The 104687-nt window shown below is 44.1% G+C and overlaps 1 protein-coding gene and 1 non-coding gene across 2 annotated transcripts; both read right to left on the reverse strand.

Annotated features, from left to right (window-relative positions):
• Positions 1-248: 248 nt before the first annotated feature.
• Positions 249-85334, reverse strand: IPO7 (importin 7). The gene is made up of 25 exons (XM_053287231.1): positions 85045-85334; positions 68386-68467; positions 67680-67833; positions 66912-67070; positions 64275-64431; positions 62865-62954; positions 61861-61955; positions 61678-61762; positions 60746-60880; positions 60246-60345; positions 58973-59049; positions 55490-55606; positions 53972-54061; positions 48596-48761; positions 46573-46733; positions 45182-45310; positions 23294-23360; positions 23071-23196; positions 22055-22152; positions 8656-8751; positions 7717-7937; positions 7261-7466; positions 6417-6623; positions 4566-4682; positions 249-2047 (listed from the first exon to the last, which is right to left on the reverse strand). The coding sequence occupies exons 1-25, from the start codon at positions 85126-85128 to the stop codon at positions 1950-1952; spliced, it is 3117 nt and encodes a 1038-aa protein (XP_053143206.1). The 5' UTR covers positions 85129-85334; the 3' UTR covers positions 249-1949.
• LOC128341366 (small nucleolar RNA SNORA23) lies at positions 48855-49035 on the reverse strand. Its single transcript, XR_008314375.1, has one exon. It is a non-coding gene; the product is annotated as a small nucleolar RNA SNORA23 (small nucleolar RNA).
• Positions 85335-104687: the final 19353 nt, after the last annotated feature.

The following is a 104687-nucleotide window of genomic DNA, read 5'->3' on the forward strand; positions in this document are numbered from 1 at the left end:
CAAGGGTTGAATGGAAGAGATGGTGGATGGAAGATTCCTTTCACATCTGGGATTTTCTATAAATGTCTGCCTCTAATCAAATACACATTTGAGTGAAGACTTGTGTTTGGAATGAAAGCAGGAGCGAAAAGTTAACACCCATAGTTTAGCCTGAGACAAATCGAGAGGTAGGTATTCTGTTAGGGAACCTTTACATTACAAGCACCCCTCACAATTCACTAAATACAAACACACAGGCATCACACAAATTGATTTTCTGAAGACTGCATTTTTGAATATCATAATATATATGTTCATTTCAGTTTCATTTTTTACAGATATAAATTCAGTTTATTTTTCAACCTGCCTTTTAAAGTTTTGGAGGTTTACATTTAAATTAAGGTAGCTTTTTCAGTATCAGTTGTAACAGATGACATTGAATATAAAAACAGCCAGGAGAAATAAACATTTTACTTAAAAGGATTTGACACCAGTGATCTCAAGGCAAGATCAAGAAATTCAGCATTTCAGATTTTATTTGCGTATTTATTTTGTAAATGGGATAATAAGCCAGACCCAGTCACATCACTTTGATGTTGGCTTCGTTGTGAGTTGTTTTAATAGTGGTCCCAGCAGGGAGGAGGTTGTTGCCTTTCTAGTTAAAATACTAGCTACTATACCACCTGGAGGCAAGGGTATGAAAGGAAAACACTGTGGCTTAAAGAAAGAGAGAGAGGGGGGCGGGGGGGGAGTAACCCTTAACTGTCCTATCTAGATGAGGCAAATTAAAGAGTGTGTACTACTTCTGGTAGCTATAAAGTGGTGGACAGGGTGGGAGGGGAGGAAAGGTCAGAGATGTTAAAGCCTCTACCCAGGTACCGGAAAAAGTAACAGGATGAGAATCATATTCCCCAATATGGAAATAAACTTCAATCAGATCCAACCCAAGTTAGCCAAATTAAGTTCTCTTTTTTAATAAATTGCATATGTAGATGTTTCACTACCACACTTCAAAATACACTCCTGTAAGAACAGAACTTCCATGTCTGATTTCACATGCTGCTGAGAATGTGAACACCCATCCCAGCACTTAACATGAAGGTTCCTGTATCCAAATTTCCACTTGTACATTGACAGCTTAAAGAAAAAACAAAGAACACAGAGGGTGTTGCCTTTTTTTCTTTTTAGCAGCAATGAAATATCACTAACCCCTTTTTACATAACCAAATTCAAGTCACAACCAGTGGTGACTGCACCACAAAGTCACCAGGTACAAAACTGCTAGTTTGTTTTAAATTAATAACTTGAAATTTCCCCCAGAACATCCCTTTTTTATAAACAAACATTTTGCTATTTTTGTACATAGGCTAGCAGGCTTGTTTCAATATGAAAGTGCTAAATCATTTACAGATTTATCAATTATGTAGTGCTACAATAAGTGTCTGATATTCTACATATGAACAATCTTGATAAATGGAAATGATGAAGTGTTAAGTAAGGCTATCCAATTACCTTTATGTACATTAAAAGAATAGATACCCAGCAGGGAAAAAGGGAAAGGAAGAAAATGGGGGAAATACTCATAGTCCCACAGGTGTAAAAATTAAATTGGCCTTCTAGCTTGTGTACTGTAAATGAGACCTTTTCAACAGTCCTGTAGCCAATGCCTTTTTTCCTTCTTCATAGAAAGGAAGCTGCCTTCTTGACATTCCCTCTTGATTTCTGATTTCCACAACATGTCATTTGAAGCTCAACTGTCAAGTTCTTCCTATCTTCATAAAACCTTCTTTCCAGTATTAGGTTGCATGATCAAGTCCCACTTCCTGGGTTGGTTTTTCTTTTTTAAATGTTCATTCTACCAATTCATTTAGAGTGAGCTGTAGATAACATGAACCAGTTCTGGAACCACTATTGGGAGGAACACAAGCTCTTCACTACAATCACACAGTAGGAGAAAAAGTAGTGATAATTCAATTCATTCCTGGGGCTGGACCACCAAAATTGAATGAACTTGGCACAACTGGAGCATTGAATTTGTATCCACCATGCTTTTCAATCATTTTGGATTCTGAAAGGGACAAAAGGGTCAAATTATCTGATCATCATAAGCCATATATCAGAGAGGTATCAAGTTCTTGTTAACTCATACTAAAAAGAAGCCTTAAAAAATTCTGTATGCTTTAACAAACCTCAAGAAAAAAAACCTGACCTCATTCCTTTTAAATTTGAACTTTATTTCAAGTACAATAAAAGAGTATAAGATATAACATTTCTATGGGGAAGACAAAATCAGCTTTATATCTTACGCAGGGACTCACCTCTACCAGAATCAAGGGAGAGGTACCACCCCCACCTTAAAAACCAAAACACCTGCTGCTGACTAGGACAGAGAACCCTAACAGAAAACAGCACTAGGAAGAGGATGACATGTCTTTCCTACAGAATTTGCTCAGCAGCACTTATGTTTTGCTCAATGTCACATGCACACATTTAGATGGGGGAGCAAAATTATGTATGTGGCCAGGGTAGACTTCACAGTTCATCTAGGAAAATTAGCATCCAAGCTTAATTGCATCCAGGATTACCTGGCATCAGATCCAGAATCTGCACCAGCAATTGCTGCTTGGAGAAGTTACAAGATCTCTCACCATGCATCAGAACACCATTTTTATGCATGCAGTCACCATTACCAGCCCCCAGCAGCAGGAATCTAGACTTTCAGATCACTACAAATATGCATAAATGCTTATTTTGCTTTTTTCCAAAAGCAAGACCACTTCTGTGTTGCTCCCTGACTTTCTGAGGAAAGCATTCCTCAGATGTCCCTCTCCTCAAAGTAAATTGGGAATGCAATAAAGAGGATTAATACAATTATATTAGTCTTCTCCGTCACAATCAAAGATACGTTATATAAAAAATAATGAAAGCTTGCTGGTTGCTTAATTCAGATCTTCATCCTGAGGTAAGCCACATTGTACCAACAAATCCTGGTCTAGCATTTCCTTGAAAAGCTGCAAGGGAGGAGATCCTCACCACCTTCCCAAGAAACATGTTTCATTGCTCACAGGATCACAAAATTCCATCAGGTTTTACAAACTGCTCCTTAGATACAAGAGTCCTTGTAAACAGAGTTGTATCTTAAGGACTCTTTCCTCTGGAGCAAAGAAACCTTAAGATATAACACCAAATTAACTAACTATAAAACTGCTTTTTTAAAAGCTAAAATTAACTTAATGCCAACGTAGTTATGTTCATTCCCCTTGTCAATACTAGTGATGTCTGTACAATTCTCCAAGTTTGGCCTCTGAAAATAATTTTGGGAACTTGGACATGCTCACTTCTAAGGCAGAAATGAGCCTGGTTCTCAAAGTTGCTTTCAATTTGGAGATAGCAATAGCACTTACATTTATATACCGCTCTATAGCCGGAGCTCTCTAAGCGGTTTACAATGATTTTAGCATATTGCCCCCAACATTCTGGGTACTCATTTTACCGACCTCGGAAGGATGGAAGGCTGAGTCAACCTTGAGCCCCTGGTCAGGATCGAACTTGTAACCTTCTGGTTACAGGGCGGCAGTTTTACCACTGCGCCACCAGGGGCACCAGATGTTTGGTGGCATCATATCCCGCCACCCTGCCATTTTTCCATCATTCAACAATTCTTTCTCCCTTATCCTTGATATCCTGAGACAAGAAAATAAAAGGGGGTGGGGAACGGCATCCCTTCCCTGTTTCTGTAGTGTTAAAAGATGCAAGATCTAACCTGAAAACTTCCTGCTGTGAACAGCAGGGAAATAACCTGATTAGCAAGCCAGAGGTTGCCGGTTCAAATCTCTGCTGGTATGTTTCCAGAATTTGGAAACACCTATATTGGGCAGCAGCGATATAGGAAGATGCTGAAAGGCATCATCTCATACTACACACGAGATAGCAATGGTAAACCCCTCCTGTATTCTATCAAAGACAACCAGAGGGCTCTGTGGTCACCAGGAGTCGACACCGACTCGACGGCACATTTTACTTTTAGTGGTAGCTAATGGGACTGGTAGTTTTTCTGTAGGCTCCTGCAATGCAACAGAAATTTAGGAGCCTTGCGGGGGGAGGAACTACCAGTCCCATTAGCTACCGCTCTTTCCTTATTATTCCCAGAAGGAAGTTACCATAATTTCAATTTAGATCTCGCCACATCTTTTAAATCTTGCTTGTCCTGAGGGGAATAAGCAAGGATAGGGGGCTGGTGGAGACAGTGTGTTGGTGGGGGGAGGGAGGCAAGAAGAATAGTTTTCTGAGCTTCAAAATTGCTCAAGCACTACTGGATTTTCCTCTGCATTTGGGGGAGGGAGGGGTGGTGGTAGAGAAATCAGATTGCTTCCAAGCAATTCTAACTAGAGACTGCTTTCCCATCACCAGTTGACACCTTTTCTTTTATAGAATGCTCCCATGCTCTAGCCAGACCCGATTCTGCTTGGTTTCAAAGATCAGACAAAATGGGCACTTTCAGGGTGGTGTGGTTATAGTCCTCTTTGAAAAATAAATGGTTTGCACAGCCAACACTTAACAGTAACTGTTGACATAAAAACACATACCATGAGCTGCTCTCCGCTGATCTGCTAGAGTTGCTATGTCCTGTAACTGTTTCCGTTGTTCTTCATTAAGACCTCGTGTCAAAGCTTGATACCACACAGGGTTACGACTCTGAATTGCTACAGAACAGACAGATATGCAGGTACTTAAAATATGCAGACAGATTAAGGATAGTCACAGTTCACTACCACAGATTTGGACTACACCACCACCACCACTTCTGCTGCATCAGGTCAAAGCTATGCAGAATTTCCATATCTTGCAGAACAGCTTCCTAGGAATTTTTCTGGTTTTGAGATTTCATAGCTGGACATGGATGCATTTTCCCACGTTAAACAATATGGAAATAGGGGGAAAGAGACCATGGTTGCTGAAGGTTAGGGAGAGGCAGTTATGCAAGGACAGTGAGATAAGGATTTCTTTCTTTTGCATTGCTCCCTACTTCATTCCTATCCCAGCTTTTAGCCTTCTTTACTTGCTTCTCTAGAGCTTAAACATCTCTCTCTATGCCTATTAGTGATTTACTCCTTTCCTAAACACGTCAAATTCTGTAAGAAGGAAAATATTTAAATCAGAATTATGCAGCAAACTGTATTTATTTATTTATTTACATTTATATCCCGCTCTTTGTCCAACGAGCCCAGAGCGGTGTACCACATACTTAAGTTTCTCTTTCACAACAACCCTGTGAAGTAGGTTAGGCTGAGATATGTATGTACATGTGCATCTCATATTCTTTAAACAAAGGATTAGCACAAGACTGGAATTTTATGCAACATTATATAACTGACACTTGTTATTAGATTTGCCAACAGGAGATACTAAAACAGCCATGAAGATTGGCAAAGCAACTCCTCAGAAAGCCTTCTACTCAACATGGCTGATGAACCAACATCATCTTCACTATCCAGTGTCAACAGCTATCAACCTAGTAACATAACTTTAAAAAATCAAAATATAACTTCAAAAAGACCCTTAACACACACCTCTTTTTCTCAGGCTTTTGATTCATTTTAACTGATTTTATATCAGTTGTTTTAATCATTTTATCCTGGTTTTATATTGTATTTTAACTTATGTGCACCGCCTAGTGATGCACATGTAGGTAGGATGGATGGATATACAACATTACTCAAGTGATTCTCCCTCTCCCATCCATTGAATAATGCGTACTGTACATTTGTCAGGGAATTCAATCTAATTAATATTCAGTGATGTAGTAGCAACAGGACCACAGGTAGGTCAACACTATACCAACTTGGCTGAAATAATTTCAAGTCTTCCTACACTTTCATTTTATACTTCCAATAATCCAAAACACACACAAAAGTTTGTTTTCTCCAAGACAGTTGGACACAGTTATTTATCTCATCTTCAAGAGAAGTATCCTTGTTTCTTCTCCCACAAAAGCTACATGGTTTTTCTGTAATGGCCCCTTACATTCACACTAACACAATCATGTCAGACAGTGTAAGTGGAGTTTGCCAATATAAGAGTGGGCATGGTTATCCCAGCTGAGGTAATCCGGGCGACTTTTGGCTGCAAACACTTTCCACATATGGCACCAATTTGACAATGAAAAGTAGGATTTCCATTCAAAACTGGTTAAGCTCCAACTTCTGGTGAAACTGCCCACTTCTAATACCACCTATATTGGCGGAAGTGTTACAGAGCACCTCAGTTGCCGTTTTTAATCACTCCCCTCTCCCTGAATTTCCAAGAGCCCTACTGCAACCCCCCATTTTCTACTAGCAGAAGCCCGTAAGTTCCTCAATGTGAGATCTATTCTTTGAATTATTTTTCAACACGCACACATATTTGTTGTGCAATATGTAGTTTATAGTTGCACTTACTCTGAAAAATTGCTTTAAATATCTGGTATTCATCCACAGGGTTATCTTCATCATCAATAACTGTTGAATATCCCTCCAGAGCAGTCTCTTCGGCATCATCTTCCTCCCAGTCCTCATCATCTCCATCTTCTCCAGCCTGCTTTGCCAAAATTTCCAAATATTCTTGTCCATCTTCATCAATATCATCTTCATCACTACCAAGTTCCTCTGTAAGGAAATGTGGTATCAGCAATAGTGACTCAAGGACAGCAAGAGTAGTATCCTTTTCTCCATTTCTCTTTGTAAAATACCATAACATTTCCCTGCTTATTCTAGTGCTGTGCTCTAGTGTTCAATGTGACAAAACACCAGGCACTAAGCACAAGTTTAGTCAATTTGCAACCCTTATGTAAATACTGCAGCCTGTAAATGAGAAATGAAAAGCCCACATTGAGACATAAAAGCAAAAAAGAGAAGAAATTGACTAATACAAGTGCTTGGTTTTATCTCCAAAACGCAAACAGAAAGGAACAAAATGATAAAGGCAAAAAACTAGGTTGCTTGTCTCACAAAAAAACAAGAACATGAAAGTGGAGGAAAGACAAACTTAGTAAGAAATATTGATATAACCAAGGAAACAAAATGCTAGACACAAATAAAAGGAGGGAACAAGTGCTGAGATACAAAAGCATACATTTACATTGTATTTAGCAGAACACACATTTACTGAAAGAGAAACATGATTCTGCTTTTTGAATTAGAAAACGAGATAAGCAAGCAGAGGAAAGTCAAGAACTAGAAGTTCACTGCAAGAGTATTAGCAGTACATGAGAGATGTTGGACTGCTGTCATACAGATCAGTTACCTGCTTCATCATCATCTTCTGCCTCATCATCATCCTCACTATCATTTTCATGCTCAGCATGGCAAGCATATGCTCTTTTCAAGCCATTAAATAAAAGAATGAATGCTGGCAAGATCTGGCTCGAAACCTGATTTAAAACTTGTGGTATTTGTTCCAGATCAATAAGGGCACACAAGCCCAGCACACACATTTTTCTGTCATGAAGCCTGAAATACAAAAAGTGTCATATTACGTTATTTCCAACTTCAGGGGTAATATCAATTACCACAGACACATCAGTTTAGAGGAGTGCAAGGGAAAGAAGGCCTATGCACACATCAGAGCTTCTCTTCCCTTTCCCCAAACAGATAGAGAAGCTATATTGAAAACGACACCCCCCATTGCATACACACAATTTGTTTTCTGCCTGACAGAACTCATTGGATCAGTGCCATGGTCTCCAAGAGCCAATCTTACCCCAAGAAACAGTCTACATCATTAAGCCACTGAGTAATGAAGTGGCTTGTAACAGGTTCCACATTATCGGGAAAGCGAAGATTTTCCAAAGTATTCAAAAGTAGATGAGGGTTGTAATACAGAGCAGCTATGGCAACCTGGAGGCACATTGTTCGCAGTTCACTCGTTTTAACTTCTCTGGTCAGTCGCTCTAAAGCAGCTTCCACAAATAAGGGTATACACTAAAGAGAAGGAGGGGGACATATCTGTTAAAGTTTCAATAAAGTACAAGGATGCTAATATTTAACACATTTATATTAACATTCAGGATTAACACTTGATATTTAGCATCAGCATCTCGCAACCTAGACATCAGATGCCCATCTGTAAAGTTCCGCAACATAAACAAGAGACAAGGAAGTAGCAGCTCCTCCCACCCATTCACTTGACAGTTCTACCATCCCATCACCTTTCCTTACTTCATGAGGCAAGCAGAAACCCAAGTAATTCTGAGACTTGTAAATGATCTGCAGCACACTTGCAAGAATGCTATACAACTGAGTACACAGTATGTACAATTCCTAAATATGGATTTACAGTTCCCTTTTAAAAACACATCTCTCTTTTACTTCTAATATATGAATCTCTCAGCTAGTTTGTTTGTTTGTTTGTTTTACTTTTGATGCTTTGTTTCCCCTAATTAGAAGCATCTAACAGAGGCAGGGGAATGCTAGCTCTGATGCATGTAGAAAATCCAAGTTTCTTTTTCCAAATAAGCAGGGAAGAAAGATAGTTAAAACAACAACAAAAAACACTCCACTATAAGAGTATCACTGTCTTGGTGGGACACACCTTAAATTGCTTTTTGATTACACACAAGAGAGGGCAGGTGACTGTCCTGCTCTATTTCCAGGTTGCATTGTTTACAGAGCTTTCATAAAATAGCTAACTTCTACTTACCTGATCAATGCCACGATCTTTACACTGTAGAATGATAACTTCCAACAGCTTTGCTGCATGACATTCTGCATCTTCTCCTGCTACACCAGTAAGAACCTAAGAATCATCATATTCCCTGTTAACTTCTGTATTGCACACTTAGTAGTATCTACTCTCAAAAAAGCATTTCCCAACAAAGTCATCTTGTGACAATCCAGCTGCTGCAGAAACCTGGTGCATTATGGCACATTGTTCTTTGTGGCCCTCTGTGTAGGCACATCTTTGGGATCTGCCCCTGAACAGAGCCTCATTCAAAGCTTTCTATAACTTGCTACAAACATTCCCTCTTCCTATTTTTACCACATTTCTCTCCCCTTGTGCCCTTCTTTCCTGTCACAATCCCTTCCAGATGTAGCCATGGCTTCTTCTTTCCCAACTTTCTACAGACTTCTGGGAGTAAGCTCTCTACTACTGACCATCACAAGCACTGCCTGGTGTATCTTGGTGAAAAATGCAAGGTAGAATCCTATGTGAATTGCCAGCACAACAAAATCAAACAGGCTCCAATCTACATTGGAGATGTGCAAACCGGCTCAAAATCAAGTAGGTTTGTATTCAAACTGATCCCAAGGATTCTACCTCGAACTACCAGTAGGTCCGGTTGAAGGCATAACCAAACTGATCGGGTCAGTTCAGAGCCTGACTGGCAAAAGGAGAATCTGGCAAGGATCCTCCTGTACTGTTAAAGGGGTAGCAGGAGCAGGTGGCTTCTATAAGTAAAATAAAGTACTCACAAGTAAAGTGAAGTATGTGGCGGGTGCCTTGGGGGAGGGGGGGTGGCAGGTGCCTTGGGGGAGGGGGGGTGGCGGCTGCTACCCCTTGTCCAGGGCTGTCTCGGGCCCAGTTCAGGCCTTCTTCAGCCTCAGGCCTTTGTGCATGTGTGGAGGCCATTTCTTTGACCTCCTTGCATATGCACAGGCAATTTGTGTGACCCAGGTCAAAGAAATGGCCTCCACGCATATGCAAAGGCCCAAACCAGGCCAAAGGTGGCCCAACCAGCCCTAGACACTTGGGGGAAGGACGGCAGGGGGAGGCCAGCAGGGGGGGCAGAGGAGCCCGCACCACTGCAGCCCTCGCCAGCACCAGCACATACTCCGCTTTATTTGTGAGTACTTTATTTTACTCTTATAGAAGCCCTCTACTCCCACTGCCCCTTCACCAGTAAAGGGGAATTCTCACCAGATTCCCCTTTGCCAGTAGAGCTCCAAACTGGTTCAAATTCATACCAAACTGGGGACTAGTCCAAGGTGGAGAGAGAGAGAGTGTGCATGAATGAACCAAACCAGTCCAGCCCGGTTTGAATTTGAACCAAGAAAACCAGTTTTGTGCGCAACCCTATTCTACGTTGTGGGAAAAGGTGCTCCAGGTCTCAGAATTCTTGACCCAGAATACAAGCATGTGCTCCAAACCTATTCATTTGGTTTTGGCTGCACCTGCTGTATTTTGTGCCTTTGGGTTCAGGCATAGCTAATGGCTGGGAGCTTCCCAGGCCTTTTATCTTCAGACCAATTTAGGCCATTCAGGTATTTCCCCATGACAGCCAAAATAGACTTGGGTCACTTTGCCATCCTTCCTCCCCCTTTGTTGCCCTAGTTTGATGACAATTGTCCAATCCCCTCTCCAGCTCCTAAGAAATCAATTAAGTAACTCAAGAATATGAACACTCATATCCTTGATGAACTGAAGAATCAACATGAAGTTTTGCCCAATCCCACATCCACTACGGGATAGCATCCATCTTTATTTTATTTTTTATTTTATTTATCATAAACACATCACAGCGGGTAATAGATGGTTCCAAGTTCTGATTCAAGGGAGGAGGGGCACATACTAGCCCTCTCACAACCCTGAACAACTCCGCCGGACGTGAACTTGCAGATGCAATATGGGCAGAAAAGAATCGCTTCTTTGCCGCATGTATCGCCTGAGCATAGGTCTTCAAATGAGCTCTATGTTGCAATCTGTCAGATTCAAGCCGAGTTTTTCTCCACCTGCGCTCCAGTCGTCTACCTTGCTGCTTCAGTCCCCGTAGTTCTTCTGTATACCAAGGGGCCAGTTTTGAAGCGGGTCAGAGAGGACGCTTAGGAGCGATCATGTCTACTGCCCCGGTGCACCTCTTCTGCAACCAACCACTTTATAACTGGCTCTATTTTCTCAGCCTTTGAAGCCTCCGCCTTCTGAGAATATTTAACATTCACCCCAACTAATCTTTTAGCTGCCTGGACTCTCCAGAAATTCAGTACATTGCTTCAAATTCAGAAGATGTCCACCTACAGACCTCTCACCTGGACTGCTCAGAACATCCTGACCACAGGGATCAGTTCAACCCAATTTAACTTCCAAGACAGAACTAGGAAATGGACACTTTCTTGGTCTGTTTCCAATCCTTACAATGTAGGCATGGCTTGCTTTTAAGACAGTGGAGACAATCCTCTCCAGCCTTCTAGGACTTTCATCATGACCCATATTGGGCTGCCCATACCATCCAGTCAAGATGTATTCTACACTGCCTGAGCATAGTCCCATAATTATAGCTGCTCCCTTATCATGAGATCACCATGCTCAGAAGTCTGAGTCTTTTACTCAAACCCAACTTTGCCCCTGCTCCGTGACCCAGATTTACCAAGGGAACCATTCTGCACACAAGTGGGAACTATCTGTGTCTATGTTATTGTTGTAAGCCGCCCGGAGCAGTATCGCACTGGAGGGGCGAGGTATAAATATTTTAAATTAAAAAAACAAATATCTTGGTGTTTTCTGGAATCTGATTGGGAAAAGAGCATTTCTCACTCACCGTGAAGGCTGCTTCTTGCTGCTGGTGTTGAGGAAATCTCATGTGGGTTATCCTCCCCAGCATTCTCCAGAGGACAAGACATGTTTAAATTAGCCAGAGCCTTTAAGAGGCCTGGGAGAATAGCCCCTCCCAGTTTAGTTAGTTAAGCCAGCTACTAGAAAGGAACAATCCATAAGGGACAACGAGTACTGAAAAACACAGGTTAACAAAGTAGACCAGTAGCCACAGATGCCCTGGGTGGGTAGAGATGTCCCCAACAGCAAGAAGCAGCCTTCACGGTAAGTGACCAATGCTCCTTTCTCAGCTGCTGGGTGAGGACATCTCACGTGGGACATGCCACAGCCAACTAGACTGGGGGGGAGGGGAGCAACTCCAGCTACTGAGAAGGAAGGACATGTTGAAGCACATGCCTGCAAAGGCAGCCTGAGATGAGTGCATTTAGGTCTAGCTTATAATGTCTTGTAAACGTGGATGGAGATAACAACGTTGCTGCTCTGCAGATGTCTTCTAGTGGAGCATTAGTGGAGAAAGCTGCCGAGGTGGCTGCTGAGTGGGTGGAATGAGCAATAAGCTTCCATGGAGTAGGAAGGTGGTGGACTTCATATATGCCAAGGAAATACAGGCTTTGATCCACGTGGACAAGGTAGATGTCAAAACTTGTCCCATCGAGGATGGCAGGAAGGACACAAACGCTTCCATGGAACGGAATGAATAGGTTAGAGACAAGTAAGCCTTTAGACAACGACGGACATTGAGCTTGTGCCAGTCTTTTTCTCTCCAATGAGAGGGGATAGGACAAAACGAGAGTAGAACAAGGTTCTGAGATCTGTGGAACACTGAAGCTACTTTTGGTAGAACCAAGGGGTCCGGGTTCAAAGTAACTGAATCAGAGGAAAAAATGCAGAACCTGGGATTGGTAGATAGGGACTTTAGTTTGGAAACTCGCCTGGCTGATGTAATATCTATCAGGAAGGCTAGCTTTATAGACAGAATGTGAAGGGATATCAAACACAGTGGTTCAAATGGAGGCACATGTAGTACCCGGAGGACCTTGTGGAGGTCCCAAGAAGGGAACTTGTGAACTACCGGCAGGGATGACAAGGTGGCCCCTCTTAAGAAGCGTTTCAGGTGAGGGTGTGAGGTCAGGCCTTTCCCTTTGAAAGGTGAGAGAAGTGATCCCAAGGCCACTGCATGCCATTTGATGGTGTTGGCTCATAGTCCTTTGTCTAGGCCATCCTGAAGGAAACAGTAATAGTTCTGGAATTACAGTGAGGGAAATAAGTATTTGATCCCCTGCTGATTTTGTCCGTTTGCCCTCTGACACAGAAATGACCAGGCTATAATTGGAATGGTAGGTTTATTGTAGCTGTGAGAGACAGAATAGCAACAAACAAACCCTCAAAAGCCCAGTGCCCAAAAGTCAGCGATGGATTTGCATTGTAGTGAGGGAAATAAGTATTCGATCCCCTATCAACCAGCAAGATTTCAGGCTCCCAGGTGTCTTTTCACTATATGCAGGTAATGAGCTGAGATGAGGAACACCCTCTGTAAGGGAGTGCTCCTAATCCCAGCTTGTTACAGTACCTGTATAAAAGACACCTGTCCATAGAAGCAAGCAATCATTCAGCTTCCAAACTTACCACCATGCCCAAGACCAAAGAGCTGTCGAAGGATGTCAGGGACAAGGTTGTAGACCTGCACAAGGCTGGACTGGGCTACAAGACTATTGCCAAGCAGCTTGGTGAGAAGGTGACTACAGTTGGCACGATAACTCGCAAATGGAAGAAACACAAAACAACTGTCAATTGTCCCTCGGTCTGGGGCTCCATGCAAGATCTCACCTCGTGGAGTTGCAATGATCATGAGAACGGTGACAAAGCAGCCCAGAACTACATGGGGGGAACTTGTCAATGATCTCAGGGCAGCTGGAACCATAGTCACCAAGAAAACAATTGGTAACACACTACGCCGTGAAGGACTGAAATCTTGCAGTGCCCGCAAGGTCCCCCTGCTCAAGGCAACACATGTACAGGCCCGTCTGCAGTTTGCCAATGAACATCTGAATGATCCAGAGGAGAACTGGGCGAAAGTGTTGTGGTCAGATGAGACCAAAATCGAGCTCTTTGGCATCAACTCAACTCACCGTGTGTGAAGGAGGAGGAATGCTGCCTATGAGCCCAAGAACACCATCCCCACCGTCAAACATGGAGGTGGACACATTATGCTTTGGGGGTGTTTTTCTGCTAAGGGGACAGGACACCTTCACCACATCGAAGGGACGATGGACAGGACCATGTACCGTCAGATCTTGGGTGAGCACCTCCTTCCCTCAGCCAGGGCATTGAGAATGGGTCGTGGATGGGTATTCCAGCATGACAATGACCCAAAACACACAGCCAAGGCAACAAAGGAGTGGCTCAGGAAGAAGCACATGAAGGTCCTAGAGTGGCCCAGCCAGTCTCCAGACCTTAATCCCATAGAAAATCTGTGGAGGGAGCTGAAGGTTCGGGTTGCCAAACATCAGCCTCAAAACTTTTCTGACTTGGAGAGGATCTGCAAAGAGGAGTGGGACAACATCCCTCCTGGGTTGTGTGCAAACCTGGTGGCCAACTACAAGAAATGTCTGACCTCTGTGATTGCCAACAAGGGTTTTGCCACCAAGTACTAAGACATCTTTTGTGAAGGGATCGAATACTTATTTCCCTCACTACAATGCAAATCCATCGGTGACTTTTGGGCACTGGGCTTTTGAGGGTTTGTTTGTTGTTATTCTGTCTCTCACAGCTACAATAAACCTACCATTCCAATTATAGCCTGGTCATTTCTGTGTCAGAGGGCAAACGGACAAAATCAGCAAGGGATCAAATACTTATTTCCCTCACTGTATTATGTTATTATTATGGTTATTGCTGAAAGTTTGCATTGTCTGCACCATCAAAGAAAAACGCACCAGGTAGATTAATACATTTGGTTGGTAGACGATCTTCTGGATGCCAGTATGTATCTAGGACTCATCTGTCGTATCCAAGATGGCTGAGTATATTATTTTAGTCACCAGGCAGCAAGCCTGAACCACGCTGGGTTGTGATGAAGGACTGGGCCCTGACTTGAGGAGGTCATTCCTTGATGAAAGGAACCACGGGCCTTCTACCACCAGGTGAAGAATTTCTGTGAACCAGGGGCAGCAAGGCCAGTAGGGGGCTACTAGAATCACTTGTGCTTTGCAACAATTAAATGTGGCGGAGTAGTCTGCCAAGGAGTGGGACCGGTGAGAATGCATACAACAGTTCCCAGGGCCATGGGGCTGACATGGCATCCACCCTTTCTGCCTGTTGGCATGGGAAGTGGGAGAAGAAGCGGGGTCGTTGGGTGTTGAGTTGAGACATGAAAAGATCCACTGATGGATGACGCAGAGCTCTCATGAGGAGGTGAAAGATCTGAGTGTTGAGTTTCCATTCCGCTAGGTGCAATTCTTGGCGACTTAGTCTGCTTGTGTGTCAAGGGAACCGCTGACATGATGTGCTATAATGGAGGACAGGTGCGTCTCCGCCCATTGCATTAGGAGGACCTACTCCTGGTGAAGGGACTGGGATCGGGTCCCTCTTTGGTGATTTACGTGGGCTTTCGTTGTCATGTTGTCTGTGCGTATCAAGATGTCCTTGAAGCGGATCTGTTTCGGCCTTGAGGGCTAAATGGATGGCTCTCAGCTAAAGCCAGTTCATGCTGTGACTCTTTTCTGTGGAGTCCAGGTGCCTTGGGGCTAAGTGTGACAGACAATGTGCTCCTCAGCTGTAGAGTCTGACCTTTTGGTGTCTGAGGTGAGCCACCAGGGGGGCTATCACCTTCGTAGAGATCCTTGGGGCTGGTGAGAAGCCGAATGGGAGCACTGTGTATTGGGAGAAGCGGAGGAGGTGGCGGGAGTGAGGATGGATTGAGACATGGAGAGATGCATGGAGAGATGGAGAGAGTCAGGAGGATTGTCTAGGTTTGGACTGTTCTCCAAAGTGTTGTTTCGTAGCATTAGCCTTGAGATTGAAGCAAGGCCTGTTCCGGTTAGGCCGCTGTGGTGTTGTGTCCCTGTCTCTGGGATGAAAAGTGGAGCGAAAGGGCTAAAAAGTTTGGTTGAATCTTCTATTAGGCCGTTTGTCATCTTTGCGGGTGGAGAAAGGGAGCGCCTTCTTCTTATCGTTGTCTCCACTAAGTCATCCTGTAAGGCCTTGTCCCTGAAGAGTTTTGTAGCTGTAAAGGTGACTGATGACAGGTTAGAACATGAAGCTGTGTTGACCTGCCAGTGATTTAGCCATAGAGTGTGTCTTGCCACCACATTGTTGGCCATGGTGCGCGCCCCGAAATGTACAGAATCTAGTGTTGTGTCTGCTATAAAGGCTTGGGCCTTTTGAATTTTAAGGAGAATCTGTCTCTGTATGGGTGGATCAGGCGGTGGTGATTGGAGTTTGTCCGTCCAGAGTAGTGATGCCCTAGAGATGATAGAAGCTGCTATAGATGCCCATAAGGATAATGAGATGCATTCATTGTTCTTTTTAAATTGGAATTCAAGCATCTTTTCACAGTGGGGTCTTTGAGCACGGACTCTCCATCTTGGGGTAGTATGGCCCCAGATGTGAGAGCGGCCACATGAGTGTCAACAGGTAGTGTCTGAAATAAGGCTGCTGCTGTAGCGACAAAGCCATAGTGTTTGTTAGTGTCATGCCTCCGTCCTCAGATAGCGAAGAGGAAGGGGAAGCTAGCAGTTTGCCAGCAGCTGCAGGGCAGAGGCCAGCTGTCAGCCCACAGCAGATAACCAAGGCAGGTCCAGTCGAAGCTTCAGGACAACTGGGACCATCGGAGGTAGCAGAGACAGGGAATGGAGAGCACACCACTGAGACACCTTTGCATCCTTGCGAGAGATGACTGAGAAAACCCAGACAACATGTGGAAGAACTCAGGAGAAGCAAACACCTGCTTTACAAACCAGATAAATCATGAATCCGTGTCAGCTAGCCGAAGGCGGAGAGCGATTCAGCCCAGCTATAAATCAAACCCGAAGGCAGCAGCTAAACACTGAAAGACGTGTTGTCTCTTTGAGCCTGCTTCAGCCGAGTCTCAGTCTCTCAGATGAACCTTCAGCTTTGTGTTGGCCTTTCGAGACCCAGGCTTTTCCTGCTCCTACCCTGCTACCTGACCGAGTCCTGACAGCTGCCCTAGCTGAGACGCCTCCCCTAGCAACGCCTTGCACTCCTTTTGCTCTGGAACCGTGCTATCTGGTGAGTGAACTGAGTTTGCGAGGGAGGCTGTCTGAACTCAATACTGTAGAAAAGTGTTCTTTTGTGTTTTTCTTGCAGACTGAAGAGGCTTCCGAGTACCTTCCAGTGACTGCGTCTTCGACACCCGACAGATAGGCTCCTGACAGTTAGCTAGTGGAGTAGTCTTCTTCCATACAGAAGCAGCCTGCCATTCCTGTCTTACTACTTCTGCAAAGGTTTCTGGGAGTGGAAACAACAGGTCTGGCAAAGAAGTGGTGGGAACGACTAATGACTCCCTGGAAGGAGCAGTAGTTCCCTGTAAGCCCTCAATTTGTAGGCCCAGAGTCTGTAAGGCCTTTACAAACAGGTTAGAGAAATCTTCAGATGGAAAGAGCCTACGTGAATGGGAAGAGGTCTCCACTTGTTGGCCATCGGACCATTCTCCTTCTTCCTTGGACTCAAGCTCTGGGTCTGTTCCGGAAGCTTCTTCCCTGACCCTGACGGTTCTTCTTGGGGTGTCAAGGGCCCGTGTGGGAGCGAGGAGTCCATGGGTCTGCCTTGGTAAGGGTCAGGAGAATCATAGTCAGAGATCAGGGATGAATGCTCAGAAGATGACTGCTTATGCTTTCGGTTTGACTCCCCCCCCCCCCCCGGACTTAAGGGCATGTCTGTGCTTACGACCTCTTTTTCTCTTTTTTGGAGAAGGTTCTGAAGACACGGAAGTGGAGTCAGAGTCCTGTGAGGAGGAGGTGGACTGTCCACTGCGCTTTGTATGTGGGTGTTTTGACTGGTGGCTTTCAAGCATCTGATTTAGCCGAGACAAAAACCAGAGATGCCAGGACTCAGGTACCTCTCCGGTGGGAGTGGGGGATGGGGGACCCAAGGGAGATTGAAGAAGCACTGGTCCACTAGGTGCTACTGGCCAAAATGTTCTGGACTCACCAGAGCTGGCTGAAGCGGGCTGGCTGGGATTGCTGGGACCTGTATCAGCTCACTCTCCGGCTGATTGGGTGGTAAATGGAGCGGCGTCGCAGTTGGAGCTCCTCTGACCCTGCCCTCGATAGGTCAAGGGGAAAGCATTTCTCCCTGAGGTTCACTGGCAAGGAGGCGCCCAGGGAAATGTCGTCCCTCCGTTTGGGAATCGGTTCCTTTTCTTGAAAATGGGCGTGTCAGCATCCATTCCAAGCTGTATGGTTGGTTTGGCGGGAAGGGGCGCAGGCCATGAGGTCTCTGTATCTCCAGAACAATGAGGTCCAGGCTTTCCGGTTTGTTGAGGGGGGAGGTCGAACGGTCACACTTCCGAGCATGTTGGATTGCTGTAAGCCAGCCACTATGGTGCCCCAAAAGTGGGTTGTGGTTCTTGCGCCCCCCTGTCACACCCAAAGACACAGAGGTCCGTGGTGGGGCGTTCTGTGCGGCATGCACCATCACGCAGTGGTGATGGGGCTTACCAGGCTGGAAGGATTCCACGGATTTCTTCCCCTTCGGCATCAAAACATGAAGGATGCTGAATCTCTGAGACTCCATTCGGCAAGAGAGGGGAGTAAAGTAGGGAAGAGAATCCAAGTGGTAGAGAAGTTGGTGTTTGGGGGGTGTTTTTTTAAAGCGTAAAACGTAGAGGAGCAGAGGTAAGAAGAGGCGAAGAAAGGAGAAGTAAAGGTAGAGTGGCAGTAGAAGCAAGGCAGCGTCGTACGTTCTGGAGCTCTGTAGGAGAAACTAAACTGGGAAGGGCTATCCTCCAGGGCCTCTTAAAGGCTCTAATTTAAATATGTCCTGCCCTCTGGAGCATGCTGGGGAGGATAACCCACATGAGATGTCCTCACCCAACAGCTGAGAAAGACCTCCTTGATCTTATGCACATGGTCATCACTCTGGGGATTATTATACACTCACACTCCAGTTGCCTTGGGGATATGACAACTTGACCACTCAACAACTTGTGTCATCCTGTTTCACTGCCTCCAATGTCACTTTCATTGGTACTACAGGTCCAATGCCTTAATCACCACCAACAGCTCCTTTGTATTTACTGCTGCCTGGACTATTCAGAAACACCAGTCCTCCCTGGTGGTGATCAATCCACAAGATTACTTTAGCAGTTACGGCTCTGAGAACCTTCTCAAAGAAGCTTCTTGAAGGCTGAACCCAACAGAGTGAGTGAGTATATATCCAGTTCAGGAGGAAATCCTTTATGTGGTTACTTGTCACCTGGTGGCTCTATATTACTCACCTGTCTCTACTGGCTGCACAGTATGTCATTCACAATAGTGCCTTTGGCGTCCCCACATATCTGAACAGGCACAAGGGGCTCTGATTAGCTGCAGTCTACTAGCTCTCTATCGTGTGAGAACCACATCTTTTTAAAGGAGACCACCACATGGTACATAGGTATGCAAATCCATTTAGACTTTTAATTTATACTTATAATTTGCTTGCTTTCAAGTTAAGGCTTACATTAACCTTGCCATCATTCTTTTACTCATGAATAGGACTTACTCCCAAGTATTCTCACTGGTTACACTGGATGCCCCCCAACTTTTCCAGACTACAGAAAAAACAATTTTATATTTCACTTCAGGGAAGTGCAGTAGTGACCCTGCACCCCAAGCAAGAACCCTGCACAACTGACAGAAAATCCAAGTTGCAAGCTACAAAAAAAACCCAACAGTTCAAACCCAACACTACCCAACTGAAACCCAACACAGAGAGCTAGTGTGGTGTAGTGGTTAGAGTGCTGGACTAGGACCGGGGAGACCCGAGTTCAAATCCCCATTCAGCCATTAGACTTGCTGGGTGACTCTGGGCCAGTCACGTCTCTCTCAGGGTTGTTGTGAGGAGAAACTTAAGTATGTAGTACTCCGCTCTGGGCTCCTTGGAGGAAGAGCGGGATATAAATGTAACAACAACAACACTACTGAGAATCCAAACTTCAGTGTCTCATTTCTCATTGGCATTTTAGCCAAGAGAGACTGACCTAAAAGCAATCACCACAGGTATGGCAGCTACTCAAGTGTTTTCTACAAACCAACTTCCCACAATTGTCACATGAATTTGATTGTTGTCCATCAATCGTTCTTGGACACAACACTACTCCAATACATACAATACCAACGTCTTCTGTCCTTCCTAGCCAAACACAAATGACAGTAGTTTCCTATGTGAATGTGGCTGCATCTCTGGGAGGTATGAGCCTTATTTACTTAATACATTTAATACAATTAGAAGTGGCTTCAGTCTGGTCTAAAATGTTCTGGAGGGTCACTTGCAAATCTTTTCCCTATGCCTATTGATGAACTATATTTAGATTTTCTTATTTTATTTTATTATTAAACATTTATATCCCACTCTTCTTCCAAGGAGCTTAGAGTGGTGTACATGGTTATTTTTATCCTCACAACAACCCTGTGAGGTAGGTTAGGCTGAGAGATACATGACTGGCCCTGAGTCACCCCGCGAATTTCATGGTTGAACGGGGATTTGAACTCTGTTCTAGTCCTAGTGCATCATTCTAACCACTATGCTGTGCTGGCTCTCTGTTTGTCTAGAGCTCAGTTGTGTGGACTCCAACTGTACAGTGCCAGTTGTTGTCATAGGTTGTTGAAGCCATGTCTGAGCCTGGTCAGTGGCTTTAGATCAGTCTTCAACTAGTGGCAGCCTACCTCGAAGGAGCGGTGTGCTCCTAAATTGGGATCAGAGCAATCTCTCTACTGAAGGTAGATCCCAGGAAAGCATAAGAGTAACCCCCAGGTCTGTCACAGCGATATTATGCCATTCCCGACTGTGGGTGTCCTTTACTTTTATCAAGCCACTAAAAATGCTATTTTAACCAACAAAACGCTCAGCATTTGCTACTATTATCATCAACGTCAGGCCTATGAATCTACTTCTCTCCTGTTGTGTGGCTTTGTCATCAAGCCATAAATTACTTTTGATACCCTCAAACCACTTCAGCTGCATCATTGCAAAGAAGTAGGAATGCCCCAAAAGTGCTGCCCACAGTCCCTGCAGAGCTTCATTACTGGCATGAAACATCAGCCAGGACTAATAGGCCAAGATAGATCTGTTAAATCAGGGGGCTTCTACATGCATGTTTTCTCAGGATGGCATGCATCTCACATCTCTTGGATTCCTGAGAATGATGTGCAAAATATATTCTGTAACCGTAAGCATGTAGGTTTCCTGTAATGTGCGTACTGACTGTTTCACATGCAGCTTCTATGCATTCACATACGATGTTTGCACAAGACCAGTGACAGACTGGTTGCAATGAATGAACCATTTTCTGCTATTCCTGTCTGTCATGTAACCATTATCTCAGTATGTTCACTGGCAGGTAGAGTGAGGTTCACCACACTGTTTAGTGCCAGACACGTCCTCTTGACATCTTCTTGTTCACTCCACGTGAAACCAAGCTGCAAACCCCCTTTTGTTGGGCTGCATTCCACCAGGAAAAACCCAAATATATAGTGTTGATGGCTGATCCACTGATGCCAAGCTTACTGAAGCTGAGATGACATGGTTGCTACCTGTTGTGATCCCTCTGACTTTGTTCTGGTGCTTCTGTGAGGTTGGGGCTTCTAAATGATTTAGTTGTTCCAAATAATAGATCTGACATTCTGAGAAGGACTGGTTTTATCTGCTCAAACTAGGGAGTACAGAACTGTGCAGTGCCTCAGACTAGTGGCCGGACACTATCACCTTACAAGGTCAATTGAGCTTGCAAGGGGAAACAAAAGTTAAGTTACTGAAGATAAACAAGACTTTTACTCATTTCCCAAGTGACTTAACATAGGGCTGAGACTGAAACTACTCCAATGGAGAACGTCCATACAATTTGAGGCTGTTTTTACTCAACTGACTTCACATGGGATTGGGATCAAAACCACCCCCATGTTAGGGATTAATTTTCAGGTGGTTTTTCTGCCCAGTGTCATTTTAAAAAAATTAGAAACAAATATAAATGGCGAGTGGCCATATTTTTTTTGATATATTGTGTACTAAGAGCAGGTAACAACAACAAGGGCATAGCTGGGGAGTTCACTGGTTTTTATGTTTACACATATTTACACAGTTGGGGGTAGGAAGTTGCCCCAGGATGAGGGTTAAAATGTTAACCCTTAACCAAGTCCTCAACCTGTGGTTTGCCTAGATCCTTGCTGAGTTGCTGGTCTTTGCAGTCTCTTGAGCAATGTAAATTAGAATGGGCTTCTAAGCAAGGCATCAGTCTCACCTATACAGTACAAAAAGTAAACAGGATTTAGCCACCTAATCACGAAGTGCTCAGCAACATACCTTAAATCAGGAAGATTATGGGGCTACCTACCTTTTTGCACATACTGTAGATCATTTCTAGGTACTTTGTGTCAGACAAGAGTGTGGCTGTATCAACTGTTACGTAATTATGCAACAGTGGCATCATATCTGTGTTTTTTAAAAGAACAATAAACAGTTATACAGGCTTTCCCCTCACAGTAGCTATCTATATACTTATTTCTCTAAGACGGGCCATGCGTGGGGATGTGACAAAAAGGAGGCAATTGGCTGATAGGGAGGGAAAGGAAAGGAGGCAACTGGCTGACAGAGTGGGGGGAAGTGACTGGCTGACAGCACACGAGAGTTCGGAAAGCGAGAAGGAAGCAGCCGGAGAGGAGTGCAAAAGCCAGGGAGTTTGCCGGCTGGGGTCGTGAAGCAAGGAGTTTAGGGACTGGGGAGTTTGTTGAGGGCTGCAACATAAAGGGCCAGGGAATTCGACAGAAGGGGGTGGGTGGCGGTTCGCCACCTCAAAATGCGCCAAGGAGCTTGAGGCCAGAACGAGGGCGCTGCGGAAAGCGGTTGGGCGGCAGGGAGACTGTTGTTAGTGCCTGCCTGCCACACCCACTGTCAGGAGGAAGTTTGCCAGCTGGGGTCGACTGTCAGTTGGAGCTGAGGGAGTTTGCGTTGGACCACATCAGCAAGCGCCAGTGAGCTCGGCAGAAGGGGGCGGCTGTCCGCCACAGAACACATTACTATTGCTCATCTGCTACACCTGCCGGCAGAGAAATGGAGACTGAAGGACAGTTGGACAATGACAGGTCGAAACAAACAAGCGAGAGAGTTGTGGGGGCGAGGGGGCGGGGAACCCGAGCGAGAGAGTTGTGGGGCTGGGGGGGAGCCCAAGCGAGAGAGTTGTGGGGCTGGGGGGGGGGGAGGATGCCACAGACTCAGTGCATGACCGCACAGATGCTCTGTGCAGGGTCAGCTAGTAAAAGCTAAAAGCTTTTAAGATTTTATCTTTCCAGATCTATCTACTTCATTTCTGCAATGCAGTCTGAGTTCAATGACATAATATGCAACACTCACCTGTAAAGTAATCAAAACCGTCCTGCTGAAATACTTCAAAGACCAGAGGCAAAAGCTGCCACATCTGTGCTGAAACCTGCTGGCATGTCAGACTGTGAGCCAAGGAGAAGATTTCCTCATAGAATTCTGTAACAGGAGCAAGACATTATTAAAATAGCTTGAACACAGGAGTCGCACCTCATGTTTAGGCTCCTTATATAGAACTGGAAACCATAATTCTTACCTAAAACATGTTGTTGTAAAACTGTTCCAATCACTTGCAAACAGATACCTTCCAACTGCTGGGTAATCTGAAAAGGACAGTGTAAATGAGACAAAATACACTTAACAGCTGAGCTTCAATGCTTCTTTTAAAATAGGAGAATCTATTTTTAAAACTGAGATTAAGACATGATCCAAAGAACCCTCTTTAGAAGTGTGCTGGTGCCTGCAAAAATTCGGGGGGGGGGGAGAGTTGCTTTTCTGTTCCTCTTGCAGAGATTCATGAGTCAGAAGCTGCTTCTAAAGATATCCAGAATAGTAAAGACAGCTTGCACAATGGCTTGCTTGCAAAAAGAAGAGGTGCTCCACCATGCAACGAGAGCTCACAACATGGTCAAGACAAGATTATTATTCTGTTTTATCTCTGTACAATTATATAAGAGCACGCATACTGCAACAGACCAAGCAGCACATATGGTCCTCCTTTTCCTGTGGAGCATGGCCAGCTATACTATGTCTTAGAAGCCTAATAGCTAGCTGTTAAGAGGAATGCTAGCCACGCCAAATCTTAGAACTCATACACTCCATCTTTTCAACTGTTTTCTTTTAAAGTACTTATTTTCAGGAGATGGGGAGGTGGGAACTGGTAACATTTGCCCCTACCCCACTGTATGTGCAGCATTAGTCTGGATATCAGTCAGTGTTTCCAACAGCACTCGATATCTTTGGTACTCTCATCTGATGGCAAACCATAATACATCTCTATGTAATTGCTGTAACCCACCTTGAATCTTAGGGCAGGGAGAGTTTACACAGACACGCACACCTTGCCCTGTTTCACATAGCACAGAATAACTGGAGGCCAAACACAGAGGATGACATTGTCATCTTTGGACGTGTTTATCATATGGCAGAATTGTTTGCTAAAAAGAATTTAATATGCTTAGACTGATCAAATTTATACTTTTAAACAAATGTGTGTATATAAGAGGGCTAAGCTCATTATCAAGCAGCTAAGACTGTTAATCAATCAAGACTGTTCAACAAAAGACACCCACTGATTTTAATAAATACATTGACTCAATTCTTATACCGTAAGAATACAAACCATGATTTATGATACCACTGGGCTACATCAGAAGAGATTCAGGGAAACCCGACCTGGGGCATTATCACTTGATTCTAGACAACGTGGTCTATGGTTAGGGCTGTGTGCATTCTCCCATTTCAGTGACACTACACAATCTGATACTAACAGTTAATTCCAACACTGCACTCCATTTTCTTCTTTTAAAAGTGGCACTTCTACAGGCAGGCTTGAGACATGTAGGTAATGCTTAATGAAGTTCGTCTGTAATCACATCTAGTTGTAGCCCTAGACGTGCTGTGCATGCATTCCCTAAGAAGCTGTGTTATCTGGCTGGGCTAAACAGCTTTGGGATTACAAGCTAGCCATATAACCCCTTTTAGAGGCTAGGCCTTATTGCCATATTTTGTGGGGGCAGAGGGACTAGACACAGGTGTATATTATGGGATAATTTTTGTTTCCCCTGCAACAAAATCATTAAGAAAAAAGTAAGGAGCAAGCATTTTAGTAACAAAACAATGATGCTAGGGAAATAAAGGCAGTAGTAATCCTCTCATATAGCTGTCTCTCATATAGCCTCACTACACAAGAAAGGAGCATTGGTTCACTTACTGTGAAGGCTTCTTCCTGCTGGAGCTGAGGACACCTCTGATTGGGTTATCCTTCCCAAGTGCTCCCAGGCAGGACTAATTGAAAAGTGTTGCAAGCCTTAAGAGCCCGGGATGGATAACCCCACCCAGTACTTTTAGGCCAAATTTGTGATTAATATTGACGTACATAACAATTAGTATTGAACTATAGAACAGTTATATAACATATAGTAAGGAAAAAACAGAATAATATAGAGAATACAGTAGCCACTGTAACAATAACTGATTTTCAGCACGCATAGGTTCCCCATGGAGTAGGCCAGTATACCACCTGGGAGGGCCGAGATTTAAATGAACCAACGCTCCTTTCTCTGCTGCCTAGAGCCAAGGACAGCTCTGACTGGGACATACTCCAGCTCTGGCCTAACACTCTCTAGGAGGAAGCGTCCTTGCCTACTCGGGGGAAGAAGCTGCTGAAGCACCCTGCAGCCACATGCCACTTGGAAGGTGTGTATGGGTTGATCTTGCAATGCCTTATGAAGGTCAATGGCGCCTTCCATGTGGCCACCCTACACATCTCCTGGACAGGTGCATTTGTTAAGAAAGCCGCAGAGGTGGCTGCTGCTCTCTGTACGGTGTGTCAGTATGTGCTCTGCGGAACGTAAATGAAGAGACTCATATGCTAGCGAGATACAAGCACGTATCCATCTGACAATAGTAGGAGCTGATACCTGATTGCCCATAGATGCTGGTAGAAAATTAACCAATAAAGCCTCTGTATGTCTGAAACCCTCGGTACGTTTTAAGTACAATTTTAAGACATCTCTAGATATCCAACTTGTGCCACTCCCTTTCGTTTGCATGTATCAGTGTAGGACAAAAGGATGGTACCATGGCATCCTGTGCATGATGGAAGGATGATGTCACCTTAGGTCAGAAAAAGGGGAGGACTGAGTCAGTCGAGAAGATAAAGAGATTCTTATGAGCAGACAGGGCGTGTAGCTCTCATATCCTGCGTGCAGAAGTCACCACTATAAAAAAAAGTGGTCTTGTATGACAGGAATCTCAGAAGTATGGATCTTACTGGTCCAAATGGTGATACCTGTAGTGCTGTGAGTATGGTGTGCAAGCTCCAGGATAGGAATCAATGGACCACCATGGGTGATATCAGTGTTGCTCCCCTCAGAAACCTTTTAAGATGTGGATGATTCAGATCCTTTCTTCTAGAAATCCCTGCTAACTTGGCAAAGAGGCACCTTTTAATGTGGTGATTCTCTTTATTGAGCAGGGGGAGAGTAACTGGCCCTATCCACCCCCAGCACAGTACCTCCAGTGACTGTTGCTGGTATCTATCTTATGTTTCTTTTTAGATTGTGAGCACTTTGGGTTCCATCTTATTTGCTTGTTATTTCTCTGGGTAAACCGCCCTGAGCCATTTTTGGAAGGGCGGTATAGAAATCGAATGAATGAATGAATGAATATAATACAATAAATAAATAAAGATTCCAGCCAGCGATGCCGCCTGTCACCTCAGCGTGTTAGCTTTGAGTCCCTTGTTCAAACCCTCTTGAAGGAACTCTAGGAAATGTTTAATTGTTGCTGCGCCACAGGGAATGTCATGTCTAACTGACCAATGCAGAAAAGCTCTTCACGTGTATTGGTAGATGCGTTTTGTTGAGTCCCTTGTGGAAGCTAACATGGTAGTCAACACACTGTCCATATAAGCATACTATATCATTATTCCCCACTCAGTCTCCAGGTGGCTAGCTGTAACCAGCCTGGATCGTGGTGTTCTACTGGACCCTGATGTAATAGGTCTTCCAACACTGGAAGGAACCAGAGTTCCTGCATGGTAATGTGATACAGTTCTGGGAACCATGGTCTCCTGGACCAGTATGGAGTTACCAGGATGGCCTGGGCTTTGAATTGTCGGACACGGAGGAATAGCATCAGAAGTGGTGTCGGAGGAAATGCACAGAGAAGACCCGATGGCCACTGTGCTGATAGGGCATCCACTGCCTCTGCCTATGGAGATGGAAAACGAGTGAAGAATCTGGGGACTATGGAGAACCGATGCAAATAGGTCCACTTGTGCTCTCCTGAAGCATCACATGATCCTCTAGAAAACCTTCCTGTTGAGTGCCCACTCCCCCGGTAGTAGCTGTTCTTGACTCAGCCTGCAGCAATCTTGATCTGGTCCCCCCTTGCCTGTTTATGTGGGCTTTTGCAGTCATGTCGTCAGTATTTTCAACACGTGTTTTTTGTATATTGTGTCCCGGAACTACAATAATGCCAGGTGAATAGCTCTCAGCTCCAGCCAATTGATACTGTGTAGGGATTCTGTCCTGGACCAGCGTCCCTGGGCTGAACTGCATAATCAATGTGCTCCCCACCCAGTCTCGCACGCATCTGTTGTAACAATAACCCAGGGTGGGCCGAGGAACTCTTTTCCCCACTCAAGGTTGTAACGCGTCATACACCACTGGAGTGACTCTAGCATTTGTTGCGGTATACACACTGTTATGTTCATCTTCCATGCTATAGGACTCTGAAACTGAAGTAGGAACCACTGAAGACCTCTCAAGAGAAACCTGGCCCATGGCACAGAGTCCACCATTAGGCCGAGAATTAGTGCTAGTGAGAGTAGCTTGACCACTCCAATATTACCATATTACTGCTGCTACCTCTTGTTGTAGTAGTGCTAGTAAGTACTCTTCTGCCAAGAAAAGGTTGTCTTTTTGCATATCTATTTGTACACCTAGGTGCAGTATTTGGGAGGACGGTATCCGGTGGCTCTTCTCTCTGTTCACAAGGAACCCGTGTTGGTCTAGTGTCTGTAAAGTTAACTGAAGATCCCTTGCTGCCACCAGCATGGACAGAGATTTTAAAAGGAAGTTGTCCAAGTAGGCAATGATACGGACACCCTGTAGTCTCAGGTGCGCGATGAGTGGTGCCAGTATGTTGGTAAATACCCTTGGGGCTGATGATAGCCCAAGGGCTTTGTATTGATAATGTACCCCGCAATACTTGAAGTGTAGTAAGTGTCGACTGAAAGGGTGAATTTGCACATATATTTATTTATTTGATTTCTATGCCACCCTTCCAAAAATGGCTCAGGGCAGTTTATATTAACACAAAACTAAAAATTAATTAATTGTTAAAATTGAAAACTGTAAAAACAACACAAAACCATTATGAAAACAATTAAAACAGTTTTTAAAATGCTGGAAAACCAGGCCAAACCTTTACAGTTTAAAGATTTTAAAAACCCTGAAAGGCCAGGCCAAACTGATAGATCTTAAGGGCTCTCCTGAAAGCCAATAATGAACTCGGATTGAGGATTTCTGCTGGGAGTGCATTCAACAGCCCAGAAGCACGCACAGAGAAGGCCCGCCTCTGAGTTGCCACAAGACATGTTGGTGGTAACTGAAAATGGATCTCCTCAGATGACCTTAACTTGCCTTGGGGATCATACAGAAGAAGGCGCTCTCTAAGATAACTCGGACCTAAGCCATTCAAGGCTTTAAAGGTAATAACTAGCACTGTGTATTTTCCCTGGAAACATATCGGCAGCCAGTGCAGCTGTTTCAAAACAAACATAATATGGTCTCTCCAGGTTGCCCCACAGACCAATCTGGCTGCTGCATTTTGAATTAACTGAACTTTCCAAACTACGTACAAAGGCAGCCCCACGTAGAGCGTGTTGCAATAGTCAAGCCTGGAAGTTACCAGCTGATGCACCACTGTTTTGAAATGGTCCTCTTCAAGAAATGAATGCAGCTGTCGGATCAGTTGAAGCTAATAGAAAGAGCTCCTGGCCATAGCCTCCACCTGAGATACCAGGGTAATGCCTGGGTCCTGGAGTACTCCCAAGCTGTGTACCTTCTCCTTCCGGGGGAGTGCAACCCCATCCAGCACAAAAAGGTCTAACTCATCCCTCAAATTCTGAGTCCCTACAATGAGCACCTCTGTCTTGCTTGGATTCAGCTTTAATTTGTTATCCCTCATCCAGCCCAATACTGCCTGTAGGCAGGCATTTAGGGAATGAATGAAGTTTCCTGATGATGCAGATGAAAAGGAGAAGTAGATTTGGGTGTCATCTGCATACTGATAACACCCAGTACCAAATCTCCTGATGACCACACCCAGCGGTTTCATGTATATATTGGAAAGTTTTAGGCAGTATAAAAATATGTTAAAATAAATAAATAAAAATAAAAGCATTGGTGACAGAATGGAGCCTTGAAGGACTCCATATAACAGATCCTGTTCTGAGGAGCAACTGTCACCAAGCTCCACCATCTGGAATCTACCCAAGATATAGGAGCAGAACCACTGCAAACCAGTGCCCCCTATCCCCAGCTCCCTCAGGCAATCCAGAAAGATACCATGTTAGATGGTATCGAACGCCGCCAAGAGATCCAAAAGGACCAACAGAGTCACACTCCCTCAGTCGATTCCCCAGTAAAGGTCATTTATCAGGCCGACTAAGGCTGTCTCAACCCCATGGCCAGCTCTAAAGCCAGTTTGAAATGGGTCTAGATAATCAGTTTCCTCCAAAACTGCCTGGAGCTGGTCAGCCACCACCCTCTCAATCACCTTGCCCAACCAAGGGAGATTGGAGACTGGCCTATAACTATCCATCGTTAAAAGATCCAGGAAAGGCTTAACAGTCTAACCATTGCCTCCTTCAGACAAGGAAGCATCCTACCCTCCCTCAGCGATGCATTTATGATATTAACTAGGCTACCTCCAACAATTTCCCTGCTAGACAGAAACAGCCCAGTCGGGCAAGGATCCAGAGAACAGGTGGTAGGCCGCCCTACCCAAAGTAGCTTGTCCACATCCTCAGGAGTCACAGATTGAAACTGATCCAACCACTGCAAGAGGGATTGCTGCACACCTCCTTCATAGACTCCACAAAAGTGGTGGAGTCCAAGTCGGCCCAAAAACAGGAGATTTTGTCCACAAAGAACCCATTAAAAGCATCACAGCAGAATGTTTCCAAGGTTTAAGGCAAAAGAAACAGAAATACAGCTCCTCACAACCCAGGATAGCTTTGCTGAACACGAACCTGTGGATGCAATGCGCGCAGACCAAAATATTTTCTTGCTGCACGCACCGCTATCGCATAAGCCTTAAAATGGGTCCTATGCTACATCCTGTCAGATTCAAGCCAAGTTCTCCTCCACTTGAGTTCCAGTTGCCTACGCAGCCGCTTCAGCCCCTGCAACTCCTCAGTTTACCAAGGGGCCATTTTAGAAGCAGACTGAAAGGGATGCTTAGGAGCAATCATGTCTACTGCCCTGTTGAGTTCCTCGTTCCAGGTTCACACCAGGGCACTGACAGAATAACTGGCCGCAGCAACTTCAAAATCTTCAAGGCTTTTTGGAATCCTACTGGGTCCAGCAGCCTTTTTGGCCGGACCATCCTAATAGGTCCTCCACCCCTGCAGGGGTGGATTGTGGCTGTGAAACCAACCTTAACCAGGTAGTGGTCCATCCATGACAATGGGGAAACCACAGAACACCCCCCTGACCCAAACAAAAGACTAAATCAAGTGTGTGGCCAGCAACATGAGTTGGTTCAGAAACTAACTGGGATAGGCCCATAGTTGTCATGGCCGCTATGAACTCCTGGGCCGCACCAGACAAGCCAGCCCCAAAGTGGATATTCAAGTCCCTCAGCACCAAAGATCTTGGAGACTCCAACACCAACTTTGCGACCAGCTCTGTTAGGGTGTCAGTTGGGCAGTGGGGTGGACGGTACAGCAACAGAATCCCCAATCTATCCCTAGTACCCAGCCTCAAAAATACACACTCAATACAAGTCAGCTGACTTACAGGGGCCCTGGTAAGGCAGATGGTATTCTTATGGACCACAGCCACTCCCCCACCCACGCACTTCCCTTAGCCTGCTCCACAACAGAATAGCCTGGTAGGAGAAGCTGAGCGCACTCTGGACCACTTGCCTCCCCCAACCAGGTCTCAGTTATACATGCCAGGTCAGCTCCCTCCTCCACGATCAAATCATGGACAATTTTGGTCTTATTCTGAACTGACCTGGCATTGCAGAGGGCAATTGCACTTCTAGCCACAGCCTCCATCTGTAGTTCAAGCAGGAGGCACGAGTCCAAAAGAAGAGCCAGCGTGGTGTAGTGGTTAGAGTGCTGGACTAGGACCGGGAAGACCCGAGTTCAAATCCCCATTCAGCCATAAAACTAGCTGGGTGACTCTGGGCCAGTCACTTCTCTCTCAGCCTAACCTACTTCACAGGGTTGTTGTGAAAGAGAAACTCAAGTATGTAGTACACCGCTCTGGGCTCCTTGTAGGAAGAGCGGGATATAAAACTAAAATAATAATAATTAAAAAATAATAAAAAGAACCCCAATCACGGACCAGCTCCTTTGGGGGCAGTGCCACCCCACCCAAAAAAAGGTTTGGATCCAACTGTTGGCCGGTATGAGGGCTGAATAAGAGCAGCTCAGTCTTAGTGGGGTTTAGTCTGAGCTTGTTTTGAGTCATCCAGATCTTAATAGCTTCCAGACATCGAGCAAACACAGAAACAGCATCCCCAGCATGGTCTAGGATGGCAATGTACAGCTGAGTATCATCAGCGTATTGATGGAATCTCACCCCTAAATGGCAAATGACCTGACCCAGCAGCTTCATATAGATGTTAAAAAAGATAGGGGCAAGAACTGAACCCTGGGGAACTCCATAAAGAAGTGGCCATGGGTCAGAACACCTGTCTTCAATGCATACCGACTGGACACGCCCGCTAAACTAAGAACGGAACCACTGTAAAACAGTGCCCCCAATACCCAACCCACGCAGGCAGTCAAGAAGGATAGCATTATCAACAGTGTCAAAAACCACTGAGAGATCTAAAAGGACCAAGACAGGAACACTACCTCGTCAAGGTCCCAAAGGTCATCTACCAGAGCGACCAGTGCTGTCTCTGTGCTATGCCAAGGCCTGAAACCCAACTGATAAGAATTAAGCTAATTGGTTTCCTCCAAAACCCTCTTGAGCTGGGTATATGCAACCCTCTCCAACACTTTCACTAAAAAAGGGAGACTGGAGGTCGGCCTATTGTTGGCAAAGACCTCAGGGTCCAGGGAGGGGTTCTTCAAGTGAGGGCGAACTACTGCCTCTTTAAGGGCTGCTGGCACAAAACCCTCATGTAACGAGGAGTTAACCAACTCCTGTAGCCAAGAATTTACATTCCAATTTACAAGAATTTACATTAAATTGCCCAACCACACCATCAAGGCTGATTCCCCATCTCTGGGTAACAGTGCCCCTGACAACAGAGCCACCACAGGGGCATCCATGGGAGGGACTTTAAACATATCATTTGCCTCTTGTTGAAATGAATAATATTTATTAGCCACCGCTACAGACTTTCAGTAAGATGTAGCAAGTAGCTACATGTACTGTTGGTTCTGGGGCTGCGTCCACGCACCCTGAATGCAATGGTCCATGCAATGCGCTCCCCACCCTGCCAACAATGCATCTGTCATCACCCAGCGCATGGTGGCTAACAGCGCAAACTGAACACCCTGTATCAGGTTCTCTTCCTTCATCCACCACCCCAAACTGTTTAGAACGTCTTGGGGTATGGACAACTACATTTTCTGACTGTCCACATTGGGGCGGAAGTTGCGGAGGTACCACCGCTGCAGTATACGCATGTTCAGTCTCGTATACCGTAAAGTGGCGGTACAAGAGGCCATCAGGCCTAGCAGCTTCTGTATGCGCACCGGTGGTTGATGTGAGAAGTCCAGAAACTGCTAAATAAGTAATCCTATCTGGTGAACGCATTCTAGTGGTAAATACGCTCGTTTCTCCCTGAAGTCTAATACTGCTCCAATGAACACTATCCGTTGTACAGGGGTAAGATTTGATTTCTTCCAACTGATGTTGACGCCCAGGTCTTCCAGCAGGTGGATGACGTGCTGAATCTGATGGACCAAGAGTTCTCTGCTGTGACTGACTAGGAGCCAGTCGTCCAGGGAGGAATAAACCATCACACTCTACGTCTTCAGGTAAGCTACTATCACTGCCATAACCTCGGTGAAGACTCTTGGCGCTGTCGACAGACCAAACGGGAGAACCAAATACTGGCATATTTGACTTCCCACCGTGAACCTGTGGTATCTGCGGTAGTTCTCCTGAATGCCTAAATGGCAGTAGGCATCCATCAGATCCAAGGTTGCCGCCCATGTTCCCTGCACCAAAAGGGCAGAATAAATTGCAATGTCATCATTCTGAATTTTCTGGTCAGTATCTAACGATTTAGACCTCTTAAGTCCATAATTGCCCAGATTCCGCCATCCTTCTTCGGAATCTTGAAATGCTGGGAGTAATAACCCAATAGTCTGTCTTCCCACTGCACCGGAGCAATTGTTTGCTTCTCTAGTAGTACTTTGACCTCCTCCTGTAATATTTCTGTGGCAGGTGTGAACTTTAGTCCCGAAAATGGAGGCTTGGTCTCGAACTCCAGTGCATATCCTGTATGTAATATCCACAAGACCCACCAATCTGATGTTATATTATGCCATGCTTGGGCATGGCTTGCCAGTTTGATGGAATTCCTGGCAACTACAGGACCGGTGGTAGTGGTCCCGGATTGTTTGGCTGGCAAAGGTGGTATTAGGCCAACAATTTCTGTGGTTGGATGTTCGTTCGAGTTTAGTGGACGAACGTTTCCATCAAAAATTTTGTTTAGGAGTGTCCTTAGCTTGACGTGTTGCATTTACTTTTGGTTTTTTTTATTATACCCCTTAGATCGTTGATAGGGTTGGTATTGCCTTTTGAATTCCTTCTTTTCTTGGTACTTGTTGCGCTGACGGTAATAAGGGTGACTCTTTGATGCAGTAGCCGCTGTGCTAGAGATTGACATGAACGTACGTGCAGTAAACTTAGATTTCTTCAAGGTTTCCATTGAAGTATCAGTGTCCTCATGGAAAAGGCCTTTTCCATCATACGCCAGAGCTTCCACCCTATCCCTCATGTCTTGTTGGAGTGAGGTGGAGCGAAGCCAGGCATGTCTGCACATACTCACAGCTGTCACCATTGCGCAGGATTCCATCTCGGCCAAATGTTTAAAGGTGCTCAATTGCTGCCTAGTTACAGCTGTCATCTTCTCATAGGTTTCATGAAACTTCCACTGAAATTCTTCAGGTGTCATAGAGGTGGAATCTTGTAATAGGGTATCCCACAACAAATGGCAATATCTGGCCATGCAGGCCGCATAGTTTGCAATCCGAATTGCAAGACTAGCCATGCTGTAAATTCTTCTTCCCATTACATCTATTTTCCGGCCTTCCTTATCCACAGGTGTCGACCACCCTTTGATGTAGTGGCGCAATCGATGACCAATGAATTAGGCACTGGATGACGGAGCAAATAAGCACTGCCCTCCTCCGCGATCCTATACAGATTTTCAAGGCACTTAGACATAGGTGCTGCAACCTGCATAATTTCCCATGCCGTCTTAGCAGCCTTACTGATAGCTGGAATCATAGTCAGCGCGACTGGATGAGAGATCTTTGACCGCCTCATCATATTGTAAACAGGGTCTACTTCGTCCACATCTGGGGATTTCAGTTCCATTCCCAGAGCCTCCGCAATGTCCTGTTTAAGGGCGTGATATGCCTTTAATTCCTCTGTTGGAGATAGAAAGTTTAAGAGGCACATCTGAAGGAGGATCTGACCTCCGACTCGCGTCATCCGACCCAGAACTCACATCCAAATCCTCTACCATATCATAGCTTCTGGTGAGGAAGGTGGTTCCGAAGGTGGCGGTGTTGACTTCTGCTTCCTCTTGCCACTTGGCTTCTCCACAGGTCGCCTGGCCGACAGCTGGAGCTGAGGCGGATGTTCAGGGTCTGGTAGCACAACAGCCGCTGGTTGAGGCTGTGGCTGAGAATGTATATACAACCTGGTCCTGTAGCTGCACCTGTGGTTGCGGCTGCAATTCCATAACAGGTGGTTGCGGCTATGGCTGAAAAGCAGGTGGTTGAGGCCGAAGTGGCACTTCCTCACGTGAATGCGCGGAAGGTACTTGCAGTGACTTCCAACGGAGGTATTCAGCATAGTCATCTGGCAGAGTGTGGTGAAATCCACATGTGTGCGTTGGAGAACAGCAGGTTGTTGCACATGCTGCTGAGGAGTCACATTCTGGCGGTCCAAACGCTGCCCTGATTCAGTAGCAGGCATACCCTGCTCCGATGTCTCCCGACTTCCCCTGTAGTCGAGCAGGGGAATAGGAAGGAGTCTTGGGCAATCGAACAGATTCCATCTCATAATTGTCTGCATCGAGCCCAGTGCTCAGGAACCCACAGAAAGTAGATCCGGAAGGAGTACTTGACGCAGAGTCTAACAAGTCATGCAATTCCACATAACCCATTCTATCCCTCATCTCCAAACCAGGTGTTCTAGGTGTTGAGGGGGAATGCCCGGGAGTCCTCGCTGGGGACAGCAGGTGAGGGATTAATCCTGCCACCGCAGTCATAAGTGGAGCAGACATGGACGTTGTGGCCGATGCCGATAGGACATGCGCAGCCGACGTTGTGGCCGATGCCGATAGGACATGCGCAGCCGACGTTGTGGCCGATGCCGATAGGACATGCACAGCCGACGTTGTGGCCGCATTCCATGCCACGGTAGATGGCAATGCTGCGGTCAGTGCCGAGCCAGCTCTCGATATAGAGGCGTTCGACGCAGAGTCCGACGCCAAACCAGAAAGCTGCCTCGGTGCAGCCGCGGTAGACTCATCCGAGACACCCTCAAATGCTTGCACCGAAGCCGGAGAAAGGGTCCAATATGCCCCATCATTTCCTTTCGGCTAGTGTCCATGTTCCTTACGCCTCCCCTTCTTAGACACATCCTTAGGTCTTTTAAAAACTTCCGTGCACTTAGCGCCACTAGCCACCGCGGTTTTAGACTGCTGCTTTGCCATTCCGCGGGTGCTTGACTATGGAGAGCTCAATGCCGACCTGGTCCCCGACGCCGAAGGGTTCGACGTCGATCAGGAGTCCAGTGAATCACACGGCCGCTGTGTTGGCGGTCGGAGTGCCTCATCATATAAAGGCGCTCGAAGGCATAACGCTCTATTCTGTCGCGTTTGTTTTGAGAAAGAGCAACAAACTTTACAAGCCCACGTGTTATGCTCCTCTCCGAGGCACATCAAACAAGGTTCATGGTAATCCATAGAAGGGAGTTTAGAGCGTCACTTAACACATCTCTTGAAGGTCTTTTTAACCTCCATTGCCCGTGAGCAGCAAATGAAAATCTCGCCAATCCGTTCGTCCATCACACAAAATCAGTGCAATGTTCGTTCCGAGTTCAGCCAGGTAAAAAAATGATCCTTCACCACAACAAATTTAGTCAAGAGTACAACAAAATCCAGTCCAGTCCGTATGTCAAAACGAAGTATATCAATAAGAAGTATTTCAATCCGAGGAGCTACAGCTACGAGGTACGATCGCAATGGCGGTCGAAAAGAAACAGAAAGAGAGACACCGCAACCGCCACTTTCAACGTCTCAGCACTGCACGTGCAAGCAGGCAGGGAGTCACGAGGAGCTAAGCAATCCGCCCGCAAGGTCCCTGCACAGGCGCAGAACCCAGTTCTTATGGTTACAACAGATCTCAATCCAGATTAAGACTATTCTCTGTTCTTTTTTCCCTTCCTGGGCTTTGCCCTACTCCCTTTAAGGAGACAGCCATGGTGTCTTTTATCCAATTCTACCAAGCAGTGGGTATTTCTTGGGGAAAGTTAGTAACTGGTACTGGTAAGAGACCCATTGGAGAGGCAGCCTGACTAGCCGCGACAAGGAGGAATCTCACCAGGCTTCTGGGCAGATGCAGTGGCATCTTTGTGGTCTGGTTCTCGCTCCCTGGTGCTCTGTGGCCAACATGGAATTTGTTGGGGAGGTGCAGGCTTAGCTGGTGGTGGCTCATGACATTCCCGCCACAAAGTTGTAGAGCCATTCGCGCTTGCAGAGGGCAGAGCGTTCAGTTGTTCGGATGAGCTCAGCAGCAGCGGAAACGAGGCAGATGCCTGGGCCACGTTGTCTGGCTCCTTCTCCCCTTGAGCTCTGACTGAGCTCCGAGTATTTCTTGCGGTTGGGAAGGACCTGGAGCAGTGCCCTTCTGTGTGGTCTGAGAGGAACCCAGCATGGCATCCTCCATTTTGCCTCACAGCAGCTAATGATAGCAGCATGTGAGGTGGGGAGCCCGGGGCTCTGGTTGAAAAAGTAATTCTCATTCTGTTTGCTCCCCTTGGGAGTAACATGTGTCTGATAGCCTGTCGCCGCTCCATAAACGGACGAAGGAGAAGGGAGGGGAGTAATAAAAATCCTTTTTTTAAAAAATGGAGACTAAGTGAGAATTAAGATAAGAAAGGGCAGTAAAGTATAGTTTAGAATACAAGATAAAGGTTTTTAATAAGTAATAGATAGATTTATAAAGAAGTAATTCTGAGACAGAAGGAGATCTGCCTAGGAGCGCAGCAGGACTAAAACAATTGGGTGGGGTTATCCGTCCCAGGCTCTTAAGGCTTGCAACACTTTTCAATTAGTCCTGCTTGGGAGCACGTGGGAAGGAAGACCCAATCAGAGACATCCTTGGCTGCAGGCAGCAGAGAATGTAGCTTTTACAAACAACATCAAATCTAAATGCAGTTATAAAGCTAGAAAGCCAGAAGTGTGGGATGCTACATTATGTTTTGTACTGAGTGCTATGAACGACAGGTTGCTTACCTGTAACTTGGGTTCTTCTAGTGGTCATCTCTGCTCTTACACGAATGGGCTTTGCGCCTGCACAGAGACCATATCGGAGCTTCCAAGCTAGAGTTCTTAACTTTTGGCGGTAACCCCTCCCCCTCGGTATATAGGCGGCTACACAGGCTTCCCTCTCCAGTCTTTTGAGTCCGCAATCTGAAAGAGACTAGCAGAAAAGACATGAGAAGAGGGGAGGATGGATGGGTGTGTAAGAGCACAGATGACAACTAAAAGAACCCAGGTTACAGGTAAGCAACCTGTCGTTCTTCAACGTGGTCTCTGTGCTTTACACAAATGGGTGCATAGCAAGCTGCACCCATGACATGCTCACCTGGAGGAGGGATCAGGCGAAGATGGATTGTAACACTGCCCTGCCAAACGCCGTGTCTTTTCTGGCTTGGACATCCAGGGTGTAGTGCTGCACAAAGGAGTGTTATGATGTCCACATAGGTGCCTGGCAGATGACGTCCAAAGGAATGGATCTGTCAAAGGCAGTGTAAGCCGCGACCGCTCTCGTTGAATGTGCCCTGATGGAGGGCGGGAGAGGCTTCCTGGAAATCTGGTATGCTAGGGAGATGGTGCGGACCACCCATCGGGATATAGTCTGCATAGAAGCTTTATTGCCTCTGTTAGGTCCAGAGTGGAGTACGAAGAGAGAGTTGGAGGTGCGGTTGACGTAGAAGGCGAGCATCCTGTGATCGTCGAGAGTGTGGAGACGTCGTTCGGCCTCAGTTGACGGCTCCGAGAAGAATGCAGGTAAGGAGATCGGTTGGGAGCGGTGAAACAAGGTGACTACCTTTGGCAGGAAGGCAATGTCTGGCCTGAAGATGGCTTTTTCTTTGTGGAAAACTAGGTACAGCAGGTCAACTCTAAGTGCCCTGAGTTTACTGGCGCGCCTGGCCGAAGTGATGGCTGTTAGGAAGGCTACTTTACAGGAAAGGAGATCGAGAGAAATCGTAGCCATGGGTTCAAAGGAAGGGTACACGAGGGAGGAGAGCACCAAGGTCAGGTCCCAAGCCGGGGCCATGACCGGCAGGTCTGGATAGAGGTGAGTGAGTCCTTTAAGGAAACGCTTGACCGTAGGGTGTTGGAACCACGATGGTGTAGACAGCAGGCGGTAAGCCACTATGCCTGCAAGATGAACGCGCAAGGAAGGCATCTTAAGTCCGGCCTCCTTGAGGGACAGTAAATATAAACTAACATGTTCTACATAGACGGAGTGTACGGGAATCTCCCTGTCATTTAGAAAGTTCTGAAAGCGTGTCCACTTGTGGGAATAGGAGGTGACAGTAGAGGGTTTATGAGAGGCCTGGACTATTCTTTGTAGATCTGTGGGCAGGTTGGGACTATGTGCCAAGCTGTGAGATGGAGGAGCTGTAGTTCTGGATGGAGAAGGTGACCCCCTTGCAGGGAGAGAAGATGAGGAGTGTGCGGGAAGCAGTGGTACCGATGGTTGGATAGGCGGAGGAGGCGGGGGAACCGGGGCCTCCTGGGCCACCAAGGGGCAATGAGTATGCAATGCGGGCGGTCCTGGGAGATCTTCTGAAGGACTCAAGGAAGTAGGGGAATTGGAAGAAAGGCATAGACTAGAAGTCCTATCCAAGTCATGGCAAATGCATCCCCCAAGGAATTGAGTCCGATCCTGGACCTGGAGCAATATTGGTGGCATTGCGCATTTGCCTCTGACATGAAGAGGTCTATTTCCGGGAGGAACCAGCGGCGGAAGAGGGAGCGGAGCGTGGGGGGATGTAGTTGCCATTCATGTGATGTTGTTTGAGTCCTGCTTCACCTGTCCGCCGTGACGTTGTCTTGGCCCTGTATATCAACCGCCAGGGTGGTGATACCGTGGCAAATGCACCAGAACCACATTTCCATGGCCAGGAACAGGAGGGATCTGGAGGAGGTGCCGCCCTGCCTGTTCAGGTAAGCCTTGGCGGTAGTATTGTCCATTTGGACGAGGTGGGAGCCCCGTATCAGGGGGAGGAAGGCTCTTGGGGCCTTGAAGATGGCTAACAGTTTGAGATAATTGATGTGGTGGGCAGCCTCAGTCGGGGACCAGATGCCGTGGATGTGATTGTTGGCGTGGGCATCCCAACCTTCCATGGATGTGTCCGTGGTGAGTAGAAGGGCGTGACGCGGGGGCTGGAAGGGGGAGCCGACGCTGAGGTTGGCAGGGTCCATCCACCACAGCAGGGAGTGTAGGACCCGAGGCAGGATCCTTAGGGTGTTGGTGAGGGAATCCTCGTGTGGAGAGAACACTGAAAGTAACCAGTGTTGAAGAGTCCTGGCCCTCAGACGGGCAAGAGGGAGGAGTAGGTGGTGGAAGCCATGTGGCCTAAAAGGGGCTGAATTGTTCGTGCTGACTGACGTGGGTGGTAGAGGAGGTGGGATGACAAGTCCAGGATATCTTGAATTCTTCACTAAGGCAAGAAAAATTTTGACTGAATGGAGTCAAAGAGGATTCCCAGAAATTCTATCATTCTGGAAGGGGTGAGCTTCGATTTTTCATAGTTCACCTAGAGACCCAAGTTGGAAAGGAGGTTGATGACCGTGTGAAGGTCTCTGAGTAGAGACTGCAGTTTGTCAGCTACCACAAGCCAGTCATCGAAAAATGGAAAAATATAAATGTTCTGTTGTTGCAGGGCTGCCACCACTTGAGCCATGCATTTGGTGAACACCCGCAGCGCGGATGCCAACCCGAAAGGCAGGGCACAGAACTGGTAAGTGGTGTTCGCTATCTGGAAGTGGAGGAAACTGCGGTGTTGAGGTCTGATAGTGACATGATAGTAGGCATCTCTGAGGTCTATTGAGACGAACCACTGATATTGGGGCAGAAGGGTGATGGTGAGAATGGTGACCATTCGAAATCTGTGGTATGTGACATTGGAGTTCAACTCCCAGAGATCTAGGATGGGGCAAAGGGAGCCGTCTGGTTTGGGTACTGTGAAGTATTGGGAGTGGAAACCTGGGGATTGAGGGTTGTGAACCAGTTCTATTGCCAATTTTGTGAGTAGAGAGTCGACTTCTGCGAGGAGAGCAGGGATGGCCAGTGTGAGGAGTGGGGGGTTGTACGGAGGAATGGATGCAAACTCTATAGCATAGCCAACCCTCACAATGGTAAGAGCCCAGTAGTCGGAAGTGATGTTCTCCCAGGTGGAGATGAAGGGGGAGAGTCTGGTGCCCACCAGGGAGGGATTTGAGAGTCATTGTCTCTTAGTCTGGGGCTGTGGGCCCTTAGAGCGTTGCTGCTGCTTGGAGCCGGTGAAGTTGGAGCACTTTCTGTATGGCTGGTACCTGGCAGAGCGAAAGGACTTGTCCTGTGCTTAGTAGTAATGGTGCTTAGAGGAGTATGGCTGTTGCTGCCATTTCTGAGGCTTGTAAGGCCGGGATGAGGATTGTTGAAAACCCATGGAATGGGCCGTGTTATGCAGTTTCTGTACTTTCTGAAGTGTATCATCCGTCTTCTCTCCAAACAGGGATGAGCCGTCAAAGGGAAGATCCTCCACCCTGGACCTAGTGTCAGATGTAAGGCCGGAAGATCTGAGCCAGGCATGCCGCTGAAGAGTGACGGAGGTTGCCATCACCTTAGCAGTGCCCTCTGTCAAATGACGGATTGCTTGGAGTTCCTGTTTCAAGACTTGCGTGGCTTCACGCAGGGAGACTTTAGCAGAGCCCAGATGTTTACCGGGCAAATGGTCCAAGAAAGGGGCAACATGGTCTCACAAAAAAGACTGGTATCTGGCATAGTAGGCCTGATAATTTGTAATTCTGGTCAATAAAGACGAAATGGAATACAAACGTCTGCCAAACATGTCAAGTTTCTTTCCTTTGTCAGGCCAGGTGGATGAGGTATATCCATGGAACTTAAGAGTGAAGACTCTACTACGATGGAGTCAGTGGAAGGATGCTGCTTCAGAAAGGAGTCGTCCTGATCAGCAGAAGCATGTACCTTATAAAAGGAATCGAGTTTTTTCGACATTTGGGGCAGGGAGGAGGGTTTTGACCAAGACGCCTTGGTGACCTTAAGGATGGATGAGTTCAAGGGGAGCGATACCGAAGGACGATCATCTTCTTCAATTAATTGAAAAAGGTCCAGCTCGGATTTATCTCCTTGGGAAAGTTGAACACCCAGGGAGGTCGCCATACTGGAGATGAAATCAGTACATATCCTGAAATCTTCCGATGGAGAGCTGGGTCTACGATCCAAAATAAGTGTAGGGGGCAAAGAGCCCAATAATATCCTGTCCAAAATCGAGGTTTCTGTTCCATCATCATCCAAAGACGAATCCGAGGAGTCGCTCGAGATCGGAGGAGGAACGGGTCGGATTCGAAGCAAAGCAGGAGGTGGCCTAAAATCTGGTGTGATAGTGGCCGTGGCCGCCTGCACGGGGGAGCTTCTTGGCAAGACCCATGGCGGAAGCAGAGACGTGGTCCAGGGTGGAAGAGGAGGGAGGATTGTTGCCTCCAAACTTGGGTTAGGTATTGAAGCCAGTACTGAGGCCGACGGCCGGGGCGAGGTAGAGCGCCAAAGGAGCCTTCTATAGCGGCAGAGGCTCAGCAGTGTTGGCGAACCTCCTGGTGAGCCTAAAAATAGTCTGCCGCCTCCTCAACCTGATGGGCATAGCAGTCATTGAGTGCAGCTTCAAGTTATCGATTGGACCATCGAAAGGCTGCTCTGAGGGAAGTTCTTCAGGCTCAGAATCCCGCTCGGATTCGTACACGGGATCATGGGGGCTAGATACATAGACCACCTCGACATCCAGGATAGTCTCTGTCTGGAGCATATGGGATCGGTGTTCGGTATCATACTTCGGTCTATGCTTTTTCTTAGGAGGCTCCGTGGAAGCATGACGGGCCTTCTTTCTCTTTTTCTTCTTAGCAGATTGAACCGAGCGCGGTTCAATGAGCGCCGCTGTCGAGATTGACACTGCCACAAAACTCTTCGGTACCGAGGTCGAAACCCTAGCCACGGGATCAACCGGTACACTGGCCTCTGGAGTGGTAACTGAAATCCCCGGTGGGGAGGAAACTGGCTGTAAGCCCCGGACCAACGAAGAAGCACTCGAAGGGGCCTGCACAGTAGGCGGTTTGTCCAAGCCCGAACACTTGAAAGCTTGTTCCCACAGCCAAGAACGAAGTTGAGACGCCCGATTCTTGCGCGCCTGTTTGGTAAAGGCCGCACAGTGCGAGCAACTTTGTGGGCCTCGTCCAAGCAGAAAAGGCAAAGTTTGTGGCCGTCTGTCGAGGGGATCTTCGATTTGCAGCAACCACACTGCTTAAAGTTCGTAGTCTTGGCTATAGGCCAGGAAAGAACCAGAGAAACCGTAACACACCAGGCCCGAAGGCCACGACGGAACAGTGAACTCAAGAAAAAACTTCAAGGAACGGAGAGTGGGGGGGTACCGGGGATAAAATAAAAACGCTAACTGAGGGGAATACAGCAAACAAAATATAGGGGGAAACCGGTAAGGGCACTACTTAACAGCGTAGTCTAGCAAGGAGTGCTCAACGATGTGTCTTCTACTGCAGACGAAGAAAGACTGGAGAGGGAAGCCTGCGCAGCCGCCTATATACCAAGGGAGCAGGGTTATTGCCAAAAGTTAAGAACTAACTTGGAAGCTCCAACATGGTCTCTGCGTAGGCGCAAAGCTCATTTGTGTAAAGCACAGAGACCACATCGAAGAACAAGTTTGCTCCTCTGAGAATGAAAGTGGAAGATCAACCCCTGCTAACTGGACCAAGAGGCACCTTTTTAACATAGTAATTCTCTTTATTTAGCTGGGGTAGAGTAACTGGCCCTATCCACCCTCAGAACAGTACCTCCAGTGACTGTTGCTGGTGTCTCATGTTTCTTGTTAGATTGTGAGCCCTTTGGGGACAGCGATCCATTTTATTTATCTATTATTTTTCTGTGTAAACTGCTTTCGAAACTTCTGTTGAAAAGTGGTATATAAATATCTGTTGTTGATCTAAGTTAAGAGACATAGCAAGTTATGTAAGTAAGACCTTCAGAAATATTGCAGAGTGGTCTTATAACTAATGCCAACATCACATCTCATTTTATGAAGAATAAGCCAGATTAGGAACGACAAAGAATTTTTACTTCTTAGAGGGAGATATTTTAATATCCTGAAAACCTTCCTATACTTCACCACTGCTAGAACAGAATCCTATTATGGAAAATATGCAAAGTTACTTGTTTTGTATAATTTATGAAGGTAGGATTTCATATTTTGGTCAACTTTTTTTTTTTTAAGCACAACAAATTTGTAAACTCGCTCAGAAAAATAAAATAGAACAGCAGATATATTGCAATTGTATAAATGATTTTTAAAGACGAACTACAAAACCAACTAAACCAATAAAAATACGATGAATCTTTATATTTAATTCTCTTGGGACATGCGTGCCCAGGATTTGGCGGCAGAACTCTCGCGACACGCTGTGAGAGTTCCAAAGTGAGGACTGAGGAGGACAGTGGGGAAGAAAGTGGCAGTGGTAGCCAGCCGGCTGGCCGGAGAAGGGGAGAGAGAAAAGCGGCGGCGGACAGTGGGAGAGGGGAGAGAAAGGCGATGGTAGGCAGCGAGAGAGAAAGGCGGCGGCGGGAGGGGAGAGAAAAGCCACAGTGGTGGCAGGCAGACGGGAGGGAGAAAAAACGGTGGCGGGGGGCCCTTCTTGGCCACCCGCCATGGCTCTGTGTGAGGGGAGGAGGGCTGGAGAGCATGGGGCCGGACGGAAGGGGAAGAGAGGAGAGACCGGGGCAAGAGGAAGAGGGAGGGGGAAACAGCTGGCCCCAAAGCGCCACACAGATGCTCTGTGCGGCATCAGCTAGTATTTATATATTGCTTTTCAACAAGTTCCCAAAGCAAGTTTACATATATATAAATAGATAACTAAAATGGTTCCCTCTCCCCAAAGGGCTCACAATCTAAAAAAGAAACAGAAGACAGACACCAGCAACAGCCACTGGAGGAATGTTGGGCTGGGGATGGATAGGGCCAGTTGCTCTCCCCCTGGCTCAATAAAGAGAATCACCACTTTTAAAAAGTACCTCTTTGCTCTATTATCAGAGGATAAACAAGAACTATTTTAGTGGTTTTTAATTGTTTTAAGGTCTTCATTTTTAATCTGTTTTATGTTGTGAACCACCCAGAGACAGAAGTTTGGGTCAGTCTACAAATTTGAAAAATATAAGTAAATAAAATAAAAATGTTTTTGTTTTCAAGCTGAACACATGAATGATAGTGATTCTGTTGAAGTAGTCCATTAAATGCCTAGGCCAAAGTTTACAACAAAAAGAATACTGCATTTAATGCAAGTACTGATGTTGGCTTCCTACTAAGGTTCATTTTGGGGGGGGTTTAGAGTGTGTGTGTGTGTGTGTTGTTTTTTTTAAACCATGACATTTTGTGGCAGTACCTAAAACAAAAAGATGTTTTACCTCTTTGTGGTCTTCAACTACACTAAGTAGTGTATCAATGGTATTCAAAATGCCCATTGCTGTGACTGCTTTATCATCACTGCCTTCTTCGTCTGGTCCTGTCTGAATCACTTGATTAAACGTCATTGCCTACAAATACGAAGAATGAAGTCTGTGTCAATCAGAAAGCTCAAAAGACGACCAAAGAACCATGGAGCAAACAAACATGTTTAAATGAGCTATATACAGATTAACATGACCAGTTAAGATTTTCACAAAGGTGAAAAGCTTGTTTTGTGACCTATAACTAATTGATGGTTTTAATTTTGTGGTTCCTATGTGGACCAGATAATAAAAGGTTGACTTGAGTTCAAATCTCCAGTCATGAACTCTGTGGAAGGCTTGAGCAAATTCTTACAGCCTCAACCCCTTACCTAAAAAATGAAATGATCAGTAATTTATCTTTGGCATGTCGCAGGAATTTAAAAATACTTTGCATATTAAAACTGCTCAATGGGTAAACATTCCAAGCTTCAATTCAAGTCAGTCATTGGAATAAAAGCTATTTACCTATGTAATACTAGATACTTCAGACCAAGGCATATACACAATTGCATCTGATTTAGAAGATAGGATACCATAGTTTTTTATAAGTAATGAGACTCTGTCACAAAGCAGACTGAAGCCATATTCATCACGCACCACAGGCTATATGCAATGCTAGCTCCAAGAATTAAAATATCCACAATAAAACTACCACTGCCGAACAGCATATGCCTTTGTTTAAGCACACAGAACTAATGTGACTATTGTGCTTGTGAGTGGTATAGCAAGTGTTTAGATATTAATTAGTAGCCTAATTAAACTGCATTTGTGTGCGCTTAATATTGTAAGATATTCCTGGATAATGTTTTGCTACCATCAACACACTGGATACAACCAATCAATCATAGTTGGGCCACCTTCCTTCCTCCTTTGCATACTAGGATGAAATTTTAAGCTTCTGTTCACAGTCTGTAACAAACTGCAGTTTCCCATTTCATCTAATTTTTACAGACTACAGTTTGATAACAAACCAGAGTATCAGGATCAAGATCACTGACTGTAACTATCTATAACTGGCACAAACTAGTGTCTTGTGTTCAGATCAAGTGGGAAACTATGAACTGAAAAGTGCAAGTTTTAATATCACCTCCTGTCATGTATGGAGAGAAAGCATGTGGATCCAAGCCTTGATGTGATGTGTTCTTGTAACAAACCATGGTTTGTTATACCTGATTGCAGCCACTTTTTAGCAGCAAGCCAAGATGTCAGACCACATAGTTAACAGCCTAAATAACTGTGTCATCAGAATATGAACAGGGTGTATGACACAGGCAATAGGTATGCTAACATTTTGTGACTAGACTTACCAAATGTTGGGTCATCTCTACTGCTATAGGAGTGACCTCTTCACTATATTCACAGATCATTTTTTGAATCACATTGGTAAGGTCATCGTTTTCAGTCTCTCTAATAATATGAAGAAGAGCCTGCATTACGGGTCTAATGAATGGAGTAATATATTCTTTAGCTGTGAAACAAAAAACAAACATGGAGGAAGGTTTATTTTCTTGAAACCTGTCACACAGAAAGATAGACCTTTTCAATTAAGTTACTTAGTTCAACTTCTTCATATTAACTGACATTTAAAAAAATAATAATACATAAAATGTGACATTTTCTACCCCTTTTTCCTGCCTGCTCTGAGCTCCATTTGTTTTTTCAGCTTGAGGAGAGTGGCCAGTCATGAATCATTTCACCCTTCATTGGTCTGCCTTATATGGAAAGACACTCCTCTGGGAGTTTCATCTTGACTAGTAATAAGATGCTGCAGCTCTCAACAAAACTACCCCAAAAGCCTAGTCAGACCAAAGCACAGACTTGGTTTTTTTTCATAGTTCCACATCATTCAGCCATGATACTAGCTGGGTGACTCTGGGCCAGTCACTTATCTCTCAGCCTAACCTACTTCACAGGGTTGTTGTGAGAAGAAACTCAAGTACGTAGTACACCGCTCAGGGCTCCTTGGAGGAAGAGCGGGATATAAATGTAAAATAATAATAATAATAATAATAATAATAATAAATAATAATAAATAATCTTGTTTCTTCTGCATAATTCTTTCTCCCTGCAAAGCTTCGGAGAGGAGGGGAACACATTGACCTCATCTAGCAGTGCCCTTTGGCTGCATGGAGTTGGCTTTGACGCACTAAGCATTTGGTGTTACTGACTGCAGCAGAGGTAGGAGAAAGACTGGCTCTGAGAGGAAGTGGGGAGGGGAGATGCCCCTTAGGCTACATCTGAGCACATTTTTCTATAAAGAACTCACCTCCTAATGGACGGACCAGACAGCCCCCCAGAGTCCTGGTCCACTGGAGGTGACAAGTAGGGAGATTGTAGAATTTCAAACACTGATTTGAAATAACCTATGATTTGGCTACAGTTCTCTGGTAGAAATAAATAGAGCTTTACAACAACTGCTGCTCTTGCAGAACACTATTTTTTCCAGAAAGACTTGCATAAAAGTTATTTCTGTGAGACACTGTACCCATTGTTTATGTACCAATTATATTTCTGATTACCTCTATTCAAGCTTTAAAAGTTACTCCAAAGAGATGTTTGGATAAAGTTACTTAGCACTAACAGGGACATCAGTAGTTGATAACACATGCTTTTGACATTAAGAATAATATGACTTTTTCTAGCCATACTACTAGCAGACAGTAGTGTATCATAGTAGAACATAATTATTCTCCTGTAAATCTTCTATATATTTATTTCACTAAGACAGTCCATGCATGGATGAAGGGGAATGCATCATGGAAATCTCGCGAGAGCCGCCGAACTCTCGCGGAGTGGCAGGGGGAGAAGCCAACTAGCCCAGAAGGTTGCAGGGCGGGTAGCGAGGGGGTGGCGGCCGGCAGCTTTACACCGCACCCAGCAGGGGAGGAAAGCACTGTTGGGCTGGCGGGCGAAGAAGGAAAGGTGAGAGCAGGCAGGAGGAACCTGGCTGGGCAGGCGGCAGAGCCGCGCTGCACCCGGCAGGGAAGGAAAGCGCTGGGGAAGGAAAGGTGAGAGGAAGCGGGTGGCAGCAGGGGAGGAAAGTGCGGTGACAAACTAGCAGTGCAGATGCTATGTGCCAGGTCTGCTAGTATTTATTATTGTACAATGATGGTTAATGCCCCAATCCTTAAAAGACACTTACTCAGAAGGATCACATTTGAAGTTCAACTTACTTCCAAATATACATGTTTCGGATCACAGTTGGCTACTGTTCTGACCATGGCCAGATAGCCATAGCCAGTGGAGTTTTGAACACAGCAACTATTTACTGTGAGTACTCTGCTAGAGCTAGGCTTCCCAAATTGTTTAGTGGAAGAAAGAAACAACTACCTCTTTCTTGATTACTAATTAAAACCTGCAGTGCTATGGCAGCTTCCACCTTCACAGGCATTTCTCTGTCATCAATCAGGCATCTTCTTGTCAGTTCAAGGGCTGTCTGAAGATTCTGGTCACTCTTAAACTTAACTTCACAGAAATAGTGAAGAACCCAGCAAGCCTGAAGAAAATTGCAAACAACATCAGAAAGTTCACACACGGTCAAAAGCATGAATACTAACAGAAATTTGGTCTTCATTCCTCATTTCCATCAGCATGTTTGAGAATTTGGAGGCTGATCAGTGGAAAGCTTGTCTTTCGACATCACTAGACCAGTACTATGATCTCAACTTGTTCTTTGGCCACAGACTATATGTGAGCAGTATTGTCTAAATGCAGAACGCAAATGGACCATACCACCAGACATAGATTGGAAACCATGCACATGTGTGACTGCAGCCATTTTAATTCACTGAGGGCATGTCACCTGACCAACAGCATGATGGTCACTTAAAAAAAAAAAAAGCAAAGACTTACCATACAGTGGTTGCAAATTCATGAAGAACTGATGGTTCCACCTCTTATGTGTTTCATTGTTAAACTGCTTTTAGAAATAGCAAAGATTTTCTAATTTTAACCTGAACTCACACACCTGAAAATTAAACCTCACTGCCTTTTCTGTCCTCAGAGGAGAGATAATGGTTCGTCCTCTCTCTCTCCAAGATGATCATATCTAAAGACACTTCACATTGACTGTATAAGTACAACTTACACAACTAGTTACAGAAAAGTTGTTACTACCAAATAAATTTAAAATAGGGAAATCCTACTCAAGTCTCCTGAAAAACATGTTGGAACCTAGAGAACAGCAGCAACTTGCATGAGACAATATTACCCTCTTACCCAAACAGCTCTAGCTACAGCTAGATTCATTCAAAACAGTCATTTACTAGGAGATCGGAGCATCAGTTACTTACCATGGAGGCTTCTTCTTGCTGCTGGATTTGAGGACATCTCATGTGGGTTATCTTTCCCACATGCTCCAGAGAAAGGACTATGCAAAATAGCTAGCAATGCATTAAAGGCCTGGGAAGGATATCCCCGCCCAGTTCAGAAGAGCCAATTAACATATGAAAGGAAGATCATAAGGATTAATGTACACCTGAGTGCACTGAAAAAACAATAAGCAAGTCTCTGTAGTAGACCTGGGTAGCCCAAGCAGGTGGGTCGAGATGTCCTCAAATTCAACAGCACAACACAACTTTCATGGTATTTAACGAATATTCCTTTCTCTGCTGCTAGATCAGGACATCTCAGTTGGGACCTACCACAGCTGACTAGGGATGTGCATGAAACGATTTGATACAATCCAAATTGGCGGGGGGAGCAGTAACTCTAAGCATGAGTAAAACAGATGCTTACCTCCTCCTCTGCCAGCCCGCTTTAAAGTTCATGTGTGACCAGAGGGCTTCACCCAGCAGCCTGTGCATGGCAGCGGGACAAGCATGGCCACCATGCATGCGTGATGGCCATGTGCATGGACAGCAACACCATGCTGACTACACACATGTAGTCATGTGTGTCCCACCGCCATGCGCAGGCTGCTGGGTGAAGCCCCATGGTGACACCCTGACTTCTGAGCAGCGCCACACCTGGAAATGTAGCGCCCAAGGTAATGACCTGCTCTACTCTAACTCATGCTTAGCCTTAAGTGGCGCAGCAAGGAAATGCTTGACTAACAAGCAGAAGGTTGCCAGTTCAAATCCCCACTGGTACAACATTGGGCAACAGTGATAATAGGAAGATGCAGCAAGGCATCATCTCATACTGCACGGGAGGAGGCAATGATAAACCCCTCCTATATTCTACCAAAGAAAACCACAGGGCTCTGTGGGTGCCAGGAGTTGAAATCGACTTGATGACACACTTTACCCTTTACTCATGCTTAAAAGGTACCACGCCCCACCCCACCAAAGTATTTGTGCACATCCATACAGCTGACTGTCCCGGGTGGGAGTGTCCCTGTCTACAGCAGAGGGAGTTCATGTCGTAGCCCTCTTCTACCAAAAGCTGATCGGTAAAGGTCCATTTCATAGTGTTTTGTGAATGTAGGTGGAGAATACCATGTCGCTGCTTTACATATTTCGGAAAGCAGAGCATTAATTTAGAACTCTGCCACAGTTGCATCTGCCCTCATTGAATGTGCAAAAACATATAATGCAACTTGAAGCTTTAACAACTTGTATGTTAACGTGACACAGGCCTTAATCCATCTGGCTATAGTGGATGCAGATACTTTTTGTTCCATGGACACTGGTAGGTCGGAGCCAAAAAGAGTATCTGAAGAGTAGAAGGAAGCTGTTTGAGGTAAATCTTCAAGCAACAACAGATGTCAAACTTGTGCAAGATGTGTTCCAAGGGATGAGATGGGTTTGGACAGAAAGATAGCAGAACAGTATCTTGTGAATGACAGAACACTGACGGAAGCTTTGGAATGGATGAAAGGTCTGGAATCAACCCCCTGGGGCCATTTGTCCTCTGCAGTTTCCACTCAGAAAGGGGTGCACCAGGGTTGTATACTGGCTTCACTTTTTATAGGAGTGACTTGCTTACTCATTTGGCAGATTTGAATTTTCACCCTCCAAAGTTAGCAGAGAGACACATTAATTCATTGCTGTATGCTGATGATACTCTTATCTTGGCAAGATCACCTGTGGGACTCAGAAGTGCCCTTGGGGTATTGGCCTCCTATTGTAAAGAAAATCATCTTGAAATTAATTATGCTAAAACAAGGATTATGGCCCATGGTAAAAAACCTAAACATCATAATGGGAAAATCGATGACCACCCTATTCAGCAAGTTTCTACCTTCAACTATTTGGGGATCCTTTTCCATGCCTTGGACTCTAGGAAGCCGCATGCTACCTATGTGTCCCAGAATGCTCAGAGGACTGCGCCTGCTATTCTCAGGTTCTTCTGGAGTAAGGGGTGGGGGGGCGTTACACTTCTGCCATTAAACATTTTCTTGCCAAATCTCTTGCTCAGCTTACATATGGTGTGCAGCTAGGGCCCTTATCTAGTTTTCAGCAGGTGGAGATAATTCAGTCTAAATTTCTTAGAGCTGTACTTTCGATCCCCCGTTGTGTCTCTAATGCCAGATTGAGACTGGAGACGGGTCTAGTCAAGGTGGAGGCTAGATATTGGATACTTACGATTTTTTACTGGATTAAGATCCATAATTCCCATGGGAGTCTGGTATCTCTTACATTACAAGATTCATTTCATGCCTCCTGGGTACGTAAAATACTTACTAAATTGGCAACATTGGGGTTGCTTCCACTTACCCTGCTTAAAATGGAAGTACAACAAGCCCATGCCTTGGTGAAACAGAAAATATTAGACACAGAGAGGCAGGAATATTTATCTAAGTCCCTGGGTTTTTAATGTAATGATACCACAAGGTACCTTGTTGCTCTTTTAACTTACTTGCAACAATTAGACATCCCCAAATATGTTGGCTTTCACACAGGCCAGATGTAGATGCCTTCCCTCTGCTGTTCTTGAAGGTTGCTACAGTGGGACTCCTTATGCGTAGCGTCTATGCCCTTGTGGTGATGGGGAAGTTGAATCAATCGAACATGTTTTGCTTCACTGCTCCATTTATAGGGACTTACATCTAGAATTAATATTTCCATTGCTGGCTTGTTCCCCAGGAAATTCGCCTAGCCAACAAGTGGCCTTCCTGCTTGAGGATAGGATTCCTGCCATTACTCAGAAAGTGGCAGGCTTCTGTGCGGCAGCTCAAAGATTGCGTCGGCTTCTAATAAATAAATCCAATGAAATCTGGAGGCACAGGAGGGGCAGGGACTTCAGTTAAATCTACTGGGATCACACAAGGAGGTGGGCATGGTGCTTGGCCCTGGTTTCACCAGCCCTGGGTTGTCCTCCAATGCAATTGGGTGCGATGAATTGCCTGAATGATCCCTCTGATCTCCATACACCTCCACCTGCCTTCTTGCTCTTGATTCCTATGCTCTCATACTCCTCTCGGTGCAATGTGCCTCACAGCAAGGTCCTGAGGGCCCAGATTACACTTCACTCCCCAATGCCGGGGTTGCCACTATTCTGGAACGGTTGTTTCGGGCCTCCGTTCTTTGTCTCGGCAGCCCAGCCAGGACAGTTAAAGGCAGTGCCAAAGATGATGGCCCTGGAATGGCCACACAATCCAGCGCTGTAGGGGGAGAGTTTTCTAGAGCTGCAGCAGCCACTGTTAACAGGGCTCTGGGCCGAAATGAGAGAGTATCATCCCCCAAAGTGTCCTAGGACTCTCAACTCCCTTGATGGGTTTCATGGCCTACCAATGGGAGACCCGGTGTAGCCTCCGTGAGATTCTTTGTGGTTGTGCAGCCTGGAGACAGTGAGGACCTAGCAATGTTCAACATGCCATTAGAGGGTATGCATGGCTGAAATTGAGTGCTCCCCTTAGGAATAAGAACATTACAGATCTTGGACCATGGTCACTGCATGGTTGAGAGACCGACTCCAGAGAGAGAAAGTAAAAAAATGAGAAGTCGAGAGTAAATAAAAAAATAATGAAAGAGTAAGGTTGAAAAGCGAGGAATATAGATTTAAGTAGAAGATGAAATAACCAGTCTGAAGATAAAGAGCAAAGCTTTTGAAAGAGAGAGAAAAAGTTGTCTCTTGAGCTGGACACAGGACTAAAGGAACTGGGCAGGGCTATCCTTCCCAGGCTTTTAAAACGTTGCTAGTTATTTTGCATACTCCTGCCTCTGGAGCACATGGAAAGGATAAACCGCAGGAGATGTCTTCATCCAGCAGCAGAGAACTACTCTTTATCACTTCATATAAGTTTCCTGTGTGAAAGGAACTAGACCTCTTTTTCCATCTTCCCAAAGAGGCCACCACTGGGAAAAGAGTAAGGAAGAAAGGGAGGGTGAACTCTCTTCCTGGAGTGGGGGGGGGAGGGAGTGAGGAGTGGTGAACTCGCTCCCTGGAGAGCTACATCAGACTCCCACACTATCTGTTTTTCAGGCCATGAGGCCTCACAAAGCAGCTTCCAGAAGTATACTCTACTTTAAACAAGCTGTTAACACATTTTTATTCTGCTTGGCTTTTAACTGATTTTGCTAAATGCTTCTCATTTTAAAGATTTACTCAACTAAGTGTGCTAGTTTTGCCAGTTTATACAGCTTCTTGAGTCTTGTTTTAAGGTTTGCATCTTCTCTTTATATATTAGAGTTCCTGCTTCTATTTTATTGTTCACCAGATTGAGAATATTTTATTTTAAAAAGCAATCTATCAATATTTTAAATAATAAAACAGGATGAGTCTAGTGAATCATCCTAATCTTCCCACAGGTGTTGCTCTTACCCGTGCTCTCATGTAGCCTAGCTCGCTGCTGAAGAGAGGAAAGACGTGATTCTGCAGCATGTACTCCATCTGATCTTTGTATATCTTTTTCTGTTAAAATATTAAGACAACAGTAGTTCAGTCTCCTTGTTTTACATACAGAAGGGCAACTGGGCTTGTCAAGAAGGAATTGTTTCTACTTCCCAGCTCCCATTAAGGAAATCAGATTACTAACCTTGCTGCACAGCTAATTGTCAAATGAGAAGTGCTAGCTAAGCCAAAGTCAACAAGGCAACCCTAGCAAAAACTAGCAATTCTTTACTACAAACAGCAATTAGAAATACAATTATTAAGACAAAGAACCAACTTACGGTAACACAGACTTGCAATGTTATTACTATTCACACTGTTAAAGAGTCTAAATACAACCATGCAAGAGTTATTCCCATTCTTCAGCCTCAACTCAGTTGAGTCTTCAGCCTATAGACTCAATCGAAGTCTATAGCATTTATATTAAGCTGAGAGCAGAAACTAAGTGAATAGTAACATTTACTGACAATTCTGAAAATTTCAGGAGGCCTGTAGTAAATGCCCAAGATCCAAGCAAGAGCTAGATAATCTTCAAAGGATGCCATACAACATCAGCTATACAAAGGTTGCACATTCAAAATAAATCTGATGCACTAATACATTAGCACTAGACTATGGGAAGCATCCTTGCCACAGACTTGATACAGTGAACCAAATCACCATATACAATGCTATCCCCAACGTGTATTTATATGGGGTAAACTGCTTGTTAGATTCTACAGTGCCCCCAATTATCCTACTATGATCCTTCCCCTGAGTTTCATGCAGAAAACCTTTCTTTAACTTTACACAAGGCTTGGAGAATGGCGAGGAGCTGCTAACTCTTTCCATATTACCCAGTGAATTTGGTTGAGAACAGGCATTATTCATAAGTGAAGCAAAGACCCTTTCCTAAAGTCCTCTGTACATGTCAAAGAACTCTAGAGAGGCACAGACCCCTATCTCACTTCATGCTTTGCTCTAGAGAGGGCAGAAATAGCACAAGCCTCACATTGTTTCTTGCTCGGTGCAAAGTGAAAGAACCCCACTCCTCTCCAAATTCTCTGTAATTATCAGAGGCCTCAGAGTGGACTGGACTGAGCAATGGTTGCTACTAGCAGCAGGATTTGTTCCCCCTGTTCACGTCTGAGGAAGCATGCCAACACCAAACCCACTGATGATGGGAATGAATCTGAGTAGGTTCTGTCTAGCCAGATAACAGAGAAACTTCCCTAACCACTGCCTATAAGCCTTGGGTCTTCAGTATCCTGGGCAAGTGGGAAATAGCCACAAAGCTTGGACAAATAGCAACAACCCCAAACAATAGGAAAATAGGTTAAGTCATACAAAGGCAAATAACATGACATCTGAAAGTTTGGTAAATACAGAAATTGCCATGGGAGTAGATGCAGAATAATTGCAATTAACAAGAGCTGTGTGGCGGGATTTTTGCTTTGTTTCTGCACTTACTTTCAGCAATATTTCAGCCAAAGAGCCAATCATATGCAAAGCACCATCTTTTTTACGAGGATCAGCATTTGGTTCAGTGAGAATCTGGTAACAAAATCCCATAGTCTTTTGCAAAACCTATTAAGAGACAGTTTTTCAAAAAGAGACAGTTATTAAAATATTCAGAGTATATGAAAGTCTCAAAATGTCCAGTTGCTGGTTTTTCTCTACAAACGCTTCCAACTTTCAATACATGGACACTGTTCAACTATAATATAAAGTGTAGTAACAAGAACCAAACTGAGATGTCAACCAGCAGGCCTCGCTCAAACTTTTTCTTATGGTTTGTTATGTGCACAAGCAAGCATATGCCTCAGGCTCACATACTTCCTCATCCTGTTCACTCCTCCTTTGCAGGAAATGGAAGTAATTTTAAAGTTTCCACCCTCTGCTTGTATCCAAAGTTTTCTATTTTGTCTGTACATGAATACTGTAGCTTGTATTATTCCAATTATGGTTTTGTACAAACCAGAGTTTCCCGCATCTAGATATAACTCAGAACTACCCCCGGCTTAGGGTCGTGGTACCTGTCGGACCACATTTGCCTATATGAGCCTGCTAGGGCCCGCCACTCAGCACCTCAGGCCCTGCTCATGGCCCCACCACTAACAGAGATCCAAATGGCAAGGACTAGATACAGGGCCTTTTAGCTTGTGGCCCCTTGGCTTTGGAACGCCTTCTCCGAAGAATTCTACCATGCTCCTTCCCTCAGTGTTGTTAAAAAACAATTTAAGACATCTTTAAAAAGAGGTATTTTAGTCTTTTATCTGCTGCTTCTGTCTGGCAGGTTTTTTAGTTCTCAGTTTTTAGCTTTTTATTACGATTCATGATGTCTTCTTCCATGTACCCCACCACCCACTGAGATCATCTGGAGAGGTCCGTCTGCAGTTGCCACCATATCGTCTGGTGGCTACTTGAGGACGGGCCTTCTCTGCTGCTGCCCCGAGGCTTTGGAACACGCTCCCTGCAGAAATAAGAGCATCCCCATCTCTGGCAGCTTTAAAGACACATCCACGCATTCACCCAGGCTTTTAATTCAATATTGTTTGAGTTGTTTTAACACAGTTTTAAATTTAAAAATTTTAAATTGTTATAAGGTTTTAACTTTTTCTGTTTGTTTTGCTTTGTTGTAAACCACCGAGAGATGTAAGTTTTGGGTGGTATAAAATATGTTTAATAAATAAATATTAATAACTTAATTTGAAACTTTTAAAATTAGTAATTTTCAATGTGGTTTTAGCCTGGTCTTTTAACTTGTTTAATTTTATTAATCTTTTACTCTACATTGTATCTATTTTAATCGTGTTGTGAGCCACTCCAAGCATTGGTATTCTAGAAGAACAGAATATAGATATGTTTATTATTTCTTGTTTACACAGTCAGACAGGTGTTATTGACTGGTTTGTTTTATCCAGACATCAAGTCCTTCCCAAGTACCTGGGATGGCTGAATTTTATTATCAATATCATTGTTGTTGTTATTATAGATATCATCACAGAATATAGGCTATTCCCAGTAAAGTTGCTTTTTGTAATTGGCTGATGGTGGTATTATTATTATTATTTTGTTATAAACCAAGAGCAGAGTCTTTAAACTTCTTCCCCTCATCCACAGGCGAGAATGCAGGAGCCCAAATTTCATGCCAGTGGTGGCCGGTGAGGGCGGTGCAGGAGGGCAGCGGTAGCGAGAGGCACCTTTAAAAGTCATTAGTGGGGATCCCTCCAGCAGCTGCAAGCCATGGGCCATCCTGCCCGGCATCTCATGCAACAGCTGCCCTGCCTGTGGTGTTCTCCTGGCCTCTAAGCTCGTGCGGCAGCCATTTAAGTGATCAGCATGGTGTTGTTGACCACATAAATGACTGTCGTGCGTGGGTAGAGGCGAGGAGTGTCGAAGGTGGGGCAGCGTAGATGCCAGGCAGGTCGGTGCTGCTCCCCAGGGCTTCCAGGTGCCAGCAGTATCGCCACTAATGACTTTTAAAGGTGCCTCTCACTGCCCCCCTGCACCATCCTCACTGGCTACCACTGGTTCATGCATGTAACTAGTTATTGTTCTGTCATGTCTGAATCAGGCCATAGTGTGAAAGCAAAACTCTTAGATGCCATAAAATATATAGACTACAAGTAAGACCTGCAACAAAATGCTGCTGTTAGCGTTCAGGGCTCCAGCCAAGATGGAACAAATCGCTTTGCAGTGGCCTTCAGACCTTGCAGAAGGAGGAAAGGGACACTTTTATTCTTTCTTATTCCTTTGAGGCCTTCCCCTGCTGTGCTAGAAAACAGATGTTGGGGCTGGCTATCAGCATGGGGTGTGTGTTTGTTTAAAGGCCACCTTTCATCAAATGAAATCAGATTCCAACAATTAAAACATGTAATTACTACAAATAAAGAGGAGACATATAACCTAAAAGATGTTTTAAGTAAAGCTCTCTAGCCTCAGGAGAAAAGAACAGAAAGCTTGTCAGGCAGCAGCCATTCGCTACCACCAAATGGGAGGCACTGCAAGCAGGACACCCGACTCCTCCCTGTCCCAGAGATCAGGACAGGAAGGAGCCAGAAGAGGGAAAGAAGCTGCCATTTCATATGTCTAGCATCTCACCCAGGAGCATCACTAATGCTATAGAGGAGAGCAAACCAAGAGGCCAAGGAATTTAGCTATGACAGAGGATGAAACTGGCCCATACTGAGCATTTCTGGGGCAGAGATTTATTCCATCCGACCCACTCAGGAGCACTGCCACCAAGGAGATGGTTCCATCCAAATGGCTCCAGACAGAAACCTGGAGACAACATTTTGCTATAGCTCATTTTTTAAACACTTTGAGGTGTTTAAAGGGCTCTTCAAGATCACGGAGCCATTTAAAATATATTTTTCCTTTAAACATTCATATTCTGCCTCCCTTTTGTTCTTTGTCAAATATCTACAGCTCAATTAGAAACCACTACCTTATTTCCCAATGGACTCATTTTACTTCAACACTCATAGGTACTCGACCACCTAAGTTTGCCATAAAAAGGAAGAAAACACCAAACTGGCTCAAGCATGTCCTCCCTGCCTCCTGTTTTTCCTTAACGCTCAATGGTCTGTGGCTCTTGGGGGACAATAAGCATGCTTAGTCTGAATTGGGCTGACGGGGGTGTGTGCGGGGAGAGGTTTCTGCCTGTCCATTTACAAAAATATGTATTTCAGCATATCTAGGAAGTCCGTAGATGTAGGAACCACTACCTTATCAATAATTGGTCATTTCATTACCAATCTGACATGAGTTCCCATTATGCGAGCTCATAATTAGAGGAAATAATGATAACCTTGTATTAACTAGAAAGTTTACCATCCCTAGAGACCATTTGCAGATTTATACAAATATCAAAATACGGAACTGAACCCATATGTAGTTCTGTACAAAAGATTATTGTTATGGAATCAAAGGTTATTCTTTAAAACATACCTCTTTCCTTTTACCACATGCTGTAAACAACAAGGTTTGAGCAGCAGTTGTGGGGGAAATGAAGTCTTCAAACACATCTGTTAAACAAACATAAGTCTAAATGTTTCATCTTTTGAAACAAAGAGATTAAAGCAGAACAAGTGAATCAAACTTCAGAGCCACCTTAATCTCTATTCACTGAAGGAATTTCTACTTTGTGCAAGATCAAAGAAGTGGGTTTTTGTTTTTGTTTTTAAAAGCACAAGCTATAGCTTTCTATGAACCTAGAAATGTAAAGAACTCATTACTGCAACATGCATAACAGCATGCTTATGCTTCTTTGAATGTTATGCTACAACACTGAGAGAACACAAAATGCATTCATCAAATTTTAAACACAATATTCTAAAATCTGTCACCTACTTTGTGCATTATTGTTAAGCAATGCAAGTTCTATCACAATACAGTGCTCTATGCTGAGTGATGCAGCCAAAAATTCTCCCTCCCTCTATCACAGCCATCTTAGGCAGGCTTCCTAGAAGTAAGCTTCACTGAACAGTGTTTACATTCCCCCACAGTGCTTTAACAATGGAAGAAGCCCTGCAGACACACAAAGAAGTTGGAAGCTAGCACTTCTTCTGCACTCAGCCAAGGAGAATGCAGTTTCCACTGCTCTCCCCTCTCTCCAAAAGAACAATTCATTTGCAGGAATGCATTCCTGAGTGTGCTGTAGCCCTCTCCTTTTGGAGGGAGGAGGAAGCAGTGAAAACTGCATCCCCTCTCCTCCTGCGTTGAGCTGCAGACAAACTATGCGCTGCTAGTTTCCAACCTCTTTGTATCCCTGCAGGGCTTTGGAGCACTGCAGGGAATGTTAACAAGTGAGATTTGCTTTTGAATACATGTCATAAAACTAGGCTAAATAAGCTTGATCTTATGCTTTGATGCACAAGATACAGAATTAGACTCAAGATTTCTAGCACAAAGGCCCTCTCTGTTAGTCCTGCTCCTTCAGCATACCAATAGGAATCAAGAAGCATACTTAACAGCAGCAGACAAGAAGCTTCTTCAAAGGAAGGGGGGGAAATAATTTTCCTTGTTTTTAAGAGGAGTGGGGCAGCTCTGTCCAATTCTGTCCCGTTTACCTTGACAGAATGCCATGCTGTGGCACAGATCTCTGCTTAAGTCACAAGAGCCAGAAGAGGAATGGGATCCAAGGTATCAAATGTTTTCTTGTTACAGGGTCTAATTGAGAAGCTATACCTTCTACATGTGCATTTAATTTTGAACTACTTACCAAACTTCATACGTATATATTCATAAGGATCTTCCTGCCATAGCTCTTCATCAGCATCTGTGTAACACATCAATGGGAAAATCACATCTTGGATAATTCCCTGCAAATAATAAGAAATAGGTTACTTTTTCAGCATCTCTCTCTCGTACAGTAGCACAGACATTTCTAGCGACTCAGAGCATCATACAGAGAGTTAACTGTACAACAGTCAGTAGAAAAGTTGACAACCTGACACTTGAACATCTCACGTGACACCACAGTATAAAGTCAACGGGACAGCATACCAGTGACCACTTAAATACCCATGTACCAAAACAAGACTGTAGCCTTCACTGCTAAGGAAAAATATAAGAGGCCCTAAATTTGCAAAGATTCAAATATATACTTGAAACAAGTTCCCATTCAAAATATGCCCAGATAGAGAAGGGTCTTAAAAAACCAACAGAATGTATCATTCAATTGTGCAGGTACCATTCCATGCAGAAAACTAAAATACTTACTTGGATATGAGGTTTCAGATTCTTCCAAGTGACTGCATGTGAAACCCCTTGATTGATGTAATTCAGTGTCTGCTGCAGAACTCTAGGAGCCATGTACTGCTTTTCCTTATACTGATATAATACTTTCAGCAAAACCTAAGAAAATTAACTTCGATTAGTTTCTAAACAGCTAACCATATTGCCAGTAAGTGCCAAAAAATAATCCAGGTTATGAAGGAGCAGCACTCGACACAATCAATTTAGAACTGAAGCACTAACTCATAAAGGGGTGGGGGGAGGCACATACTATGATGTGGGTGGAGGAAAAGTTTATTGTGCAACATTTGCCCTTCTGGACTGTGAGGAGTGTGCAACCTGCAACAATCCTGCTAGCTTGCGATTTAGCTTATCAGCACATTACGAGTTAGGCTATGCTGAAGCCCTTCATTTGAAAACACCCAGAATTATGGCCATACAAAAATGGTTTACAGCAGACAAACATTTTGGGTGGAGGATGCAGTGTGGGGCTACCAAAAATGCTAGTTATTTGCCCAGAGCCACTCAAACTTGGTTCAGTGTCTAGACCATCATTAAAAGGTCTGCATGGTAACCCATTAACTTTGCTAAATACCAAGGCAGGAATTAAGTAGTTATCTATAAAGAGTGAGACTAGAACTTTTATTTCCAACAGCCTGCTTTTTTCCCTATGTAAGCTTAGTATTACATAGCACTAAGTGGAATGCACCACTGAGAGACCTTAAAGGACATGGTGAAGACAGATCATCCTGGAGAAAATCTATGAGGTCACTAAGAGTCAACACCGACTTGACGGCACTTCATCAATCAATTAATCAAAAGCTTAGTATGCACTTTAGATTTTCTTTCTCAAAATAGTAAATTATCAATTAATTCCCTAACAGGGGGTTGTGATGTGATGAAGAAGTACTTCCTACCTGCTGAACACCAACAGCAAATGCTTTTAAGAAAACTTCAGCAAACTCGTTGTATTCCTTGGAAACATTACCAGGGCTTCCATACCTATTATTATTGGTGATAAGTCCAAAATGATGCAACAGTTTAATGCACATAAAAGACTGCATTTTAAAATAAGAAAAAAATAAGAGAAAAGCCATTACCTTTCAAACAGCCTAGCTAAGATATGCAGTGCCCATTTCTTACATTTCCACCATGGTAATTCAGGTCTATCATCTTCATCAACTTGAAGAGTTTCCTTTAAGAACAAATAGTTTTATAATGTAAGTTATCTAATCAAATATTGGGGGCGGGGGTTGTTGTACTTTTCCTTAGAAACTACTACAGTCAGAGGATCACCACTGACATTGTGCAATGATTTCATTAAAAGAAAACCCACAGATCAAAAAAAGTGGGATATAGGATGTCAAGAGAGGCTAATGACAAAGGACCTTTAAACAATTCCTGATGTATGCATTTTCAGATTATTCAAAAGAAAGCAAGAGAAAAGCAAATATATCCAGGGAGCTATTCCCAGTTCCTGCATTGCAACACACTTAAACTGATAAGAAGAGACATTGTTCAATTTTAAAAGCAGCTTGCCCCTGGGGTCAATCTACAGGTTAAAATATGTATTCTTTTTCTTAAATGACATTCTTTTTCTTAAAATGTTAAAAAGCAGCATATGGGGACCAAGGCATGGTGAGGCAGGCTACCCTTCCATGGTACCAATCCAGATTGCACGCATGCAGGCACACACACTACAAAGAACTGAAGGACAAGGCACAGCTTGTGGCCAGGAAAGAAGTCATTCTTAGAAAAATGGACAAATCTTCCAAGTTTGTGGGTTTATGGAGAACTGACATACTTACTTGGATTTTAAAGGTGCATACTATTAAAAGCACTGGCTTGTGGGAAGAGTGTTTCTGCTTGAGACAGAAGTGTACACTTTTGTTTTGCTTTCTTTAATTTAAAAATAAATAAACCAACCAAAACATCAAGTAATTCCCAGCAGCATGCAAGATTCCTTTGCACACTTACAAACAGGCCCTTCAGATTACAGCCTAAGGCATTAAATTTTATATAAAACACTCAATTGACACATTATAGAAGCTGAACATGCAATAGTTTTGTACAGTAGGCTGGCTTATATCTAACAAGTACTTACAGCTGGTACATCTCGATCCACAACAGTCTTCAGAATTTCTATCCATTCTGCTAGGTTTTGCTGATTGATCAACTCCAGGGGTAATGTGTACTATTAAAAACAGAAAACACACAATGGTTACAAATTAAGGGTTTGAATATCTCATTAATACCTTGTGCATACCTCATTAAAGCTTTCTTAAGTATTTTCTTAACACATGGAAATGTGCTGGGAAATATTAGAATGAAGAGGATTTAGCAGCACACTATGGTCACCGTCTAAACAAAGGACAGGCATATGCTGCAAAAATTCAAATATTTCTGGTTTTGCTGCAGCAAGATCCAGGTTTATCTTTTCGCAAGCGAAAACTGCTGGGGGGGGTGAGGGGAGCAGAGAGCAAGCACAAATTCCAGCTGTGCATGTAGTTCTCTCTGGGCATACAAAGGTTTATTCTTAGGGTTGCAGCTCTTATTCTCAAGAAGATGCTCTCATTAACACTTTTGTTTCAGTGAAGTTCTCCTTCCCCCTTACCTTCTGAAACTAGAGGCAACATTAATTTGTTTTCCTGTAGCTTCCTCTTAATAAAGTGTTTGTTTCATGACAGAAAGCCATGAACTTGGTTTTAAATTTGTAAAGGGACATTTGCACTGTGCAAGTCCTTTTTCTTGCTAGTCCAACAGGCAATTGGTTTTTTTGTTTTCCTGTTGGACTAATAAAGTAAGCTGTGCAAGCCTCTGGACTGATTTAATGCAAAAGGAGGTCAAAATTATTTAGTGAGCATTTTGGTTTGTGTGGGAGATATCACAGATGGCCATCACTGTAAGCTATTAAAGATCACAACATTTAATATACAAGAACTCTCAAAACATTCAGCACAAAAAACTTCATATTACCATGTACAGGTACTCAAAGCAAAGAAGTCTACAAAATTAACTCTGGATCCCAACTAAGTTATCAATTCCCCCAACTTAAACACTGATGGACAAGTATTTCAGACGACAGTATCAACACAATTTAAAGCACCAACTAGCTGATCAGGCGCGTAGCATCTGCACCCCTAGTTAGACTCTCCCCCGCCTTCAGCCCCTTCGCCCTGTCTTCTGGCGGGTGTCTCTGACGCCTGCTCGGCCCGCTTCTCCTCCCCCCTTGCAGTTTTTCCTGCCTCCTGCCGCCACCTCCTCTTCCTGGTGATCCAGCTGCCTCCTGATCCCAGGCACGCAGGTCACCGCCAGCACCTCACTGCAGCTGGAGCTGCCACCATTTCCCCGGGCAGCAGCTCAACGGCCTCCTGCCACACGTGAGCTCCCGCCAACGCAGCCTATCAGGTGCCTCCGCAACCCAGCCAATCAGCTGGGCACCAGGACGCACATTCTAAAGGCGCACCCAGGAAGATTAAATATATAGATGCTTGCAAGGGGAGAAACTGTTCACCTGAACAAGAGCATAGAAGATTTTGAAGATCTGTTTCTGGATAAGGACTGACTGATCAGATGGATCAGAGAGAAGCTGAATAAAACGATCCTTTAGAACAGGCAAGAAGTGTTGCATTGCTGCTATCAATGGAGTCCGTTCCTCTGGTTTCTTATACCTTGAAGAAGAAGAACTGGCTTTAGAAAGATTTTAAATGCAATACATATTTAACAAAGAGCCCAAAGCACAGACCTACTGCAGCATCAAAAACCACTCTATCAAAAAGCATAAGAACATAAGAACAGCCCTGCTGGATCAGGCCCAAGGCCCATCTAGTCCAGCATCCTGTTTCGCACAGTGGCCCACCAGATGCCGCTGGAAGCCACAGACTCTCTCCTGCCATTACTCCCCTGCAACTGGTACTCAGAGGCAACCTGCCCCTGAGGCTGGAGGTGGCCCACAGCCCTCTGACTAGTAGCCATTGATAGACCTCTCCTCCATGAAGTCATCCAAACCCCTCTTAAAGCCATCCAGGTTGTTGACTGTCACCACGTCCTGTGGCAGAGAATTCCACAAGTGGATCATGCATTGCGTGAAAAAGTACTTCCGTTTGTTGGTCCTAGACCTCCTGGCAATCAATTTCATGGAGTGACCCCTGCTTCTAGTGTTGTGTGAGAGGGAAAAGAGTCTCTCTCTCTCCACACCATGCATGACCTTATAGACCTCTATCATGTCTCCCCGCAGTCGTCTTTTTTCTAAACTAAAAAGTCCCAGGTGTTGTAGTCTTGCCTCATAAGAAAGGTGCTCTAGGCCCCTGATCATCTTGGTTGCCCTCTTCTGTACCTTCTCCAGTTCAACAATGTCCTTTTTAAGATGTGGTGACAAGAATTGTACGCAATACTCCAAGTGTGGTCACACCATAGTTTTGTATAAGGGCATTATAATGTTAGCCGTTTTATTTTCAATCCCCTTCCTAATGATCCCTAGCATGGAATTTGCCTTTTTCACAGCTGCCACACATTGAGTCGACGCTTTCAACAAGCTGTCCACCACAACCCCAAGATCCCTCTCCTGGTCTGTCACCGACAGCTCGGATCCAATCAGCATATACTTGAAGTTGGGGTTTTTCGTCCCAATGTGCATCACTTTACACTTGCTAACATTGAACCGCATTTGCCATTTTGTTGCCCACTCCCCCAGTTTGGAGAGATCCTTTTGGAGCTGCTCACAATCCGTTTTGGATTTCACTACCCGAAAGAGTTTGGTATCATCTGCAAATCTGGCCACATCGCTGCTTACCCCTGCTTCTAGATCATTAATGAATAAATTAAAAAGCACCAGTCCCAGTACAGATCCCTGGGGGACCCCACTTCTTACTTCCCTCCATTGTGAAAACTCTCCATTTATACCTACCCTCTGTTTCCTGTCTTTCAACCAGTTAGCAATCCACACATGTACTTGTCCCTTTATCCCATGACAGCTAAGTTTCCTCAGGAGTCTTTGATGAGGAACTTTGTCAAAAGCTTTTTGGAAGTCCAGGTAGACTATGTCAACTGGATCACCTCGATACACACACTCGTTGACACTCGTTGAAGCAGGCAATTCAAAGCCATTTTGTTGTAATTTCCAGAGAAAACACCACAGTTCACCAATTTATCAGAATTATGTTATGCCAGGGATTAGATTACCCATACTGTTTATTAGCAAAAGCGTCAGCTATGATGAGCATATCACTTTGAACTTGCTCACTTTAAATACTGTGTAGCAAACAAGACAGAGTCAGAACAGAACAATGTCAAGCAGGAGGCTCAAGACTAACTTCAGGAAGCCTTTTTCTCAATAAAATAAGCATTATTTTATGAATACGATTTATATACCACTTTTCAGCAAAAGTTCCCAACACAGTTTACATAGATATACATAAATATAAATAAATAAAATGGCTCCCTGTCCTCAAAGGGCTCACAATCTAAAAAAGAAACATAAGAGAAACAGCAGCAACAGTCACTGAAGGGGTACTGTGCTGGGGATGGATAGGGCCAGTTGCTTTCTCCCTGCTAAATGAAGAGAATCACCACTTTAAAAGGGTGCCTCTTTCCTCAGTTAGCAGGGCTAACTGAGGACTTTAGAAAGGTTAACACCTATAATCTGAACAGTTAGGTTTCTAAGATTATTTAATGTACACCTCACTGTTTCTCCAAGGAGCTCAGAGCAGCTTGCTTAGCAGAAGAACTGCATCTTATGCCTCAAACTACTCTTTGGGCCACAGACAAATTTAATTCGCTAGAAATAAGTGATCTCCCTTAAGAGTGAGCAGTTTTAGACATTTCTAAGCATTTGGGCTTATAAAAAACCTTGAAGGAAAATGGAAAGACAGAGCAGTGACGACCCAGGTGGGGGCAGAGGACCAGAGTAGCCACTAAGTTCTGGATTCCAAGGCCTTTTATTAGGTAGGATAATACAAGCATATTGTAGTAGTCATCTTTGCACTGAATAATGCCCAGTTCATTTTCATTGCCGAGGCCTACTCCATAGCTTACTCAGCATGGCATTTCATCCATCTCTATTGTCTAGAAAGTAGCTATGTAAGCTAGTATGTAGTAATCACACATCCCAGCTCGGCTCCAGTAAGATGACAATAAGAAAGAGGGAACTTACTCATAGTTCTTCACAAGTTGATAAAGACAGAGAAGAATTCCAAGCCAACAGGCGCTATTATCAGATTGAAGATAAAAACCTATTTTCTCCACAACAGCAGTCCAACGATTGGGATAATCATGTTTGATAATGTGGTGAATGCAAGTAGTAAGCTGTACTCTGGAAGAGAAGACACAGGCCGTTATATGAAATACTATTTTAGGAGCTTTAAGTTTGGGCATTTCTTTTTTTGTGATAGATGAATATCTAACAAAGTAAATTGGAACCTTTTAAAAATCAGCTGTCTTAATATTCATATTTATCCAATGTAACAGAACTACCATCTTCACCTTTGTATCATAAAAGCTACAAATGTGTGATCTTTCTCTCTTTTTTCTCTACCTATGTAGGTGCTACACTTTCAAGTAAATAAAATCAGTTTTACAATATCTAATCATAATGAAAGCTTAACAAGATGAGATCTGAATTTGTAAAGAACAGACTTTGTGGCCATGACAGAGAGCCAGCGTGGTGTTGTGGTTAGAGTGCTGGGCTAGGATCGGGGAGACCCGAGTTCAAATCCCCATTCAGCCATGAAACTAGCTGGGTGACTCTGGGCCAGTCACTTCTCTCTCAGCCTAACCTACTTCACAGGGTTGTTGTGAAAGAGAAACTCAGGTATGTAGTACACCGCTCTGGGTTCCTTGGAGGAAGAGCGGGATATAAATCTATAATAATAGTAGTAGTAATAATTAATTAATAATAATAATAGTAATCTGATGAATATACCTGATCAGCTCAGGAGAATGAATAATGGCTTCTACAATATTCTCACGAATACAGTGTCTATCTTCTTCTGGTATTGAGTAAGGTGGGATGTCCCCTGGGGAAGTTTCACGATCAGGCCAATACTGGGTTATCATATTCTTCAAATAGATAACACCTAGCAGAGAAGAGCTCAATATTAATATATAATAAAAATCTACGTATAAGATATATGTTGGGTCTTTAGTAATATTGATCAAGTTCATGATACAGCTGTGAATAACATTCAAACAGCAGCACACATATAAAATTTGTTCCACAAAGTTTCTAGTGATTGTAGGCTATGTCAACTAGATTTTTTACAACTCTATGGAAATTACTATAGCTCAGCTTATATCACAGGGAAATCTCAGTGTAGTATTTCCCTGTACACCTCAGCTGGCAAGATGTGAATATTTATGTACAATAAACCCCACATTTCCACATTAAGAGTTTTAAAATCTAGTTTCTACTATGTGTTTGTCCATTCAGTCACGATTAATGGTTCAAGTTAGGCCTGCTCAATTTAGGCACCCCAGCTGGTTTTGGACTGCAAGTCCCATAATCCCCGGACACAGTGGCCAATAGCCAGGGATTATGGGAGTTGTAGGCCAACATCTGCAGGAGGGCCAAAGTTGAGCAGCCCTGTATAAGATAGATACATTAGGAAAGAGACAGAATCAACACGTGCCTGCCTGTCTCACTGGTAAATCCAGTTGTTCCGACATAGTGATTTGAAGAAGAGTTGAAACAAAGTTCACTGACTTGTGAGCCTGTAAAGCAAACATACACAAAAACCTGATGTCAGAAACAGCATTTAGAAATTGTTAAGGCTTTACAGTTATGTATATTTTTAAAACTAAATTCAGAGTAGGATCTACAATGCCTTCTAAGAAACAACTCCAAGCCTCCAAGCATTCAGTAATTCCTGGCAGTTTATATCCTTCTTGTTTCTCTTTGCCTTCCTTTACTTTCTCTCTCAGTTGTAAGCACATTCTCACCACTTAAAGACATCCACATCACCACTCATGAAAGCAACTTTAACAGTAGCGATGTTCCACCCATGTTGCTCAGTTGACAAGCCATCAGCAGTGAAAGCTGCACAGCTATTCTGGAACACAAGTTACTTCCTCTGCATAAAGGCTTTCCACAATATCCTTCCACTAGTGCAAAAGAATAACTTCTAGTTAAGATATTGCTGGATGTCTCCTAGCAGGTTGATTTTCTTCTCTCTCCTCTTCCTGGTTTAAGAATTGTGTGCCTTTAGTTAGGAGATGATCTCTACCAAAGGAACACTGAACCCAACTCTCTGTTGCGCTTTGCATAAAGGGATTCTGATTCCACAGCTGCCCATATTTATTAGGACCATCCACACAAACAGATGAATAATTAAATCCATCTTAATGGCCCTGGGTGTGTGCAAGATGCTATCCATCACAAATTACTAAAAACATTCTGTAAGCATAATTACTCTCTTCTAAGTATAAATTCAGGTTTGCTATAGAGTGACGCAAGTTTGGCAAGCTAAAGAGAATCAGCATCTCTAAAAAGCAACTCTCATTCTTGACAAAAGAAAAAAGTGTCAGACTCTACCTATCAAGTACTGATACAAGTATGGTCTCCAACCCTGCCACACAACCCCACCAGCTTTAGGGGCACACCACTAAGCAATGAAAAAAGCAAGCAGGCAGGCAAGCTCACAAGGCCCCTGGGTCTGAGAAAGAAGACAACAAGGGAAATGTCTGTAAAGCCCTAATGCAAATGAGCAATTCCATGTTTCGTTATCACATGGGAGGACCCCTCAGCCACTTAACCTGGGATTCCAAGAAGGTAGAACAAGTCGATCTCCTCCTGAACCTCTAGCCCTACCAAAATAGCCCCCACCATTCTGTGTAAACCGCCCTGAGCCATTTTTTGGAAGGGCGGTATAGAAATCAAATAACTAACTAACTAACTCTCCTAGCATCTTGCTTGCATCCCTTTAGCAAGCTCCAGCAAAACAAACACTAGTACAGTACAGAAAACTGCAATTGCTCTCAAGATATTCCAGATGTGTGTGGTCTCATAATAAAGAAGATGAAAGATGAAGCTGACCAAAAACAAAGTATTTTCATTCTCAGCTTCTGTACTGGAGAAAATAAATTTAATTTAACCTAATTAAGTCTAAATAATATAGCTTCCACTCTACCTTAAGACTACTACAAACAGGGGCTTTTCTACACACCCAGCAATATCTTTCTTCCCCACTACTTTTTTCTTGAAGGCTGATGAAGGTTCTGGAACACTCAAATTAGAGGTGTTCATGGAACTGGTTCAGTTCAAATTGGAACCGAACAGCCAGTCTGTGAGCCAATTCAACTGAAGTGGCCAGCAGTCTGGTCCATTCAACAGAACCAGGTTGAACTGGTTCAAGAGCTGTGCTTGTAAAGGGGAACCCAGTGAGGATTCCCCTTTTTAAGCAAAGAGGTGAAGGAATCCTTTTAAAAAGTCTTTTAAGGGTGGCCAGTGAGGGGCAGCAAGAGGTCTCCTTAAAGGCTTGGTAATAGTCAGTGGTGGCTCCTCCAAGCCCCACTAGTGTGGGCTGGCGATGGCCTGGTTCCAGCATCTGCACATCTGGAGGCTGGAACTGGGCCACCAACAGCCCTCACTGCTGGGGGGGGGGAGTGCTGGGGGGGTTTAGAGGAGCCACCACCGCTGCTGACAACATGCCCTGTCACCGCCACCACCCCCGACCACCCTTAGAACACTTTTAAAGGATTCCCTCGCCCCTTTGCTTCTAAAGGGGAAACTGCACCAGATTCCCATTTACAAACAAAGCCCTCAATCTGGATCAAACCAGTCCATATCGAACTGGGCCTGGTCTGGTTCAAACTCAGACCGGCCACCTTTTTTTGAGGCAGGTCCAGTTCAAGTTTGAACAAGGCCATATCGAATCAAGCCAAGTTAGATTCGAACTGGTTCTGCATACTCCTAACTCAAATGCTTGCTCAGTATGTTGTGACTTTTAATTGGTCCCAATAAAGCTATCTTTATTCAGTTGCTGTCTGCCCCCACCACCACCACCAAGGACCAATAGAGCTACTTGCATTTCCACCCCCGCTTCCCTCACTACATGCACATATAGGTGCATGTATCTATCATACTGTCAAAAATTGATTCCTAAAAAAGGAATGATTGTTCAAATAAAATCCCCACATTCTGCTATGACCATATGTATGAATAAAGTAGTCCAACTCATTGTTTAATATTTTTCCTTTACCTTCAGACAAAGCTGAGTCATTTTACAAGCCCATTACAAATTTAAGTAGTTTGGACATAATAAACTACTCACTGGTGACTCACTTTTGCGTCATTGCCAATAAAAAGTGATGGCTGAACAACTTCCATACTATCTCCAATGCTTTTTAACATCTACATTAAACTGCTGGGAGAGATCATGAGGAAGTTTGGTGCAAGGTGTTATCAATATGCTGACGACACCCAGATCTACTTCTCCTCTGTGAGCCATGACCTCCTACTTCAAGGGAGAAAACAAAATGAAGTTGAATCCAAATAAAACAGAGGTACTGACGGGGGGGGGGGGGGGCGAGAGATGGTTTAGATCTGCCTGTTCTAGATGGGGTTACACTCCTCTTGAAAGATCAGGCATGTAGCTTGAGAGTGCTCCTTGATCCAAAACTCTCTCTGGTTTCTCAGGTTGAGGCAATGGCCAGGAGCGCTTTTTATCAGCTTCAGCCCATGTCAACTACGCCCATTTCTAGAGGTAAATGATCTTAGAACAGTGGTGCACATGCTGGTAATTTCCAGGCTTGATTGTGTGGGGCTGCCTTTGTACATAGTCTGGAAACTATAATTGGTACAGAATGCAGCAGCCAACTAGTCTCTGGGACAACCCAAAGGGTACATATAACACCAATTTTAGACAACTTCATTGGCTACCAATATGTTTCTGAGTGAAATACAAAGTACTGGTTATTACTTATAAAGTCCTTAACGGCTTGGGTCCAGAGTACTTGAGGAAACACCTTCTTTATCATGAACCCTGTCACTTATTAAGATCTTCTGGCTTGTTTGGTGGCAACTCGGTACCGGACCTTCTCTATGGCTGCCCTGGGTCTTTGGAATAAGCTCTCTTTCAAAATAAGAGCATTGATATCTCCAATTGCTTTCAGAAGACCCTCAAGACACACCTGTTTTCTCAGGCTTTTAACTGAAATTAATTTTAAACTGTTTTTATCCCATTAAGTGGTTTTAACGTTTTTATTCTGTGAAATTGTTTTAATTATTTTTACTCTGTTTTATAATTGTTGTGTTTTAAGTGGTGTACACCACCCATTTGCAGCCCTCCCCTCCCCAACTCACAGCCACCCCATCTCCTCCCCTCCTCCCCTCTCTCAGCAAATCCAACCACCGCTCACTCCCTCAGCTCCAACTGCTGGCTTCTGACGCCCTGCCGAGTCTCCTCAAGAGGAGGAGAGCCAAGTCGAAACGGAAGAGAGTACCAAGGGCCACCCATGCAGGCCGGATGGGAAGTCCCGGGCTTGGCTGCAGTGTTCCCTCTAAGGTGTGCGCACATGCCTGCGCTCACAGGTTTTCTGTTGTCCACTCAGTTAATTTTAGATCCTGCTCAGGTTGAATCAGGAAGGTCCCATTCTGAATGCACATGTGCACACACTGCCTTGATACTCCCACCCAGAACATAACTCATTCTGCACACAGATGAAAAAAATCAGAGAGAACACTGCTTGGCCGTCCACCTTGCAAGGAGACTCAGCAAGGTGTCAGAGGCCGGCGGTCGGAGATGAGGGAATGAGCGAGCAAGCAAGCGATGCCACTGCTCTTGTTTTGGCCCTTCCGCTCCTCCTTGGGAGCAGCTGCCCCTCCATCTGCTCCTAAGCCACCGCCTCCATGCCCCCCCCTTCTCTGAGTGTTGTCAGATCTTTCGTGAGATGTGCCATGTACCACAGGATTTGTTACATGTGTCCTAAGGCTTTTTCTATATAGATTTTTTTTAAAAAAATGCACATAAATCCTCATGTACCAACTTCAAAGCCAGTCTTCAAAATGTCGGCCACTTTTTTCTACTGCTTTCTTCCTCCTTGTCTTTCCCTCCAACTTTATGTATCTTTCCCCCTTCCTCATGCAGCCTATTCATTACTCTTACACCAGCTGCTGTTGCATATTCTCTTTCCCCATCCCAATTTGCACATGCTTGTGTCCCCCTCCCCCCCGCCATTTATTCTCTGAAAACCAGCAGCAAGGGAGCAGGAGGAGCTTCTTTACTACTGATGTGATTAGCTTCTATCAGGCAATAACCCATGTGTCTGCCACAATCCACCAGTTGAAGGCCAATGTACAATGGGGACTACCTTCTTATAGAACCGTCTTCTGTGCAAATGCTTAGCCTTGGCTTTGGGAAATACTTCTTGGCTTAACTTACATTAGCACTGTCAAGACCCAGAATTGGACTGCAATTTTTTTTTTAAGTAGACTAAAGCCTACATATTCAGTTCAGAAGAATCAACACAGTAGGTCAGTACTGGAGGAAAGCTACTTTCTAAGTCTTGGCATCAGTACAGAAGCAAAAATTTCATACTGCAATAAACATTTTAAAAATGGAAGCAGTCTGCAAAATGTAGAACAGCTTTTAAAAAAAAACAACCAGAGAGGCTGTTTTCTCATTTAAGAGCAATGCCACTGTTTTTCCTCAACATGCTACGTCATGGGTATGACTTCTCAGTTGTATAAGAGCCAAAGAATCCAGGGACATCTTCCAAGAGCTATCTTTGCTATGCAACCTTACTACCAAGTTGTTTTCATCACTACACCACAAATGTTACACCACTCTGTCAGCAACTGAAAGCACTTTGTAGCAATATTCAATCACTTAAGATTGAGTATTGCCGGACAATTTGGTTATTCATAGATGCATACAGTTATTGCACTGAGAGAATTGCATGTGCTACCATGTCTCAGGATAAGAAAGAAAGACTGCAAGTCACAGATCATGCATGACAAAATGCCATTCAAGTTTGCTTTAAAGGCCATCATATCTAGCATTTTAAGCAAAGTATAGCCCATGTTTAGACTTCCCTATTATAAAGAATGACCACCACCTTGTCTATTTCAGGACACGCCAATTTTAGGCCAACGTAAGTTAAAACACATATGATAGCTTCTTTTAAAAAGCCCGAAAGTATTAAGCTCAGTAACAGATTATTTAAAGATATTTATTGTAATTTGGTAGAAGTGTTTCAGCAAATTACTCAAAAGATATACATCTGTTTGAAGAAATATTGTACAAACTAATTTAGTCAAGGGATGAAAGACGTGGGTTTTCTGGATAATTTTAAATTGGGAAGATTCCCCATGCAAATTTCCCCCTCATTTGCATTGAATTTGTTCTTTTAGAAGCCATTATACAAGTTTTCTTGATGCCCTAAACAGAGTGATATGATCTGTATCTAATTATACAGTTTTTAAAAGCTTCCCCCATATTAGTCTTCCCTCACTGTCTCTCAACAGTTTAAGTTGAAATTTTAGAAATGGAAAGGTTTTCAAAGAAAAATAAGAGTACAGGAATGTTTTCCATCCCCCATATCTGCAAATGATCTCAAATATAAACAATGAAGGTAACTACATTTCAACAAAGCAAACTACTTTTATGAAAAAGGTTACAAGCAGCCTTATGAACATGCTGTTTTGGATTATAAACATTTAGTCAACACAAAGGAAATATTAGAATGTTTCTGTAAGGAATACCCAGAAGATATAAGATTATTACAGTTATTATTTGGCATATTTGCTATACAAACATAGTATATTTACTATACAAATATAGGAAGCTGAGCATTGAGGACAGCCATGCCATTATTTACACATGAAGGGAGGGGGAGAAAAGCCAGCATGCAACTGGAAGTTGCTCACACACCTGAGGTGTAATCACCAGTAATGATAAACAATAGTCTCATGCAACCATATTCATATCTCTGGATAGGAGACAGATTCTATGCTCACAGCCCAAGGGAGCCTAGGACCAGAAGTAGGATGAACTGCTTCCTGTCTCTTGATAAGCAACCAGGCCATGGCAGTACACATCCAAGCTCTTTTGCATAGAGAAGGCTCTTGTCAAAAGCTTTGGACACTGGACCCAGTGCATTGAGGGGCCAAGGGTAAGCAATCTCTGCTCACTATCACTGAATCCTTTCTTCTTTAGGCTTGAAGAACACATTAAGCTGCAGAAGCCTAGTAACTGTCACAAGAGAGTCACATTTTCCACACCAACCAAATACTACTAATTGGGTTCAGGGAAAATACAAAATCCCTACAAGGAAGACATTTTGAAGAAAGCAAGTTGATCTCATACAAGAGTAACAACTGAACATGTACAGCACTCAATACACTGTGTGGGAAATTCATGTCACATGACATATAGCCATGGGGACATCTCTGCTTCCTTATTACCCCACTTCTGCTTTATTCTCCACTCCAGGCTATTGACAAATTCCACCAGTGTCCTTCAATGTGTTCCCTCTAAGGTGCGCACATGTGCGCACACACTCCCTTGATAGTGCAGCCCAGAACAAAATTCATTCTGCACACAGATGAAAAAAATTAGAAAGAACACTGATGTCATTCCCATCAACATTTCCAAAGTAATTTGTGTCTTTGCAGCCAAAAATACACTCATCCATACTATATTCATCTGAACTTTTTCCTTACTAGATATTCCTCTCATAGCCTCTCTGTTCAGTCACTCTCTTCTATCACATCTCCAGTAGTCCCAGCATCAATCCAAAGGCTACTTTAATCAGTTATTTGTATGCGGTTCTTGCTCTGTGATTGCTTTGATTTTAAAGCAAAATAGGCAGAGGCCATGCCACCTTTGTGATTTGAACCCAGCTTTATTTTGGCACTGAGCCACCACCAATAGTAGCCAGCCACCTTACTTTACTTACTGATAATGCAGATATAAGGATTATTCAAATTACTAGTCGAGGCAGAGTCAACAACAACAAAATGTCAGAATGTCAGTAATATGATCCGATATGTTTGCACATCTTACCACCAGGACGTATCCAAATATGTGTGTACGAAAGCCTGCTTATGGCTGCAATTATAATAAGTGTGTACACTTGTTGCACCATGTATTTCATAGAGTATTTCTAAACTAGACCCTAGCATATAATGAAGACTACAAACTCCATGTTATTTTTTTCTAATCAGATCCAATTACAGCAAAATACTCAGTGGCCTACATCCAGCCACTGCAAGGCAAGGCAATTTTTGGCAATTCCCCCCTTCCCAATGCGCCTTCTGAAAAAAATATGTCTCCAAGAGTCCCAAAACACTTAGTGACACTTTTGGGAGCCACAAGTTGCCACGGCAGGGGGCAGGAGATCACAGAAAATTGTCCTTCCTGGTTTTGCAACATGGAAAACATGTGCTTCCACCAGTGTGATGCTATTCTGGATATCACCATTGCAAAACAGTCTTAGAAACACCAAGTAGGCACTGCCTGGAAAGACTGCGCATATATCCCTTTATGTACCCAGCTGTGTAGATGAAGTGGACGGCAGGGGAAGACTTCAGGTTTCTCTTTATGGTCATGTATAACCCAAGTCACATAGTTAACACTTTCCCTGTGTTGCATCTACACTACTTCCAGTACTACCTATAAACAACAGCCACACAGGCTTGGTGAATTGTGTTGTTCTTTCCTATAGCACTGTTAGCTTCTAGGGGACTACCATAATATATTGGGCATAGTTAGTGATCACCATAAAAATAAAAAAATTTATACACTATAAATCCTACAATCTTAAACCAGGGTTCCCAAAAAGGGGGTTCTGGTACCCCTGAGGGTACCTGAAAGGTTTCCAGGGGGTTCTCAAAGCTCTTCTGCCTCCCCATGCTGCAGTTGCACTATTTGTTCCCCTTCTGAGGATCGCTGGCTAGAAGCCGATATATCTTCAGCAATGTGTCCACTGAAGTAGGGAAGGAGGAGGGTGAAGACCCTCAAGACCCTTCTTTGCTCCTGATTGACTGGCTACATGCTGAAACTCAATATACCCCTCCCCTCAGCCAACAGGTTTCAGAAAATTAGCACTGCGTTCTCCCATTGAAATTAATAGGACAAGTGAACTTGGGTGTGGGCTGTGCTGTCATAAATCTACTGATGACACCCAGCTCTACCTATCTTTTGGGTCAGCAGACACCTACCTATCTTAAAGACACCTTTAAGTCAGCAGAAACCTCTACTTATTTTTTTTTTTAAAGTCAGGAAGGCAGTGGATGCCCTGAACTGAGGTTTGGAGGCTGTTCTGGACTGGATGGGGACAAACAAATTGAAACTTAATCAAAATAAGACAGAAGTGCTCTGGGTTGAAAAAACTGACAATCCAAGTAGTGAGGTAAATCTGGTTTGGGACAGGGTCATGCTTCCCCTGCAACTTGGGGATGCTTCTGGACACCCTGGAGGCACAGGTGGCAGTGGTGTGTAGAGGTGCGTTTTAACAGCTATGGCTGGTACACCAGCTGCAACCCTATTTGAAGAAATCGGTCCTGAACTCAGTCACTCATGCTTTGGTAACATCCAGATTGGACTACTGCAATGTGCTCTACATGGGGCTGCCCTTGCAAATGGCTCAGAAGCTTCAGCTGGTCCAGAATGCTGCTGCAAGGATACTTGTGGACACAAGTCACTTCATCGGTGTCACACCCATCCTGCGGCAATTTCATTAGTTACCGGATGCTTCCAGGCTAGATTCAAGGTGCTGGTCTTGACCTTTAAAGCTCTACATGGCTTGGGGCCAGGGTACCTGTCAGACCTCATTCGCCCATATGAATCTGCCAGGGCCCTCCGTTCATCGTCTCAGGGCCTGCTCACGGCCCTGCCACTAACAGAGATCAGATGGTGGGGACTAGAGGCGGGGCCTTTTCCGTTGTGGCCCCTCAACTTTGGAACGCCTCCCTGAAGAGCTTCACCATGCTTCCTCTCTCAGTGTTTTTAAAAAACAGTTACACACATTTTAAAATAGGATTTATCTGCTGCTTACATATAGTCGGTTCTTTAGTTTTTAGATTTTTAAGTAACTTTTAATTTGAAACTTTTTTAAAAAAAAATGTAATTTTAATTGTTGTTTTAACCTGGGCTTTTAAGTTGTTTATCTTTACTTGTGTAATTTTATTAGTCTCTTATTTTATATTGTATATGTTTTATTAATGTTGTGATCTGCCCCGAGCAGTAATGTACTGGAGGGGAGGAGCATAAATATCTTAAATAAATAAATAATAAACTTGTCTTATTAATTACAATTGGAGTACTTAGTCTGGATATAAGCCAGTGACTGTAGTAGCCTGTTGCATGCACATGAACACATATACAGTGGTCCCTCTACTTACGAAATTAATCCGTTCCGAATGCACATTTGTAAGTCGAAAAATTTGTAAGTCGAAAAGCGGTTTCCCATAGGAATGCATTGGGAACGGATTAATGCGTTCCGGAGCCTAGAAAAAAGACCCAGACCCCCAGTAAGGCTTGCAAACTGCACAGGAACATTTCTTTTCAAGAATAAACAGGCAGTAAACAGGCAGGCAAGTCAAGGAAACCGCATGTAAAATTCGTAAGTCGAGGAAACCCCATCTAAAAATTTGTAAGTCGAGGAAACCCCATCTAAAAATTTGTAAGTCGAAAAAACCGCATCTAAAACCGGATCTAAAACTGCCGTTTGTAACTCGAAAAATACTTATGTCGAGTAGTTTGTAAGTCGAGGGACCACTGTACACAAAATCCCTATGGTGTTTAAGCTGAGGGTCTGAGACAGAGGGGGTACACTTGCTTTAAAAGGTTGGGAATCTCTGTATTACGCAGATCTAGTCAACATTAAGTTGCAGTCTGATCTTAATGTGCACAGTAAGTAGTGAGTTCCACTGAGTTTAATGTAATACACGAGTTCCCAACTCGTATCCCTAGCGGTACTTGAAGGGCTCCCAGGGGATACTTAGAATCCTCCTGCCTCCCCATGTGTTAGTCTAGATGTAAACCAATGACTGTTTTCTTCTTTATTTATGTACGTTTTAAATACTACTGCAGAATATATCAAACTCTCAATGTTGCAGACTGCTTATTGTTAGCTGTATAGTTGTAATTATATTGACCATTGATTTCATGCGCCTCTGTCATGCCAAAAATTATAATATTCTAAGCTTTGTAATCAGTCTTATTCCAATGGCTGGCTATCAAATTCGGGAAGCTGTGGTATAATAGCATTATATTAGTTATAGTTTAAAATAGGGAAGTAATTGAGGTACACCAGTTACCTGATAGTTAATAATTAAATTTTGATTCCCAGAGAAATTGACAGTCTTGTATGGCTTCGTTTAAATTAGGGACATTGTTATGAAAAATTTCTAACTTTTAGAATTCCCAATTAGACATAGCATACTTTTCCCACTGGAAAATCTTTTTTATCTTTTCTTGCCTTCTTCTCTCTTTAATTGTCAAAATACATGAGTACATTTTCTAAGAAAAGGTTCAATTAAAAGGTAAGGGCCCACTGCAACTGGAATGGTGGGGTTCAAACACCAAACACCAAGAAAAGTTGGGCGTTTTCTATATTCGGTAACCTACCAATGTTACTTATTTCCTTCAGAAACTGATTCTTGTTAAAAATGATTTTGAAATATATTGCATAAGTAGATGTGTGTTCCAAAGTTATCATTAAGCTGGATGAGATTTTTATCTTTGTATAATTGGAACTTTATCATATATTCATTGTAATTGATTGCTCAAGAGATGTAACTATCTTAACACAAACAGCACCACTCTGGAGAGGCGGGGAGCAGCAAAAGTGTAACAGAAGAGCAGGCAAAACCTGCCTCCCTCCCTTCTGAAGTGCCCACTCATCCCTAGCCGAAATGACAATAAATTGTGGCTAGGGATGCTGGGAGTTGTAGTTCAGCAACATCTGGAGGGCTGCAGGTTGGGGAAGCCTGAGTCTAGGACATGTCCAGATAATCTCCAACTTTGGTACTGGTATATAGAGAAGGGCAGCTGCATGCATCACACCACTGTAAACTCTATTGCTTGTGTATCCTATCCTTCATTTAAGGAACTCAGGACAGAATACATGTGTTTATCACATTTTATCCTCACAAAATCCAAAGGTAGGTCAGGTCTACCAAATGAACTTACAGGAAAGTGGGACTGTAACTAGGAGAGTCCCAACACTGCATCCACCATGCCAGGGCTGCAACTTTGGCCCTCCAGCTGTCATTGGACTACAAATCTCATCATCCCTGACTACATGCCACTGTACGGGGGATGATGGGAGTGTTAGTCCAACAACAGCCAGAAAGAAGTTGTGCAGCCCTGCAGTATGCTTTATCAACTCTCAATACACACACAATAAGGAATACACAACTGAAAAGTGAACAAAATTAACCAGCTTTGCACTTAACATATTCAATGCATTCTGCCTGCCACCATTTCCTCTTTTGCTTACTAGCTATTGATCAACTGTTAGTGGACAGTGACTTTCCTTTGCTCAAGCTACCTTCTGACAATGACAGACCTGTATGTTGAAGCCGAGATCTCCCCTAATCAAATATAAAGCACGTGAAACCATCATATATAAAGCATTCGAAGTGCAGTTGGCCAGTTGTAAAAACAAAGGGGTGGATGGTTGAGGGGAGCTGAATCCTCCCAGAGTGTATTCATGCAGCAACATGAATATCCTGGCACTTCTGTCTAGCTGGAGTTACTACTACTACTGCTACATTTATATATCACTTTTCAACAAGAGCTTCCAAAGCAGTTTATATAGAAAATAAGATTGTTCCTGTCCCCAAAGGGCTCACAATCTTTTTTTTTTTTTTTTGTAAACATAAGGTAGACACCGAAAACAGCCACTGGAGGGATGCTGTGATGGGGTTGGATAGGGCCAGTTGCTCTCGCTCTGCCTAAATGTAAGAGAATCACCACTTAGAAAGCTAACTTTTTGCTCAGTTAGCAGAGTTACTTACAGAATTAGAGCTCAGTAGGGAGAAAAAGGCATTTGAGCAATTGATCACAGGGAAGAAAGTCACAGAAAGGGGTAAATTTAAACGCCCCTTATCCATGATTCCTTTTGGCCTTAAAGTTGGATCCACCGTATCCACTTTGTTTGTGGATGGGCCAGACCAGGTTTTAAACTAACAGACCTGTCACAGTCAGATGTGGTTTTTGCGTATTGGAGGAGATAATACCTTGTTCATGAGAAGTTATCCTACCCATATTCCATTTGCAGTCATATCTACTAAAAATGCAAATTGAGATTAAGGGCCTTACAAACATGTTCAATTAAACTAACACCTTCATGCTTTGAAGCTACATAAGCAAATTCCCTTTGAATACCAATAATCACTTTCTTTTCTGAAAGCTATAATCTGAATCATTCCCACCCACCCACAACCAAGGAAGGGTCATTCATGTGTCACACTAAAAGACACACACTATAACCCTTCGAACACAGTATTACTTGATATAGTTTATTTACATTATCAGGGCTACTGAAAGTTACTGATTCAGGGTTCTGACTCTGAATCAGTAACTCACTTTCATGAACAAAGTCTTCCAGATTTTCATTAACTTTCTGCCATCAAGTCATTCATCTATGTGTTTAATGGGAATTCTGCACGATCTCTCCACAGCATAGATAACACCCATTTTACTGTTTACATTTATATCCCACTCTTTCTCCAAGGAGCCCAGAGTGGTGTACATGGTTATTTTTATCCTCACAGCAATCCTGTGAAGTAGGTTAGGCTAAGAGTCACGTGACTGGCCCAGAATCACCCAGTGTTTCATGGCAGAATGGGGATTTGAACTCTGGTCTCCACAGTCCTAGTCCAACACTCTAACCACTAGCCCAACAGGGAAAAGAAATCAGATGAAGTTATCATCCTCAGACTCTCATTCAGCCATTGAACATTTAAACCAGGTTCAGATTGGAGTCAGAGGTTGTTATTACTGTATGTGCATCAACAAGACCATCATATTCCTTAATGAATATATACAGAAGAACTATATGACTCCACTGCTAAGGAAGAAAGTTGCAGTTTAGCTTTTCCACTTGTGAGCATAACCTAAACACAACACCATGGTCATTACACAGCAATAGTGCACTGATTAAAGTATTATAATAGTAAACTGCCTTTAATATATAAACAAAGCTCAAATCCAGCAGTGAATCAGAAAGTTTCTAAAAAAAGACTGATGAGACAAGACAAGCAACACATACACAACTTCCTTGAACTATTTATATTGACTACACAATTAACTGAGAAAAAACAAAAATGTTAAGAAAATATTTTACAATATACATCAAAATAAAGAGGTGGTATCCAGAAGCACCCTCTGTGAACTCAAGGAGAGTTCCACCTGCACAAGGATTCCTTCCACTTGCACAACTCTCCTATTCTCAGGAGCACCTTCTACCACTGTGCACCACTGTGCCAAAGCCCTGGATGCCGCCCATTGTTTTAATTTTGAATAGAAGAGATAAAGATTTGGTGTTTTGACATATTCCAAGGCAAACATGGGGTAGGTTTATAAATGATAGGATACATATTAGTTCAACATGCTATAATATTTTACTGCAGAGCAAAATATTTAACATTCCGTCAACTGGTACAGTCTTTGAAGTAGCACTATTGCTCTGCTATATTAGCGTATTTTAAAGCAAGATTTCCAGATGTATGCATTACACACACACACACTGAATATGTTCATAATTTAACATCTGTGCTTGTCACATATGCACGTGTGTATGTATGTGTGAGCAAGCTATTTATAGTACTTTGGCTAATGAACTATGAATATGCCTATCACTTTTACTGAAGAACAAAACATTACAGAAATTGAAATATCAAATATTATATCCATGTATCTTTCAGAACTCCATGAAGCTGTCATTCATTAAATCAGAAACCAAAGTTATTAAGCTATAAGGTAACTGTAAAGTACATTAGCTTTCTTGCAACAGATGAAGTTCATTGTATCACCATAAGGTATACTTTCTTTAAACACATCTTGGGTTTCATTTTCACAACTGCAGGCTCATGACTAGATCTGCTGACAAATCTGAGCTGCAGCCTAGATTTGCCAACTATCATGTCGCCTTTATATCAGCAGTGATGTCACTTCCTGAATTTTCCGAGTTCTAAAACTATTGTTAGCTATGTTGACTCACTTATGTAGTGTCACCCTCCTTATCTTCCTGTTTCCAGAAGCTGTGAACACTGGGTAGTAACCTGTTCTGAATACAGAGCACCATCTGTTCTAAACTAGATGAGCAAGCTATGTTCTGAACCATATGTAGAACTTGGATTTATCATATTATTTGAAAAACATAATACACCTTCCCATCAGAAGTCATACAGTATAAACTGTCAGCAGAAGGGCACTGTCACAACCAACCAAACTTTGCATCTCAATCTGTGTTATTACTGCTGTCACTTCAGCCCAAAATGGCATAAAGGAAAGATGGAACATTTGTCTTAGTGCTATTGTATAAAGCCTTTATTGTTTTTTGGTCTGAAAATTTAACAGCATGGTTTCCAAGGACCTGTGCTTAAGCATAAAACAAATTGAATTTTTAAGCTGAACTTCCCTCAATTCAGTTCACAAAGTCACTTTCTCCTTCTGGTTTAATCTTTAAAATATAGCTCTTTCAAGTGATTTATTATATTTCTTCTGCAACACTCTATGGATATGCATAGCCTAAATAGATACAAGAAAGAAGCACTGCATGCAAGTTTGCATCTTAAGAAAGGCACACAAACTATGCAGTGAATACAGGCTCATTTTTCACCCTCATGTGGTTTTCCACTGCATGGTTGCTTTCAAAATGCATTTGTATGTGATCTGCCCCGCAGCTGAATTTTTCACAAGTACAATCTTTTTAAATGTTCAAATGATCACAGTATAGTTTTCACTTTAAAAAGTTAGAATCTAGCTAGACTGTATACTTCTTCCTACAAAAATGTTAACTCCTTAAGTCATAGGACACTCAGCTGTTGTAGACACTCAAAACACATAGGATTGTACTTACAGCATTTTGTTAAGTTTTTTCCCACTTTAGTGGGCTGTCAGTTACAATAATAAATGGGGGCAATAACATCTACATTAAGTCCTCAGGGGCTCTTGAGAAAACTTGCTCCTGTTAGGAAGCGAGCTTTTCTCCATAACTTGCTGACAGATTTAAGTTTAGAGAGCAAATTTAAAGACAGACTTGGTCCCAAAAGCAATTTGAGTTACTGAGTTCATTGTTAGACTCTTCTTCAGTGGATATCATGGAAGTGTGGACTACATTGTTCATGGACCTATTTTGTTCAGAAGGGGGTGAAAGATTTTCCCCAGAACACTTCAATTATTCTATAGCACTTCGTTATTACCAACCTCCTCTAACTCCGGCTAAGCTAAAAACTCAAAAGTTGTGTCCATATATGGACGAATCATAGCCAGGGCTTAAGAATCCTTCGGCCGTCGGTTTTCAAAAGGGGCAGTTTGAATGTACACCCCTCCTGTCCTGAGCAGGCGCCTTGCCTGCAAGAACAGAGCTAGTGGCTGGGGCTACAACAACGACTTCAGCCGCTGCCACGCTCTTCCTGTTGTGGATGTGGCTGCCATGTGCCCGAAGACAATGTCTTGAGGGAGCGGGAAGGCAGCCTGACAGTGAGACCGACCACTCGCAAGGCCTTCCCTCCTTCCTGCCCTGGCCACCCTTCGCCAGCGAGGCCTCCCTCTCCTTCCCCCTCCCCACGCCGCCGCCGCCTACTTCCCTCTTCCTGCCCACGTTTCGCTCTCCAGAAGGCAGCTCCGTGCGGCGGGAGGCTCGTCCCCAGGCCTCGCTCCTCACCCCTCAGGGGGCACATGTGTGTAAACGGAGGCGACGACATGCCCGGCAGTCTGCCCCGGAGAGCGCCACTTGCCCTCCCCTTCCCTCCCCCTGCCGCCGCTCCCCATTCCATTCCACCCCGCAAGTCTCTCTCCCCTCCCAGCGTCTCCCCAGCCTGGAGGTGACCTCCCTGGTACCCTTCATGCTGCTCCCCTCCTTCCTCTCCTTTTCCCTCACCACGGTCCCCTCGCACGTACACCCCCCCCACCCGCCACCCCCATGGTTATTCTCAGTCCTCACGCCCAGCCTCTCTCCCTCCCTCGGGGAGGCCGGCCCTTGCCCCATTCGCGGGAGTGGGTCCGGCTGGCTCCCGCAACCCCACTCCTCCCCGGCCTTGTCGCGTGGGCTGCCCCTGCTGCTGGGCTGCCGCCCCGGGCTGGGCCGGGCCGCGCTGCCGCTTTCGCCCTCACCTCGTTGAGCTGCCTCTCAGCTGCTTCCCGCAGCGCCGGGTCCATGGTGCCCCGCAGGGCCTCGATGATAGTGTTGGGATCCATGGCCGGAGGTCGAGGCGAGGGAAGGCTGGGCTAAGCGATGCGGACGACAGCGGGGGCAGCAGTGCTGCTCGATGCGCACATGGACCCGCCGCTCCACAGCGGCAGCCGGCGGCGCGAAAGGAGGAGAAAAGCGCCAAGGCCCCGGATAGAGCCGCTCGCCGCCTCTGGGAAGCCGACGCCTTCCGCTGTGCTATGGCCGCCGTAGACTAGCATCACGGGAATTGTAGTCCATCGCGAGGGCGGGACTGGGTGAGGCACGGCCGTGTCCTGTTGTGTGGCCCTCTCTCTTTCGATCGAAGCTTATTCTCCATCGCTTTCTGGCGGCCGGGTTGATTAGCATCGAGACTCTTGGGCGGGAAATTGTCCCTCACAACACTTGCTTAAGCAAACAGAGAAAGCCTGATATGTACATCTCTAGGTGGTGTACACCATTTAAAATATTTTAAAGTTACAAATTAAAATACATTAACAGACAATAGAATAAAATAGATATTAAAACAAGTTATACATTTTAAATTATTAGAATTAATTCTAACTAAAAGCCTGCAAAAACAGGAGAGTCTTGAGGTTCTTCCTGAAAACAGAGAAGGAGATGCTCTTATTTCAGTAGGGAGCATGTTCCAAAGCCCTGGGGCAGCCACTGGGTTCCCACCAAATGAGCCAGTGGCATCCGTAACCAGACCTCTCAGCTGCTTCCCGCAGCGCCGGGTGCATATATAAAGGATAACTAGCAATATCAGAAACAACATGGAGTCCTGCTGTAACACCTTAAAGACCACCATTTATTGTTGCATACATTTTAGTGGAGTACAGTCTACTTCTATAAACGTCTGTAGTTTTATCTGCGGGTGGTGTGTATGTGTATCCGTATAGATATACACAGGTTACGGTATAGAGAAATCAAACATATAGACACTGGGGTCAAATGGCCATGAAATGCAGGAGGTATACTCTGCAAAGTTTAACCCTGATCCCATTCTTTACAAACATTTGGAACTTCCTGTTCCCCAGTAGTCCCATCACTTACATTGGATGCCCCCCAACTTTCCAGATCACAACAACAACAACAAATATTTATATACTGCTTTCCAACAAAGGAACCTACAAACCTAAGGTTTCCTCAGAACCTACAACAGTATTTTTCACTTTAGAGAGCAGCGATGACAAGCAATGCCTCCTGTGCAACTGCACAACTCACAGAAAACGTGAGTTGCTACCTAAGAAAAATGAAGATCTCAAACCCAACGCTAATAATGATCCAAACCTCATCAGCTCAGTTCTTAACATTTCAGCTGAAAGGACTTACTGTGGCTGGCCTAAAGGCAATCATCACAGAAACTGGTCAAGTGCATTCTACAGGCCAGTCTCCCTCAACCATCATATCTTTTGTTAGTTTCTTGTCAGTAGCTCTAGGGCACACACTTCTTTGGTACACACCAATATCTTCTGTTCATCCATGCCAAATACAGATGACAATGGTTCCCTTTGTGAACATGGTTGCATTTCTGGGGGTATGTCTGGCTTGTTGTGTCTCATAATGTCTTCTACATAGTATCTACATAGATCAACTCCATGCTCAGGAGAGCCTCTGTCAACTATATACTGGGGGGGAAATTATTCCCTCTCCACAATCCTCTGAGGGCAGGTACAGATCAACAGAGCCCTACACATGTGATAACATCAGGCAGTGGGAAGGATACACCTGCCCTGATGTCACTGGTGGATGTACCAATGTGCTCTTTGCAAACCCTTTAATAAAGTGGAAGAAGTGATAATCAGAATCTGTAGACTGTATTTGAGGAATGCAACCTTTCACATGAGAGGGACTATTCCAAATGCCCCTTTCCCCTAGGAAATGGAAAATCACTTCTCTGCTCTGCTTTATGGAGTCATCAATGATTTTGTGACATCAGCAGCCTATAACTCAATTCCCACCCTCAACTCAGACCACTTTGTACACCTAATAACTAATGCATCTCACACTAAGAAATGAAGAAAAGACTGCCAGATCCAGAAACAAACGTTCAAAAATGAATGTTTTTCATTCATTCAAAACAGGCTCAAAACAAGAGTGAGCAACAACACTTACTGTTTGGAAATTCAAGTTAGTGTTAGTTTAGGACTTAAGGAAATAGAGCCACATTTTTCAAGGTTAGCCACAAACAAAATACAAACCCTCTGCTAATTAATTCACTCACTTTTAGACCACATTTCCTTATGTATTCCATTGATGAGCATCAAAAATAGGAAGGATGCAGCTGAATAAGACTTAAGGGAAGAGGGGAATGGTGAGGCTAAGGAGAAGCAGCAGAGAGGTGTGTAGGTCTTAAGGAACTGTAAAAAGGAAGGAGGAGTCAAGGCAAAGAAAAGTGGGGCTCAGCCAAGACTGCACTCCTCATTTACTCAGCTGCAACCCATCTATTTATGTGATGGATTTGCACACTAAAATCTTGTGAAGATATTATAGATACCTTCTACAATCAGCCACATATCCATTTGTATACCATTTATAATGTTCCTTTGGTTTTACAGCCTCATTCATTCTCTGTGAACACTACAATGGAGAATGGACATGGAGATATATCCTTGCTTTAAAAAAGATATTGTTATCCATTACTGCTGTAATCTTATATACATTTAACCCTCATCTGGATTTCTGGGTAGATTTCTACTCCAGCTCTGTAAATGTGAATAAATAAACCACTGCACTCCCAGCTATGCTTTTGTTGTCATACTCTTAACTGCACTTTGGTATATACTATACAATATATCCACAAGTATGGCCCCTCACAAGTTGTGATATTACTAAAAATATGACACAGGGTAGAAAATCACCTCAGAATGAATTGAATCCCTATCGTGGAGTGGTTTCTATCCCATTCCTATATTAAATCGATTGGGATAAAAACCATCCCAGAAATGCATTGACTTTCTATGGTGGGGTGGGTTCTATCCCACTCCCATGTTAAGCCATTTGGGGTAGGAGATAACACCCTGTTTCTCTTTGGAAACTTCATTTTTGTTTCCCCTTGCAAGTGTACTTGACCTTGAAAGATTATCATGTCTGAAAAGTAGTCCAAGGCACTTCATAGTTCTGTGCCCCTGAGTCAGGGCAGATGAAACCAGCTCTTCCTATAGTGGCAGATCTGGTGTTTGGAACAAGGAAATCATTCAAAAGCATCTAAATATCTACTCATTCTGTAGCAGAATGAGGAGTAATTCGATAAGCAAATAAGAGTTTCATGGAATGCCTCTTTCCAGGGTTGTTGTTGCATAGTAGCCAGTTGTAAACTTTCCTTCACTAATCTGTTCATTTTTTCCATTAAGCCATTCCCTCAAGGATGGTACGAAGGAATAGTCTTGTATTTTATTCCATGGTTATGCAAGTATTGCTCTATTTCAAATGAGGTTAGTTGTGTCCCATTTTCAGTCACTAGTACTTTAAGAAGACTTTCCCTCGCAAAAACTGCAGCCATGAACTGGATGACCTTGTTAGTAATAACACTGTCAGCAAATGAAACTTCTGGCCACCTGGAATAGTAATCTACCATCACTATAACAAATATTTGTTTTGTGGGTTGGTTATGAAAAGGCCCCATTATATCCAGAGCAAGCTTTCCCCAGGGACCATTGGGATATTCTACCAGAATCAAGGGGGAGGTAAAGGTCTTCTGTGATTTGTCAGATATAGCACAAGCCATACAAAGCCTGGTTTTATTTATTTACTTATTTATTCATTCATTCGTTCATTCATTCATTTTCTATACCGCCCAAAACTTGTGTCTCTAGGCAGTTTACAAAACCATTTAAAACATCAAATCAATTAACAATTAAAATTATTTAAAACATTTAAAACCAATATTAAAAAACTAAACACATTTTCAAATGTGTTTGTCCAAACCTAGCCATCAAACCTTTATCTGATTCACCTTTTAGTCAAGCTCATGTCATGTGACTTCCATGGGCAGTTTTGATCACTTTTGTTTGTTGCTTGGCACCACCAAACGATCAGTCCTCAGCACCAGCTAATTGAGAAAGGACAGCTCACTCACTATGTGCATGTATGGTTGAAGATGTTCCGGTACTCTGTTTTTGCATGGCCTTCCATTAGTTATGTATAAGGATGTGCACAAACCTGTTCAGAGGCCTTTTTACGGGCCTCCTTTTACTGCCGCATACTGAGACCCTTTTATGGGCCTCCGAACAGGTTTGAACACTGGCCGGTTCAAATGTTCGGCAGGGTGGGGGTAGGACTTTACGGGCGGGGAAGGTTGCACTTACCCCTCCCCCCACTTTCCCCCTGCTGGCACTGGAGTTAGGTAAAATTCCTTGGGGCAGCAGCATACCTCCCTGCTGTCCTTCTGCTTTTTCAGCCTGACGTGGCCAGAAGTACCAGGTGCGCATATGTCGCATGTGCACTCGTGCATGTCAGACAGGTGCGTGCGTGATCGCGACATGCACGCACGCATGGCGGGCATGCAAACGTGTGCCCAGTACTTCCGGCTACTTCTAGCCGAAGAAGCAGAAGGGGCAACAGGGAGGTATGCTGCCGCCCCAAGGGATTTTACCTAACTCTAGCGCTGGTGGGGAGAAAGCAGGGGGAGGGGTAAGTGCACCTTCCCTCACCCTTAAAGTCCCACCCCTCATCCCTTTGAGCCACCCCCACCCAGTTCTGGGCACATCCCTAGTTATGTAAGGTTTAAGGTCAGTAAGTACTTGATTAGCACTGAGAGTTGCTTTCAACTCAGAAGACGTGATCACTCCATCAGTGGATGAATCTATTTGCGCAATTACTTCATCGTCTTCTTTTGTGATCACCTCTTGGCCTGGAAGTGGAAGTCAAGATAAACAATCTGCAGTTGTATTCTGGAGACCTGGCAGATATTCCACCTGAAAATCAAAGTGCATAAGTCTGGTGATCCATATTCTTGGGGTTGCTCGACCTGATCCCCGAGTAGTAAATAAATCAGATAAGGGTTTATGGTCTAACTGTAAAGTGGATTTTATGCCCCACAAGTAAGTCCTGGAGTGCCTGACCACCCAGAAACATGCTAGAGCTTCTTTTTCAATGACAAAATACATCTTCTCTGATGCAATAAGCGCTCTGAAAACAAAGACATCAGTAACCTTCCTGTCCCCTGTTTGCTGGGTGAAGACAGAACCCAAACCATATTCAGAAGCATCAGTGGTTACAATAGTGTGCCTGTTGGTGTCCAAAGACGTGAGAGCAGGAATGGCCATTAGATCGTCCAAAAACTAGCTTTGCAGGATGCATCCCAGTTAAATGCTACATTATTTTAAAAAATAAGACACAGTGGAGCAACTTTTGAGGCAAATTGTCTAAAAAAATTAGAGTAATATAGAGTCCTAAAAATGATCAAAGTACATCCTTTTTGTGTGGCTCTGGTGCTTCCTGGATAGCTTTCATCACATCTGTTTGGGGATGTATGCCACTCGGAGATATTGTGTGTCCCAAGTATGTCACTGTGTGCAAAACTGACAATCCTCTGCAGAGATAGTAAGACAGTGTTGTCAGAGTTTTCTTAAGACTTCCGTCAGTTTAGCATCATGCTCCTCTCAATGGATCTGCCATACACTGTCATCCTGAAAGAGAGTGATGCCATCCATAGTCCCAAAAATTGCATGCATCATTCTTTGAAATACTGAAGCTAAAGAGGCTAATCCAAAGGGCAGTCTTTTTGAATTGAAGAAGGCCCTCTGGGGTAATGAAGGCTGTGTATTTGCAAGAACTCTTGAGCAGAGGAATTTGATTATAGGCCAAAGACAAGCCCAAAGTTGTGAACACAGAGACCTCTTTCAGAGTAAGCAGCATTTCTTTGATATTGGGTAATGGATGACAGTCCACTACCATGTTGGAGTTCACATCTCTTAAATCTATGCACATTCGAAGAGTACCATTTGAATTTCATGCAAGAACAATGGAAGAGACCCATTCTGACGTATCTACAGGTTCTATGATGTCAGCATGCTATAGTCTTGAAAGCTCCTCTTTAAGTGGTTGGAGCAATGCTATGGGTATGTTTGTGTTGTACACGTATTGCATTTGCCTTCATCTGAATGTTATGTTTGAAATGTATGGCAGTGCCAGGAGTATCAGATGTTTATCTGAGAAATCAGCAATCATATCAGCATTTGGATGTCTATTATCTGTAATATGGGTTCCCTGCTATTTGAGTCTAGCACTATCTGTAGTTCCTTCTGATGTTTTTTGTGACACATACATCTTCCCTTCTGCAGTACGTCCTTTGTATTCCAGGAATAGTAAAGTATCCTACATATCCCCATGGATGGATATTTGAAGGCTTAAAGTGAAGATCTGATGTAGTAAAGAGTTTCTTGAAAAGCAGATGGGAAATGATAGTGTATGGAAAACCGGAATCAGCTATCATCTGTACTTCATGGCCCTTAAATTTTACTTGACAATGTGGAGAAGCAGGCTCTAATTCTGTCAGGAAGTGGTTCATCTGCCTCATCCTTATTTAGTGGATCAGTAATGGAGTGGACTGCAGATGTGCAACCCTTAGCAAAGTGTCCCTTTTTCTTACACCTGTTGCAAGTGACCTTCCATGCTGGTCAGTAAGCAAAACTGGCTTTGTGGGCAGAGTCTTCACATGGGTAGCTGTGGTAGCTCTTCCTTTCTTGTGCTGCCTCTTCCTGGGGCATTGCCATATGAAAAGACTGGGATTGGAAGGATTTAGACTGAACAGCCTGGATTTCAGGAGGTGGGTTTGAGGGTACCAGAGAGAGTGATTTGGCACAGTGAAGAGCATTTTTCATCCTCCTAGCCAACTCTATAACTTTATCCATGGTAAGTTTCCACTCCATGTTTTTCATGCAGTTTGGAGCAGTTTGTTTTCATAACAATCCGATCCCTGAATATCAGTAAAGTTGGCAAACTCACAGGTTACACTTAAGGCACTCAATGCTGTGATATATTGATTGATAGATGCACCAGGAAGAACTTGTAATGTTCAGCAGTTACATTCAAAGTAGGGTTGAAATGATCATCTTCTAAGGCAGTGATTCTCAAACTTGGGTCCTCAGGTGTTATTGGACTTCAACTCCCATAATCCCCAACCAAAGGCCACTGAGGCTGGGGATTATGGGAGTTGAAGTCCAATAACACCTGAGGACCCAAGTTTGAGAATCCCTGTTCTAAGGCTTGAAGAGCAGCTTCATAAGAGTTGTCATCCCCTTCCAAGTTGGTAGGAACGTGAAAATAATTATTTAGGCTTCAGATGGCCCAGGCAGTGAAGCAATGTAGCCTTCTGCTTTCTTGGAGTAAAATCGGGGGTCTGAATAGTGAGGAGGTAATTGCAGAAATGGGACCTCCATTATTTCCAGAGAAGAGTAGGTTCTCCTCGGGTGGACAAGGAAAAAAGTGGTGGCGGAATATGAGCCATGGTGCAGTGGGCATCTAGTGAACAGCAAAGTCCAGGAATGATAAAGGGAAAATATTTTTAGGAGTTGTGCAGGTCAGGAAGCTAGAGAAACAATCAGCAGCAGCAACAGTAGAATGCAGCTATACAGGAATGTAGGCCTAGTAATGCAATGAAATGAAGATGTATGAATTTTCACAAGCTTTGTAGGCTCACAGGCACAGCTGGTTCAAAATAATTGCTAAATGTTTTACAGCTGCTTCCCTCTTAAACACAAAGCTTGTTTAACTAAGCTTTATTCAGAAACAATTCCATTTCCCCCATTCTCTTATCGTCTGTTCCTTTCTGACTCCACCCCACCCCACACTCTCTACAGGATCCCCACAGGGATGAACTTCTTATTAACAAAACATAAAGGTTTCCTAGATAGAATACAACAAATAGCCAATTAATGTATACTACATAGATTAGCTGTTATCTCATGTATTTTAAATAAAACAAATTGTAATTGTAATATTTACATACATATAGTGGATGCTGATCCAGTGCTGATGGACATATACAATTTCCATGATACCAGTTGAGGCATGCAATCTGTAAGGATGAATACATCTCTCACTTCATCAGTCTGGTCCCTCCAGATAAAGTGATGGAAAGTCCCTTGATTTTTTAAATCAAATATTAAAAGTCAGGAGACAGTTCCTCCACAGTGTAAAAATACAAGGCAAGGTCTAGAGAATTAAGCAGAATTAAGTCCTATTTATTTAAGTTGGAAAGTTAAGCATGAGTTTAAATATTTCCCATTGAAACAGAAGGGGCTTAAAAGAGTTAAACTTATTCTTGATTGTGCCTAACATCTATCTATCTGTCTATCTATCTATCTATCTATCTGTCTATCTATCTATCATATTTGTACCCCAACAATATAATGATGTTCTGTTTGCCTTCTTCTTTATTTCCGCAGATTGTACCATACTCTAGCAGCCTTCTGGATACTAATTTTTTCTCTTTACCATCAGGAGAATTAGAAACTTAAAGCATTTAGTAGCTACCAAAATCTTAAATAGCACTAAAATGGCGGGGGGGGGGGGAAACACCCTCAATAAGATGGTGGTGCAAGAACCTATGGGACATATTTATTATGAATAAGTTTTCAGCCCAGTTGAAAGGGATAGCAAATCCCAAATATACTGACCATTTCACTGAGAAATTGATTTCTTTAGACTAAAATGGATTCAGCAGGCTGGAAGTATAACAGACTATACAGGATTCTTCTAATTACTGGATTACCGTCTATTGACTCTGTGCCTTTACACTTGGAACGTTTCCCTCTTTGACACCTGGGGAATGACACCTGGGGAATAGCCTGGGGATGACGCCTGGGGAATAGCCGACAGGAGCTGGGCAGTAGCCAGTTTGGCAAAAGCCATCCTTTAAAGTGTGAGGGTGCAAAGGATTCAGATAAAACAGAAGGGGACAGAGCAAAACAGCATAAAGATCAGGGTCATCACTAGCATTAGACAAGGGGAGACAGTTGTCTGTGGGCCCCCACTGCCTCAAGGGCCCCCCAGAGGCACATCACATGACTCCCCACCCGCCCCTTTTGCACCCCCTATTAATTAATATTGAGTCTCTTGGAGATTGGCACTTCAGCAGTAGCAGAGAGTCAAGAAAGGGTTAACTTTTCTCCCAGCCCTATTGGTTCTCCTGGCGTCTTGTGGTCCTCCCCTGCTTGGAATTTGTATGGAACTGCAGAGCCACGGAAGCTGGCTGTTGACTTGTTGGTCTCCCTCCAAGAACGAAAGTAAGGAGAAGACATTTTGTAAAAATAAATCAACCCTTTGCTGTTTGTTTGTTTGTTTGTTTTGTGTGTCATTTGTCCCGCTTAGTCAAGCTACCATGCTGCTTGCTCTCTCTCCCCCACCCCCATGAACTCTGTGTGTGTTGTACATGTGAGAGAAGTCCCATCCTCTCTTTGTCTGTCTGTCTGTGTGAGCCATGGTGCAGTGGGCATCTGGCCCACCACCAAATTTTAGTTTGACACCCCCCAGGCATAGTGCATTTGCAAGAGAGAGAAAATCCAAGCCCCAATATTTATATTGGGGGGGATCTTTTATGGGGGGGGATTCTTGTTGCACTCCCTGTAATTTCCTGCTGGATCCACCCCGGTGAACTAGATTCAATGTGAACTAGGTATTCACCATATTCATAATGGGGATGTGAGTGTGAGTGCACTATATATTGTGAAGTGTGTGTGTGTATCAGCAAGGGGTACATTTTAAAATCTTGTCTCTGGGCCCATTCCAACCTTGCTACACCCCTGATAAAGATAAAACAGAAGGGGACAGAGCAAAACCGCATAAAGAGCAGACAGGAGCCTGTACCAACTGGTCAAAGAGTCAAAAGAAAGATAGTGTATACCAGGTGAGAGATTCAGTGTATAGGTGCTTATATGCCAATGCCAGAAGCCTCCAAGCCAAGATGGGTGAGCTGGAGTGCTTGGTTGCTAACGCAGAAATAGATATAGTGGGCATAACAGAAACATGGTAGAACATTGAGAACTAGTGGGAAACTGTTATCCCTGGATATAAACTCTATAGAAAGGGCAGGGAGGGGCTCCTTGGAGGTGGATTAGCACTGTATGTTAAAGAAGGGATAGAATCTAACAAGCTAGAAAACCTAGGTGGACTGGAGTCCTCCACAGAAACCCTGTGGGAGACAATACAAGGCCTGAAAGGGAACGTGCAACAGGGGATGTGATATTGCCCTCCGGATCAAAATGCTGACAGAGACTGGGATAGAGGCAGGGCTGTAATAATGGGTGACTTCAATTACCCACACATAGACTGGGTAAATTCACAGTCAGGTAATGACAAAGAGGTCCAATTCCTAGATACGCTGAATGACTGTGCCCTAGAACAGTTGGTCTGGGAACCAACCAGAGAGAAGGCGACCTTGGACTTAATTCTGAGTGGCACCCAGGACCTGGTGCGTGATGTCAGTGTCATTGACCCTTTAGGGAACAGTGACCATAGTACAATCAAATTCAGCATACATGCAGGGAGAAAATCACCAAGGAAGACTAAAAAAGATGTTTTGAATTTCAGAAGAGGGAACTTCTCCAAAATGCAGGAATCCTGCCAGGGAGGTGTTTGGACCATTATACAATGAGGGAGTGAAAGGGATTATTAAGGAGGATATGGAGGTTGCAGAGAAGCTAAGTGAGTTCTTTGCATCTGTCTTCATGGCAGAGGATACTGAACATATACCTGTTCCTGAACCAGGCTTTTTGGGGATGGAGGCTAAAGAACTGAGTCTGATAGAAGTGACAAGAGATGATGTTCTATACTATTTGGAAAAACTGAAAACTAACAAATCGCCAGGGCCGGATGGCATCCATCCAAGAGTCCTCAAAGAACTAAATGTGAAATTGCCAACCTCCTTGCTAAAATATATAACTTATCCCTGCAATCGGGCTCTGTACCAGAGGACTGGTACAGAGGAGAGGAGAGCTGGTGGAGAGGAGAGCTGGTCTTGTGGTAGCAAGCATGACTTGTCCCCATAGCTAAGCAGGGTCTGCCCTGGTTGCATATGAATGGGAGACTTGATGTGTGAGCACTGCAAGATATTCCCCTCGGGATGAAGCCGCTCTAGGAAGAGCAGAAGGTTTAAAGTTCCCTCCCTGGCTTCTCCAAGATAGGGCTGAGAGAGATTCAACACTGAGCTAGATAGACCAATGGTCTGACTCAGTATATGGCAGTTTCCTATGTCCCTATGACTGGAAAGTAGCAAATGTAACACCGATTTTCAAAAAGGGATCCAAGGGCAATCCGGGAAATTACAGGCTGGTTAGCTTAACATCCATTCCAGGCAAATTTATTTATTTATTTTTAATTATTAAATTTATATCCCGCCCAAATATACGTCTCTGGGCGGCTAACAATTAAAACATATATAAAAATTAAAACAATACAATAATTTAAAAACCATAAAATTAACAAACAGTATTCTTAATTAAAAACCTGAGAAGGCTTGGGTAAAAAAAAAGGTTTTCCAAAAAAATATTAAATAGCCAGAGATGGGGACGATCGTAACTCAGCAGGGAGCGCATTCCACAATCTTGGGGCAGCAGCTGAGAAGGCCCATCTCTGTGTGACCACCAAACGAGTTGGCGGTAAGTGGAGACGGACCTCCTCAGATGACCTCAATGGGTGGTGGGGTTCATAGCGAAGAAGACGCTCTCTTAAATACCCAGGGCCTAAGCCATTTAGGGCTTTATAAGTTATAACTAGCATTTTGTATTTTGCCCGGAAACCCATCGGCAGCCAGTGTAACTCCATCAGCAAAGGAGTAACATGGTCTCTCCGAGATGACCCAGAGACCAGCCTGGCTGCCGCATTCTGAACCAACTGAAGTTTCCAGACTACATACAAAGGCAGCCCCACATAAAGCACATTACAGAAGTCAAGTCTGGAGGTTACCAACAAATGTACCACTGTTTTGAGGTCATTGATCTCGAGAAACGGACGCAGCTGGCGTATCAGCCGAAGCTGATAGAAAGCACCCCTGGCCACCGCCTCAACCTGAGAAACCAAGGAGAGGTGTGGATCCAGGAGTACCCCCAGACTGCGGATCTGTTCCTTTGGGGGAAGTGTGACCCCATCCAAAACAGGGAGATCAAAATCATCTTTGGAGTTCTGACCCCGCACAATAAGCACCTCCGTATTATCTGGATTCAGCTTCAGTTCATTCTCCCTCATCCAGCCCATTACTGCTTCCAGGCAGGCATTTAGGGAGGATATGCCATCACCTGAAGAAGTTGACATGGAAAAGTAGATCTGGGTGTCATCAGCATACTGATAACACCCAGCTCCAAATCCCCTGATGATCTCTCCCAGCGGTTTCATGTAGATGTTAAAAAGCATTGGAGAGAGTACGGAGCCTTGAGGGACACCATACTTAAGCTCAGATTTTGAAGAGCAACAATCTCCAATCGACACTATCTGGACCCTGTCCAAGAGATAGGAGCGGAACCACTGTAAAACAGTGCCTCCCACCCCCAACCCCCTCAGACGTTCCAGAAGGATACTATGGTCGATAGTATTGAAAGCCGCCGAGAGGTCCAAAAGGACCAACAGAGTCACACTTCCTCTGTCAATTGCCAATTGGAGATCATCTATCAGGCCGACCAAGGCAATCTCCACCCCATAGCCCGGCCAAAAGCCAGTTTGAAATGGGTCTAAATAATCAGTTACCTCCAAGACCGTCTGGAGCTGAAAGGCCACCACGCTCTCAATTACCTTGCCCAGCCACGGGAGGTTAAAGATAGGCCTATAGTTGCTCAACTCTGAGGGATCTAATGCAGGCTTCTTTAGAAGAGGTCTAATAATTGCCTCCTTGAGGCAAGGAGGCATCCTGCCCTCCCTCAGAGAAGCATTTATGATTTCTAACAGGTTGCCTCAACAGCTCAACAGCCTCCCTGCTAGATAGAATAAGCCATGTTGGACAAGGGTCAAGAGAACAAGTGGTAGGCCTCCCGATCCAAGCAGCTTGTCCACATCCTCAGGAGTCACAAACTGAAATTGATGTAGTCGAATCGCATAAGAGGAGTTGTTGGACACCTCCAGTTCAGACATCAAATTAATTGTGGAGTCTCCATCTAGGTTGGCCCGAATCCGAGTGATTTTGTCTGCGAAAAATTCATTAAACACATCACAGCAGGTGATTGATGCTTCCAAATTCTGGTTCAAGGGAGGGGGGGCAGATACTAGCCCCCTCACAACCCTGGACAACTCCGCTGGACGTGAACTCACAGAAGCAATACGGGCAGAAAAGAATTGCCTCTTTGCCGCACATATAGCCTGAGCATAGATCTTTAAGTCTGCTCTATGTTGTAATCTGTAGGATTCGAGTCAAGTCTTTCTCCACTTGCGCTCCAGGCACCTACCTTGCCGCTACCAAATTGATGGAAAGCATTAGGGGTGTGCACGGAACCACACAGTTGTGGTCCGGCACTGTGGAGGGGGTCCCTTTAAGGGCGGGGAGGGTTTACTTACCCCTCCCGCTGCTTTGCTCCCTCCAGCGCCCGTATTTTCTGTAGAAATTGGGGCGGCAGGATACCTCCCCGCCGCCCCTTCTGCCTCCTCATTGCAAAACGCTGCAACAAGCCTAATGCGCACGTGCACGCGGCAGGGCGCGAGCTTCACATTTACCCAACGCTACGGGTAGACCAGGCCTCCGACTGCTGGAGGCCCGGTCTACCCGCCGGGACGAGGCCGGGTAGACCGCGCCTCCGGCGATCGGAGGCCCGGTCTACCCGTCGTGTCGGGTAAATGTGAAGCTCGCGTGCCGCGTGCGCGTGCGCATTAGGCTTGTTGCAGCGTTTTGCAATGAGGAGGCAGAAGGGGTGGCGGGGAGGTATCCTGCCGCCCCAATTTCTACAGAAAATACGGGCGCTGGAGGGGGCAAAGCAGCGGGAGGGGTAAGTAAACCCTCCCTGCCCTTAAAGGGACCCCCTCCACCCGGACCTGCCAGGTCCGAACCGGTCCGGACGGTCCGGAGGCCTTTACAATGGCCTCCGGACCGGTCCAGACCCACCCCTAGAAAGCATCCTCAAGGATAAAATTGTAAAGCACCTAGAAGAATAGGCCCTGCTGGGAGTGAACCAGCATGGCTTCCGCAAAGGTAAATCTTGCCTCACCAACCTTTTGGACTTCTTTGAGAGTGTCAGCAAGTGTGTGGATCAAGGTGATCCAGTTGACATAGTCTACCTGGACTTCCAAAAAGCTTTTGACAAAGTTCCTCATCAAAGACTCCTGAGGAAACTTAGCAGTCATGAGATAAGGGGACAAGTACATTTGTGGATTGCTAACTGGTTGAAAGACAGGAAACAGAGGGTAGGTATAAATGAAGAGTTTTCACAATGGAGGGAAGTAAGAAGTGGGGTCCCCCAGGTATCTGTACTGGGACCAGTGCTTTTTAATGTATTCATAAATGATCTAGAAGCAGAGGTAAGCAGCGAGGTGGCCAGATTTGCAAATGATACCAAACTCTTTTGGGTAGTGAAATCCAAAACTGATTGTGAGGAGCTCCAAGAGGATCTCTCCAAACTGGGGGAGTGGGCAACAAAGTGGCAAATGCGATTCAGTGTTGACAAGTGTAAAGTGATGCACATTGGGATGAAAAACCCCAACATCAAGTATACTCTGATGGGATCTGAGCTGTCAGTGACTGACCAGGAAAGGGATCTTGGGGTCATGGTGGACAGCTCATTGAAAGTGTCAACTCAATGTGTGGCAGCTGTGAAAAAGGCCAATTTCATGCTAGGGATCATTAGGAAGGGGATTGAAAATAATATTATAATGCCCTTATACAAAACTATGGTGCGACCACACCTGGAGTACTGCATACAATTCTGGTCACCACATCTAAAAAAGGACATTGTAGAACTGGAAAAGGTGCAGAAGAAGGCAACTAAGATGATCAGGGGCCTAGAACGCCTTTCTTATCAGGCAAGGCTACAACACCTGGGGCTATTTAGTTTAGAAAAAAGATGACTGCGGGGAGACATGATAGAGGTCTATAAAATCATGCATGGTGTGGATAAAGTGGATAGAGAGAAATTTTTCTCCCTCTCACACAACACTAGAACCAGGGGTCATCCCATGAAATTGATTGCCAGGAAATCTAGGATCAACAAACGGAAGTACTTTTTCACACAACGCATAATCCACTTGTGGAATTCTCTGCCACGAGATGTGGTGACAGCCAACAACCTGGATGACTTTAAGAGGGGTTTGGATAACTTTATGGAGGAGAGGTCTATCATCGGCTACTAGTTGGAGGGCTAAAGGACTCCTCCAGCCTCTAAGGCAGGATGCCTCTGAGTACCAGTTGCAGGGGAGTAACAGCAGGAGAGAGGGCATGCTCTCAACTCCTGCCTGTGGCTTTCAGTGGCATCTGAAAAGAGGATGCTGTGCGAAAGAGGATGCTGGACTAGATGGGCCTTGGGCCTGATCCAGCAGGGCTGTTCTAATGTTTTTATGACACAAGTGTTTTTTTAAATCAAAAATTGTTTACTAACTCTTATCTTCTTTATATATATATATATTTCTCCTAGGCATACCCGTCGCTAATCCCATGTGTGACAGCTCTCACGAAAGTTCAGGATAGCGACGGGAGGGGGGGAAATGGTGACGGCAGTAGTCGGCCAGTTGGCTGGCTGGGAAACAAAATGCCAGCGAGCAGCAGCACATGGGGTAAGGGGGCAGGCAGGAAGAAAATGGAGTCAATGGCGGCGGGAGGGTGAAGCGGGGGAAAAACAGCGGCGGAGGCTGGCAGGTTGGAGAGGAAACAGCAGCAGAGGCAGGCGGGGAAGAAGGCAGCGGCAGCGTCGAACTAGAAGCCAGGCTGGCTGGCTGCCAAACGGGGAGGAGAAGTGGCAGCAGGTGGGGAGAAGAAGCCTGGCCACTGAGGGAGAACAAACTGGGGTGGGGTGGGGAACATAATGGGGCTGAAGGGAGAGGTGACAGGCAGGACTAGGGACGCAGATGCTCTGTGCCAGTTCAGCTAGTTCTTTATTAATCCTTATTTACCATTTGTATATTGTTTTTAATGTTATTTTATTATAAGCACCATAAGTTGCAATAAGGGGAGCTACTTTAAACAAATTTTGGTAGCCATATTATTCTGTTTTAACAAAAGTAACAAAGAATAATTATGCCTTCATTAATGAACAAATTGCCAATGTTTAATCTACCAGTGTTTGCATTACTTGCATTGTTTGCATTCATAGCACTGATTGGTACTGACCCTGTGTTTTTCTTCTCCCCAAAGAAAATTAGGATTCGCGGTATCAGAATCCTGGGCCTTAAAACCAACATCAAGGCTTAATATAAACTCATGAGCCATATATGGATATGAGTTTTCAAGAGCAGCACTGCTGGAAGAGACCAAATGTCTACAGTTTAGCATCCTGTTTCCTATGGTGATCAGGGAGATCAGCAAGATGGTTCTGGCAAGCCCAGAAGGATTTCCCTATTTTATTAAGACTGTTGCTCTCCAGCAATGGGGGATGTCTCCAAATTCTCATAGCGCATGCTTAGTAGTATTACTCCATTAAGCAGCTCAGGATGAAGACAACATTAGGTAGTGTTGCAATTTTTTCTCATCCTACGTGAAGTCATTTGTTTAATAAAGATAAAATATGCTGTTGAGTCAGTGTCGACTCCTGGCAACCACAGAGCCCTGCAGTTGTCTTTGGTAGAATACAGGAGGGGTTTACCATTGTCATCTCCCCCACAGTATGAGTTGATGCCTTTCAGCATTTTCCTATATCGCTGCTGCCCGATATAGGTGTTTCCCGTAGTCTGGGAAACATACCAACATGGATTTGTACCAGCAACTTCTGCCTTGCTAGTCAAGTCATTTCCCTGCTGCACCATTAGGTGGCTTATTGGTTTAATACACCTGTTTAAAGATTCACTTTTCTCTGGCACAGCAAAAGCACTATCCCATTGGTTGAGGTGATTATTATATCAGCACTTTTCAACCTGTCTACAATGTCTGGGAGGATTGATTGAGATTGTGTGGAACCTGAAAATGTCTGAAAAGTAGTAGTTGTTTTTCCCATGAAAGGAAATTCAGGAAATCTACCATTGTTTGATTCCTGCATGACTGCATGTTTCTATGAAGATTTCATAGGAGTGGAGATGAGGGGAGTGAAGACCACAAGGTTATTAGAGCTGGTTAAAAAAAAAAAAATTCCCGCAAAATCTCCGTCTTATATGGCATGCTAGTCTAAAGGGGCAATAGTTTTATTTGATTTCCCTCTGTGCTAAAAAAAAAAAAAAAAAGGAGCGGGGACAACTATGTGGAGAAAAGTGGGGTCAACAATGTCTGTTTCCTGCTTTTCCCCTCCTACATTTTTTTGGGAGGATTTTTTTTTAGTTATAGAACTAGCTCTAATACTAACCTTGTGGTTTTCATTCCCCACATCTCCACTCCTGCGAAACTGTTCAACCCTGATTCTCCACACATTGGCTCACTTTAAAAAAAAGCGGGAGCAGGAAAATATATAAAATATGCATTAGAATACAATATTGTAGGATAAACATTTTATAACTTATTTGTATGAACATTGAAATTGTTCTGACACACAAACAACAGAGATTTCTCGCTGAACAACTTTTCAGTTTTCACTAACTAGCCCTTAGAGTCTAGTATTTGTTTTGTATTTCATTGTGGCTACACCATGTTTGGAAGAAAAAGGTGAAATTCTAAACAAATAGAAATAGAGTAATTCTGCTTAAATCAACACTTGCATAATAATATATTCATTATTTCATATGTAAAGTGCAATAAAAGAGATTCACAGATTGTGCCATAGTTGTTCACTTCTCCAGATTAATATGTAGAAATTCTGCTGCCAGAGCAATCTTCTTTTGCAATACTTGCACTTTGGATTGCTCTGCATCCTGCTTAGAATCAGTTAAGTGTTGGAAGTAGGCAGGTCTTTTGCAAGTGATGAGTCAACACTGAAAGAAGTGCCTTCCGGCAATGCAAGTTAACTTTAAACGGTCAACAGATGAATATAAGGAGGGAGAAACCAAGACAATAAGATTCTGGGGAGAGATGGCATGATAAGAAAACAGAGACAACTGCATGAAAGGGTTTTAAAGGATAGGTGAATTATTGTATTAGAGAGCATATTGATCCTTTAATTGTTTTTATTTGCTTTGTATATACTAGGCATCCAAATCATAAATCTTGAACCATTCATATGAATATCATTTGCAGCTCATTTAGTAGAAACGTAGTAGTTATTTTCTTGATAATCTTTCAGTGTCAGCCTTATTCAACTGATCTTTATGCCATGACAATGTAATGCCACTGTGACAAAGGGTTGGATGCTGATTACTGTCTAAAGTAAAATAAAGGTGAGCCATCGAGTCGGTATTGGTATTGACTCCTGGCAACCACAAAGCCCTGTGGTTGTCTTTGGTAGAATACAGGAGGGGTTTACCATTGCCATCTCCCATGCAGTATGAGATTATGCCTTTCAGCATCTTCCTATATCGTTGCTGCCCGATATAGGGAAACATACCAGTGGGGATTTGAACAGGCAATCTCTCACTCACTAGACAAGTTACTTCCCCGCTGTGCCATTAGGTGGCTTTCAACCACTGTCTAGTTTCCTCCAAATCCTCCACAAAACCTTGGCTTCTGTGAAACCGTGGTCATCATAACCCCATTATTCCTCATCCCTTAGCTAAAACTAAGGCTAAATTCATTTAACAGCATTTGATCACATTCGTTGGTTGATACCCTTGCTCTTCCTTTTTCTCTCTTCTCTTCCCATTTGTCCCACTCACTGTCAAATTTTAGATGAGAAGCTCTTAGGGACAAGACCTCTTTTGCTGCCTATGCATATTGTTTCCCTCACCCCCTACCCAGATATATGGAATGTCCACTAGCTAGTAATCATCAGCCATCAAAAGGTGATTAGTCAAGCAAACAGTCCATACAAAAGCCTATAGAGATGGCCATATATCCAATGACAGGATGGTGTAATTTCCATAAGAACCATGTGAGACTCCTTAAAGCCAAGAGGAGGTACAACTGAGTTGTGCTTTCTCTTCCCACTATTGATTAAAACGTAAAAAGCTGAGCTCACGGCTCTCTTTCTACAGGAAATACACTTGTACAGTCTTCAGATCTATGTGGACTCCCCACACAGAAGATCCACACTCTCATTTATTGGATGTTCTGAACAAGCATGAGAAGAAGGGCAACTGGTGTGTTCCCCCTTCCTCTGCTTATTTTGAGACTTTCCAGAGTTACTCCGTCAAGAGAACCTGGGAAGAAATGAAGTCAGCAAAAGAAGCAGATGTGTGGGCTGTGGGGCCTCAAAATAGAGAGTGCCCAGAGTTGGAGGAAAGAAGGAAAAACCAGAGGCAGTCTAAGGCAGCTTCCTTTGTTCCTAAGTTGTGATAAAGGTAAGGTGAGATTTAGTATTAGTTAAAATTGGTTCAACATGTGACAGGAGGGAAGGTTGGAAAAGGCAGTGTGGCATACTTCACAGGCATCCATCTTTCTTCTTTCTTTCTTTCTTAAAAAAAAAAAAATCCAAAGGCAGTTCACAGCACATTAAAACCAACA

This window comes from Hemicordylus capensis, chromosome 1 (genome assembly GCF_027244095.1).
Source record: "Hemicordylus capensis ecotype Gifberg chromosome 1, rHemCap1.1.pri, whole genome shotgun sequence".
Classification (NCBI taxonomy): domain Eukaryota; kingdom Metazoa; phylum Chordata; class Lepidosauria; order Squamata; family Cordylidae; genus Hemicordylus; species Hemicordylus capensis.

Excerpts from the sequence above, each read along its gene's own strand:
- IPO7 (XM_053287231.1), bottom strand. The coding sequence starts at position 85,128 with ATGGATCCCAACACTATCATCGAGGCCCTGCGGGGCACCATGGACCCG. Across the intron at positions 59,050-60,245 it reads ATATATACGTATGAAGTTTG|ATGTGTTTGAAGACTTCATT; the intron begins GTAAGTAGTTCA and ends TTTGTTTAACAG. Across the intron at positions 4,683-6,416 it reads ATTTAAAGCAATTTTTCAGA|CAATTCAGAGTCGTAACCCT; the intron begins GTAAGTGCAACT and ends TCTGTTCTGTAG.